The 144,179-nt window shown below is 39.9% G+C and overlaps 2 protein-coding genes across 6 annotated transcripts in view; one reads left to right on the top strand and one right to left on the bottom strand.

Moving 5' to 3' along the window:
• The first annotated feature begins 5,333 nt into the window (after positions 1 to 5,333).
• trabd2a (TraB domain containing 2A) lies at positions 5,334 to 78,063 on the top strand. Its single transcript, XM_036580726.1, has 7 exons — positions 5,334 to 6,177; positions 9,484 to 10,044; positions 32,652 to 32,798; positions 33,479 to 33,653; positions 67,750 to 67,840; positions 71,290 to 71,538; positions 77,512 to 78,063. Exons 1-7 carry the CDS (start codon positions 6,073 to 6,075, stop codon positions 77,705 to 77,707), a joined length of 1,524 nt encoding a protein of 507 aa, XP_036436619.1. The 5' UTR covers positions 5,334 to 6,072; the 3' UTR covers positions 77,708 to 78,063.
• Positions 78,064 to 124,558: 46,495 nt separating this feature from the next.
• Positions 124,559 to 144,179, bottom strand: part of hook3 (hook microtubule-tethering protein 3) — a 67,584-nt gene continuing 47,963 nt past the window's right edge. Inside the window, exons 13-23 of one of the 5 annotated variants that reach the window (XM_036580728.1) lie at positions 140,808 to 140,892; positions 140,270 to 140,339; positions 138,517 to 138,657; positions 136,596 to 136,683; positions 133,578 to 133,637; positions 130,576 to 130,610; positions 129,367 to 129,449; positions 128,935 to 129,035; positions 128,751 to 128,855; positions 127,103 to 127,174; positions 124,559 to 125,467 (exon numbers count right to left, since the gene is read on the bottom strand). In XM_036580728.1, coding sequence (XP_036436621.1) covers positions 125,327 to 125,467; positions 127,103 to 127,174; positions 128,751 to 128,855; positions 128,935 to 129,035; positions 129,367 to 129,449; positions 130,576 to 130,610; positions 133,578 to 133,637; positions 136,596 to 136,683; positions 138,517 to 138,657; positions 140,270 to 140,339; positions 140,808 to 140,892 — 981 coding nt within the window. In that variant the 3' untranslated portion in view covers positions 124,559 to 125,326. Of the gene's footprint in view, positions 125,468 to 127,102; positions 127,175 to 128,750; positions 128,856 to 128,934; positions 129,036 to 129,366; positions 129,450 to 130,575; positions 130,611 to 133,577; positions 133,638 to 136,595; positions 136,684 to 138,516; positions 138,658 to 140,269; positions 140,343 to 140,807; positions 140,893 to 144,179 lie in introns of all 5 variants that reach the window. The other 4 variants (XM_036580730.1, XM_036580727.1, XM_036580732.1 and 1 more) reach the window with 4 other exon arrangements.

A 144,179-nucleotide genomic window follows, 5' to 3' on the forward strand; every position in this document is an offset into this window, starting at 1 on the left:
TCTCTGAAAGCAAAGCTGCAATTTCTGTAGCATCCTCACATTTTCAGTCCTGAACAACACAAGTAAATTAACTCACAAGATCAAAAAAACTGACTGAAATTATGGCGTTAATTTGATATTTTTGCATTTCTTTTTTTTAATATACATGATAAAATCATCTTCTGTGTAGCTACACGCACAATAAAGTACCATCAGCATGTTATATTACACTTCTGCATTGACCTTAGACCTTACGAATTAAGAGTGGACTAATCAGGGATCACTTGGTCATTGAAGAACTCCAGACGGTTTGTTTGAGTCCAGTTGAGAATTGTGAGGAATGTGATCGGCACTGGGCCGGGACATTATTGTATACTGAGCCACTGACAGGACAGGCTCACTGGGCACCAGCTGGACATTACATTACATCTCTCCACTCATATTACTATGCGCTGCCACTTTGATTATACATTTATACGTATTTCGTATTGCACCGCCACTTCGTTTATGCATCTATAAATGTCATGTTGCACAACTGTTAATATAGGTTATCGTTAGAGTTCATACTCACTGGTTCATTCACTGGACCACTGCATACACCACTGCATTGTCAACTGCATAGTATTTATGCAATTTACTTCTTTTTTTTGTACTGCACATTAGATTTATTCTTATCGTTATTTTATTTTATTCTATTTTATTATTTAGCTCTACTTTCTATTTATATATCTGTAAATAGTGTAAGGTGGTACTTTGCATCTATCTATTTATCTATCTATCTATCTATCTATCTATCTATCTATCTATCTATCTGTCTATCTGTCTGTCTGTCTGTCTGTCTGTCTGTCTGTCTACCTGCCTTTCTATTGATCTGTTTGTCTGTCTATCTATCTATCTGTCGCTCTGTCTGTCTGTCTGTCTGTCTATCTATCTGCTACATTTTGAAAAACAAACATTTTTACATACTACATCAAACGTTTTACCTCAAAGTTGGAGAGTATAACCCGTTTTGAATCATGTGCAACCTACTCTATTTGCGCTTTGACTTCATCAGAGAGGTATACATAACACCATATATAATACCTTCCTAGTATTATTACTCAGTTATAATTCTGGTTTTATAATCTTTCTAGTAGTATTTTGTTCCTCTTCTGCCAACATAGGTTCACCAAATATTTTGAGATCACACAATGATTTGCTGTTAACATACTATAATACACAAAATTCATAATCCTTGTTCTTGGAGAGTGAGAGCGGCCAAATGTCCCCACAATGTCCAACTGTTCATATGTTCTATCACAATGGGGGACATTTGGTCCCCATAAAGAGCTAAATACAGACATATGCACAAGCACACATGAGCAGACTATATGCTGTCCCTTTAAAATACACTGCAATGTGTGAGTAAACATAATACACAAACTTCATCAACATTGCATAACTTAATTGCTGAGAGGTTTGAAGTGAAATGGTCCAATGTAGAGAAACTGATCTGACTCTCCGGCTCTGACTGGGTTTGTATAAGTAATGCTGATATTGAGTGTGTTTACATGCCCTCAATAATCCAATCATAATCAGATTTCTGCAGTTATCTGATTATTTAAATGGTCGTGTAAACAGCACACTCTGATTTCTTAGATCGGAGTCAGAAATCCGATAAAAGAGGCTGGATTTTAGTTCAGTAATCAGATTTCTCAGTGCATGTAAACTCTTACTCTGATTTCTTTCGGATTTCTCCGTCTGTGCATGAGCGAAAACATACGATGGTATCGGAAATAAGCGGGCAGCGTCGCCGCGAGACGCAGCAAAACACTTTTGGAGCGACGCTAAAACCAAAGACGAAACGAAAGATTTAAATATTCTTCATCTTCTAGATGATGGATGTTCATATTTTCAGGTAAAGTGGCTAGAACATGCCAACATAGGTTCACCGAACGTGTTGAGATCACACAATGATTTGTTGTTAACACACTATTTCAACACACTTTCTCAACAAATACAACCAGTTCAAGACAATGTAGACTCACCAGTGTGTTCAGATCACATAATACTGTGTTTCAGTGGCTGTTAACTGACCAAGGGTATATTATGTTAGGCCTTGCCCCTCCCGTCTCACAAATAACACCCCCCACCCCCCACCCCCCCACCCAACGACACTTCACTCCAAACATGTTGTTTGCTCAGACGTCTGCACCCGTCCTCCATCAGCGCGTATCTGCTGCGGCGTGTGAAAGCAGCAGCGCTGCAGCCGGAGTGCACACTCGGCCTGGGCCTCAACAGCCTCCTCACAGGCTGCATTGGGATGTAAATGATATGTGGGTTTGCAGCACATTACCAGAATAATGTAGCTACAGGATGTCCCGCACTCAGCCCGGTCTGTTAGGCTTACGACTTCACTAATTAGTGCATTCCATTAACAATCAAACGCTGCCAGCATGGTTTGTATTCCTATCTTTATGGGGTAAATCCATTCATTTCTGCACAACTCTGGTTAAATAATGCTTTGACTGGTAGCACTTCACTTGAAGGATGTCTACATAACACATTCATAACATCTTACATAAAATAGCATGTTAATTAATGTTTACATTAACATTTATAAAGCTTAAGTTTTACATGATGTTAATATGGACTATTACGTCATTTTACTGAGAGACATTTTTCAAAATAAAAATCCTCACTTTTTAATTTGAAGAAGTTTATTGTTTTCAGTAAGACAGCCAAAATAAAAATGACCTCACTTTATCCTCTCGGTCATTAAGTGCTTTAACACTTGTTTCAACTTCTGTTTAATTATTTGTTTTTTTCTTAAACATTTGTTTATTTTGCATGTTGCTTTATTAAACAGACAGTAAGTTACTCATAAATATGCTTAGGGACAATCATTCGACTGAATCTTAGTGTGGTGGTGTGCCAAAGTGTCAAAGCACTTAATGACCAAAAGGGTAAAGCAAGGTCATTTTTATGCTGGCTGTCTAGAAATGAGGCCTTTTACTATAAATAATATAGTTTTTCAAAATGAAAAAAATGAGAACTTTTATTTTGAAAAATGTCTCTCAGTGAAATGACTAAGAAGTCCATATTAAAATCATGTAAAACATGCATGCTTTATGAGTGTTGATTTAAACGTTTGTGAACGTGTTATGAAGCGTTTATGTAAGATGTTATGAATGTGTTATATAGACACCCTTCAAGTAAACTGTTACCCTTTGGCTACACCTCAAACCATACCATAACACATTTCACGTAAATTTATCACGTTATGGAGAAACGCCACATTTGTTAAATGTTCTGATGGTGAAATTTTGTTTCATTACATTTCTAATTTTGTCATTTTTAGACTTTTATTCACATTTAAATCTTGAGTTTCTGTTGTTGTTGTTTTGCTAACAATCAGCAGTCCCATGTGGCCAAAAAACAGAATTTAATGATAAACTGAATGACAAAAAACTCACTTTGTCTGAATAGTTTGATCAGTTCAGATTCGCCAAGTCAAGCTTAGAGAACATATGGACCAAAAAAGACATACAAGTTCAAATATGGACATTAATGGTTTGAACCTCAGGATCCAAATGCTAATCTCTGGGTTCTTACTATTCCTGGAGCAATCCTTACTGTAATAGGCCTTTACTATTCTTGGAATACATACTGGATATTAGATTACATGTTATTGACGATAAAGCAAAATTATTCATGAGAAGAAACCAAAATGACAAACTTATTCCATCAATCTAAGGATGAGGACCTAATTTGGTCCTCACAGAGCACTAAATACACACACACTCACAGGTTCCTGGACTGGACTGTATGACTGTGTGCCTAACCCAGCCCTAACTTGAACGTCAGCAACCAATAACTGCTAAAAATCCTTGTTCTTGGAGAGTGAGAGCAGCCAAATGTCCCCACAATGTCCAACTGTTCATATGTTCTATCACAATGGGGGACATTTGGTCCCCATAAAGAGCTATATACAGACATACGCACAAGCACACATGAGCAGACTATATGATGTCCCTTTAAAATACACTGCAATGTGTGAGTAAACATAATACACAAACTTCATCAACATTGCATAACTTAATTGGTGAGAGGTAAACAGTTATTCAGGCTGTTTTGATGTGAAATGGTCCGATCTAGAGGAACTTATCCGACTCTCTGACTCTGACTGTAGGGTTTTCATAAGTAATGTTGATACTGAGTGTGTTTACATGCCCTCAATAATCCAATCATAATCGCATTTTTGCAGTTATCTGATTATTCAAATGGTCAGGTAAACAGCATAATCCGATTAAGACATCCGATAAAGAGGCTGGATTTTAGCTCAGTAATCAGATTTCTCTGCGCATGTAAACTCTTACTCTGATTTCTTTCGCATTTCTCAGTCTGCACATGTGCAAAAACAGACGGCGGTACCGGAAATAAGTGAGCAGCGTCGCCGCGAGACGCAGCAAAACACTTTTGGCGCAACACTGAAACCAAATACATGCTTCACGAAATGAAGTATTTAAATATTCTTCATCTTCTAGATGATGTATGTTCATATTTTCAGGTGAAGTGGCACCATGTTCAAAAAAAAGCCGCGGCATTAAGTTTGAGTAGTACATTATGTTTACGTCACGTCTTCTTCTGTGAGTTTATTGGCTGGTTGCAAAGCAGAAATCCGATTACTGCTTGACTCATGCAAACCTGGAGTTCTCCTATTATCTGACTACCCCAGTGCATGTAAACGTGTTGATCAGATCACTGACAGAATCTTTTTTTTCTGCAGTTATGGGATTATTAGGTGCATGTAAACACACTCAATGATAAAACAGTGGTAAATCTGAAAGGGTACTTTTTGCTTGGGTACTATTTTGCCATGCATGTGATTCTCCGCTGTGAACGACTTAAAATTAAACCACTTTTACACCAAACCTTTACCTCAACACCAAATAATGTCTCAGGCTTATTCTTAACTACTTACGCGTGTGTAACTTCACAGTGATGACTGTGAGGTGGCTTTTGCAGGCCTTAAGCTCTCCAGACGTCTGGTTCCTATCACCACCACTGCGAGCTGCTCTGCTTCTGCAGGAATTCGTTCTGAACGACTTTGCTTACCTGTTAACGACTCAGTGATGCAGAATTGGGCAAATTTTGGTGGAATTCCCCTTTAAAACAGAAGAGAAGTCTGGTGCGGGGAGACCTATCAGAAGTGTGTTTTGGCCGGAGAGCACGCGGACTCCCTCGCTCCTCCTCCGCTTCAATCAGATTATTGCACGCGCAGTATGGGAGCGCGTGGAGGTAGGGGGTAGTTTTTAAGAAGGGGGGTGGAGTGGTAGTTGAGGCAGGAGGAGGAGGAGGAGGTGGAGGGGAGGGGGGGTAAAAGTGCTTTTCTGTCAGTGATGCTCACAGACTTCATTTTCACTCCCCCCCTTCAGCGCCTTTAAAGCTGCTTTCCGCGAGTCCGGCTCGGATTAAGGGACGGAAAAGTGGCTCGTTCGGGTGACGAAGGCGCTCGGTTTGTGCATTAGGGGCCGTTTACGGTAAAGACCCGCAGCGAGCGGAGAGACGAGCGCGACCGTTATTTTTAAATTTGAATTTTAACCGTTAGAGTTGCCGGTGCAGGGACCTGTTGCTGAGGTAAACTGAACGTAGCGCTGGACAGGCTTCATTTTCCGTCGACTTGCTGACAGGAAAGTTGTCCGAGGGTCTAAAACCCAGCTTGAGGGGGCTGTGCGAGTGTGTGTGTGTGAGCTGAGAGAGTGTGTGTGCGGTTTAAAGGACTTGTTCTCGTCGCTAACGGACAACTCGCTCGGCTAAGTGAAGTTAGCGAAGGTCTGCTTAGCCTTATAACGTTACTGTGCGTGCCATGTAGCTCAACAACAACAACAAAACATGTCCATACCACACTAATCTTAATCTAAGATAACTTCACGGATGTTTCCCTCAGTCCCGAAGCGGACAGGTAGCTGAACCTCGCGCAGTTTTGCCGGCCGTTGCCCCACAGAATGGCTCAAACACAGCGGGACATGTGTGGACTGGGGTCTGGAGAGAGACCATGAGCTGCTAGAAGCTGCCGGCCAGCTGAACGTGAAGGTTCGCAGACACGCCGCGATGCTGCTGGCTTGGGGCGCGTTAGTCCAAGCCTGCCTCGCCCTGCTGGTGGAGGCCAGCCAGCGGAGCCTGAGGGAGCCGGCCAGCTGCGACCTCAACAGGAAGGTAAGCCTCTGGAGAATCACCTTTCTTTCATAAAACGCCTTAAAGTAGCCGTAAAGTCGGGGAACGTTGTTGAAGCACCCCGAGGTTTCACTTAGGGCTGGGAAATATGACAGCATGCGTAGGTATCGTGATGAATGATACCGCGGTACGATACTTGTTGTGTTGTGACATGTCACAATCATGTATAGTTATAATTTCCTGAACTATCGCAATATTATGTTTATTGTCATATCGCCCACCTCCAGTTTCGCTTGAAGTCCATCTGTGAGTTGAAAAGTAGTCTGAAAGTGGACATAAGTCAAGCTGAATAGCCACTGTTGAACCACCTAGAGGTTTCACTGAAGTCCAGATGTGAACCGAGTACTGAATGCGTGAATACAAGCGGAGTAAACTCACCAGCATAACTGAATAGCTGTAAAGTGGAACTCCACCAATTTTTCCAAAATTCTATGTCATTAAATGGTTGAGATAAAAAAAAAAGTCATTCAAAGCAGTTTGATGAGAAGTTCTCCGTTCTAGAGAAACTTGCCAAGTCAGAATCATTCACAGTGATGGTGACTATCTTCAGCATTACATTTAAAAACTCACAACTACACACGTGTAGGTTCGCTGGTGCTTGTGGATAGTAATAAAATGGTTATATTTTTGTTATAGACATGGTGACCCCTGGTTCCTATCACCACCACTGTAAAGCAACGTTGTAAAGAGTCTGTAAGCTTCTTTACAGTGAACCGTTTCACATCAAACCTCTCTGAATGACTCTGTTTACATCTCGAGGGCTGAATTAATGAGTGGTATTCCCTTTAAAAATGAGCATGCATGAAGTAATGTTACCACAGAGAGTCTCAGGTCACATTTCATGTTGAAAATCATCTTTTAATTTCACAAAAAAAAGGTTGAGAAGTAACTATAAAAGTGTAGTAAAGTCACCAAAGTTATACCACCTGGTGTTTTCACTGACATACAGCTGTGATCTGAAATAATAAGTGGTTTTGTTGTGTTGGCCAGAGCTCTTTATTTGGCCACATGGAGCTGTACATTTAATATGAGCATTTAATGCGAAAACCTTAATATCACAGCCTCTATATCACTGATTAGAGATCTTCACTTCTAAGATCAAATATTACGAATCTCTCTCTTTTGATTTGAAGTGACGGCCTGCTATATTATTTATATTATCGCCTGCCAGCAGAACGAAAAGTGCTCTTTTACCAGTTTTCCTGTTCTGTTTTAATCAGAAGAAACAATCAAATGTAATTAAGTTAATTTAATTTAATGTGAAAGTAAAGTACTTTAGTGAAATGAGTTTATTAGGATGCTGATGCTCTTCCTGCTCCAATGTGTATTACTGCCCTAATGACATATTAATAGCCCATTGCACCAGTTATCAGCTTTTGAATAAACATTCGCTAAAGTGTTATTTCCTATAGGCCTCTTTTACTGCGCTCGTGTAAAAACTTATCCAGTAACAATATTGTTACTAATATGTCAAGTTTATAATGCTGATAAAGTTTCTAGTAAAATTTAAGCCATTAACTTTGAGGTTTTAGAGCAGTCCTCTTTAAAGCCACAAATATTGAACAGATATCATTAATAAACAGGCTTTCTTACATTTATTGTCAGTGCAGGTTGTAACATGTTGCATTGCTGCCTTGTAATATCAAAATGAAATTCACCTATTAGAGTCAGCCTTGTCTGTGACACTGTTTATTCTGTCATGTAAGCAATAACGTCAGATTTCAGCTTCACCCTTCAGTATGGCAAAAACTAAACTTGCATTTGAGCCATGGTGCAGACAGACATTGCTTTCCCTGTGTTTTCACTGCTGATAAATTTGGCTGTCGCTGTGGATTATTTTGGTAATCGAGTAATCTACTGTGAGGTGGGCAATATGACGATATTTCATCAATATCATGGTAAATAATGGGTGTGTCCCAAAACCTAGTGAGCTTTCTTAGTAGCCGCTGTCTACATAGGCAGCCTTCTAAGTAGGCAGCGTTCCAACCGTCATCCATCCTTATAAGAAAGACGATCTAGTTAAACAGCAATGACGTCGCCGATTGTTCCTGCCCACTGCACGAGACTGCTGTTTACTTACCTCAGCCTTAGTGTTTTACCACCATGGATGCATGGATTTTTATAGCGATTTTAATTGTAATTGCTCTGAATGAATCAGTAAAACAGACAGGAGTTTAAGAATGTAAGAATTTGAGCGCTACTTGCTGCTCTTGAACCATTAAATTTTACAAAGGTAAACTTTCCTCTGACCTAGGAAGCTCTAAACATTAACAATTTACAGAAAAGCACCATTTAACCCTCATTATTGTGCCAAATCGATCAAGACACACACAACCGGATCAACGATTAGACAAAACCTATCGCTAGTTAAGCTATTTGGTCATTTGCCAGCAAGTTTCTTAGCCAACTGGCTATTCAAAACAATAAGCATGAGGCTTCAAAATCTGCTAGCCTGCATGCTAATGGATTTGTGTTCCAAAAACTGTCAGACCCAAATTACAAACTATAGGCTATTTGTGCACCTTTGTGACAATAAAACAACTAAAAAACCACAGAAAATCAGAATAACTTACATTTAAAGATGACTTCTGCTTGGCGAACTGCTTCTGCCCGCTATCTTCTAACGAAAGTTGCGCCGCGTTGCATTGCGGGATTGCCTTAGCGGCTGAGGACGCATCCGGTGCTCTCTCACAATTCGGCCAAAATAAGGTATTTCAGTGGGCAGCATATTTGAGATATCTAAGAATTGGAACGGACTTCTTGTCGGGAGCGTGCAAATTATGACGTAAAATGCTGTCTATGTAGAGCTCACTAGGTTTTGAGGCACACCCAATGTCACAGTGTACTTTTCTGAGCATATAGTGGATATCGTCTGTACTTTAAGAACGATGACCAGCTACGTTTCATTACAAAGTGAGCATAATTAGGCCTGTTTAATTTGATTTACTGCAGAGCAGCTTGTGAAATATTGAATAAAAATCATTGTAGTTGTAGGTTTGTTGGTATCATTCTAATATTTTTAAATATATGGCACTACAGGTTTTATTTTTTATGTTATCTGTTAATCTGTTGATTATTTTGATGATTAATTTATTAATTAGAATATGTCCATCAGGGTTTGTTTCTTACTGCAAAAAAGGCCGTTAGGAATTTAAAACGTGCATTATCATTGTGCAGATTGCCATCTAATCACTTCCATGTTATCAAGATGGTAGATTTTAATAGATTGTTTTTAAGTTTAATTGAGTAATCATGAATGACCCTTCTTTCACTTCCTCTTTTCTCCAGCAAAGTGAGCTCAATTCCTTTCTGTGGACTATAAAGCGCGACCCGCCCTCGTACTTCTATGGCACGATTCACGTCCCTTACACCCGGGTATGGGACTACATTCCAGAAAACTCCAAAAAAGCCTTCCAGGAAAGCAATATTGTCTACTTTGAGCTGGACCTTACAGACCCTTACACCATTTCGGCTCTAACCAGCTGCCAGCTGCTTCCGCAGGGCGAAAACCTGCAGAACGTTTTGCCCAGGGACATCTATCGCCGCCTCAAAAGGCACCTTGAGTACGTCAAACTCATGATGCCGTCCTGGATGACACCTGACCAAAGAGGCAAGGGCCTGTACGCCGATTACTTGTTTAACGCCATAGCTGGGAATTGGGAACGGAAACGGCCAGTGTGGGTGATGCTAATGGTCAACTCGCTGACTGAGGCGGACATTAAAACTCGGGGCGTGCCCGTACTGGACCTGTACCTTGCCCAGGAGGCCGAGAGGATGAAAAAGAAAACAGGAGCTGTGGAGAAGGTGGAGGAACAGTGCCATCCACTTAATGGACTCAACTTTTCCCAGGTAAGTGCACACTGACTTGTTTTCAATTGGTCTTCAACTTCTGCTCGTCCTCTTCTAGTCTTCTTAGTCGTCTTGTTACTTAGACAAATTAGCTAATTCTAGGGTTTTCTTATTTTCTAATTAGCAAATTCTTCTTTCTTAAAGTCTAAAAGTGATGAAAGTAACATTTTGAAGAGAATAGCAACTTTTTTAAGCTGTCCACTCTGAAACAAGACATTTGAAGACACCCTTTCCCCAGTGTTTGATATGTGGGTTGGCCTGTGCAGTCCTATGGTAGAGAGAGGTAAAAAAGGCCTTTGTCCCATTAGTTCTAATCCTGCCCAGCTTAGACGCAGATATAGTAAGAAAAAGACGGGGCAAAGGTGCTCGAAAATAAATCCAGTGGTTTTAAGGCACCCTGATTACTGCAAATTTAACTTTATCCTCACAAATTGCTGGGTTAGTATGATGATCAAGTACTGCGGCAAAAAACATCATACGGTCGGGAGCTTTTGGGCTTTGCTAGCATGCTTTCTGGTGCATCTAGCAAATTCAGTTCTCCTAAAACTGCCGTAGGGGTAGGGTTTAATCATTTCCAGAAAGAGAAAATAGAAATTTGATTTAAAGAAAGCTGCATCTGCATCGTGGACTGAGAATTTGTAAAAGCCTGTGGAAGGAAAATGCTGCAGTGTTGAATTCAAAGCTTCAAAGTACAAGATGAGTGAACGGGATTGGTGTGGACTGGGGACACAGCAGGTGTGGGTTTCTATCAGCTGAACAAATAGTCGGCTTTTGGTGTGTCCTCCGTTATTAAGATAAATTTGAGAGTAATGGTTTTCGTCTGAATCGGACTCAAAACCCCCTTGTTGGAGCAGGGGGCGAAAGTGGGCCTATTAGACCCCCGCAATTATGAGTGTCCTTCAAAGCACACAGAGCCACTCTGAAATCATGTAGCTGGCGCTGGAATTTGTGCTAATACTGGGACGGAACTAAGGGGATTACTCATGGCAATTTTAGCTAACACTCAGGAGGCACACCAGCTAAATGCAGAGCCAGGCACCAGAGCCCTTACGCATCAGGCCTATCAGAGTGTGCATGCTGTTCGGGGACCAGCTCTCTACTGCTCATGAGACTAATGTGATTGGGATATGACAGTCCAAACTGATCTGGTATGAGCTCTCCTGCACAGCTTGATAAACTACACAATATGAACAAAGTACTAGCGTTGCAATTATTTTCACATTCATATTTTAAAAATGAAGGTTTTTTATTTGGCTGTCGAAAAGCATGTGATGATTATTGGCCCAAATAATACAGAGCCAATGTTGCAAAATAAATAATTAATAAATTACATATTTTGCAGCCCTTATAAATACAATCACAGAAGCTGAAGCTAAGGCTCCTTGACTTGATCCTACAAAACTAATCCAGAATTTGTATTCACTTACAATGCTGGTTCAGTAATCTAGCAGACAGTGTTTTAATGAATGCAATTAATCATTACGATTGTAAAGAGACCACATAATTTATTAATCACATGCTGATAATATGATAATGACAACATAATTTCAGTTAAAGTGGCTTGAAATCAAAAACTAGAGTCCAGTGTGACATTTTATGCTCCTGGCAAATCATCGTGTACATAAAATGAACATTTGCTGAAAGCTGAAAATCTCTAGCGTTCAGACCTCTCATCCTTTAATGGAAATATCTGCCCATTTTTGAGTCAGACATCTATCCTTTGAAGGCTCTTGAAGAGACTAAGCTTTCATCTCCTTCGGAAAATATTGTAGTTCCCAGACAGACCTTGTGGTGTGCAGAATCTCCAAGCCTATTAGGGAGAATGATTTACTTGTCAAATAAGGCTAGTCCAGTCCATCCAAAACATCCCTGGAGTGCTCCAGAATGGTGCTGATCTTGGATCAGGCTTCTTCTGGACGATAATGACCTCAACCACCATGTTTTTAAGGAGAAACTGACCCAGAGCCAACATTTCTTGCAATGGTCCCAAGTCTGAGAGGTGGAATAAGGTGGGTGAGGGAAGTGCTGGTCTCTGGCTGCCGTCAGTGAGGGTAATGGGCCATAGAGAGATGATGAATGCCCCTAGTCTCCATCCATCTCTAACTGGGACACAGAGGAATGTGCAGTAACCCCCAGGTTCATTAGCTAAGTTCTGCCTCACTGGCGGAGTGATGCGTAGCCATGCTGCCCTGTCATCATTTTAGCCAGCATCCACCATTTAAAACTTTCTGTTTAAACCCCAACACACACACACACACATCGCCTTCTTTCAGAGGTCAATGGTGTGTGACTAAGATGTGCAAATAGGGAAGAGGGAGATCTGTCAGGGTCTCCACATGGAAAGTGTTCAAAGGAGACACCTGTGGCAGCCTCTGATGCTATGAATTAGATCAACAGTGATAAAATGGAAGAGGCAAATGAAAGCAAGTTGCGTATGTATGAGAAATGGCACAAATCCAATACTCAGTATCGGTATCAGGCTATTACCAGCAGAAAATGCTAAGATATTAGAAGAAAAAAGACCAAAATCCAAACAAATTATGTTACAAATTCAGCCTAAACATATCATAAGGCAGCTTATCATAAGGCAAAGTAAAGTAGGTCTCATGGCAACAACAGTAGTCACATATAGCTGAACGTTAACAAGAGTAACTTCAGTGCTTGTTAACAAAGCTAGCAAGTATTTCTAATTACTAGAAGTAGTTTTACTTACATTTAGGCTGAAATTTTCAGTTTTTGTTTTTCAGTTAAAATTAATACAAATACCTCTAGTAAGGAATATGTTGTTGGCTATATATTTCTTCCTGTAGGGTAGTATAGTGTTATTTAGCAGTTTGAAAAATGGTAGTTGTAAAGCTTAGTAGTTTGTTAAGGCGAAAAAAAATATAATCATTATCAAAAGTATTGAAGGTTTCAGAATCAATATTGGTATCAGAAAGGAAAAACTGATATCATACCATCTCTGATATGCTTGTTTCAGCTTTTATTACTATTTTCCAAACAATCTCCTACTTAACATTGACGAGTAGGTTCTATTCGTAGACAGAGTCAGGTTGTATATACGTTCAGCCGTTATAACTAATCCCGAAACAGTCCTCCTTTGACGGTATTAGAAATGTAGCAAGCAGCCAAAGCCTTTAATAGGTTTTGGCGCCTGACTTGCACGTTTTGAATTCCATGACTGTTTTTTAATATTTACCAGTTTGCAGTATTAAGCATAACTTAACAACTCTGAGAAAATAATCTCAAGGCCAAATTGTGAGGCATTAGAAAAACACTCTCAATAATGATTAATTACATTTGCACAGATGGTGCTCCTTAAAGGAAAGATTACATTGCCTCTTCATCTGCCCTCTCCGTTTTGGTAAGATTCTGAGGGGTGCTGATATGAAACTATTTCAGGTGATCAGACCAAGCAGGCTTGTACACTCTTATTGTACACTCTGATTGTGATGTGCTTTCCTACTTCACAGTTATAGCTATTTTTATTTGTTTTGCTATGGCAAAAAAAGATGAATGTCAGAATGGATTTTTTCAGTTTTAGAACACTTTCAGCAATAATAACTTCGGTCACAAAAGTCGTCTTCAAGAACTGTACTTTTAATCTTCCTTATAACATATTTGATCCTTTGGCCCATATTTTCACTAGTCAGATTATAGTTACATCCATGAGTGAAAGTATGGAAATCTAAAGCTTAACCATTGAAGTTAAATGATAATAATAATGAAGTTCGGAATAATGAAAAAGCTCTCCATAGCAGTGTACTATGCCATTGTTCACACAAAACTAATAGCAGAAACACTTTCCTCTAAACACAGGCTGTTTGTACTGTATGTTTTGCATTTGATTATCATAACAGTGTTTCTTAGTGATGTGCTATGATATCAGAATCATATTGGGCGATGTTTATCAGTATCAGGCTGTTACCAGCAGAAAATGCTAAGTTATTAGAAGAAAAAAGACCAAATTCCAAACAAATTTTGTAACAAATTCAGCCTAAGCATATCATAAGGCAAAGTAAAGTAGGTCTCATGACAACAACAGGTAGTTGTTAGTATTAGTGATGTACTATGATATTAGAATCATATTGGACGATGTTTAGATTTAACCGATGTCAAACCAATATTATGATGTATTATTGTATTTGGAAAAAGCAGAATGTTGGATGCTGGGCTGCTGTAGTGAAATGCCTGCATTTATTAATGCATTTGTGACTATAAATAAATATAAAGATATATATAAATATATATAAATATAAAATATATAAAGAAATAAATATTAGGTTTATTTGTAATGCAAGCTCTGTAGTGAGTGTAAATGTCCTGCGGACTGAGAAACTTTCTCTCAGTTGGCATTGAGCTAACCTCATTAGCTGCAAGTGAAAATGTCTGGATTGAGAAACATAAAAATGTATTCTTCTTCTTTTTATTTTTATTATTAATATGTCATAATATTTTATAGATGTTTTTGTATCAGGATCAGCATCGACACATAATGTACATATTGTACATGGATATTGGCATCGGTCCACAATTCTCATATCGGTCCACCCCTGGCGCCTCTGGGCATCAAGTAACATCATTAGTTATTTAATGTTGTTTTAAGTGAAACGCCTGGAAGTTATTGGGTCTCACAATCTCCAAAACATGGGTGACCCATTTGCCTGAATATTGTTTATACATCTACCTACTTTGGCCAGAATGGAAAAAGTGTTGGAAGCACGCTGTAATCAGATTAAATCCAAATAAGTGATGTTTCCATGAATAACGGACACAAAACTGCCAGTGCACCATATTCCTCATTGAGGTCAAGTCTAATTCGTTGCAGTGACTGAACGGTCTCCTAGGAAAGTTCCTCTACTTTGAGGCAAATATTGAAATCAACTCTAATTGCCTTCTCTATGGATAATGCTGAACAAGGAGTCTTTCCAGATGCAGATGAGGGTTAGAAAGGGAACAGAACCAGCAGCAGTAAACCATACCCATGGCAAAATCTGAATTTGCACAGACCAAATTTGCACTCCGTTTAAACACAGAAAAAATATCTCACACACCCAAGACATGGAATAACAGGTGTTTTCAATTCAGCTCCTTTGAGCAAATACACAGAGATTGATGTAGGGGAGTTTATAGGGAGTAAGACTTTGATGAACAGACGATTGTTTAAAGTTGCAGCAAGCCAAGGGTGCTGGCAGTGAGGAGGAATTCTACCTGTCTGGGTTTATTGGCTTAGACAAAATGGGGAAACAACTTCATTTTTGCTCAGTTTTTTGTTCTTCCCGAGCTCTTTGACCAGATAGTGATGCGTTTCAATCCTTTCAGAAGATTCTCAGATTGCCATCAGTGGACGCTTCAGGGTTTCTGAAGATAGCACTTAGGGCTGGGCGATTAATCGAAAAGTAATCGAAACAGACATTCAGAACCTCTAACCTGTGTAATCTTGCCCATGTCGGTTATTTAGATTTTTTAAAATTCTGTTAATACTTTCCCCACTCTGTGTGTTCGGGGACTGTCCCCTTAAAAACTTACTATCGCACGTTGTCACGTGACTCCGCCACGTCCACTCTGAGACATGGAAGCTAAGGCTACGTTCACACAGCAGGTAAAAGTGGCCCAAATCTGATTTTCTCACCAAATCTGAGTTTTTGTTTGGCTGTTCACTTTGTCTTTTAAATGTGATCTGTATGCGACATCAGTCTGAACAGATCAGCTCCTAAACTGACCCACATGCGCAAAAGAACAGACCTGTCACGCTGCTTCACGCGGCTCATCCAGAGGTAAACAGTCACAACTGCAAATGAACTCCGGTCGCTCCCAGAGGATCAGAGTGTAAACATGTTTTCATTTCCCTCCCTCCATCCAGGATCTCTGTCATACTCTAGTGCTTGGTTACCACAGTCCTGTTGACCAAACAGACAGGTATCAGATACCTCAGATTCCTCAGGTGGATTCTGTCCATAACAGTGTCAGTGGAGCTGTTGAAATGAATCCACCGCTCAAGCACAGTCAGGGCAGAGAGGAGTCTTGAGAATTTTCATGATTCTAGGGTTGTAAAAGGGAAGTTTGAGATTAAGCGTCTTGTTAAGCTCGGAGAAACGTCAGATGAGGATGTAGTGCTGTAAAACCGTAGTGTTGCTTAAGTGTCTTGTTGAAAATTTTATACCTCCATCATATCATCACAGATAAATAAAAACACCATTATTTGTTTTAATTCGTTAGACATTCTGTAAATTCCAACTGCCCTTTCTTTAATTCTGTGATTGTTTGATGACAGATGGACCAAATTAAGAGATCCAAATGATGTGAAATGAATTCTCGTTAAATTGATGTTAAAGGTAAACAAATTTTCTCACCCTGCCATGTAATTTTCATTTTGGAGATAAAAAGTTTTGCTATGACACTGACAAGTTATGTAATTTATGCAGTGCTTTTTTTGTTACTTTAACACTGCAATTTCTTTTAATTTTAAAGTTTCTGTTTTTCTGTTTATAGAGCGTGCAACATTTTTGTGGTTCAAACTAGCGACCTCCAGGTTTCTGTCCCAAATTGCTTATTTACCCTGATGAATTCCCATCAGCACACTGAGTTTTTCTTTTTACATTTGTTGACAGAGCTAGATCAATAGAGATTTATGAGATGTCTCTATTTACTGATGTCTGAAAGAGATTAGAGGAGGTTTGATATTCTAGATCTTTCTACAGTCTCCTTACAGCCAGAGGCTCTTTAGACTGTGAAACAGTAGAGCGCGTCTGCCTGGGAGCCAAAAGCAAGCAGTTTGTTCCTCATTTTAACACCAGGTCATCAGAGCCAGGAGCTGCCTTATGGATCTAAGTCCTCAGGCTACCTTCATAGCCTGATCTAACTGACTTCTAAGTTAAGCAAAGGAAACACAGAGTGTAAGAGAGAAAGACTATCTAAATGACAGAAAGCCAAAAAAAAACAACAAATCCCTTAAATTACTGTAAGAAAGAAAGAAAGGAACAGAAAAAACTGGGCTACAAAAATACTTTTCTTTGAGAGAAATCCACTTTTACCGTGTGACTAAATATAGTCCTTGGAATATATTGAAGCCTGTTTTCCATTTTAGTTTACATAAACACAATTAATCAAGAGGTGTAGAATTAAATGTTCAAAGATAGGCCATCAATGCAGCATATGGCCACATAGTGTAAAAGAACTGGCTTGCCGATGGTAGTTAATGCTGACCAAGATCAGGCCTCTGATAAAGGCTAGATTAAAGTCGACTGGATCAAATGGAGCAGGACTAAACTGCATCATCCAGGCTAAATGCAGATGTAATTAAAAGATATTTCTAGCTCATTCCCTTTCAAATGCCTAATATGCATTACAAAAACAGTTTGCCATCTAGCAGTGCTGTTTATCCTGGCTCTGAATTATGATGTTTTCCTTCCAAGCATTAAATGGAATGTTTCCAGAGTAGTTATACAATAACATAATTTCTGAATTACTGGCAATGGCTTCATTTTCCATGGGTGTTTGTGTTTGTGCTAAACAAAACACTTCATACGTGCGAGTGTCTGCGGTTTTGCAAGAGAGTATTTTTGTTACATCTTGCTGGCCGTAACCCCTGTATAAGACAGCTCTGGGTGGGTATGTGAGTTAGGGGTGCGCGATATGATGATATTATTTTGATAAATCGTCAGGTGTCATCAGAGAGTCTGTAAAAAACAACAATCAGTGCATAGGAACTGCACAAACTGCATACTAACAAGTAGCTAATTGGATGTTAGACGATCTTATTCATTTATGTTTAAACAGATTCTTTAAACTTTGCTTTCAAACGTTACCTTAACGCTGCAGCCTCGTTCTCCTACGACCACGTTCTGCCATTTCTTTCGAAATCTCTTCAAACACAGGGGTTTGGATACTTCTCTTCTAATTTTTGTGTGGAAATATCAGATCAAATGTTTATGAGGTCTCAGCAGCGCGAAATTATGACAGATGTCAAGTTGGATTAACGTAAAAGCTGCATGAATTCCGATCTGGCTGTTCGGACTGAGTCGCATTGCTGCATATCAGATACATGTCGGATTTCGGTATCACATATGAAAGCGTCTCAAATCGGAATTGAAAATGTCAGATTTTATGTGTTTATCTGTTCACACTGACACACAGATACACATCTGTGGAAATAGATCAGATCTGGACCACTTTTACCTGCTCTGTAAACGTAGCCTTAGTGTATTTTTGTACACATAATTTATGTTTTTATGTTTTTGCAAAAAGTAGTTTTTCATAGATTTTTTGTGGTATCGTTGTTTTGCTGGTGCATTTGCATCATCACCCTCAGACTAAATTTCATGGTACATATTGTATATCATGAAACTCTACACCCTTACACTTTAAGCTATGTGTTGCTAATAATTCCATCTCTCTCCAATATAACTACTGTAGTCAGATTAAATCCGGAGGACTAACCTCTCAAATAATTGTGTTATTTTGTGATTCCAGTAGCAGTGTAAGCTTTACAGGCCCCATCATCTTTTCCCTTTGTCCTTCTTGTTCTTAAGTGAGACAACTGCTGTGCCAACCTATAGCAACACCCTTCAATTACCATGTGTGTGTGCTGCGTTCATCAGCAATTATGGCCTCCATTGTCCCTCCATCGGCAGATACACACTGACCTTTAACATGCTAATGTATTAGTGCCCTGCAAGTGTTAACTGAGTGTAGTGGATTTTAAAGTGGGTTTTTAGGTTTTGCTCTCAAAAACTTAGTTGCAAGGTTAGCTGTTAGTCAGACTGAAGCTTTCTGGAATACATGGAGCCAGTATACGCAAAATACAGTGGGAACTTGGTTGAATTTTGCAGTAAGAAGAGAACAAGTTACCAGAGATGGGCAAGACTAGCTTAACAAACTCTGGGCTGTTTTTTAGTTATATGTCAAAGCATTAATAAAGCAGTAAAAATCCAACTGTCAGATCTAAAAGCTTTCCAAATCTATGATTTTATTATGTTAGGCTTGCACACATCCATTGAAAAAGGAATGGAGTAAAATTCCTTTTTATTTTGTTTTATCTGGTTTAGGAACTTGTTGTTGGGTCCAAATGCAAGAGGAATGGTAAAATAGTAGTTCTGCTTGGAGCAAAAATTATTTGATCGTAATAAAAGTCCCGAATCAACAGAACAGAATGAGTAAAAAGTGTGTTCCTTAAAGCATTATCAGTTGAAAATACTCAAAGAACTACAAATAAAGAGGTCCATCAACATTTTACACAAGCACATGGAACTGAGTAAATGGACAGTCATACCCAGCTGTGCAAACGAATCAGGATAAGCACATGTATCTGTTTGACCTGTTGGAAGTTCCTGAATATCATGGCTCTCCAGTGAAAAACATGTATCTCCATTTTTTTGATATTTTTACTTTTCTGAATCGTTTGAGCTCAGCAGATGCCCTTTACATTGTGTGAAAATTTCATGATGAATGGACCAATAAAAATGCTCCAAAATTGCTTAGAATAAAATATCTTTCCATTAACTTACATTGAAAGTAAAGAATGTTTTTAACCCTCTCCTGTAAAGTTGCTATTTCGGAGATACCTGTCTTTCTTTGGACAGCGACGATACGTTCCCTGTTCTTTAAATGGTGATGCACATGCTTCTTCTGTCCAAGATGACATTTGTTCATCTCATGAATTAATCAAGTACTTTCCAAACAAACCCCAGGTGTACTGTGGCTGAAAATGCTTCTAACCCTCATCTGGACAATGCCACTCTGTCGCTGTATGTCTCTGTTAAGTGCACTTGTTTAGACTATGGAGAGAATCCTAGGCTGTCATTGTATACCTCCATACCACTGCACCTTAGCAGATGCTGTGAGGCTGCTGCTAATAGACTGACCGAGTGTTCCTTGGCTTTTGGCGTGCTGCTTGATTCTAAACAGCCAACTCACTCAACGTGATTAATAGGACGAGGAGAGAAATTCTCGCTGGGAAGAGACAGTCCTGAAAAGAGGGAAATAGAGAAAGACAGTGTGTGTGTGAGTGTCATGGCTAATGTGCAGCCAAAGGCAGATGGTGGATTCGCACCTCTAACTGTTGAGCCTATCATGCCAGTAGCACCGAAAAGACTTCCTGATGGACGTCAACTAACTGACGTTCCGTCTTTTGGAGAATCTGCACTTTGTTGAGGGAAGTATTTCTGTAAGTCCTTATGACTGTAGAATTTACTAGGAAAGTTGTAGTAAAATGACATGGAGGTGGGCAGTGTTCCCAAGACCATACTAACCCTCCTTGATCCCTCATGGTGAAACATCTCGTCTTACAGTTCTTTTAAAAAATAAGAGAAATTTTGCCTTATGTACTCTAAACGTTCAATCCCATACCACATTTGTGTTTGTAAGTAGTAAATAGATTTTTATTATGATTAGAATTTGATAAAAAGTTATTATTATGAGCACAAAGACAAAACATTTTTACATCTTGTTTTTATTGTTTCTAGTCATTAAAACAGGTGCAGACTTGAACCTGTTGGTACAGAATGTAACACAAATGTAAATGAAATTCATTACATAACTGTGTAATTAACTGCATAACTGCTTTTCAATTGGATAGTAGAACAACAGTAATAACTCTACTGGGATAAAATACATATCGCTGTTGTTGGAAGAAAACCTTGTATCTTCAAAATCACAACTTTATAGGAAAAGGACAAAACCTGCTTTATTTTTAATGTAAGTTAATGGAACCAGACTTTGTTCCAAGTCATTTTGGGCCATTTCTTTTGGTCCATTCTTCATTTACACGCAATGTAAAGGACAACAGGCATTTTAAAATTATGTCAAAAAATGAAAAACAACAAAAATGGAGATTTAGCATTGCTCTCTCTTAATTTGCATTAGTCGAAGAACATTTAATCTACTAGTAATAAGCTCTGAGACTCTTCAGTTACTGTACAGTAATGTTGGGGTTATTTCCACTCAGTAAATTCCTCCTGTGCACAGCCTGGACTCAGTGATGCACTCACACTGTCCACTGCACTCCGCCCGCCGCACAATGGCCTCCTCCACAGGCCCCAAAGCTCATGCATGCGTGCGCGGGCTGCTTGAAAGACAGCCCTGTCGGAGCCCCTTTCACGCTGCCACTCAGTCCCCGCTCGCCCCCTTTTGAAGTCTTCCTTTTTTACTCTCTCTCCTTCTCTCTCCCCCCTCTAACACATGTAAGGGGAATCAAACAAGTGTTGTTGGGTTTCTCCTGCAGTGGGTTTACTGAGCTGCTAGCTGCCTGACAGCTGTGTCTGTGTATGTTTGCTCTAAAAACAGAGGAAAACAGTGCTAACCGATAGGAATTGGAAAAATGGACACTTTTTAAAGGGCAAGACTGTTTCTTTTTGGTTACTGAGTTTAAGTTTAGGGTTAGATTCAGGTTTAGGTATAAAAATTCTTATTACATGTAAATACTTACACGTATACGACTGCTTAACATTTCGGCCTTGTATGAAAACAAACCTGTGTGTGTGCGTGTGATTTACCCGCCACTCCCGCAGAACTCAGTAGTCCATTGACCCAACACCCCCCACCGCCCCAAGAGCCCCTCTCCCCCCTGTATTGTTTACTTTTTGTCCTGGCTTAGAGAGGATTCCACATGCCTAGATGAAACGGCGGGCGTTTTTAGGGTCATTTACACCCAGAGAGTGTTTGTCTTTGGGGATGGGGTGCTTTTGTCTGCCTCCATGCGCTGACCTCATAAAAGCTGCACAAAACCCACTGACAAGAAGTGCACTGTTCTCCCCTCGCTTCCTCTCTCACCTCCTGCAAAAACATAACCATGTCGTCCTCTTTTTCTGTTTCTCTGCACGTTTTCGTGACTGTTGCATTTCATTTTAAGTGTACCTTTTTTAAAGTTTGTTTTAAATATATTTCCACAGTGGCCACATTTTTGAAGTTTGACTGAAAACCTCAACACAAGGCTGGACCTCCTCCCCATTTCCTTGTTTATATGGATTTTATACAGCAAACTTTTCAAGTATGACTAGAATCCAGTGGCTTGCTGAGCTCTGTGGATATCTGGATGTTTGTCTCTGTGTGTGTGTGTGTGTGTGTGTTTGTGTGTGTGTGTGTGTGTGTGTGTGTGTCAGAGACTGTATTTATGCGCTGTTGAGTGGCATTAGCGGTTTGCTAGGCAGGCAGCTCAGCGATGTCTACATTAGTTTTGCAGTTGGTTGAGAAACCACAGAGGGCTGATCGTTTTCCACCGCGTGCGGGTCTGTATCCTGGGGGGGACAAGAGGCTCTCCGCACATTTTTTCCACTATGCACACCACATTTTTTTTTCAGTACATATAAGTGTTTTCATTAATGAAGTATATTGCAAAGAGATAGTCACAGCAGTTTTGGCCAGAGGGTTTGGTCAGAGTTTGGAGTTTCTGTGAGGTTGAATTGTTTTGTGGATGTCTAGCTAGGCTGCAGCATACCAGCTAATAGGAATGTAAAAAAGCATCAGTGCATTGGTGCTAATTTATCTGTGTTCATTTTGGAGTGTGGTTAGTTAATTGGAATTGATTGTAACACAATTCCATAATGTATGCGCTCATTTTTTGGCCGGAATAAAATTTTAGTTCTTTTATTTCAAATGTAAAAATCCAGAAATGCTTGGCGTGTTGTTTAGATTCCACTACTGTTTAAATAGTTTCCTCTCTCACAGTTGTTTAATTAATGTATATTTGCAAAAAAATAATAATTAAAAATCAGAAACCTTAGCAAAATAGTCAAACCTAATTGTGAATGTTGTTAAGAATTGTAACAAAATTGAACTGTTATGAGATCAGAGATTTATAACCCTGGTAACTAATCTTATGCTGCCTGTGTACGAGTCTGGATGTTCAAAGATTTCAAGAAGTTTATTTTGTTATTGCAACAAATCGAAGGCAGTAAAACAGTCATTTTTTTGTAAACACCTATATCAGCTGCTGACTTTTAATCGTAATTTCGTAATTATGACTTTGTGGTGGCTTTTATGTTCGCTTGATTCGTAATTACATTTTATGGTTAAATATTTAAATTAATAAGTATATAATACAATCCATATTTAGTAACACTGGGCCTCATGCACCAACCGTTCTTAAGAAGAAAGTTCTTCTTAAAACCCTTTTTCACAATTCTGACGAAGATTCTGAAGTTCACCAGAGTTTTCTTATTTGGGATTTGTTCTTAGGTATGAACAGAATCTACACAATCAAGAGCACAAAGGTGTGAACAGCTCTGCGCTTTAAGAACACGTCATGAATCTGACGTAGACTTTTTCTGAGGACGTTTCTCAAAAAACACATTTAGGAAAAAATGTAGGAAGATATTGGTGAATGAGGCCCACTGTTTTGGTAGTCTTGACTAAATATCTATTAAATGCAACTGAGCTTTAGTTGAGCAGAATTAACTCTATTAAATCTAATCTCAACGCTGTTGACAGTCGACTGATTATTCGTCATCTATAGGGGACAAAATAAAGTGTGACCAAATGCTTCCGACATTTGGTTCTACATCAGCTGATTTTTTTTTTTCCAGTTTTGTACCTCCAGCTCCATTTATGACCAGTCAACCTCTACTGCTGTGCGTAGGCTGTTATTTGCCTGGCAGATGAAGACATCCACAGTGTTTGCTGTGTTCTGACCTGCTCTTACTGCAGGTAGGCAGAATAAAACAGTGGAGGTCTTGTCGGTGGCTGACACCTTTCTGCACCCCCCCCAGTCCAATGAGTCTGGAGTACTACTGGCTGATTGGCTGTGGCTGTTGGCGTGGGCTGGTTGATGTGCGGCCGCCAACCTTTTGTATTTGATACTGATTCTTCTTGACAAGCTAAATATTAGGCCACAGCCAAGTACGAAGATAGGCCAGGCCCTTAAAACGATGAGAGAAATGGAGAGATGTAAAAGAAATTGCATCTGCATGTGAAGAAAGCGGCAGGACCACGGTCTGAGCACTGCAGTGTGTAGCTTGTTGTTGCTTATTCCATTGCAGTGTTGAAAACGTCTCTCATAGATTCAGGTAAATGATTTCACTTCTTATAGTTAGGCTCAACCCTATTTTACCCTTGGCCCCTACCACTTGGCCCTACACCTCCATTTTGTGCATCCAGGGCACAATAGGTAATGCTGACCCCCTGCATCATTTATTAATTTCCAAAAAAAAAAAAAAAATCATATTCTAATTGTTGCAAGGTCGGAGATTTACACCCATATTTAGTACACTGCAGAGTGTCTCTGAAACCAAAAGCTTCTGGAGGGTGAAAGGATAAAATTCTGATTTAGTTCTAAAGACAAATAAGCAAATCTTTGTCTGATTTAGAGACTAACTGATTCATCTGGTTGCTTGACAGACTTATGATCTCTTTCGCCTGACAGTTCTCATGTTATAACAGGACTAGCTGACAGTTTCTCTCTTCTTGATGAGTGCTGTGACAAACTCAAACAAACTGCTGTCTCTCTACGTCTCCCAGACACAGCAACACAGCCACCCTCTCCCTGTCTGCCAGACGCACTGTTTACTCTAAGTGGCACAAACTGACAGACGAATCTGCCTGTGGTACACAAACACACCGATTGCTGTGGGCTCCGGTAACAGCTACTGACTCTAACAGACTGGGTGTGCTCACATAACTCGCTCTATTTGGGTCTTTCTGTATGTTTATATTGTCTCTGGCCTGGGACAGATGTTCTGTTCAGTTGCCATAGAGACAGACAAGCCCCTCTCCACCGCCCCCCCCCTCCCCAAACACGCTCAGACATCTGTGAGACTTAACCTGGCTCACTGATGAAGCCGACGTATTTATTTATCTGCGCGTGTATGTTTACACGCTCGCTCTCATAGGGTTTAAAAGGCTGCGCCATCAAATACAGAAATAAGTCGATGTGTAATATATAATAATGTGTATGTGTGATTTTTTGTATATTAATAAAACCAGTGAGCTGAAGTCCCTTGTGAGTGTTCTGGCTTGGAACAGGCATTCCCTACAAGTCACAAAGTGAAGTTGCTCGCTTCAGACTTGCTCATGTACTATAATATACGATATATACTAGGGCTGGGCGATTAATCGAAAAGTAATCAAATTTTTTATTCTGCTAATCCTTCCCCCCCTCTGTATGTTCATGTACTGTCCCCTTAAAAGCTTACTACCGCGTGTGTGGTCACGTGACTCCGCCACATCCAGTCTGCGACATGGAAGCTCACACAGCAGGTAAAAGTGGCCCAAATCTGATTTTCTCACCAAATCTGATTTCTTTGTTTGGCTGTTCACATTATCTTTTAAATGTGATCTGTATGTGACACTCTGAACAGATCAGCTCCGAAACTGACCCACATGCGCAAAAGAACAGAGCTTCACTCTGCTTCACGCGGCTCATCCAGAGGTTAACAATCATGGCTATAAACGAGCGCCAGTCGCTCCCGGAGGGTTCAGCTTCATCTTCGCCAGCATCACAGGAGCCGTCATGAAGCTTCACTGACTGACAGCTGGGCTCATCACCCAGAATGTGTTCAAGCTCGCTGTAAAAAGGGCGTGGTCACTTCTTTGGTTCGTGTCCTCGGATTCTTTAAACTTTGGTTTTAGACTTTTAACTGTTCTTTGATGCTGCAGCCTCTTTCTCCTACGGCCGCGTTCGGTCATTTCTTCCAAAATCTCTTCAAACACGGAGGTGTTTTGGATCAGTCTCTTCTAATTTTTGTACAGAAATATCACCCCAAATGTTTGAGTCTCAGCAGCACGAAATTATGACGAATGTCGAGTTGGATTGACGTAAAAGTCCGAAAAAAGAATTCCGATCTGGCTGTTGAGACGATTTACAAGATATACAGAGAATATTTACAGTACAAACCTTGTTGGTGAACTATGACAGCAAAAAAACAAACAAAAATAAATAATTGTTCATTAATCATAATCGAGGTAAGACATTCAATTAATCGTGATGTTGATTTAAGGTCATATCGCCCAGCACTAATATATACTATATACTATAAAAGATAGAAGTGAGTGTGATATAGTTTTAGGTTATTGTCTTAACCATGCTACCCTGAACAAATCCGAATCTGAACAAAAATACAGAACGCAGAGAAACCCTGCTGGTCTTATTTGTACAGCTCGTCCACAGTTTCTGCTTTCTTGCCTTCGCTTTCCAAAAAAGCTTCAGGCACCTGTTGTAGTGCATTGATGTGTATTAAGAATAACGCAGTAAACCAGGCTCTGGAGACCCAGTCTGGTGCCATCCACGTTTTACGGTGGAATGCACAGGTCAGCTTTCGGAGGCCCTGCGGAGAGTCTGGAGGATCAAAGCACGGAGTGGACCAAGATAACAAACTCACACATCCCTCCTGACACACGTGTGTGTGTGTGCGTATCTGCCAGGCTTTATCAGACGCACAGCGATGACAGGCTCTTCTCTTCAGCCGCGGAGGAGAAAACGCTGCAGAGAGACAGAGCGGCACACTCCGTGCACTTTAAGAGTGATCGAGTGCTTTCACTACTTTTGACTGCTCGCTTTATCTGCAGGTTTCTTAACATCCTCACATTGCTTTGAAGAAGATTGTGGCGACAGATACAAATCAGAACACCCTTTTCACTTTTTTTTAAACATGTATCCACAAAACTATGCGACAAATCATCTTCCTTTTGCTGTTAACCCCTTAATCTCTAGTCAGTTATTAATCCTAACCTTTTTAGCTCATTGGGACCAAACGCACTTCGTCATATTCTTTACTTCATAACTTTCATATTCGTAAGCTTCATTCTAAAGGTGGGTGTCATATGAGAGCTGTAACTGTCTTCTTTCCAGTCAGATAGATGGGTAATGTAATTTTAAAACTTTATAATAGAAGAAGCTGCACTCACAATTTTTTTCTACTGAAAGTCGACCCATTTTTCCACACAAAACACAAAAATTTACATTTATTTCATGCAGTTACTGAATAATTTGCCTCATGATTTGGGCCTGTAAATTTAGATGGAAAAACTGAAATATACCCACGAGCATAAGAGGTTAAAGAGGTGGGTAGAGTAGCCTGAAGTAAAAATGTTGGTACTTGAAATAATGACTGAAGTAGAAGTAAAAGTATTAGGTTCAAAACCAGTATTTTTCAGGATACATACAGGTTTCTAAATAGTTCCTGGCTTGGATTTATGATTCTAGTAAAAACTTTGTAACAGGTGTAGAATTTTTACATTATGTGAAGGTTCTTTAAAGCTGCACTTTATAAATATATATATTTTTAAATTGATAGAAGTAGCATTACTGAGTAAGGAGAAAAACACACTGAAACATATTGGCTGTGCACTGCTGTAAGTCATTCTATAAAGCCCTAAATTATCATCTAAAAGTCGGAAGTGTTGGGTCAGACTTCACAGATGTTGTCATATGTCTTTGCATATTAACATCACATGCACAGGCGTCAGAAAGCAGGTCCAGCTCGATGTTTTGGGTTGACATGCAAAGTCGACAATACAATCATGAAGATATGATGACCATAGTAGATAATTTACTCACATCTTCGGAAGACAAATCGTTCACCAGTTCTCTTTGAATACTCTTTCGCTCGCAATCATCAGATCCGTCTGCTCGAGGAAGAGATTTGAAGCACGACTGACGTTACAAACCTTTATTTCACACATCTTGCATCCAAAAACACATTTCCACCAGAGAGATTTCCAAGATCTCCAGATTCCCCAAATCTTAACAGTTTAAAGAGGTTCTTTTTACACCTTCATTATAAGGTTCCTTACGGAACTAAAACACATTTTTATTTTTAAAAGTGTAGGAACTGAGGTTTGAAAAACAAATCATAATCAGATTTCTGCAGTTATCCGATTATTCAATGGTCATGTAAACACCATACTCCGATCTAGAAACCCGATTAAGAAATCTGATAAAGAGGCTGGATTTTAGCTCAGTAATCAGATTTCTCAGTGCATGTAAACTCTTACTCTGATTTCTTTTGGATTTCTCAGTCTGCGCATGCACGAGAACAGATGGTGGATGTTGCGAGACGCAGCGAAACACTGTTGAAACCAAACACGAAATAAAGGATTTGAATATTTTTCTAGGTGATGTCAGTTCATATTTCCAGTGAGGCGATGTTTAAGAAAAGCTGCAGTATGAAGTTTGAGTTTTACATCTTTACGTCTTCTTCTGTGAGTCTGTTGGCTGGTTGCAAAGCAGAAAACCGATTATTGCCTGACTCATGTAGACCCTGAGATTCCCCATTACCTGATTACTCAAGTGCATGTAAACGTGTTGATCAGATTACTGACAAAATCTGATTTTCTGCAGTTATCGGATTATTGAGTGCATGTAAACACACTCAATGATCCTCTCTTTTTGAGATAGTTTGGTTTAAGGCAAGGCACGGCAGCAGAATTAAATTTTACTTAAAAGCACATGGGACAGAGTTCCTGGCTCTGCTCTTAAGACTTATTACTATGAATAACTATGAATTCAGTAACAACTGCAAAGCTGGTGTGTAAGTTATGTAGTTATAAAAGTGAGGAATGGGAGTGCGGATCTTTAGAGTTTGAGGATTGAACACGCCAGACCGGAGAAGAAACCCATCCATCTCCTGCAGGATTTCTGGCGTGGCTAGCCATCCTCTAAATCTCGCTTCGAGTTGGGCTTCACTGGGAAGATGTAGACAGAGTGGTCAGAAGGACGGTAACATGTAGGGTTTCACTCCTCTTAGCCTCTTGGGTGGGATCGTGTGTTTTGGCTTCTAGGCTAACCTTGGATCAGCATGTGAGCTGGTTGTCAAGCAACACTTTGGACAAAAAAAAACTTTTATAGCAAAAGAAAACAGCATTAATGTTCTTAAGAGGAACGACTTACTGCAGATCAGTGGTTGGTCAGCTACTCTGCCAGATTATGGTCAGACAGGTCCACCTAAGACCACCGACACAATTAACTGGATCATTGTTGAAGCTGCTGCCAACTTCAGTAGAAACTTTAGTCACTTTGCCAACACTCTTGGATAAAGATGTCAAAAAGGGTTATTTGGAGTGATGTGACAGAAAAAACACTTCATGATTCTTAAAAACCTCTCGGCGGACGATTCTTTGTAGAATTTTTTTTTTGTAAATGAGATGCGCAAGTATGAACAACCTGTTTAACACTGAAAGTACCTCCACATAATGTAAAGGTTCAATGCCAATTAAAAGTTTTTTTTTTCCTAGAACTGTTCATCCAAGCCAGGAACCATTTAGGAATTTTTATTTTTAAGACGGAAGACCTTAGCAAAGGTCAACACTATGAGAAAAAGTGTTTGCTCATTGAGGATTTACACAGGAGACTTCACCCTGACCCCAATAGTCACGCTCCAGCAAACTCCCACTGCTGTAAAACACCCCTTTCCCCCTAGTTAATCTTTAACCCGTACAAACACACAATGCGTATAATAAATAACCAGACCCATTAACGACAGCGAGAGGGTCTCTCTCTGTTTCTCTCCTTTCATCCTCTCTTCCTAACCACATGAGTCTGGTTTAAATTAGCTTACTCCCATACTCTAACGTTTCCCTCCTGACCTAGCCCACAATGCTTAGTCTCAGCTTTTCTGTGTCAACATCACAAGGCTTATCTAAAAGGAAGAACATACATGATGTCATTGCAATCTTGTGCTCTTAGCATGAACACCAATGTGCATTGAAGTGCAGTGCAGCGTGGGAAATACGTGTGGTTTGACAAACGTCATTCACAGACAGCCCGACTGGACAACAGGAGCCAATCAGACAGCTCGATGATGTCACCAGCTGGGCAGCATGTGCGTGTGTGAGGCTTTTCCCGGCCTAAAGAGCTGTTTGTGTTTCCTAACTGCTGGGAAAACACAAGACAGAGTGATGTAATGAGAAAAATAGAGGCTAATGTCCTTAAGTACGTCCATTAGCACGGGACTGTGAAGTTGTCCACCAGTGGCAGTGTTGACAGACAGGACGATCCATCCATCAGTAGCACCAACGCTAGTCTGTGAAGGAACTTTAATAGAGAGTTTTTCCCTGATTCTAACCTGAGGTCGGCTTGTTTCATCAGCGTGGAGAAGGATTTGGAGAAACGCTGGTCTTGGGTCACTGTAAAACCTTCCCTGAACAAACAACATACGGTCACTGTCTTCCATTAAGACGTCTGGCGCTCGAAACGTTTCTGCTCCAGCAAGTCTCTGTATCTAAAAAGGATTGTGGATCCATTAAAGTGACCTTGTCTTGAGGCAAAAGCATGAAGTCTTGGGTTTCTTGGATAACATCTATGTCTTTCATTCATGCCTTTGCAAAGAGATAGAGAGAGAAAGGGGGAGTTGGAAGTCTTCATTTGGCCTTGGGACTTTGCCAACTGCACTGAGTTGCCTGGCCACTGCAGGCATTGTGTGGAATATGTCAGCCTGCAGATAAAAAGAAAAAGGCACCAGACAATTAACTGAGGATGAATTAAACAGGTTAAACAGCCTTACTGACTGTGCCATCCATATTGCCTTTTAATTCCTGGAGACAAAATATCGCAACAGGTCCGTCAGCTTTAATAAATCAACTCAAATCCACCCATAGAGTCAACAAGTGTTTCAGTGAGTCGTCCCACAATGCCTGCTTTCCTTTGCTTTCTCAACGACGGTTCATCCGTGAGCATAGACACAGAGTCGCTCTTCTTGTTCTCCTTTTCTGTCATCATCCACTCACTCTTTTCTGATTTCCATTACAAAGAATTATTGACTTTCATAGAGACACCATTCTTTGATGGGAGCTAGCTATGGCGTGTGAGGAGTACGTATATAGTGTCCGTGTACGCGTACCCACTGACCTATAGCTTGGACACAACAGAGCGGGTTCACAGGACGAAGTTCAGCTTGACGCTTCTTCTTCTTCATCTTTTTCTTTTTCTTGCTCTCCTTCTCCTTCTTCTCGCTCTCTTAGCTCCCACCCCCTCTCTCTCTTTGACTCACTCTTTCTCTAAAAGTGTGCCCCTAAATCCCCCCACCTTAACCCCACAGTACCATGATTTAAGATGCTGAAAGGAAGGGGCTCAGGGCGGGAAAGGTGGGGGTTCTGAGAAAAAAAAAAAAACCTCGAAGATGGACTCTCGGCCCTGGAGCAGATGGGGAAAGTTTTTTTGTTGTGGCGTTTGCTGAGGCTGGCGGGGTGGCGATAGGCTAATTTGAGTGGCATAAAGCCGGCCCCCTTTCAAATGCAGAGCAGGACGCTTTGATGGGCCAGGGATGAAAGTATGAGTCGAGGAGAGGCCGACGGAGGAGGGTGGAGGAAGAGGGGGGTTAGTTCTTTGTCCCAGACAAGAAGGCATCTGCTGGGTTTTGCCCTCTTGTCCAGGACGAAACCCTGAAACAATGACAGCCAGGGCCGGAGAGTGTCATCACAGCACATGAAAAGGGTCGAGCCGCACGAGTGTGTGTGTGTGTGTGTGTGAGAGTGAGAGAATTACAGAGAGTGAGTGTGTGTGTTTCTGCAAGCAGAAGACTCTTGAATTCATGCATCACCCCTCTGTACAGCTAAATGTTCCGCAGAGAACAGTGCCGTTCATGAGGGTGGGTGGCGGCACGATTGATTTTTCCCCGTCGAGAAACGAATAAACTTGTTATTTTGGTGAGGGGAGAGCTATTGTGAGTGATCAGTCAGAAAGGATCTGAAGAGTGGGTCAGGGTGGGGTGGGTTCAGGGGGGTTGAAGAATTGGTGGGGTTTATGTGTGTATGTAATCAGGGTCTACAAGCACAGGCTGGGCCAGTGGGTAAACACTGGAGAATTTCATGGTGAGACAAGAGCGAGCTCCCGAAACAGGACCAACAAAAAGAGGAGAAGTAGAACTAATTGAAAGAAACGCAGCACATTGCCTTTGATCTCTGAGAAGACTCCCTGATGTTAGCACTTTGAAGAGAGCGGGAGAGCGAGGGAGAGCGAGTTTAGAGCTTTTGTTCCCAAGCTCAGCTTGGAAGCAAGAAAAGAAGGGCGAGAAAATGAATACTGTTTAGATCTTAGAGTTTTCAGGTCATTCCTTATCGCAAATATCAAAGCCCCAGAAGAAAGAACTAATGCTAATTGATGTTATTGTTTTCACATAATAATACTTTGTGTCATTGATTTAAGATGAAACATTTCTTTGCCTGCATTAATTTAACTCATTCAGTGTAACGTAGCAACAGGAAAATGAAATGCTGTTGTTACCTGCACATTTGGTATAGTGGAGAATATGATAAAGCTGCTCACTTTGCGGTGCTGCTATAGAAAAAGCATCATACCGTACCAACTGAAATAAACTTTGTCTCTCTGTTGATTCTGCATCAAAGTTCGTTATCACCCTCTGATAGTCATATTGTGGTAAGCTGTAATTGGATCTTCTTGTCTTTTCTTAGGCCAGTGTTCTGCCTTAAACACCTGTTGCTGCAATATTTTCCTACTGCAAGTCTCAGAACATATTTCATTTTTATTTTATCACATCATTTGACCACAATATCTCAGCAAAATGTTTAACTAGACAAAGTAACAGCTTGTAAAAAGTTTGAATGTTTACCTCAGCGCCTACTTTTTATTGGCAGAATGCAATCAAATAAACACAGGAATGAATTAGGCACAAAGAAGTTTAGAGCTATACTAAACTATGCACTTTTATTGTCTGTTGTAGGTGATATTTGCCCTGAATCAGACTCTGCTTCAGCAGGAGAGTCTCCGGGCAGGAAGTTTGCAGGTACCCTACACCACCGAGGACCTCATCAAGCACTACAACTGTGGGGACCTCAACTCCATTATTTTCAACCATGACACTTCACAGGTATACAAACATGTTAACACAGTAGGAATATGAAAATTCTCACCAGCTTGAAGAACCTAACATTTCTGATAATCAGTAATACTGGTTGATGTATTTTTATAAGGTTACAAATGAACTCCAGTAGTTTTTATTGAAGATTGCTTTACTGGATACTGCGCTTGAAATGATTGTTATTGTAAAAATAATTGTTTGTTGTTTGAAATTGTAAGAGATTATTGTGTTATGTAATCTTAGTCTTGCTCACTTCATCCCAAAACGCAAACAGCTGCTGTTCTCACATCACTTAACATTGGCTGCCATATCATGCAATGGTCAGTCAAGGTCTTATTACAAAGCATGATATTAGCAACGCTTAGCACCTGACGGCATGTTTGGTTTTTCAAAATAGTATCTCAACATCACATGAGGTTTTCTTATGAAAACATTATTTATACAATATTTCTTATTATAGTAGAATTTCCTCCAATAGCAATACATTTTTGGAATATTAATACAGGCCAATTTTTCCAGCCAAATATTGAATGTTTTTGTTGTATCATCTCCCACATAGTACCAGCAAAAAAACTTCCTTGATCCAGCCGCTGCCACATGTTCTCCCATAAACAGGGAGAGAGTACAGGACCAGTCCGAAACTCCAGTCTAGTATCATTTCCCTTAACATAATTTTGTGATAATTTCAGGTCCCCAACTTTAACAACGCCACATTGCCCCCCAGCGAGCAAATCACGGCTCAGGAGATCGACAGTTACTTCCGGCAGGAGCTCATCTATAAGCGCAATGAGAGAATGGGCAAGAGGGTCAAAGCTCTGATGGAGGAGCACCCTGACAAAAGCTTCTTCTTCGCTTTTGGAGCAGGTGGGTTCTACTTTTTGAGTTGTACCTTTTGTACTATTTGATCCAAGCTATCTGTGGGAATTTGGTGACTTATACTTCAAATCCATTACAAATTACATTACACAGCCTTCTCTGGTAAAACTTATCCAACTCGAGTGTTGCTTAGGAGGTGTCTTGCATTTTAGACACTGTGTTTTAAATTCTGTTTTAATGAAAAAGGAAACAGATCTAGGGGAATTGAATTCACCATGGAATTGGCTCTGCCCTGAGCTGTTGTGGTGCACAGATTTTTGAAATAAACTACAGCTGCACCTGTGATTTCATACATCAAAAGAAACAGAAACATCCACCTGCGGATTTTAAGTGTTGCAGGGTGTTCTTGAGAAAATAACTCTCAGCCCAAATGCAAACACTGCTGCTAAAAAAAACGCAGCGGTCACGTCACACAGATTAAGAGAGATTATGTGGTGACGAGGTTGGTTTCGTCTGTATTTGCTCCCTTTCATAGACACTTACAGTACAAACACACACAAAACACATGGTACATTTTGGGCACTAAAGCCCTATTTGGACAGGATTAGTTTTCCATGGGGAGGTGGGGTAATGCCAGTTTACCTCAAGACATCTGTAATGTTTAAGAAGATACGGAATAAGAAACCTCGGTCTAAATGACAAAGATGGGAGTGGCTACTCGATTTGTGTGCTGCCTTCACCCCAGAAAAGAGCAGAGAAGATGTTAAAACATTTAATTTAGCCTTTTTTTTTTTTGGTTTACCTAACCAACCTAACCATTTACCTTTCTGTTGTAAGTGAAAGCAACGCGTAATGAACATCGCCATTAGCTTGGGAATTCACAGCAGTCAGCTTCACCGCATAAAATCATATTTTCTGAAACTTTTACCTTCTGAGTTGTACACGTGAGACAGGACGGTAACGTTACACTTCGACTTAATTTTAGCCACAGAGAACAATGAAGCTGAAATTGGCTTCCCATTCACCAGCTTCTTGTTTGAATTTTCCTGTTCCACCTTAAATAGTGCAGCAGTTACGGGAAAATTATAGTAAGAAAATTATAGTAAGCTTTGTCAGAGAACACAAGTAAACGCTTCTTTGCGTGTCCCCATATCTAAGAAACTCGCTTTTCTGTAGGAAATGCAAGCATTTTCACTGCAATGTTGTTTTGCACAGGATTAAAATTACCTAAAGTTATTTTTACTGCTAGTTGTGCAGAAGGTAAAAGGCACCAGAATCTTACTGACGTTGGAGCACTTAGTCGGTAAAAAAAATTGGCATGGCGCATTCGGACAGGACTAAAATCACTGATAGACGCCGGTAATCATTACATTTCCCCACTTTCCCTAGTAAAAGTAACTCTGTCCTAATAGGGCTTGAGGAAGTTAGAAGATGGGTTCGGCCCTGAAAGTGAAAAAGAGTGAATCGTTTTCCGAAAATAGTCTTGGATATCAGTCCTCAAAACTGACTTCATTCCCTTATGCTTAATGTTGAAACCATAAAATACATCTCTTCGTGCTTTACTTCGTGGTCTTGCTAATGTTATCCATACTCCTACACTGAAAAAAGTATCATACTCAAATGTGTGCATTATTTTCTCATGAATAAAATATATTACACCAACACAGTTATTGCCAAAAGTAAGTATTTTAAAAGACACAGTTGTGTTGATGTAATATATTTTATTCATGTAAAATTATGTACACGTTCAAATCATGTAAATTCAGTGCAGCATACATAAGCTTATGACCAGTACGTTTTTCATTCGACTTCATCCCCAGTTCAATGTGAGGTCACCTGTACATCATCAGTAGAGCCGACATTAAATGAAATGATCCCCAAATCTGATTATGGCTACTTAGAACAAATGACTTAAATTCTTTTCATTGTGAGCTGTGCACTTGTGCAGTGAGGAAAGAGCTTAGCATGTTGATGTTCAGGCTGTCTGAACCACCATGGTGAGAAAGAGAACAGTAAGTGGGGCAGTTGCTCCCTGACCAGGTCTACCAGTGATCCAAGCAGAAAGCAGATCATTTATAGACTCCTGCAGTCTGTTTAAAACCAGACTGGAAACTTGTGGGATTATAAAGGCCACAGACCTTCTGAACTTTGGAGAGTTCATATGGTCAGTATAGGAGACTGGAGGAAGTCAGTGCTTTGTTCGAGCTTGATTGGTATTCCTGAAGAGGAACTATTTAATTGATTACTGACCAGATCCGTAAGTCTGTATTTTTACAGTCTGATAATTGTGCAGTTATTTAGTTTTTGTGGAGTGAATAGTCTTCTAGACACACTCTGTTGTTATTGTTACTTAATGTTATTTATTTTATTATTATATAACAGTTCGTTCCGGCCATGCAAGCTGATTGGTTGAGAAGCATTCTAACCGTTTTTCACAAACACTGTATCACTCGACGTTGCTAAGCAACGACTTTGACAGCTGTACGAGACGCTCAAGCCATTTGAACGTTTTTACTCCTTACTTTGCCACAAACAGAAAATGGACACTTTTGAGATCACATTTGACCGACAGCCGATTTGGTCAGACTCTGAAGATGAGATGACACTAAATTCCCAAACTGTCATCACCACTGAGCAGCTTTTCAGTCGGCAGCTGAGGCAGAAGAACAGCTAAACAACCCGGAATCAGCCAGAAATGAACCCAACACCATTCGCCAAACTAAATGGGCTGTAAGATGCTTTACAGACTGGCTGGAACAAAAAACATTAATATTGATCTGGCAAAAATTGACAAAACTGAGCTGAACTTGATATTGCAGCAGTTTTATGGCTCAGTCCGCACTTCAAAAGGTGAGGCTTACAGCAGACTGTGCAGCGATTGAGTGGAGTTCGTTACTCTGACGTAGCAGCAAGCTGCTTATTAAGGAACTATAGTTAGGCGGAAGGAACTAGGAACATTAAAACATATTAAACGCCGCGTTCACGGCCCAGTTTATTAATTTACTACTTTATTTATTTAACTGCTGGATAAAAACAATAGAACACTCGAGGCTGTGTGTTATCTCGAGTAACATCACAGCCGAGATGTCATTTTGCGATAATACACTCCCTCTCGTGTTCTGTTGCTTAATTAGATAATTGTTTTGTAATCCTGTCATTATTAGATGTTGTTAGAAATCCAGACAAACTGTGTCACGAAAACTTCCTCTCTTAAAACGAATTTGGCTTGAATAGGGCAAAAATCACTGCTTTCCCCACGGCTCTGTGCTGCAGCTGTAGTTGTGTATATTAAAGGTGGGTGTAAAAGCCTTTAAAGCGTGTTAGTAGGTTTCCCAGTTTTCCAAAGGCATGACTTCACTTTTACTGTTAATGATGGTGTGTAGAGCACATACACACACACACACCCATGCAGTAAAACCCAGGTTCAGTAGAGTGCCATCTTCAAATGCCCTGAGAGAAAGATGAAGTCAGTGGAGTCTGTTTCTGAGAGGGCATACTGTGTAGCGGTGCTCCAAATAGAATGAATTGGCTGAAGTTAAAATGCTTGCTGCCTGCCACAGTTGCTCTCTGCAAAAAGATTCACAGATGTAAGATTCTTAGATCATCCCATGCATTGGCCTCTCCCAAACACCTTTCACTCATGTTCACTAGTTACAATTATAATGAACAGACTTATTTTCACTGTTAAGTCTCACTTTCATTCACTTATTAATCTTGCAGTAAATAAACCTGCAAACTTGTCACATTTCTGAAAAAGTTCGCCATTGTAAATGCTGAATATGTCATTTGTGTGAATCGTGTAGATTTGATGAGTTTTTCATTTTTGGAGGAGAAGAGAATCCCTCCTCACTCCCAAACACAGCACAATGTCACTTCACAGTCATTATTCAGCCATTCCACAGATATAAGATTTCATTTTTAAAGGCCAACAGAATTAAGATAACATTACCGAAATGTGAAAAGAGAGCCATGTTTCATGGGTAGTAAAGTTGGCTTCAGTTTCCCATATTTGGATTTCTTTCCTCGTCAGCTTACGATTGATGTTTGAAAAATGGTTAACGTGTTATCTTTGTTAGTGACCAAGACAGTTCCATTTCGTTTTTGTCTGAAACTGATGTAGAACATGTTGATTTCTGTGAACTGTGGTGACCGCTGTGAGAGCTAAATGACCATATACATGGCAGCCATTGAGGTCCAAGTTTTTAGAATGGCCTTGATTTATAGTAGATGTGGGATTTCAAAAGAAGATGTCTCCCAAATGTCATTCACACTGACTACTTAACCTCATATGAGAAGCAAAAGGGTTTTAGCAAAAAAATCTAAATACTTAGAAAACAGTAGAGTATTCAGACATGACTGCATTTGCATAGTTGTTGAACTAAATAATTCCACAGCAGTTACCCCTGTAGTTTAGTCTCAGAGTGCACCAGAATTTTATATTAAAATCGATAAGATTTTCCTACAGGAGCGATACTGCCGGACAGGGATTGGTTTCTGAGTCATCTTTTTCACTCACAAATTTTAATGTCTGGTATTATTCACATGCCATACAACTTTATCTATTCTGATACTAATTCTGAAATTTTGAATATTAGCTGATACTGATCAGATTTTTAGACTACTAAGCTTTAAACTAGCAGTTTTTATTGAAGTACTTAGATGGGCATCTAAAAGTGGGGTATCATGCTCATACTAAATAAACTAAAATAAAGAAGTACACAGCTAAAAACTTCACATCCCAATGCGAGTGAGTGCTATTTCAGGTTAGATTTGTTACACAATTGGATCAGATTCAGTCTATTTTTTCCCTACAATATCTGATCCAGCATCAATACTGATATGCTGTTCATTCCTCAGTTAAACTCTACTTTCTTTTTGAATTGGCAGTGATTAGTTGGCAATTTGGCACGATAATAATGCTTATGTTAAATTCTTTTTCTGTTGTTTCTAATGGCCACATAGTGTTTTTAGATTTCTTATGTAGTATTTTTAAAGACTTTCTAGTTTATCTTTTTTTCTCTAAAGTATTTAGGAATATTTGAAAGGCCATGCTTGGTTCATTATTGTTTGTTTGACTTTTTCTCTTTTTTTAATACTGATTAATTATCAAATAAAGGGTTTAAGGGGTTAAAGAAGAGGCAAACTTTCCTCAAATAAATAGATTAAATAGATTACACCTCCCAGCTCTAGTGTCATTATTAATTTGTGAATAACATGAATATAATATTTTATATTATTTATATAATTCTTTATTTGTATTTTGTTCAAAAGAGAATATCAGTACGTGAACCCAGTATCGTGAACTGAATGGCGGACTGAGTTTGGCGGTGTCACACACAGGTAATAAATAGTGAGTTCTCCCAGTGCAGGAGCGGCTCAGTAGGATTCATGTCAGGAACTGGATCACAGAGCCAGAATGTTCATGATCCAGTCCCAGGACACCAGAGATTTGGACCAAATACCTTAGAGTTGAATTTATCCACAGCTGCAGTACCTGGTATAAACTGCTAAAGGTGAAAGAAAGAACACACAAGAAGAAAAATCCACCCTATATCTCTGGGCTTTCCCCCCCTTTCAGAGTGTGGTCACCCAGGCAGCCTGAGCATCTCCCAACAAAGCATCTGTTTACCTCTCCAGAAACAAAACGCTGATAAGATAAGGAAACCCCCTCCACAGGACAGGCCGTGTTTACGTATGCCAGGTGAAAGACAATGTGGAATGCTTGGGTGACGATGTTAGCAATTCCAGTGTAACTAAACACCCATCACTGAGGTTAGATCTCTCTGATTAGAAAGCCTTGGAAGGAATCTGACCGAGGGTCTAGAATGTCACCTTCTGTCTAAAGCTGTGTACATAAGCAAATGCTGACAAACCTTTGGCTCGTCTAAATGAATCTTGTCTGTGGAAGATATTAACACCTCTTCAGTGAAGCGATTAGGGCTCTTTGTCGCATTACTTGGGCTGTTGACACCCAGTGGTGATAGATTAGGAGAATGGCATCCACAAACGTGATTGGACTTTTCGCAGGTCACCCGAGTCGTATGCTACGGTTCAAGAGTTTGGAATCACCGTTTCCAATAATATCAAATATTTCGATGCCAGTAAAAAGATGCTGCTAGGCTAGAAGTGATTTTTAGAAAGCTGTATAAATTAAGAAATTTTAGATGATTCTGTGATAATTGAGGAAGCTCAATGGACGGGTAGGGCAAAGTGTTGGGGCTACATGGTCCTCCAAACTGAGTGTTTCCAGAGACACACTTCAAGTGTATTTCTCTGTAAATTGGCTTGTTTATTTTTTTATGTAGAGAGGAGTTCATTATGGGTCTGTAGTAAACATATAGAAATCAAGTACATTGGTTCCATATCGTGTTTACATGTACATTGAAATGTTCACTGTACTTTACTTTTCCTAGTGTCCTCATGGCATATATGCCTTGGAATGTCTCTTCTTACATTTTCTCAAATTATTTCTTACTCAAAGCTCTTAGAAGTGAAGACATACAGTGCAGAATCATAAGCTTTTAATCCATAGCACATTTTTATTTGGAAGAGTAGATTATTATTATTTGAATTGGATGAAAAGTTATTGTTGTGAGTTCAGTCTTGTTTTGCAAAAAAAAAAAAACATTTGAATTTTGTTTATCTTCATTGAAACAAAGCTGGAAAAAAGTCAGAAGTGCAGATACTGTTGGTTGTAAATCAAACGTAGATTGATACATTAGGTAAATTGAATGCATAACAAAATGGCAGTATAGCGAAATAACTAAAGACTTAATGGCGAATTGGTTGACTTCATTGCAAAACACTTGCCCATTAATCCATAAGCCAGTTAACAGTGTATTAAACAAATGTAGAGGAATAATCATTGCTGAAAGAAGTGTAAGATGAAGTGAAGGATGGCCTAAAAAGAGTTATGGCGTGTGAAGAGAGGATTATCTGACCTATAGATGACTTCTCTTGCAATCAGAGGTGACCAATGAGGTCAGTTATCCTTTTAGTCAGATATACTCTGATTAGTGTGATAATGTGATTTAGTAAAACTCTGATAAGCATGCACGGCCAGCTAATGGCTAACAAGTGCTTAATTTAGTCCTGTCACGCCAGAATGTACGCAGAGGGAACTTTAGTGCTCTTATTTGAGAGAGGGACGAGAGAAGAGGAGAGGAATGGAGTGAGTAGCTGAAGGAGAGACAGAAAAAAATAGGAGGGGTGATTTTGTTCAGTGGTGGGAGAAAATGATGGTGCAATTAAGTTGAACAAAAATGGAATAAGGAAATATTAAGCTCCTTTGATGATGATTAGCAGCCTGCACAACATTTGAAATGTTTTTCTGTAGCACTTACAGCTCAATAGGTGACTCTGAAGCCGTCCGTGTGCTTCAGCTTTCTTCCTTATTGGTTCCTTCTAAGTAGGGATGGAAAAGTATGAAGAATTCCTCTCAATATATCAGATACTGAAAGTACTGATAATGTTTAACACCTGAGGAAACCTGTGCATTAGTTTTGTTGGTGTATTTTCATTTTGTTCCTTTTAAAACTTTTTAGGCAGCCATGGGATGCTATGAAAGTATGATATTTTTACTTTTTTTGCGATTTTCTTGGGTTTTAATGTTTATGGAATTTTATTATTTTATTTCATTTTAAATGTAATGTTATTTAATATTAGTGTGTCTATAATGCACAAAGATGTATATCACTGTTGTCGCAAGAAAACCTCGTACCTCCAAAATGGTAACTTTACAGGAGAAGGAAAAAACATACTTTACTTTTAATGTAAGTCAATGGAACCAGACATTTTTACAAGTCATTTTGAGTCATTTCTTTTAGTCCATTTATCATTCATCAATATAAAGGACAACAGACATTTTTTAATTATGGCAAAAACTGAAAACCTTGTTACTTTTTACTGTATTTATGTTTACTTGCATTTATTCTAATGTTTTATGGTGGCAAAAACTGAAAAACAGGTTTGTTGGGGTGAGGAATAATGTGAATAATGGTAAAAAGTGGTAAAAAAAAGTCCATTGTTGCATTTTTGCAATATCCACAAAGAAATTTGTGTATGTACATATTGATTTGTTATAATTCTTTTAACACTAGATGTACACAAAATGAAGAAAAAAATGTCACAGCTCAAATATTTACCAAATTTGCACCAAAATACAACAACGTTAGACATGTACTTTGACTTTGGCATGCTGTGAAATTCAGAATATAGTTTTTTTTCTCCACAAGTGATGGTACAAATGTGGAGTGTGGACTTCTGGGATGTGTAGTGTTAGTGATACTTAGTCAGAACTATGCATAAGTAGAGTGCTGTAAAGAATTAAGTGTTAGACCTAACATCAGTCTAGCCTAGTTAGCCATAAAAGACACTCTATCATACCTTCTCAGTCACATCCTTACCAGTGTGTCCTTGGCAACACACTCACAGTAAGACATACGGTGCAACATGACGAGCACAAATACGAGTCAAATTTTCATATTTCACAGTTCTGTTAAAACATAAAACTGGAATTTTTTGAAATGTGATGGAACAACATATATACTGATTTCAGTATTCGAATACTGGCACTTTGAATGGTTAACCGAGTACTCAAGCACCCGTGTGGAGCCGTATTACCAGCCATCGCTGCAAGCGTCTTAATATAGTGGCTTATGGGTATGCCTGCACAAGTGGGCATCTGTAAGTGCATATGTGTGTGAGATGTGGCAGTAGCAGCAGAGCTTCACAGTCTGCTGAGCTTGGTGGCAACAGGAAGTGTGTGAGTGAAAGCAGAGACAGGGCTAATAGGGCAGTCCCTGCCTGGTGCTCTGTAGGCCTAACAAGGGCTACATTTCATGGCCTTCTCCAGTGGGGATTTCTTTACAAGGCTTTGGGTAGAGAAAGGTGAGGGAAAGTGATCTCCCCCCACTTGCCCTGAAGCCTAGCATCCGGATTCATTCCCTCTTTCATTCTCTCTGCTAGTGCTAGGCAATATACATTACGTTGCAGCTTTATCAGAAACTGCTACCATATAGGTAGATGCACTTTGTATGTTTTCAATTACTGACTGTAAATAGTTTATTAGCCCCCCCCCCGACCCCGTCTAACCATGATGAGAGATCTAACATACTTGTATAGGTCTCACACACCATGTTGATTAGAACTGTGACAATATTGATAGATAACAAAAACCTAATTGCAAAGTATGTGCTGGAAAGAAACGACGCAAAATACGTAGAAAATAATTAAACATTTTGTTTTCTCTCTGGAAATGCGCATTGTGTCAGATTAACCCTTACAGAGCTGTGTAAGGTCCACTTTGGTGTGATTTTAATGAAATCAAATATTCCAATCAAAACAAGCTGTAGCGCAAAAGTTTTAGGCTCCTGATGAAGATTTAATGCTGATTTAATACATTGTTTGGCTAATCAATACTTCATTAAATGCTGGTGATGGAATTTAACCAATTCATGCAGTGACTGGGAGAGAAATCTTAAACTGAGCTTTGCATTTCACACTATCTAACAAGATATCTACTGCTTACTTACTTAAAAAAAAGTCAAGTCAGGCTTTGTAGTCATTTCAGCTACACAGTGAAACGAAACAACATTCCTCCAGGACCAACACAGGAACGCATGTGCGAGACAATACAATAAACACAGTGCAGACAATACAGTACAATAAATAAATATGAAAGACTTACAATAAATACAAAACAGAGCACAGGCAGCACACGGTACTGAGAGCATGTGGAGCTGGGCAAAGGAGGATGTAACATACTATGACATATTAGCAGCTTAGCAGATAGCCTAGCATATATGAGCATAGCAGTCACCGAGGTGGCAACCAGAGCAGCAATATACATTATGCAGTATTTAAAAGCTGTTCTTGTTACTTTTTGCTGTATTTATGTTTACTTGCATTTATTCTAATGTTTTATGGTGTTTTTACAAGCAAAAGCGCATTAATCACCAAGATAAGTGGTTTTAAACAATGTGCATTAGTGCCTGAGAATTTTGCACAGTACTTTGTGTCATAAGTTGAAAAATGGTGTAGTGTGGACTGTTTTTGCAATAGTTTTAAACAGTTTCTGCACAGTACTTTACGTCATCAGTGCTCAGCAAGCATAAAAAGACTGAAGGCAAGATAGGGTGTATGGAGTCACTGCAACATTAAAAAAAATAAATAATTGCAATGGAATATACAATTATGGCCCCTAACTGAAAGTACCGGAGATGCACCCCTGAGGTTGTGTCATGAGGTGTACCGTTCCACTGACAATATAATAACTTTCTAATAGAGCTTTTTTCACCTGTGAGTTTGGTACATTTGGTCAAGTGTGAAAGCTGTTTTGGAGCCCAGGAGCGTCCTAGAAACCATTTTGTTACATGACTGCTTCGAATTACTGCATCACTTCCCTTTTCAAGCTTTGTGATGATGGGGGGATGACTGTTCTGGACAAAAAGTACTTGAGTGTTTGTAAAGAATAAAAAGAAGCAAACGAATGAAGTTAGTGCCTACCGTTTTGCAAACCCGCATGCAGAAAAGTGGAATAGCGCATCCAATCCACAGTTGTGTGTGAAAGCAAACCAGCGAACCGTCCTCCAAACAGACCCAGAATCTGCCCTGGGTGTGGGCTCAGGTATTGGGGACAAGTGTGAAAACGCCCCCAAGAGTGTACGGTAGGGCTTCTTGTTCTGTCTCTGTTTATGCTGAGCACACAGCCTGCAAATATTTTGATACAGTATTCATAACCAGTGTGAACTGTGGTCGAAAGTCTGTCCTGCATATTGTGAGGTTGCCAGTCATTCTAAAAGGCACATCTTTGACAAAGAGAGTAAAGATGAACAGCATAACCGAAGACTATTTACAACAGTATAAATAATCTGAATTGTGGTTTTGTGAAATATGGAATTTGTTTGGTATTTGGAGCCATTGGTGCATTGGAATTTCTCTCGTGATGCATTCTGAAGAGAGTCAGCGCCAAAAACCAGTGTGGTCATTTTCTCTTTCGGTCTCTATTCGTTCTCTCTCACTGACACACACGCACATACACACACTCAAATCTCACCATACGCTAGAAGCAGTCTGGAATGTCACCCGAATGTGCATAGAGTACTACCACAGTTATCCAGCTTGTGGTCAAGGCGCACATGGTTATGGCTATTTTTTTTAATCTGGCAGATGGCGGGTAATTGAGTAGAAAGATGTTCGTGTGAAATGCAACGCTGTTGTCGGGGCAATTTCCAAAGTGGTAGCTTTACAGGAGAAGGAAAAAACATAGTTTACTTTTAATGGAAGTCAATGTAACCAGACATTTTTCCAAGTAATTTTGGGTCGTTTCTTTTGGTCCATTATTATGAAATTTACTCACAATGTAAAGGCCAACAGGCATTTTCAAAGCATGTCAAAAACTGAAAAATGCCTTTGCAACACTGATATTTCAATCTAAAGTCCAAAGTAAACAGTTTTGTTTCAAACAATACAGTCTGGTCTTAAAATGTTGATTACTTCTTTCATCTTCTCTCACATAAATTACTGTAACTCACTTTTCTATGGCCGTCCAGCTGAACTAATCAATCGTCTTCAGCACATCTAAAACTCAGCAGCCAGGGTTCTTACCTCCACCAAGCGCACAGCTCACATTACTCCTGTTCTTCGACAGTTGCATTAGCTTCCTATTAGCTCTAGGATTAAGTACAAAGTCCTTCTTCTTACCTTCAAGGCTTTACATGGTCTGGCTCTGACATATCTTTATGCTGTCATTTCATTATATTGTCCCTCTCGTGCTCTCCGATCTTCAAATGCTGGACTCCTCAAAGTTCCCTCAGCTAGACTTTCTACTATGGGTGGCAGATCTTTCAGTGCTGCTGCCCCCAAACTCTGGAATTCTCTACCTTCCACTCTACATAACGGCTCTTCTAAAAATATCTCTGCTAAAAACCTTCCTTTTTTCTTCTCTTTAGTCTTCTAGATAATTTTTTTGTTTGTTTTTTTGTGACACAATGTAAAGCGTCCTTGGGTTTGTGAAAGGCACTATATAAGTTGAATTTATAATAATTATTATTATTATTATTATTATTATTATTATTATTTCATCATGCCACGTTATTGATTCATCAGCGCATTTTAACATGTTGAAACGTATCATGATTGCAATATGTAGCATTCAAACAAGTATGAAGGCAGTTCTTAGCTGGACTAAATAATCTCTAGTGGGAACTCACTTGTTGCAGTACTAAGTGGTACCACGTTGCTGGGGAAGCAAACCAGTTTATGACTTTTTGTTTCATTTTTTTTTGTTTCATTGTTCAACCAGATGTGTAATTGTAGAAATAGTTTATTATTGTTGGCCTTTGTATTTTATGGTTCCTTAACTTGCAGAGCTGTTTTGTTTCACTTCATACTTAGATGTATTACTGATAGGCTTCCTTTAAAGGGCACGTCGGTGGATTGCATACCATTGAAAAATGGTGTAGTGTGGCCTGTTTTTGCAATAGTTTTAAACAATTTCTGGACTGACAATGCTTTCATTCATAACTTTTTTACACACTAAAAGTATTTTAGCCATTTTAATTTACATGTACTTTGATGCCTGAGAAATGGTGCTCTGTGAGGAACATGTGGAAGCATTTAAAGCCGTGGCCCAGATCACAGTAACTCAATACAGGTACCTGCACGGATACTTTCATTTGAGCTGTGCCGTGCCTCTATTTCATTTAATTTTTTTTCACTAACACGATCTGTTTACATATTACTGAGTCCTGCTATTTGGGGCCATTCTCAGCACACTCACTTCTGAGCATAGCACTGCAGCTGTTCAGCCCATCACAAACTCCTTAGTCAAAACCACAAATTCAAATATTTGCGGCCGTGTAATTGCGAGTGCAGTTGTAAGCCTCAGTGTTTACGTTTGGATGTTTTATTCTCTTCACACACAATTAAATTCCCTTTGGTATCTCGGCTCAAAAGACGCGCTAAGCTCGAGGTTTGGTTAGCTTTGGCAGGGGTGCTGACTAAAATGTGTTCTTTTAGTATAAAAGAGCTTGACATGTCAGTGTGTGAGTTACAGCAGTGAAACGAGACCCTGCCGATTCTTTCTAGAATTTGATGGTGGTCTTATTTGAAACTTGAGCAGTCCTATGGCTGTGTACATGGCCTGTGAAAAGCTTCTTAAAATGTGTTTTTTTAGTACAAATGAGCATGATTTCTTTGTTGGCTTTGCAAAAATGTAACCTTTAAGACTAAATAGGTTTATTTAGAAGGTACCAACATTACGTGTAAATATTTGTGATGTTATTCGTGACAGTGGTACCTTGGAAAAACTGTCAAAGGCGACTAATTTATCCTCTTGGTCAGCATTCAGACCTCTCCTGTGTTAAAAGGGTTTAAGGACTATAGTAAGGAAGACATTATGATGAACATAAAGCTGAGTGTTACAAAATAAACCCAAAGTATTTGCAAATAGCTGTTTTACAAAAACCCTAATGAAAAAGTAACAGTAAAAAAACAAAAAGCTATAAAGAAAGCAAGCTGCTCCTAAGCTTTTGATTGGCAGTGTACATGCTGAGCAGTAGTCAATTATGTTTTAATAATTTATTAAGATGCCAGGGCAAGAAAAGGAGTACACAAATGATTCTTTTCCCACCCTTCGACCTCATAAAAAGATGTTTTATAACTGCTTTGCCCATGCTTGTCACATAAATCTGCTACAGATGTAAAATTAACCATCTAACACACACACACAAAAATGGCTTCAGGCTTAGAGTAGCCCTAAAACTCATCAGACCCGGCAGTCACCCAAAATGGCCGTTAAAGTGGAGGGGTCCAGGCCAAAGCTGATCTGGTGCTGGACCGCACCACTCTTTACGAGGGTAGGTGTTTTGTGTAGCCATGATTTATCACTGTGCGAATGACTGTGAAACTGTTTACGAGCATGGCGTACGGACAGCCGTAGCCTGGAAACACTCCCACTGCTGACGACGCCAAGGTGGCAACATGGCGCCGATGGGGTGCCACAAGAGTGCCAACAAGGTCACAGCGTTGCTGTCTAGTCCCAGATCAATCTCATCAACTGGTTATGTAGGCCTGGGCAATACGGTTACAATATGTATCGGGATGTACGATACAGCATGTAAGTTTGTGAACAAGTTGTAAGAGACAAGTCCCATGTTGAAAAAAAAATAAATATTAATGAGTCACTACTAGGGCTGCAGTGGGTACAGTGATTTTTTTAAATACAGTTTTTTTGCCAAAATACACTTTGGAAGAAGGAACACGAGAGAAAAAAAAGCAAGTTGATAAAAATAAGTGAATAAAATAAGACGGCATAATGGGCTGACATTCAATGACCTACTATGCAGTTTGTGCAGAGTTGTTGTTGCATTTATAATTTGTCTTTGTAACTGATTTAAAAGTTGTTTTGTAAATGATATATACAATGATGTAGTCAGAAAATTTTATTGTAATGCAAATTATCATGATAATGATAAAATGTTATCATATTACCAGCCCCTATCATCATATATTCACCTAAGGTCATATTTTACTGACCTCAGATTACTGGTTTTGGCTCAGGCCAGTATCGTCACTGTTCAAAAAAATTGTTTTGATTTTTATTAATTTTTTATTCATACCATTGGAGCGTAGCAGTTGCTCTTTACATCTGGTCAGAAGTTCATTATGGGCAAATAGAAATAGTACAAAATTACTTAGAAAAAAGTTTTATTACATAGATTTACAGTAAAAGTGAAAATTTTTGCCTTCTCCTGTAAAGTCATTATTTTAAAGATACTTAAGCAATAGAACACTCGAGGAGTGTGTTATCGCGAATAACATCACGGCTGTGATTTGGTTGAAGATCATCACGGCCATGATGTTATTCATGATAACACACTCCTCGAGTGTTCTATTGCTTTTATACAACAGTTGAATAAATAAAGTAGTAAATTAATAAACTGGGCCGTGAACGCGGCGTTTAATATGTTTTAATGTTCGCAGTTCCTTCACCAAATTATAGTTCCTTAACAAGCAGCTTGTTGCTACGTCAGAGTAACGAACTCCGCCCACTCGCTGCACAGCCGGCAGTTAGTTCTCCAGCTCCTTACACTAAATTCCCAAACTGTCATCACCACTGAGCAGCTTTTCAGTCGGCAGCTGTGACAGAAGAACAGCTAAACAACCTGGAATCAGCCAGAAATGAACCCAACACCATTCGCCAAACGTGTAGTCTGATCTTCAGAGTCTGACCAAATCAGACTGAGCCATAAAACTGCCGCAATATCAGGTTTAGCTCAGTTTTGTCATTTTTTGCCAGATCAGTATTAATGTTGTTTTGTTCCAGCCAGTCTGTAAAGCATCTTACAGCCCGTTTAGTTTGGCGAATGGTATTGGGTTCATTTCTGGCTGATTCCAGGTTGTTTAGCTGTTGTTCTGTCACAGCTGCCGACTGAAAAGCTGCTCAGTGGTGATGACAGTTTGGGAATTTAGTGTCGTCTCATCTTCAGAGTCTGAGCAAATCGGCTGTCGGTCAAATGTGATCTTAAAAGTATCCATTTTCTGTTTGTGGCAAAGTAAGAAGTAAAAACGTTCAAATGGCTTGAGCGTCTCCTACAGATATCAAAGTCGTTGCTTAGCAGCAGCGTCTCAGCAGAGTGATACAGTGTTCATGAAAAAAAAATGTGATGTTATGGCGAAATAATAGCGCAATTAGAACACTTCTCAACCAATCAGCTTGCGTCGCCGGAACTAACAGTTGTATTATTTTGGACAGCCGTGATATGTAGCTATAGGAGGCACATTGGCTATGGTAACATCTGATAAGTTGTTATAAGTGTGTATTATTGACAAATTACAATGTACTAAATAAGTGCAGGAGTTAAATACCTACAGTATGTATTCCAGTAGCAAGAAATTAAACAGCAGCTGTGCATATTAGCCAGTAATTTAACATGCATTACTACGACTGATCCACAGGTAAGGGATTCAGTGGATCTTACCTACCTCCTTTGCACCATAGTCCCTTTGGTAACAGTGAAACTATGCAGCGCTAGCATGCCCCAACATTCCCTTTGATAGATGGAATGAGCTGAACCCAGCTCAGCTATGCACTTTGACCCCTGCGCCACCCATAGCTGTGGCTGCACGCACCTGGAATAGGGTTTTATATTTTTGCCTCTGGCCAACTTCCATTGCGCTCCCAAATAGTTGAGCCCCAATGAAAGGGGGAAAGAATTGCATATCTAGTTATTAGCGTCCCGTTGATGATTCGGAGGAAGAAGAATGATTATGCAGACCCTTTTAAGTTTTGAGCCACTGGAGGCAGAATAGCTGCAAGGGAAAGGCCATGTGATAACACAACCCCAGTGATTTATGCCCAGTGAGTGTGCTCCACTCCAGAAGCTGTTTATGGCCTGTTTACATGGCAGAGACCTTTTCAACCCTTTTCTTTTCCCCTTTTGTCCTTCGTTTTGGTACAAAGGAGAGACTTATTGAAGGTAGTGTTGAATTAGTAATGTGTTGGACCAACAAGGTTCTGATGATGGGATCACGGAGTGTTCTGTGTTTACACTGGACATCCATACATCACTACCAGCCAAAGCACCACATAAAACAGTAGGGATGAGTATTTTTACATGACATATTCAAGTATCCAGTTAAGTAAACGGCTACCAAGGTGAGTTTGGATGTCTGTATATTTAAATAACCGTACCCATTGCTAGCACATACATATGATCAGGCGGTATAGTGCAACAGACAGTGAAATAAATATTTTTAGATTACTGGATGATGAAATACAGCCTGTCTTTCTGATTTTTTTTACAGTTAACCCTGTTCCTGAGGGAAAAAAAGCAGCTATTTTTTCTACTCTTGTCCTTTTTAACTCTGTGGAACCACTCATGGTTCCAAAACGCACTTCATCATATTCTTTACTTTATAACTTTCATATTTTATAAGCTTCATTCAAAAGGTGGGGGTCATATGAGAGCTGTAACTGTCTTCTTTCCAGTCAAATAGATGGGTAATGTAGTTTTAAAACTTTATAATACAAGAAGCTGAACTCACAATTTTTTCTTTTCTACTGAAAGTCGACCCATTTTTCCACAAATCTGAGCTGTAAACTGGATCTCAGAGGGCGTCTCTTCAGTGATAGACTCTGAAAATTATTTTAATTAAAGATTTTTGGCTTTCAGCAGTAAATTGTAAGCATAAAGCAGTATGTTTATGATCATAAAACACATTTTCTGTTAATCTGAGGATATACGTCACACTTCAGTCGCCTTTTATTGGTACTTTAATGAACAAATTAATAGTAACCTTTTCTATGGTGATGTGAATTGCGTTCTGAATGTGTGCACACTTATTCAGAAACTACCGCAGTGCATCCATCAATAAAGGCAGCTTCTTTCATGTAGTAATAGAAAACATGGTAGCACACAGTAAGCTCTGATTACACATGCTGATCCATTTTACTATAATCAACGTGGATATGCACGCTCACCAACCACTCTGGGGCAGACTTTAATGAATTAGTAGACTCTGAATGTACTGTCGACAGTGTTACATAAGATAGGGTTAATAATGGGACATTGTGAGAGCTGAGAGCATGTTGACATGGCTTTGTACAAAAACAACAGTTCAGCAGGGCAATCTGGACCCAGCACAGCGCACTAACTAATGAGAAAAGTATGCTCTCTGTTTTTCAAATGTGGGAGCAGATAGCTGGTTTCTGTGGCCATAAGAATCTCTGGCATTGTTTTGCTATATAATTTGAAATGTTTGCCGGCTGCCCGGGTAGTTTCTCCATTGCTTACCTCTGGTGCAGTGAATCATAGGACTTGTACTGATTGGGCTGTAAAGGTGATTATTCCACTGATTTACTCTGCAGTGAATCAAGCCCACAGTCAAGGATTAACAGGAACTAAAAAATGAAACTGTGCAAAATTCAGAGACCACCTTTTTTATTTATGTAATTTCCAGTCAAAACGACCATGAAGTACAAGTTATTCATTTTTCAGTGTCAGGAAAAAAGCAGAAAACATGTATTTAAAGGGAAATTACATAGAAGCCTCAACACATAAATTTATTCATTTTTTCTTTACTTAGTGCCCTCTCTTTGCCTTTATTACAACTTACGTTCTTTTTGGGAGACTTAGGCCCAGTCCCATTTCTTCTTTTTACCCCTACCCCTTGTTTTTGAATGTCACCGTAACCCCTTGGAACTGAGTTACAAGGGGTAGTGGTTGAAATCTTGCCCTACGAAATGGGACAACCCTAAAAAAAAAAAAAAAAAAACAAAACAAAAAAAAAAACATTACTTCATTAACAGGCTATTAGCGGTGCTCTGTAGGTGACCCGGCCCATCTTCAGTGATAGCAGAGAAAGGAAAAGCAACCTCACTGGGCTTTAGTTACATTTAGGGCATCAAAGAGGGATTTATTATCACCCACCCCTAATTTTTTGGTGATACGAAGCTGAAGTCAGCTATTCACCAGGTTCTTGTTCGAATTTTCCTGTTCCGCCTTAAATGGGGCAGCAGTTACATTCTGGAGCTTCAAGAATTGTGACACCCTACTCCTAGACATGAATGCACAAAACAGAGGGCTAAGGGCTCAGTGGTAGGGGCCTAACTTTGTTTTTTAAAGAAATCTGCAGGGATGTTTTTCTGCTCTATAGATCGCAGATGTACACTCCATGTCTCAGATGTCCAGTTTTGGTGTGCTGTTTATCTGATGGGGACAGTTTTCGTGTCTACCAAGTCCAGCATGTTAGGAGTCCCACTTTCACTGTATCATGTAATCATTTTATGAACTCCAATATTTTTTTCTCCTTCCTCTTAACCTCCTCAGAAATATCTCTTTTAGCATTGTTAGATGCACATGAGAAGGAAATTTGCAAAACAGCCACATTGTGTTTGTGTAGTTGCTTGTTTGAATGTTAGCGCCTCTTTGAAGAGGGAACGTAATGTCACTGATTCCTTTGGGAACAGATTTTGCTGAGAGGCCACAGCTATAACCCCTCGATTTTTTGGATTAGAAGGACGGAACAGTTAAACTAGCAGTAGGATGCGCAAAAGTGTGGAGTGGACACATTAAACACTGATAAATTTAATATTATACTTAGTGTTGGAGGCTTTCATGTAACTTTCTGTTAAAAATCTTTGCTGCTATTTTTTCAGACTCTGAAAAATTAATAACTTACTTCGTACTTAACTACGTACTTTGTAGGTTGTTTTAACTGTAACTTAAATAAGAGAAATGATAATCTTTGAGTCATGTGCAAAAAGTCCTGTCAAATTACGTTTTGTTGATTTCTCTACAGTGAACACACTTAAATACAGCATTTTCTGCTAAATTTAGTGCACAATTTCTAGTTATTTGCTAAATTTAATATGTTGGAAAAAAATTAAATACAAAATGTGCCATACTTTTTACAAAGGCATCACTTTATTTTTTTTTATTTTTTCCAATATGTTAAATTCCGCAAGTAAACAGTTACATTACAGTGTGCAGGCATGTCTTCTCTGTTGAGGATATGTTAAAAAGGTATTTGATCATTATAGTTAGGATTTTATCTGCTAGGCCTAACTGGACCAAGTGAAAAACATAAACACCTATGCACTTTCTTACTCTCTCCAACACACACACACACACACACACACACACAGTATTGGAAACCAAAGGTAGCTTCCTGAGCGCATATGGAATTTCTGTCCAACAGCATTAGTGCTGTTACCACTGTTGCCACCATCAGTCTGACTCAGCAGATCTGACACTGAGATTAAAGCCGATTAAAACAGTGTCCTGGCTCAGGAGTGGACACGCGAGACAACACACACATGTATCCATCGGTCCTCGTTTATTTTTCCTGGATGCTTTACATTGAGCCGGTTACTTTTTTCAGCTCTATTTCTCGCTTTCTTAAACACCAAAGCCATCTACCAAACTCTACATTTCACTCTGCTTGGGTTGGCAATGTGAGAGACGGTGCACGCGCATATGTGTGTGTGCACCAGAGATATATAATCCTTCAAAGACTCAAAAAGCTGTCTCTGCAACTGCAAACTTGCAGGGCTTTGGTTTATTTAAGTAAGGGCTTCACACCCTTGTGTCGGCTCTTTGGCTGCAGTACACATATGCGCATCAGCATGAAGCGGATACATTAACCTTTGAAGTCTAGAGTTTTTACTGTTATTTTACTCTGCTGTTTAAGTGTAGTTACATAATTAATTAAGTAGTAAGTGACATACAATGCTGTGCAAAAGTCAGGGACCACCTTTCATTAATTTAATTGGTGATTAACCCTTGTGTGGTGTTGATGTGTTTGTTCCTCAGTGGTTCACCTTTAGCAGCTGTAGCCAGTCAGCAGCCTGTCCTTGTTGCCCACACACACACACACACACACACACACACACACACAAACACACACTAACAGCAGGCCATGTAGGAGGAGAACAGAGTGAAGAACACAGGACCTCCACACTTTTACCCCCCGCAGGTTCACCTAACACCACGTGTAATATAAATGTGTGGGGGGTGAACAGAGTGAAGACACTGAAAATGGGATATTTTATATGTTCTTCACAGAAAATGAGAAAAGAACAAGAATCTGAGGTTGAAATAATAATAAATCACATCATTTTTTCTTTTGGTAAACATTAAAAATGGGTCCCACAGACCTGAACACCACACAAGGGTTAGATAAAAGATAACATCAGCATTATTGAATGCATTTAGGATTATTTGGATCATGACGGACAGAAAATGCTGCCGAGTACTAAGACTGAACATTCAAGGTGTGGAAAAACATGCTACAGATTTCTTCTGAAAAACTGAAAGCAAGTCTCCCAAAAAGAACGGAAGCTATAAAGGCAAACGCACCAAACACTGAAAAATGTAAAATTGTTTAAAGTTATTGAGGATTTTATGGAATATCAATCAAGAATTGGGCCTGTAGATGAATAATTGTGGCTCTTTGTTTTGCATTAGCTATAATGATCTATCCCCATTCCCTTAAAGTCTTCATGATGTGGTACAGTGGTGAAGCTCATGCTGTGTCATTTCTGGTGAGGGAAATAACATTCATGACATTTGATATCTTATATCTTAGTGTAAACACAATACACCAATTACTATTTCACTTTCGCGCTGGCTGCTGTTTGAAAGCTGTTAGGGTTTCTCTAAGTGGGCTCTGTGTTGAAATACTGCCCAGGTAAAGTCTGAGTTGTCCTTGCTGAGCGTTGATTTTTCAGTCCAGCTCCTTTTCCACCATGCGCTTTCATATCACATTCTGGCATCGCTTGCAAATTCCCCCTTTTGTTTGACCTGCCCTTTTCCGCTTCCCCCTTGTCACTGAAACGAAATCAAAGCTTTTCATCATCTTCTGTTTTTAACGGCCTGTAAAATTCAGGCTTCAGATGGATCAGACTAAGACTGAAAAAGTGGTCCGCTGCTACCTGTCACCGTTTCTGATAAATATTGTTTAAGCACCATTCATTCAGTCTTTGCAGCGAGGCTTTTGCATGAATGAGTGATTTTCTGTAGTGCTCACAGGTTTTTGCTGTGGGTTTCTGGAACTCTCTCTGCCTTTCATTGGGATTCAAGCATGGCACAGGTTCTTCAGCCCAGCCTCTTTATTGGCCAGAGAAGGAATGCACCTCTGGTTAGCGTTGGCATTGTGTCGAGATGGTATCTGCGCCTGCTTCTCTGCCTTGCATCTCTGAAGAAAAACAGATATAACATATTCAGGCAATGACAATGCAGTGGAAGGCTGAATAGCTTTCCAAAAATTTGGACCCACAGTTCTTTCATTTTGTTTTTTTTTGTTTGTTTTTTTTTTTTATAGAACGTCCAACAGAAAGACAAAACACTACATTGTAATAGTGCTGCAACTCCTAGTTATGTCTGTACTCATTGTGCTTTTAGTTTACCTCATACCACTCTGTGCCTGCTATCATGTAAATACAACAAATCTGTCTCATATGCTATGTAAATATGCATATAGATATACTTTATTTCTACTCTTATACTTAACTTATGTCTTTTTGTTTCTATTTTTTATTTTCTGCATAGTATATGTAAGTTTATGTGAAATTATATCCATCCATCCATCCATCTATCATCAGCAAACCAATTTAGTTTCTTTCAGTGCACAACTCTTCATATTTTGGATTTTTTGTTTGGTGTTTTTCTTGCCATGGAACACCATTAATACTCTATGTAAGTTATTGTGATTCTTCCTTTTCCATGCACTGGCAAACAGCTTAGTGGAATTTTTGACTCTGCCATTTTTTTACCACTCTCTCACGTTAGCCACCACGATGCCTCAGACCTGTCAGTAGTTTGTTAGGATAGCAAAAGCGCTTCATTTTTCAGCTAACCACCATCCACCACAGGTTAGCAAAGACGAATTTCCCTTCTGTCAAAGTTCAGGAGATGGTTACCGAGCAAGAGTCCAACAAAAATACATCTGTACTGTCAAAACATGTGGCTACTTTGTTCTACACAGCATTTACCTTGCCTCATACTTATCATAGGTGCCTGATTCCTTTTGCCCCTCTACTCTGTGGAAAGTATCTTTAAGCAGTATTGCTAGGCAGTAATGAGATTTCAGATGCTCGTTGCCTTATGAAATTTCCCGTTACTGAAGGAGTCATGACTTCAGATTTGGAAAGCGACACAAAGGGTATTAATGAGTGCATAGTAGAATACTAAAATAACATTGAGGAGATTTTATTTGGCCGTTTCATTGGCTTCAGCTCTTTACTGGACTTTGTACAGAGCTTACCTCCACAATCCTAATAAGCCAAGACAGAAAAAAATCATATTTATGCCAAGCCTAGAGGCTCCAACAACAACAAGCCCTTTCAAGACATTAATAACACCACAAAAGACCCTGGGTGTGGCTTAGGAAGCCCCTTGTATCTCACACATTTCCCTAGTATTGATTTTTTACACCTTTTGGCACTCGTCAGGTGGGAACCGAATTAGATGAGATAGCTTCTTTCATAATATGTAATTAATTCCAGAGTCAGTTATAAGTTAATTCATTCTTTTTGAATAGGTTGATTATGAACATTTGTTCAGACAGTGACCTCAGTCCATCTCTGCCTGAGAAGTCAGTGTTATTTCACATTCATACAAACCCATGAAAACATAAATTACTCGTGCTTTAATATTTTTTCTAGCTCTGCTGGACCTCGAAAACAGTGCAGCACTTGTCTTTTGAGGTATCCTTTGTAGTCTCAAGTTTCCTCCATGTTTAAGTAGACTGTGCAATGTGCAATTCAGCTCTTAAATCCAAACTCTGTCCTTATTTCACCAGATTCTACAAAGTTCTTTCACAGTTGGTTGGTCTGCTATTGCTGGCTATTGCCTTTTTTGGGAAGCAGTATGGAGCCCTTAGCACATAAGCACTTCAGTTAGAAAGCTATAAATTTAGACTCAGTAGACCCACTTGTCTGAGGTCTAACAATTAGTGTCTGTCCTGCAGACACCAAGACTGTCATTTTGACCTAGTGGCTAGTTACCTCTGGCTGTAATATCCCATTACCCAAGCTATCATTGACGGGCGGGCCTCCAACCTGTCGTTAGCCTGATCCCAGGCTAGTTAAGGGTTAAGCTAGGAGCCAGCTAGTCCAAGCTGTTAAATCAAAGACTGGCCTCTCAGTCTGGCCTCTCAAGGCTAGCAACACTGCACACTGCAAGAGCAATCCTAGCATTCATTCAGGATTCATATAATATTTACTCAGGCATAAATTCTTTATCTCTCCACAGCAGCCTTTACTTTGTCTGAAAACGGAAAATAAGCAGGAGGAGGTGTAATTTACATTATTAATCTCAGGAGAATGTGATGATGTATAACAACGGCAGCATGATTTCCAAACTGTGGATCTATTTCTAAGCATGTCACATCTAATCCCTCACTTTCTGAAGGCTTACGTTTAACATCGCGCACTTTCAAAAAGCCTTAGCTGTCCATCAGCAAAGGAAAATAACGACTGTGGTTTAGTAAGTCCGTAATCTGCCCATAAGCACAAGGCTGAATGTAGGATGCTGGACTCATGGTACACGCATTAACTGGAAATTTCCCTCTTTGTGGGTGGTAAGGCAATGAATAAAACAGGCCTCAGTGCTATTTCTCTGCCACGTACCAAAATACCCATTACAATAAGTGGCATCTGCTTAATACCAGTTAAACACCTACCATTTCTTAACTGTCAGCATGAACCCAACACACGCAGTGATTTTTCAATTACACATTCTGGCCCTTTTCCATTCCCGTCATGTTGGGGCCTATTATTACCTTCTGACAGACACATGGATTTCTATGTTGATTTCTAAGCTACTCATTAGTGCTGTCCATCCGTGGAGTGTGAGAAAACTGTCAGACTTAACAAAATTCCTTTAAACCTTGCAGTCGTGAGTTCAGTGAGCTACAAATGAGAAGTGGTTAATATTGAATTACAGTAGGCCTTTGTTATTGTGGGTAATAATTCAGACTCCTAAGGGTTAACCCATATTGTATGGGGAAAACAGAGAAACTGATAGCTGCTTGTTCTTAGATTGTTAACATGATTATATTTTATTGTTATTGTAATAAATTAAGTCTCAACATACCTGTTTAATTTGATGTACTGAAGCACAGCAAACATTGAACAGAATCACATAGTTCTAGATAGAATTTTTAAATATGGTTACTGGGACATTTTATCTGTGTTAACATATCAAAACTCAGAAAAACAAAATATTGTGATGCTTCTTGAGTATCATTGTGATATTATATGTTTGCCATATCGCCCACCTCAGATGCACTCATATGATTGATCCTTTCTTTCTATTTTAAAAACCTTCACATTCGAGTCAGCTTCATAAGAGGCTCAAGAATATGTGGTTGTATATTCTACACAAGTGGGAGCAGTAGGAAGAGGCTGTAAAACTGACAAAAGTGAATCATCGGTGTGTGTTTCTTGCCTGTATGAGTGTGTATGTGTCTTCATCTCCCTGCTTGGCTCGTGTTAGGTTTTCCTGCAGTGTGGGAAGGTCTTCTGTTCTGGCTTTTGTCCTGTAGTTGCCAGAAACACACACAGAGTCATTTTTTCATATCACACTGAGCTACAAAAAAAGGCAGTTGTGGGAAATGCTCTAGAGTTAAGATGGGATACATGTATCAATCACATTGACCAACACTGTAAAAATGATTTGGAGTTTTAAGAAACTTAGAAACTTAAGAAAGTAACTTAAAAAGCCTTAAAGTGTTTATTTTATTGAACTTCAATTAATAATTTGACAGAATCTGAGAGTCAAGATTATTGTTTTGTTTTTGATATTCATGGACTCAGCCAGGTTACTTACTCTTCTAAGGTAAAACAACAAATCTTCTTTTTCCAGCATAGTCTGCTCCACCCCATCTAACTCACACAAACTCTCTCTCACATGCACATAAATGTATACTGATGCTGAGCAGGAGAGACTGGCGTTTCTTAGTCTGTTTACACAGTTGTCAAGCTCTCCTGCTCTCTAAAGGGGTGCTCATTGACCTTTTGGTTGTCAGGTCTCTGATTAGACTGCACTGGCCCCTCAGAGCCAGAGGCCCACTGCAAAAAGTGAATCCAACTCAAGAGCTAGTCCTCCTTGCCGATTGGCTTTTATGTTCAAGCAGCTCACAGTGTTGATTGCTAGTCGTGTGTAGTACGTAAGGCCCGTTCTGTGGCCACTCTTTCAATGACTGAGATTGGGACTTGAGTTGGAAACTGCTAGACCTTCTTCCAGAAGGAATAGCAGAATCAGTATAATAAAAACAGATTATAATTACATTTATGGCATTTGGCAGATACTCTTATTGAGATTGACTTACAATTTGATTTCATTTTACACAGGTAGGCGAAGGTAGGGTTAGGAGTCTTCCCCAAGGATTCCTATTGGTATAGTATAGGGCGTTTGCCCAGGCAGGAGATTGAAACCCAGTCTACAGAGTACGAGGCAGAGGTGTTACCCACTGCACTATACCAACCACAAATACGGACTATAAAAGCATTTGGCCTTTCCTTTCTTTTCTCATACTCTTTACTCTTTATACACCTCCTCATGTACCCTTCCCTCCAACTTCTCTTTCGCCATAGATCTCTCTTTCTCCCTCTCTGACTGCAGTGCATTCTTGCAGGAGCAGGCGATTATAGGCTGTCAAGAGTCCAGGTCTGTTGGGGGGATGTATACATAAACAGCTATACTGGCCTGCATGCCCAAAAAAGCAGGCCACCTCCGCAGTACCCCGGTTTATTTATTTAGCATGGCTCTCTAAGCCCCTGCTCACAAGCTCTAATATAAATATTACAGCGCATGGAAAAGAAACTCAATTTTAAGACGTGCCACTCGCTCTAATAATTGGAGCGAGGGGCTGGAGGACACTGGCTGCTTTCTGGCCTTCTACTATGTGTGTATACATGCATGTGAGTGTGTGAGACGGAGAGGGAAAGATGAGGGTGTTACGAAGCTCAGGGCACCTGACGGGCTGAATAGCACTCAGTAAGTGAACAGCTAGCGGCCCCTTAAGAAAACAGCTTCGTCCACACAGTGCAGCTCCACTAAAAGCCAGGGCAGAGGAAGTTTTGAATAAAAGCTTTTAAGCGGCCAGCAGGGCCTTATCTCCAGCATCTTAGCTCACGCAGCGGGGCAGGCCCTGGGGTTCTGCGTATTTCAGGCACATGAGAGACCCGCTGCACATTAGAATGGTGTATTTTCTCTAGACCCCACTTTGGCGAACGGTCAACACCCCACTTAGGGCAGTCCGTCACAGATCAATACTACCTTTCAGGCCGTTCAGGCCTAGTAGTCCAAGCCTTAGGACAAAATGGCATTGTGTGGTGCTCCTATATAGATTTATATGGACAGATGCACTGAGGTGTTGACACACTGGTGGATTTTTCTTGCTCTCTTACGTTTTGGGAAAGGGTAAGACCCCCAAGGTCTTATTTTTCAAAAATAAGTTTTCCAAAAGAGATACTGAACCAATAGTTTCAGATCAGAAGTCATTAGTGCTGATATATTAGACATGACTGCCTCTGCTTTTGTTCACAGAATTAAACTCACTATATGAATAAATAAGTAGGGCCCAACCGATATAGTTTGGTTTTTAGGGAGGTAATTATTCTCAAAATTTTTATTTCAATTCAGTGCGATATGGTGGTGTCTCGATGTTAACGTTTTCACTTTTAAGTCAGTCAAGTCAAAATATAAGCTTATTTATATTATTTAATCGTCAGTGAAGCTACGTTCACATTGCAAGCCTGTTGCTGTTCACTGTTCGGCGCTGCTGCCATGGTAGCGCTGTTTAAGGTATGGTAACGTATTTTACGGATACGTATCCAATCTAGGACCGTATATGAAAGTGGCTCAGGTCAGATTTGAAAAGAGCAGATTTAACTGAACTTATTGGAGCTCAATAGTATGCACTTAATAAATACATGATTTTTTTTTTTACAAAACTTTCAGCTTTTAAAATCAGTATCGATATTGAAAAAAATTCAAATCAGTTGGATTCTATCTAGAACATATGAAAATTTATGAACCTACTGGTCTGGCAAGCCCTAGTACTACACACACAGACATTCAGCAGTAATAGACTGGAGCCACAGGCTGGAGTCACCCTCTAGGTCACTCCCTGGCTCCAGACAGTCAAGACGGCTCATGTCTCCTCAGGCTAACACTGGAGATTAACACACTGTTCACAAGCCTGTCTGCTGCAGCACTATCACCACAATCACGTGTGATTCAGACAGGCAGTGAAACCTCAGACAGTTGGCTCTATTTAACTGTTGATAAAGTCTAAATGTCAGAATGTGCAGTTTTTCCTTTACTCATCTGCAGTTTTCACCCAGGACAGTCTTTGCTGACTGTTTCATGATTATTGCTTCAGATATGTGTAATAGGCAAAAAACTGGGTTATCAACTGGGTTATTTAGTGACTCCTAAATTAGCCTATTTTATCAAGGACCCTGACTGATATGTCGGTAACTTTACCTTTATGTACTGATCGAACCGTGAAAACTTTGTTAGCTCTCTAAAAATCTCACACATTCCTCACTTAGATGAATATATTTCTTGAGTCTGTGACAGTGTTGGTTTTTGAGGGTGTTGCTGGGCAGCCTGGAGCCGAGGCTTTTGCTGTATTTACTGACAGGCTAGTGTCTGACACTAAGCTGGAGTGGGTGCTCCCCAAAAAACACAGGAGAGGAGCAAACTTAGTTGGACACTGTACAAAGCCAGTTACTGTTAATGAATCGAATTGATCTACCATCAATATAGTTACAACCCTAGTGTAGCAAACCTGATTAGGCTAATCAGAGTGAGCGGAAGCATCTGATTATTAGAGCTACGTGTATAATTAGTGTTGGAACTGTGCTCTAAAGGGAATCTAGTGGTGCATTTTAAGATATGCAAGCATTCTGAACTACCATCATTTACTACTGTGCATTAGATTGTCTGGAAAATAAAGGCAGAAGCTAAACCTAGGTTAGCATTTGATGCGTACGCCGATTAGGCATAACATTATGACCACCTCCTTGTTTCTACGCTCATTGTCCATTTTATCAGCTCCACTTACTATATAGGTGCACTTTGTAGTTCTACAGTTACAGACTGTAGTCCATCTGTTTCTCTGCATACTTTGTTAGCCCCCTTAACCCTGTTCTTCAGTGGTCAGGACCCCCATGGACCCTCACAGAGCAGGTACTATTTGGGTGGTGGATCATTCTCAGCACTGCAGTAACACTGATGTGGTGGTGGTGTGTTAGTGTGTGTTGTGCTGGTCTGAGTGGATCAGACACAGCAGTGCTGCTGGAGTTTTTAAACACTGTGTCCACTCACTGTCCACTCTATTAGACACTCCTACCTTGTCAGTCCACCTAGTAGATGTAAAGTCAGAGACGATAGCTCATCTGCTGCTGCACAGTTTGTGTTGGTCATCCTCTAGTCCTTCATCAGTGGTCACAGGACGCTGCCCACAGGACGCTGTTGGCTGGATATTTTTGGTTGGTGGACTATTCTCAGTCCAGCAGTGACACTGAGGTGTTTAAAAACTCCAGCAGCACTGCTGTGTCTGATCTGCTCGCACCAGCACAACACACACTAACACACCACCACCATGTCAGTGTTACTGCAGTGCTGAGAATGATTCACTGAATCAACTTGAACGTCAAATCAGTAATAACCTGACAAACTTCTGTCCAAATCTGACCACCACCAAGTCTCCAGGTTCAGTCTCCAGTTCAGATCAGCTCATTGGTAAACAAAGTTAGGCTATTAATAGCCTAATTATCGGCTGTGAAAAAAATAAACTAAATAATTTAAACTAAAGTACCCACTTTAAATGAAGGCCAAAATTCATTTACAGTACGAAACAGGCTGTGAGAAACTCAAAGGTGATATTGGTGCCCACCTTAAATGCAGCAAATATTTGAAAAATTGGTCACACTTTATTTTGATGGTCCCCTATAGATGCTCTACAGATACTTAAATCATTAACAAACTTTCCGGTAACGTTCAGTTGATTATCAACAACATTGTGGTTAGGGTTAGGGTTAGGAGTAGATGTAAGTTTATCCTTGAGGTTAGGGTTAGGGTTAGGAGCAGGGATAGATTCAATAAACTCTTTCACACTGAACTTGTAGTTCAGTTGCATTTAATAGATACTTTGTTGAATGTTATTTATAAACAGACTGAGCATTTACAAAGCATCTACAGTGGATCCTCCAAATAACACTCAACTTAAAGTTCAGTTGCATTTAACAGATGTTTAGTTGAATTTTACTTAAAGATATACTGAGCATTTACTAAGCATCTACAGTGGACCATCCAAATAAAGTGTTACCGAAAAATTATATCTAAGAATTGACAAAATGAACCTGACCAAACCCAACACAAATAGTCAGATCTCATTGTGTTTGGACACATATGTCAAGCTCTGGTGTATGTTCAAAGCAGAACTTGGCTTTTCTTTAAATGGCTGTCCCAACTGAAGCGTTTTCTGTAAAGAAGTCTCGGAATAGCTTATGAAATCACTCCTTGCTTCTCAGTTATGAGACTGAATACAGTTAAAAGCATATAGAAACTGCAGGAGCCCTTCATAGTAGTGCGAATAGTTGCTGAACACGTGCTCCCGCTGATTGGGAAAATATCTCTTCTGTCACCCCCTGCAGGCAGCATTTTGATTGGCAATGTTTTACCTTCTTTCACTCCAAAAGCCTCAGTGCATCGGTCTGTGTGTCCAGATTAATAGTGGAAAAAGCGAACATTTGCTTTGCTGAACTCACATTATTCACTAATGGAAAATCGGCTTGCTTTTCAGGGATGTACGTATGGGTATAATGTTTTGTGCCAAGTATGTGCCAGGCAAGAGGAACTTCCAATCTGAACACAAAAAAGTGTGACGAGCATTAAGTTTGTAACTTACACAGCTTTGATTTGAATAGTGTTGTCTTTGGACTCCCTCAGTAGGTTCAGGTTGAGAGTTGCCCTTTTATAGTGTTGCACGGTGAAACTAGCTCCAGCTGCTACCCGAATCCTAATGTTAACTACTATAAAAGAATCGGCCAAACTGTTGTTCTTATAAAAGCAGCTTTCACTAACAACCTTTGAATACTGTTTTTCTGATCTGTCACTTGGAAAGCTTTAGGAGTGCGGGTGTGAGGTCTAGCGCTCGGTGATCGGTAACAGAGAGGGGCTTAAAGGATAAGTCTCAAAGCACAAAGCTGAAACACTTGGAGCTTCCCTTCTGTCTGACCCACCTAAAGCCACTCATTAATTAGCATCAGCTGTGCTCTGCATGTGTGTAGGCTTAATACTTTATAGTCTCATTATCGTGGGTAAAGTGGTATTCATTATTCACTTAGATCAAAATGCAGTGGGCCACAGATTTTAAACCTGCAGCGTGTGTATCTCTCTTAAACCTTGCGTGCTGCTGATGTATTTATGTAAGGTTAAAGCAAAAGCCTTACCTTATGTTTTTGCCTTTTCTATAATTAGCTTCTGTACAGCTGAATTTAGGCCCAATCCCATTTCTTCTTTTTACCCTACCCCTTATTTTCGAGTGTCACCCTAACCCCTTGGAACTGAGTTACAAGGGGTAGTGGTTGAAATCTTGCCCTACGAAATGGGACCCTCAAATAAAAGAGCATTACTTCATTAACAGCTACCAGCGCTGCTCTGTAGGCGACCCTGCCAGCCTGCAGTGACAGCAGAGGAGGGTAAAGTTCAGCTCCTCACTGCTGGGCTTTAGTTACATTTAGGGCATCATATGCCTTCAAAGAGGGGCATTTATTTATTATCACCCACCCCTAATTCTTCAGTGATATGAAGCTAAAGTCAGATATTCTCCAGCTTCTTGTTTTCCCGTTCCGCCTTAAATGGTGCAGCAGTCACATTCTGGCACTTCAGGTGTCAGAACTGCTGGACTATTTAAGGTGGAACGGGAAAGTTGGCTAGCTAGCTACCGAGACATTAGAATGCTATTGGCGATTTTATATGCTCGTTATGACGAAAACGACCATAATACACTGAAACGACATTAAACTAAGATAATACAATGGTTATCATAATTTTTTAACAGAAAATTCTCACATTTGTGGGTTTCTTTGGTTGCTCGCGCAGCCATCTTGCCGGTTTTTCTTTTTTTTCTCATAACACTCTGTTTGGAGTCTCTGAAAAACCTTAGTTTTGAGGGCCATGTAGCCCCAACACCTCGCCCTACCCCTCTATCTCAACATAAATTGGGGCATCCTACCCCTAGATGAGAACAGAGGGCTAAGGGCTGAGTGGTAGGGGCGAGGGGTGAAATGGAATTGGGCCTTAATCTTTCCCCTCTTTGCTTTGGCGTTTGGCAGCCATTTTCTCACACAAATTTAAAGGAGGGCTACAACAATTAGTTTGAATTAAGAATATTTTAAAAATTCTTGATGCATCAACAATAAAAAACTTCATACCATTATATTCACATGGTCAGAAGCATGGCAGTGATATAGCTTCTATTGTTCCATTGAACAGGAAATTGCTTGCTGCACAGACAGAACCTTAAATGGTGGTGGGTGGAAATGGAGAGAATATTAAGAAGGCATATTAGATATTGTCAAATTGTCAAAAGTTAATTAATTTCAGAAATAACCTTTAGTTTAAAGATAAGCAAGGTCAGCCATCTGAATACACTTAAAGAGTCAAGATTTTGCTGGTCTGCAGTTGCACTAAAACATCTCTAAACAGAAAGCTCCAAGTGGTCTAAGAGCTGTGGGCCAGGTTGTGGCCTGTGTTGCGTGGGTCAGTCGAAAGGGCAGCCCAGCGGGGTTTTATGTAGCCCTAGTAGTTGTGTATATATGTGTGTACGACAAGGAGAAAGAGATAGCGAGTGGGAGAAAGTTTTCTCGAGGAAAGGTGGTTGGCCTTACGGCCTGTGTCAAGCCCCCTGGCTACCCCACAAGGTGAAGTGAGGCATTGTAGGTTCAGGTTGCCATGTGGAGGAGTCTCCGCTCTCTCCCTCTTTCACACAAAGGAAAGGGGGCTGCATTGTCCCAAGCAGATCAGCCATGCTTCACAGTGCAGTGGAAACAAAAGCTCAGTCTTTCATCTGGCCCTCTCAGCTGACCCACGCAAAGCAGGCCGCAGCCTGGCCCACAGAACCCTCACCAAGAAGAGTCTTCATGCAGGAGCCAAATCTGTAGAGGCATCGGGAGCTGCTGTAGAGCAGCAAAATCTAGAATCTTCAAGGATATATAGCTCACTTAGCTGCAACAGATCTATAATGGATAAACCTGTTCTTTTCAAGTACTTCATCAGTTCTAAAGTATATTATTATCGCTTATCTTCTTCTCTTGATGGCTCAAAGTTTCATCTATGCAACAGGCAGTTTCTTTTTTATAAAGCAATGAAACTGTACCCCCCCCCTACACTTCCCAAAGCCTGTCAGCAAGCGTGTATCATATGAACGGTATAGAGTGCTTTATTTCAAAGAAAACACATTAGTTGGGTTTCCTTTCAAATGTTTTGAGCAGAAATTGAAGCAAATTTCCAAAAATTAAAAGGAAAAGAAAATGCAAATGAATCAGTCTTGCCATCTACTGTGGTTATGCACAAATTTCTGAAGATGAAGTGACATCAGCACTTAAACCTGGTCTTTTGCATAGCGGGTCTATAATTAAAATAAAAATATCACTCTAAACTGTTACAAGTGTCCTTACTGACTGTCCCGTATGGATTCAGCAAGTACATTTAAATTTTACCATTCATTGCTGTGGTTTTCCACATGCCGTTTGTTATGATATGACACAACTTCACCAGAACTGGAGCTTTGTGCCACATATACATACAATGGAAACCTTTCCTACAAGGCACAACAAGCACAAGTGTACCAGAGCGCACCCAAGAGTCTCGCTCACCATGCGTGCATTTGAACCTTTATTAGCCCTCTGTCAGCTGTTCATTGTAGTCCTAAAAATTCAGAGATGCCTTTATAGCCCATTTAATGAGAGCTGAAGTCATTGTCCCATTTTCTGATAGGGCAAATAGGTCTAGCATTAAAATGTTTTGCAGCTTTTAGGCTTGTTTTTGAATCTTTGGCTTTTCCATCCTGGTTTTTTATGTGCATTTTCAAATTCGCAAAAAAAAGAGTTGGATGGAAAACCAGCTATTTACTGTAGAAATTGTCACATTTTCTCACAATCAACATTTTCCAACAATGCAATGAAGCAGAAGAGATGAGCCATGCACTGAAACACATACAGATACACACTCTTTCTCTGCAGTATGGCCAGCTTAGGCCAAACAGACACAAGGCTTGCTCCAGCCTACTGTTGGTAGGGAATCTCCCGTTCTTGGATAGACTGAGAGTTTGAAGACCGTTTACATCGTGCCATTGTTGTCTGTCTAGAGGGAGTTCTGACAGAGGTACTTGTGTCAAATGCTCACTTCCTGTAAAAGTGACAAGCACAAACGTGTGTTTATTCAGGTCAGTTGTTAAGGCTGAGATTGTGAAGTATTGCCCCATTGTGTTTCACTGCTCATGCACTGTATCACATTACGCACAGGGGTTTTGCCAGGGCACTTCATGCCGTATGTTTGTGTGTGTTGGACTACTTGACTATGGAAAGAGACTGACCAGGCCAGTATTTACATTGCAGGTCACTTCCTGGGCAACAACACAGTGATTGATGTTCTGAGGAGCCAAGGCTATGAGGTGGAGCACACACCAGCAGGCCAGCCTATTAACAGGTAATAATGAGGTAACACACAACTCATACACACCCTCACACACACTTTTACAGGTGCGTCCTTTTCCTAGAAAACTTTTCTTAGAAAACTTTGACATCACTGTAACTGGACCACCACAACCACAATGCAGGCATATATGAAGACACTGTATGCTTTTCAATTGCCTGTGGGATTTTTAAAGTAAATTCCACTCCAGAGACACCGTGAATGACCTCTTACATTGCCCCAGGGGGTAAAAACGTTCTTGAAGGTTGCCCTTTTGCACAGTTCATTGTTTTGTGTTTTGTTTTTGTTCCAAGTCCCAATCTTTACTGCACTGCTGTGGGAGTATGCTGTTTCTCAAACACACTTTCAGACCCTAGCTGCGAACATGCTGTGGTCTTATGTTTCTCAACAACAGGAACACCATCAACACTATCTAGTTCAGGACTGGCCCTCACAAGTTACTGTGGTTTTGATTGACTCAGTGGCCTGAACATAGTATTCAGAGAGAACTGGGATTTCCAAATCTGCCATACTGGATGCTTTGGGCACTAATGCAGAGCATCTTTCTCCGGATTCCAACAGTGATGTACTACTTGCCAAAGGATCGAGACTTTGGTGGAGGAAAAGGCAGCGGCCACAAATTTGTAATTTATTATGAGCTGCCCGCAAAGCTTGTCCCTGTGAAATTTCCAACCATATTTTATCCCTCACAAATGTGTTCTATTACATGTGCCACTACATTGCTAGCTGTGCCCAAAGGCTTGCACATTTGTTTGTTTTTCTTCTCCTGTTTCTCTGTTTTCACCGACTGGATATCAAATGGAAATCATTTTCGAGCAAGCGTGTACTTTTGTTGATGCAATTTCATCCTGCAGGCCAAAAACAGATGTCGAGTTACGCTCTGGCTCGCCTGAAAAACGTCTCGTCAGTGAATAATTGAAAAATTTGCCCCATAATAAGCCTCTTTTTGTTTTTCCGCGCTTGTCCACGTCCGTGTCCATCATCAAAGACAAGCTCAAGTCTGGATCTACCACTTCCTCGCAGAACCAACTTGAATCAACCAGTCAGCAAGTGAACCGCCAAATGTTTAAAGGCAGCAGCAGACTGTAATCCACTAATCACCTAATTGCGCCATTTGGACCAGCGATGGTGGCGATTCGGCTGCAAAAATAAACTGCATGTCAGGGTGGCACTATTTATAGAGTGAGATCAGAGTCATGCCTCTGACTCTAAAGCTTCTATCAGGAAACTCTATAGCCGTCAGCCCATGTTTTCATGTTTTAAAATATGAATTGCAATATTAATAGTTACATAATAGCCGCATAAACCATTGTCGAGCTTACAGTAGTACTCCAAACGTTTCCTTTGTCTTCTAGGGGTTCAGGGGTAGTAGCTCGTCTGTTTGACTGGATGAAAATGCCTCCTTGTGGGCAAAGGGTCCAGCCCAGCGAGTCTGTGCTTGCCTAAATAGACCAGTCCACATAATCAACTGCAGAGGGTCCCCTGGGTCTCCATGCTGGGCCAGAATGAAGCCATTGTGCATAGGACTCGCAATAACTTTTCCACAATGCTTTCACAACCTGAAACTTGCTGTCGGATTTTAAAGCATGGAAATAAAAGCCAGGTTGTGAAGGGCTGAGGTTGTTGAACATCAATCCCAAATTTTAATTTAATTAAATTAAATTTAAATCTCTGCACTGTTACATACAAAATAAATACCAGAAATGAACTTTTCATGTTGTATTGAACAGATGGTTGAACGGATGGTTAAACAAATAGAGATACTGTAGAGCTTGTGCTTGAACACACAAAAAGACAGGATAAGTCACTCCGAAAAGCACCAGTGATTCTGGAGTAGCTCCTGTTTTACCATTTTTGTACTTAAATATGTAAAAAGCAGATAAATCAGCAACACGTTGTCACTGTCATAACCTCGTATCTTTTTTTATAACTTTTTTTTTCTTTTCTACACCATTTGAAAAAGTTAGCTGCCCTTTATATTGTGTGAATGCAATTAGAAGTAGTCTGAAAATACTTCAAATACTACATTAACGTGCATTAAAGTTGAAGCATTTTTTCCTTCTTCTACAAAATCCTCAGTCCGGAAAAAAACGTTTTTGTTACATCAGTAACAAACTGCTTCCTAAAGCTGCTGTGCTCCACTAAGCCACCCTCAGAATGACATGTTTAGTGCTCCTTGCTTTGCCCTAATTCACACAATAAAGCCACTGTCGCATACTGGAAATAAAGTTTACAGCAAGGAAAAAATAAATGTTAATGCGAAGCCCTAAAAGACTATAAAAAGTTGGGGAAACTCTGGGGTGCAGTGCTTAAATCTCAGTGTATCTTTTAAAGTATGAACCTTCCTTAAATTTTAAGGTCATAAACCCCTGGAATTTATGTGTTTCAGGAGAATTTACACACTCTGCCTCCCTCCCTCCTTCTGGGTGGCTGTCTCTGTCTCGTAATCAGATAACACAATCAGTTCATCTCTCCGTTCTGCTTTCTCCTCTGTTTTATCCCCCCACACTCATCAGCACACACGCAATGTGCCACACAGCCAGAGGTGAGATGGTGAGGATGTAGATTACACACCCAAGAAAAACAATCTTCTCACTTTATCAAGCTATCATCCAAAATATGCAGGCAGTGGTCAGAGGAAGAATGCTATTTTGCCTCACCTTTCTTTCTTTCTTTCTTTTTTCTTCTCCCTCTCTTACGCACACACACACATTTATGAAATGGATGGGGTGCCAGATTGGAGGAGACACTAGAAGCCTGAGGTCCGGAAAGTTCCATTATAAAAATGCACCAGCAAGTTGGAGGAGGTTTGGCTTCCCAACTTATTTGCACCATTGCCGCTATAATAGATTCCTGTAATGTTTCAGACACCATTTAAAGCCACATGAATGTGCGTCAGTGAAGACATCTCTCAGAGCCAGACTGAGCTTTCATCAGAAACAGATGCTTCCTTTTTTATCATCTGAAAGATTCCGCTTCATCAAACTCATCGCCACTTCCATCCCAAAAATACACAAACCTCAGAGAATTAAGGCCTTCTTAATGTTCATAATGGAGAAAGTAGCATCCCACCATTTCTGTGACAGAGAATGTTTAGAATGCTTTCTCTTGAACTATGAGTATGTCTGGACGGAAACTAAAATTCGAGGACTAGAGGTGGTGATAACACAGCCTGGATTGCTAGTTCAACAAAGTGTCCAAAAAAGTTCTGCTTTCACAAAACCCATCCAGTGCATGCAAACCAGTTCAGCCATCTCCAATTAAGCCAGGCCATACTGCGCACATTTTCCAGATACCAACTGCGCATACTCCTAGATTAAAAAGGATTTCCAAAGGAAAATTCCCAGTGACTACGTAATCAGGTCCAAGACTAGGCTTAATTTGTGTCTGTAAAACCAAACCATTCCTGTCTGTTTCTAATCCTTCTTCTTCGCCCTCTACAGCGGCCGGAGATCCCGCCCTCCTAAAGAGGACGACATCTCAGACGTGGAGTCCCAAACCGATCTCTTCCTGCACGAAGATCGAGACTGGCAACCCCTAGAGGAGGAGGATCCTCTGCCCCACCTACTGCTTCCAGACAGCCTAGAGCTACTGGAGAAGGTGGAGAGGAAGCTGAAGAAGAAGCGGCGAAACAAGCAGAAGAAGCAGCGCCACCGGCAGTTCAATGACCTCTGGGTTCGCATGGAGGAAAGGTTGGTTACGTTACGTTACATTTACATATACAGCAGACACTCTCATCCAGAGTGACCTGCAGTTGTAGGTGAATGTAACTTTAGCAGTTTAGCCCAAGGACACTTACTGGTATAGCAGTGGCATCCCTGCCTGCCTCCCTCCTTCTGGATGGTTATCTCTGTTTCATAATTAGGGTTTGACGGAGATTAAGGCCCAATCCCATTTCACCCCTCGCCCCTACCACTTAGCCCTTAGCCCTCTCTTTTGTGTGTTCACGTCTAGGGTTAGGGTGTCCCAATTCTTGTTGAGATAGAACACGGCCCTCCAAACAGAGGTTTTTCAGAGACGCACTCCAAACAGAGTGTTATGAGAAAAAAGAAAAACCGACAAGATGGCTGAACAAGAGACCAAAGAAACCCATACATGTGAGAATTTTCTCCTTTAAAAATTATGATAACCACTGTATTATTTTAGTTTAATGTCGTTTCAGTGTATTATGGTCGTTTTCTTCATAACAAGCATAAAAAATCGCCAATAGCATGCTAATATCTCAGTAGCTAGCTAGCTAACTTTCCTGTTCCACCTTAAATAGTCCAGCAGTTCTGATGCCTGAAGTGCCAGAATGTAACTGCTGCACCATTTAAGGTAGAACGGCAAAATGAAAATAAGAAGCTGGAGAATATCTGACTTCAGCTTTGTATCACCAAAGAATTAGGGGTCTATGATAATAAATAATTGCCCCTTCTTTGAAGGCATATGATTCCCTAAATGTAACTAAAGCCCAGCAGTGAGGAGCTGAACTTTACCCTCCTCTGCTGTCACTGCAGACTGGCAGGGTCGCCACAGAGCAGCGCTAGTAGCTGTTAATGAAGTGGTTTTTTTTTCTTGAGGGTCCCATTTCGTAGGGCAAGATTTCAACCACCACCCCTTGTAACTCAGTTCCAAAGGGTTAGGGTGACACTCGAAAACAAGGGGTAGGGGTAAAAAGAAGAAATGAGATTGAGGCTAAATGTGTGCAAAACATCATGGGACATGTTGGAAGCCAAGGCATAGCTTCAAAGACTTCAAAGGAAACTTCAACCACAAGTATCACCTGATAGATAACAGCTATTATTTTTGCATATTCAGAGTTTTCCAGTGAATCATTATTTTTGGTAAGGATTTCTGGAAATCCTCCAGGTGAAATTTGAGTTTTCTCTCCCTTTCGCCATCTAGACCTTATTAGCCAGTTGACACAATCATAGTCCACTATCGAGTTCCAGAGCCCAGGTGTGAGGTGGTTTCCTCCTGACCGTTTCATGTTACGGTTTGAGCAAGAGGATGAGGTGGGTCGTGTTAGCTAAGTGTAGTGTAGAGGACTGGGGAGCTGGTTGGGCGGTGGTTTGCCTGAGGCCCCAGCAGGTTGGTGAAGCATCGGCGAACAGGAAAGGATTGTCTCTAAGGCAGAGATGATACTTTGTTTGAGAGCTGTAGAGGATACACAAGCTCTTCAATCACATCACACACATATACACGCAGGATAGTAATTCCATCACCCCCCTGCAGCACTGATTCTGTCTCAACTGAGCTGGTGCCTGGCTTTGAATACATTATGGATCTAAGATACTGAGGGATACTTTACTCTGTGTACAACGTTAGAAAGAGGTATACAGCCCTGGACTTTGACTCTAGTTTCCAGTCGTGGATTTTGTAATCACTGGTAGGTGAGACTGTATGTCTTAGAACAGGGCTTCTCAACTCCAGTCCTAAGGAATCACTGCTCTGCAAAGTCTCTAGTTTTCCTTGCTGGCAGTAGAAATGACAAAATGTATGATCACCAATCTTTAACCGTACTGTGCTGTACTGAACTGCCCAGAGAACAGGGGCTATTGTTGAAACGCCTTTAAACCACAAAGATATTTCTGCAAACACATTTACATTTACAGCATTTAGCAGACACTCTTATCCAGATTACTTACAAAAAGTGCTTTGTTTGTCTAGAGAAAGTATCTTTGCTAGTTACCAATAGGTTAGAGAGAAAGCCAGTCCTGAGCTCAGATAATGCTAGAAACAAAAGCCCATGTTGATACCCAGAAAAAAGAAACAGAGTTAAACACAGAGCAGTGCAATACATTTTAATAAGTGCAGTACAATACATCACAATACATACTTAACTCAGTGCTCACTTAAATGCTGTATAAAGAGATGACATGGATTGTTTCAGAGAGAAAAGAGATCGAGAAACAATACTCAGTAAAACAGATTAATTAAACTGTAATAAGCCTTATTCATCATGGCTAGCTGAATTGAACAACTGCCATGTCAGTGTAAATTAAGAACTGTCATGATATGGGTTTAAAAATTATATGCATTTCATTTAGTGTTTTTTTGCATTTGCCTCTTTAATTCTGTGCAAAATATGCCTTTAAAAGATTGTTTATAAAAATGTACTTGAGCACTCAGCAGAAAATGAAACCCCAGACTGTCAAAAAAAACAATATTTTCTGAATATGAACTGAATTTATTTTTACCTACATTAGAGGAATTCATCTGGGACCCAAGCGTTATTATAGAGGGACAAGATGTCTGTCTCGATCTCTTTTCTCTCTGAAACACAGGAGTAAGTAAAATGAATTTGCCTGTAATTCTAAACAAGCAGGTACAAGCCATATTAATCCATGTTCTGAGCCAGAAGGAACCATAAAGAAGAAGCAAACTGGCTGGACCTTTAAATTCCATCCATGTCCAGAAACTGTTGACACAGTCAGAGGAAGTGGATGTCATTTCACTTTTGGGAAAAAAAAAAGAAAAAAAAAAACACTGAAACAATTTATTCGTCTTTTTCCTCCATTTCTTGAAACGCAGAGCTTTCTAACCTTGACTTGTGCCAAATTCTGCCCGCTTCTACCCTTTTTTTCTCCCTTTCTCTGCATGGAAAATAACCCTGTTTATTGTGCCTGCACGTTTCATAAACTCACACATTTCAGACGGCCCACAAGCCTGACAGCACTACGACGGATTATTATAAACATTCAAGCTGGAAATTGTTGACCAAGGTCAGCCCTGAATGTTTACGCATGTTGGCCGATCATCATTATTCTATCATTTTTTTTTTCCAAGCATATTTGTAGCTTGAATTCTTTTGAAAACATACAGCCCCCCTTGTTCTAAACTCCTTGGTCTGCAGGGGGAGACTGAATAGCTGCTTTTCTGCCATTGCTTTGATACATGGCCTAATGCTAACTGTCAAACGGCATTAAGAGACTTTCCTCTTGACTTCCCAGGCATGATTTCGTAGTGGAGGTCAAGTTTAAGTAAATCTTCATTCAGACTTCTGAACTAAGGGTTTAAAAGGAAAAAGATACAGACGAAAAAACATTGTAAAGACAAGTAGGGAAAAGTGAAAAGAAAGCTTTGAAAGTAACGTCTGAAACAAGCAACCAAGGCCAATTAATGCAAAGTAAATATTATTAACTACAAGCGTACGAATCAGGAAAAAATGCCTGAATATTCAAGCTTGTTTTGGGCTGTTTTGTCCCACCTCATAAATACAAAGTGCTGATAGCCATAAATGGCCACCACTTTATTCTGTTCAGAATCCTATCTTATCCTCATCTCCATCATTTAATTAAGTTTCAGACATCAAACACAAAGAGTGCAGGTCCCGACTGTTTGTTTTGCTAACAGAGGCGATAGGACAAGCTTGAGAAATTGGAATTTTCGTGTGAGTGGCATTTGCTGGAACCAGTCAAGATGCAGAGAATGAACCTGCAGGCTTTTGTTTTGACTGGCTGAGGCCCATGCTTGACCATGTGGAGGGAGGGAAAGATAAAAAGAGAGGGGAATGTCGGGGCAAATTGGCAGGGTGCAACAGTTTAACCCTTAGAAGTCACAGTTGTTGCTAACAATACATAGCATACATAGTGTAGTTTTAGAGTTAGTTATTCCTCACTGACTATATTTAAACAAGCAGAGAAAAAAGTGCAAATTCTAACCACATTTGTCTTTGTAACCAGAAGAGATTTTATTACAATTTGAATTCAGCATTTTATGGCAAGAAAAACTCTTTTTAATGGTTAGTCATATTTTTTAAGCACAGACCTAAAAGCACAATCCTGTGACGGCGTTTTAGGGCCACTGTTAATAAAAATAAAAACACTAGACTTCGAGAAAAACTTTGTAATATTTCAAGAAAAAAAGTTGTAATATTTGGAGCATAAAAGTGGGCTAACTGTAGGGGGGCTGCCATAACGCGTTGGGGTCTCGGTTGCTATTCTGGCACGCCAGAGTTCCACGCACTCCTGTCTCTGTCAGTCAATCATTTTGAATATCATTTTCACTGTCTGTGACACTTTAATGTCGTAATTCTACGACTTTTCTTTCTCTAAATATTACAACTTTTTTTCTCTAAATAGTATGACTGGATGGGGTTGAGGTCAGGGCTCTGTGAGGGCCAGTCAAGTTCTTCCACACCAAACTCACCCAATGATGCCTTTATGGAGCTGCTTTGTGCACTGGGGGTCAGTCATGCTGGAACAGAAAAGGTTCTTCCCCAAACTGTTCACACAGAGTTGTAAGCATAAAATTGTCTAAAATGTCTTGGTGCTGAAGCATTAAGATTTCCCTTCACTGGAACTAAGGGTTCTAGACCAACCCCTGAAAAACAACCCCATATCATCATCCCTCCTCCACCTCCTGCCAACTTTACAGCTGGCACAGTGCAGTCAGGCAGGTAACGTTCTCCTGGCATTCGCCAAACCCAGACTCATCCATCAGACTGACAGATAGAGAAGCTGATTCGTCACTCCACAGAATATGTTTCCTCTGCTCCAGAGTCCAGTGGTGGCGCTTTACTCCACTCCATCCAACGCTTGGCATTGTGCATTTTGATCTTAGGCTTGTGTGCAGCTGCTCAGCCGTGGAAACCCAGCCATGAAGCTCCTGGCGCTCAGTTTCTGTGCTGATGTTAATACCAGAGGAGGTTTGAACTCCAGTTATTGATCAGCAGAGCGCTGGTGGCTTTTATGCTTTATGCTCCTCAGCACTCAGCGACCCGTTCTGTAACTTATGTGGTCTGACACTTCGTATCTGAGTTGCTGTGGTTCCTAAACACTTCCACTTTTCAATAATACCACTCACAGTTGATTGTGAAACATCTAGGAGGGAGGAAATTTTGTGCACTGACTTTCTGCAGCGTGGCTCCTATTACAGCACCACACTCTGTTTCATTGAGCTCTTTAGAATGACTCATTCATCCAGAAATGTTTGTAAAGGCAGACTGCATGACTAGATGCTTGATTTTATACATCTGTGGCAATGAGACATATAAGTGTGGTTTCAAATTTATCAGCTTGTAGCCGTTTGCAAGATGATATTTGGTTCCTTCGTATGAAAAGCAAATACTGGTACCATAATTTTCTTCCATGGCTAGTAAAGATAGGCGATGAGATGACTTTTTATGGGTCTCTTATTTTTTTACTTCAGAGGTATTAAATTCTAAAATTGCCTAGAAACAGTGGTGACTTACATAAAATATCTTAATTTATCTTAAGTTTTCCTTTTACCTTAAAATTGCGTCTTTAGGGAAAGGCTTATGTGGAAATCAAAAACCTGTGTAACCATAACGGTGAACTGAATTTCAGACCCTGTGTTTAAGTTTCAGCCCTTTTTTTCCCACAGTTGCACAATTTTTATTTGCATGTTTGAATGTGTCCCTTAAAGATAAAAAATGGTAAAATTGTCGAAAATGTATTGGTAAAATAAATTATATTAAAAACATTGAATGTTAAAACCCAGAAGCTGCTTAAAAAACATAATGTACTAAACCTCCCCATGGAAATCTGACACAGTTCGATGTTTATATGTAACCCACATCCACAGTTTTCTTTGCCATTGTTAGATTATTTGTAAAGGCAGGATGTGTGTGGGTCTCTCAGTCTTCGCCATAGACAAAACACTGGAAAGTCCTTCATCGCTGAGTCTTAACACTCTCTGTTCCTTTCTCTCGACCACAGCACAACAGTGGAATCACCTCCCCCAGTTGTCCGAATCATCAACGGCTACATCACTGTCCAGGCCCATCCTCAAGACCACGGAAGATCTAATCACGACAGGACATTCTCAGGCTCCACCCCCTTGAGGGGAGGAGCCTATGTCGGCATGCTAATACTGTGGGTTCAAATGATCCGGCAGTGGCTCCTTGACCTATAAACCAGCAGCATGACCTCATTGACCTCAGGACCTCCTGAACTCCTAAAGAACTCAAAAGGTGCAGAGGTCGTTCAGAGCGCTGACAGCCAAAGGCTAATCTCCTGCCTAAGGGTGAAGAGCCATGAAAAAGACTCCTTAAACGTATTCTTGATTTCCTGAAGGACTGCTTTTACACTGCATTACAGTGCAGCTTTTGTACATATTAAATGTATCATAGATGTAATTTAGAAACATGAATAAAATGTATGTTTTTTTGTTCATTTTTTATATATACAGTAAATAAGATTCACTATATTTTTGTGACTAAATCAAGTACTAACAAATAGTTTTTTTTTTTTTTCTTTTTTTAATTTCACTTATGGGGATAAACAGTGGTTTGTTTTGCTTAATTAGCTACATGCTCTGATGTCTTTGAATTTCTGATTACATAGAGGTTATTCATTTAATTTATTAAATATTATAGCTTTAGCTTGTTCTGAATGTGTTTATCCTGACAGCTCTTTAAGGTGTGTGATTGTTTTGACCGGGGCTTTCCTTGCTTTCAAAAGACTCCCTTATCACTGTCATCCAGTAGCACGCATTCCAGTAATGTATGTGGCACCAAGTTATCATATTTGTTTATACTGTTGAAGACAATAAACTATTTATCTAGTTGAAGGCTCCTGTGTGAAAATAGAGATAAGGGTTATAAAGTGAACTAATTTACTGAGGGTGTCAAATGGCCCAGTGCCTGTTGAGAGAAGTAATGAGCTCTTGGCGGTGGTGGTGGTGGTGGAGGGGGTGTTTTGACATCATCAAATTCTCCATAAAATTCCCAGGTTTCTTCAGAACACTGGTGATACATTATCACTGTCATGTGAAAACGACATAACCGTAAGTTTTTTCTTTCTTTTGTTTCTTGGAAATGCCATCAGCCCTTTGCTATTTTGTAGCTATTTCATGATGAGTGGACCAATAGAAGTTGTCCAAAATTACTTAGAATAAAATATCGGTCCTACTTTATATTAAGTGTCTCTAATAACTGTGTAGTTACATGTGAATAACATATGCAACAACAATGTAACTACTAATGATTTAGTCACTGTTACAGATGGATTACAGAAGTGCAGCCTATGTAATTACACAAGTGTATCAACTTCAGTTTTGCCTCATGTAATTACACAAGTGTATCTTAATAGTTGCGACAGCCTATTCTCTCTCATGTAATTACACAAGGGTAATAACACAAATGTAATTTGAACAGCAGTTGTTTTCTGGTCTTTTCCAGCAGTGAAAGGAAGTCTGTAATAACTTACATTAAAACATTACTGACACTGTATCTGCCAGCTTTCCTAACATTTAGCCAGTGTTTATGTTGCTAATGCTGTGACACTGTAACCAGTTTCAGCTTTAAACCATTCTGTAATGTGACAGAACAGCAGACGACCCCTTATCTTAAAATGTTACTTTTATAACATTTATATTACCACTGCATTATTACACAGTACCTACATAATAACTACACAGGAACTGTCCACTTATTTTAAAGTGTAACTTTAACACTGAACTACTGGAAAGTCCCTGTGTAGAAGAGACACTTCTGTAATCACATGAGGCAAAACTGAAGCTGATACACATATGTAATTACATAGGCTGTACTTCTGTAATCCATCTGTAACATTGACTAAATCATCAGTAGTTACAGTGTTGTTGTATATGTTATTTATGTGTAACTACACAGTTATTAGAGACACTCAATATAAAGTGGGACCAAAATCTCACTAAATTACTGTACATTAAAGTTACACACACATATAATCTAAGCCGTTTATTCTTCTGGGTCGCAGGTGGTGCTGGAGCCTATCAGCGGAAGGCAGGAAGCACAGTGGACAGGTCACCAGTTTATCACAGGGCAACAGTAAGAGGTACATTAACCTTTTTTCCCTTGTCCTGTAAATGAACCCCTTTGGAGATACAAGGTTATGTTTGACTGCGATGATACAAAACATTAGCCACTTGTTCCATTTGTGATTAGATGATTATGTGTTTTACCGAACATCTGGAACTTAAGCCTATTTATAGTTCTGCTGTTATAGGTGTCAGATCGTGGCACGATTTACTACAACACGGCTGGCAAACTTTTCACAGCTTTCTGCAACCAGCCCCTAAACACGGAACGCTCCGGGCTTCGGACTTCTTTCCACGTCGGAATAGGAGCCCGCTCTCCTCCCTGATTTTCAACACGTTTAATGGATTGATTGTAGGCACCAGATGGCTTGCATTTCGTTCCCCGGCAGAACCCAAGTCATTCTCCATGGTTCGCTTGTGGGAGACGAAGAGCCAGATGTTGTTCAAAAACACTCCTCCGTGTTCGTTCTCCCGACAGCCAATGATGCAAAGGACCCAATATCTGGCAACCATGCTCCATAATGTTTTATGGGTACATTTCAATAATCTGCTGCTTAGGCCAAAAGGAAGGTATTCATCTTGGTTAAGCGCTCCGCTTGCGGTCCAGGCCAGTGTAGGGTGCCGAGGACTCGACCACCAACAATCTCGAGATGTTTTGTCTCCGCGGATTCTGTTTGCTGCCTCGCCACCGATGGGCTGGCGCCTAGGTAGGATTGGGAAGAATTTTTTGTGATTTAGACTCCTGGAACTTGTCTAGTCTGCCTGTTTTATTAGGTATGACTTTGGGTGGACGCTAAGACTTATGACCACAAACTGGAGGTCCATGCTCAGTGGTTTGCACTGTAATGTGTGAACATTTCATTGCCCTTGTAAACATGGCTCGCATCCCTTCTGAGCTAATAGACCAAACTGGGCTGAGGTTGTTCTTTTTACAAGAGATTTCTCCAGTAGGTGTCCAGTCAGAATGAGCCAGGAACAAAATCGGCTGATACTCGCTCCTAACACGTGGTCAGCAATCAACCAGTATGTTTCAATTTTATTTCTGATCTGTGATGAGATTTTATGATGTAAAAAATAGGGATGTCCAGATCAAGTTTTTCTGCCCCCCGATCCCGATCCGAGTCATTTAATGCTGTCCATCTTCCGATATTGAGTCTCAATCCAATACTTGTATTTTCCTAGATAAAACTGTTGCACAGTTCAAGTACATTACAGTTATTAAAATCAATCCAATGTACAGAGTGTCCCAAAAAAATTCGACATCATTTTGTAGTCTAATAACAGCCAATTCTCCCTCAAATGATCTCAAATTTTAACAAAATGTGTAAAAACTAACCAAGTTTAATTTTTAATGTCAGGTTGAAGAACTGCTCGAACACAGTCAAACAAGAGTGTCCAGCAGCATTTTCCAGAAAATAAAAAAAAAACGCACCAACTGGACTGGAAACTGTAACGCAAGACATGTCAAAGCCTGTTTGGCAGGAGCTGGACTACCGACTTGACCTGTGTCGTGTCACAGGCGGTGCACATATTGAACATTTGTGAAGCTGTGAAATCAGTTATAAAATCTAAATTTTGATAAATAAATCTTGTATTGTTCAACATGAAGCCTATTGAATTTCGTTTGCCAGGACGTGATTACTTCTTCATCTCAAATGAGGTCACTTTTTTTGGGACACCCTGTATATGCTTCACAACTGAATAGCTCTGAAGTGCATTAAGAAAAAAATAGCCTGCATCCAAGCTATGTTTTTTAAACTATAAGATGTCTTCATAAATAGCTTGGATAAATTCCACTAAGTGCAGCAGTAAAACTAGATCACTCAAAATGAGTAATAATAATAATTATAATTCCACTTTAAAGAGTTTTAATAGCTTAACATTCACATTCACAACAAATAAATGAAATTCCACCGATAGTAAAAATAGTATACTTAAAAATCACAAATCTCAATTCCACTTAAGTGGTGTAGCAGCTTAACTTGAACATGTAATAAGCAACATACGTTTCTACTTATTAGAGTAACAGCATTACAGTAAAAACTGAATATCAAAATAATAAAGTTGCATTGTACTTTGTTGTTCTCTGGGAAGGCCAGTTCTTAAAGTGCTTTTATTGGAGCTGCTACAGTTTTTCCTTTCTCTCATTCAGTTCCCACACTCTCAAAATGAAGTGAAGGTTTTTAGGAAAATCAGCATCTCTGCCGTGTTCGGGGACAGACGGTTCCTCTTCTCATCAGTGACGTTTGAGACTGCACTAAAGAGTCTCTCGCTGTCCACACGTGTACAGGCGGCACAGAGAAACTTGTTTGCAACAGCATCCAGTGAGAGAACTCGCAGATACAACACCACACGCTTTACATCAAAAGTCGAGTCAATCCATTGTGCCGTGAGGCTGAGTAATGACATCGGGGAAAAATCAGAGCTCCAAATGTCTGTGGTAAAGCTAATAGCACTCAAATCTGATAAAAAACCTCGTACACTCAAAAAAATATTTAAGACCAAAGTTAAAATTTACGTATTTTAATTATGTCAATTTTCCATTCAGTTTAAATACATAAATCCAATGTAAAACATGGTAATATAATTTATGTTCCTACATCATGTTCGATAAACCTGAATGAATTAATGTTTAAATTAGAATCCTACTTGTAGGATTTATGCAATTCTTTTAACTAGAGTTAATAGTACCTTCTGTGTTCACAGCACAACTACTTATCCTGTGGAAATGTATTAAATGACAGTACATGTTAAATTCACAAACATTTATTGTCGTCCAAACTGTATTAAACAGTATTTGCTGAGGCTCATTACACAACACAGGTAAACTTTAAAGCCTAATGAGGAAGAAATAAACATAACTTTATATATTTCAACTGTGATCAAATTCCCTGGATTAGAATTTCTATTCACTCGCAACTGAACTACTAATTAAAGCAGATGTTTATGTGCACAACGTTCCTATTGAGGTGCAGCTCTCATGCTGACCATCATGCAAGTTAGCAGCTAACGCTATCAGTCACTTCATGCCATGCTAACATGTTGAGACCACCTACAGTTACAAAAACCATGAACTGTTGATTTGAATATTAGTGGAATACATCTTTATATACTGCTTCACAGTAAATCACTCCTATTGTTTATTTAATCTACCTTTTGTACCCGTTAACATGCCAGCAGACCTAGCAATGATGCTAGCTAGCTGGTTCTCTGGTGTTTTTCTAGAGTCTCTCTCAAAATAAGCAAAATGAAACATTAATATTTGGTCAAAAACATTAAAAACACAAATTAATGCACATCACTGTTTCATTGCAGTTGCATTGAATAACAAAGGATGGCAGGAAATCGTAAAAATAAAAAGAGCCGTTTCATGTCCACCAAGCAGTTTCCTGGTTGATGATGCGTTTCCTGTGACTATTGCACATGCGCACAGCCTCCTAATAAGATTTAGTGGAAAAATCTAACAGGTCTTTTACAATTCAGTTAAATCAGTTTTGGATTTATCCAAATTGAGTTGCTTCTAATGAATATAAATAAGTATATTTTTATGTTTTTAAAATAGGTTTTATGTAAAATATTTGCTTATTGTTTATGATGGCCATAAATCATTTTTTTGGGTGTACGTGGACACAAACCTTGTTGTAAAGCTCCGGTATGGCCGCGTCTGAAATGTAGTGTCGAGAGGGCGTAGCGTGGCTCCAAAAGCTCCAAAAGACGGCGAAATCCTGTGTTTTCTACCACAACGATAGGCTGGTCATCCAAAGCGATGAATTCCATCACTCTCTCAGTTAAAAATGCCTTGATCTGCCCGATACCGATCTTTGAGATCGGATCAGGACATCCCTAGTAAAAAATGACCCAAGTGCGTGTGCACTGCATTTAAACACTCTTGATCTACTTTGCCAGAAACGTCAGCCTTTTGGAAGTATTTCAAGCATGTGAGGAGTAGGAACAGTCTAACGCAGAGTACAATATAACGGATTTTTTTAGGTTGTTATACAGGAGCATATTGAATATGAATATTGAATATGCTTTGGCTCACCTTCTCATATACCTGTAGCATCGTCATCTGCGAATTTTGACAGGAGTCGGACTGATACTTTTCAAGACTTTGACTTCTCAAGACATCAAGAACTGCAGATGGAAGAATTCTGTTTGCAAAAGAATTCACACCTATTTTGTTTTAATCACCCTCTAGTCTCTTGTAATTAAAATAGCATCATTCTGAAGAATGTAAACAAGGCTTAAAGTACAGCCTTCACAATTAATATCCACAAAACAGTTCATTTTGTACACAGACTCGTCAAAAATGTGCTACAGATGTTGCGTAAAGAAGATTTCAGGTTAATCATGCTGATATTTCCTTTTTTATTTTATGGGGAAAAATAAATTCGCCATGTTTGACAGCCTCTTTTCACTAATCACATCTACACCGGTCAGGCATAGCATCATGACCACCTCCTTGTTTCTACGCTCATTGTCCATTTTATCAGCTCCACTTACTATATAGGTGCACTTTGTAGTTCTACAGTTACAGACTGTAGTCCATCTGTTTCTCTGATACTTTGTTAGCCCCCTTTTACCCTGTTCTTCAGTGGTCAGGACCCCCATGGACCCTCACAGAGCAGGTACACCGCGACTAGAGCAGTAACACTGACATGGTGGTGGTGTGTTAGTGTGTGTTGTGCCGATCTGAGTGGATCAGACACAGCAGTGCTGCTGGAGTTTTTAATAATAATATAAGATCTTTATTACAAACTAAGCTCAGATTAACAGGGTTATTTACAGTTGGTACAGACAGCTGGCAGTGCGTGAGTGTGGTTATCTCCTCGCTCTCGGCTCCTATGCTTCCATATTTATGAGTGTGACACGGGTAGGGCGTCATCAGGGGGCGGAGTGTAATGCGATCATAGATCAAAACTTTGTGGTACAGAATGACCTTCTTCACCATCTGCAGCCATCAGTTACACTATTCAACAAGTAACAGAACATACTTCAGCATTAAGGTTTACGTTAAGGTGTCCAATCTTTCAGATCAAGCAGCCGTGTGAACTTTGTTTTACAATGGACTTTGCACCTGATGGGTGGGTGTAAATTTTAAATGATTACTTAAAGCAACATTGGAACGACTACTTGGTACAACCATTTAAATTTTAGTAGCTCATAAACTCAAACACAGGGGCAGTTTGGGTTCAAACTGGGCTGCACTTGAACAAACATTCAGCTGGTGCAGCTGGGCTACAGGCTCAAACACTGAGGTTGTGTAGCAACTCATACTGATGTAGAGATAACTGCTAGGATCTCAGGGAACCAGTTTGGCTGTTGCCTTGAAGACTAAATATAGATACCCACTACATGTAGACATTCTTTTTAGTAACTTCATATTAAATAGATAGACTGTATAAACATTATATAAACAATTTTATACAACAGTTAGTTCCGGCCACACAAGCTGATTGGTTGAGAAGCGTTCTAACTGTGCTGTTATTTCACCATAACATCACAGGTTTTTTCACAAACACTGTATCACTCCGCTGAGACGCCGTTGCTAAGCAACGACTTTGACAGCTGTAGGAGACGCTCGAGCCATTTGAACGTTTTTACTTCTTACTTTGCCACAAACAGAAAATGGACACTTTTAAGATCACATTTGACCGACAGCCGATTTGGTCAGACTCTGAAGATGAGACGACACTAAATTCCCAAACTGTCATCACCACTGAGCAGCTTTTCAGTCGGCAGCTGTGACAGAAGAACAGCTGAACAACCTGGAATCAGCCAGAAATGAACCCAACACCATTCGCCAAACTAAATGGGCTGTAAGATGCTTTACAGACTGGCTGGAACAAAACAACATTAATACTGATCTGGCAAAAACTGACAAAACTGAGCTGAACTTGATATTGTGGCAGTTTCATGGCTCAGTCCGCACTTCAAAAGGCGAGGCTTACAGCAGACTGAGCAGCGAGTGAGCGGAGTTCGTTACTCTGACGTAGCAACAAGCTGCTTGTTAAGGAACTATAATTTGGTGAAGGAACTGCGAACATTAAAACATATTAAACGCCGCGTTCACGGCCCAGTTTATTAATTTCATACTTTATTTATTTAACTAGAACACTCGAGGGAGTGTGTATTCGTGAAATAACATCACGGCTGTGATGATCTATGGCCAAATCACAGCTGTGATGTTATTTTGCGATAACACGCTCCCTCTCGTGTTCTATTACTTAAACATGCAATATTAGAACCATTTAGTGGCATTTTCGAAATGCCAAAATTCAATGGTCTGCTTTGACACTGTTGATTTACAATCCAACATTATCGCTTCTGAAAGAAGGAATCTGTGATTTATCGCATGTTTACAACTCATTATAACATATGGCCCATACCTGATTAGCCCATGCTGATACATTTATTATGTGTTTATTATCACCAGACGCAAAGTCCTTAATATCGCCAGTCGGAGTGACTGAGTTCATTTGCCGCTGTTTATTTGCATTGCTATGCCCCAGATTGCTTAAGAAAGCCTTCGTGATTGCTTCGGGGCAGATTTACCGAAGCTCACATACATCACTTGTCCGCCGCTGTAACAGCACACATACGTCTTTATTAGCGACACAATACTTTTGTGTAAATATGAAATTTCTTCCACAGCCCTTGTTTGGACTCGGCTTTGGTGAAGAAATGTCAATTTCGATGTGTTGATATGCAGTTACTGCTGAGCACTTCATGAACGCTCACATCTTGGCTGGAGTGTCGAGGGCTGTGGGCCAAATGGTGATGGTTGTTGAGTGATGAATAGTGTAGTGGGAAGAAAGAAGAGCTTTGAATCTCTCTTTTTTTTTCCACCCTTGCCGGGAAGGACAGCGCACATGGCCGTTTCGGCTCAAGCACGGTGAATCATGGAGGCCCAGGAGTTCAAAAGAAGCAGATGACGCCAACACCGCTTGCTCATAAAGTTTAAAAATGGTGTTAAAGCAATCCATCAGGCATATCTCTGGATGAGAGGCCCACATTCAGCACGCTAAACGGTTTACTTTGTACAAAACCGGACTACGAGGAGCGTAATATGCAAAGAATTGGTGGCAAACATCTTACAACAAATGACTCAACCTGTGGTCAAACTGTGGTCAGCGGAGTATCAAAGCATTTCCATGTACTCATCGTTGTGGTGCAAGTGTTTCACTACACAAACATGAGGTTTAATTATACACAAGTGATGTAGAGAATTTACTTGAATGAAATACATTTCCACACAAACAAAATATATCACATCAGCACAGCTTTGTCTTTCAGTTTGCTTACTTTTGGCAACGGCCGTGTTGAATGAATACATTTCATTGATGTGGAAATGATGCAGCCAACACGGTTGTTGTAAGTAAACTCAATGCATCACTTCAGTCTGCACATTCCAAATGAATCCCTTCTGCCCTATAAATATCCCTCAGAGCTGAACCGTGACTATTAGAGCCAGGCCTTCAGTCTGAGTCACAATCATAGGAACTGAGGGGAAAAATCAGCTCTACAATAAAACTAATTTCTGCTAACGCTCCTATGGGATTTCAAATAGTATGAGTGCGTTTAGATGCACTTAATAATCTGATCATAATTGGATTTCTGCAGTTATCCGATTATTCAAATGGTCATGTAAACACAATACTCCGATCTAGAAATCTGATTAAGAAATCCGATAAAGAGGCTGGATTTTAGCTCAGTAATCAGATTTCTCCGTGCGTGTGAACTCTTGCTCTGATTTCTTTCGATTTCTCAGTCTGAGCATGTACGAGAACAGACGACGGTGCCGGAAACAAGCAAGTACTGTTGCCGCGAGACGCGGCAAAACACTTTTGGAGCGGCGCTGAAACCAAATACATTCTTGATGAAATTAATTATTTAAATATTTCTCATCTTCTAGATTAAGTATGTTCATATTTTCAGATAATTGCCGCAATGTTTAAAAAAAAAGGCTGAAGCATCATCTACATTTACATTACATCATCTTCTGTGAGTTTATTTGCTGGTTGCAAAGCAGAAATCCAATTACTGTCTGATTCATGTAGACCTGGAGTTTCACCATTATCTGATTACTCTAGTGCATGTAGTTGTGTTGATCACATTACTGACAAAATGATTTTCTGCAGTTATCGGATTATTAAGTGCATGTAAACGCACTCACTGATAGCATTAAACTAACATCGTAGCACATGATTTTTTTTTGCTGTTCTAGATTAAATGTTGTCATATAAAGCTTGTAAAATACATTCCATATATTGACATATTGATTTAAGGCTTGCAACGTACATTAGCATTTATTTTACCTTGTATGTTGCTGTTTTCACATTGACTCTTTCAGTAAAGAGATTTGTCATAGAGCTGCTGCTGCTGTTTTCCATTTCTAACAGCTAACTAAAGCCTGGCTTCTCAAGCTTTCAAGGCTTCACGTTATCCAAGGCCTCACAACAGAACAATGAGTATTACACAGTATTGTAGAGTTTAATACAACAAGCATAATAATGATGTTGAATAAAAATGAACTAAAAATTATTGATAATCTGGTTTTCATACTTAGACAGCACCGTCGCCTCACAGCTAGAAGTCTGGGTTTGATTCCCTGGCCGGGCAGCCAGAGTCCTTTCTGTGTGGAGTTCTCCAGCACCCACTGTGACCCAGAAGGATAAGCAGCTGAGATATTGTGTGTGTGTGTGTGTGTGTGTGTGTGTGTGTGTGTGTGTGTGTGTGTGTACTGTAGTAATTACAGGATCAATTAACATATCGCTGTTGTCGAAAGAAAACTTCGTATCTCCAAAATGGTAACTTTACAGGAGAAGGAAAAAACCTACTTGTGTAAGTCAATGGAACCAGATTTTTTTCCAGGTCATTTTGGGTCGTTTCCTTTGGTCCATTCTTCATGACTTTTACACACAATGTAAAGGACAACAGGCATTTTCGAATTAAAGTCAAAAACTGAAAAATGTCAAAAATGGAGCTACAAGGTTTTCTTTCGACAGCAGCGATATAACGGCAGTACAGAAGTGTTACAGATGACCAAGACAGGAGTACAGGGGTACTATGTGATGGTGAAAGCTATATACTATTAGAGAATACACTGTATTCTCACTGTATTCATGTGACGTAAATGCTTATATAGCTTAGGGGCAGATTTTTATTTAAAAAAAAAAAATTGGATGCCATTGGATGCCTGCTGTTTGTCACACGTGTCAGTGGGGAAGCAGCATTTTATGTATATACAACAGTGGTTTTAAGGTCTGATTGTGAACCTTAAATAAGTTTTTCCAGGTGAAAAGTTCGTATTTGTACCTTTTCATAACCGAATGTTTTAAAACAGAACAGAATAATAAAAGCCTGGAGACGAGACGGGGTGTGTGGAGTCAGTACAGCTTAGAACATATCATTTTAGTGGATTATGGTTCAGTTATGTTCCCTGACTAAAGGTACTGAGATGGACCCTTGAGGGTTCCACCCCAGTGAATAGAAGTGTACTGCCCCAGTGACGGTTTAGTACCTTTATTTCTGAGTGTAGTGTGTATGTTCACTAGCGTGTATGTGGTGTTTCACTGCACAGATGGGTCAAAATGCAGAGGTGACGTTTCCCCATTGTGGGATTAATAAGGGTATCTTAATCTTAATTAGCCACCAGAAAAGGTAGTCAAAACAAATATTAATTATTATTGTGTTTAGGCTAAGTGTTTAAAATTCATCGCCATGCTGAGTTTCTCCCAAAACGTGGCAGCTTAAATGAACTTGAGTGCCTCGCCACTGAGGCAAGCTGGAGCATAATGACGCTGAAAGAGTCTATTTTCTGCTTCTGCTGAAAGTTTTCAGTGCGAGCCCCATATTTCACAGTGGGAGAGTTAAACAACAAGGCTGGCTTTCCGAGGTACAGATGTCATAGTGTAATTAATTGGCTATAAAATTACCGGCTCTTGATCGTTTTTTTCATTTACCTTCCTCCTAACCTTGCCATTCTAATCAATCAAAAACACATGCGCTGCAGCACCAGCGACACTAAGAGCCACTGCTAGCATCTATTTCAGGGGCCGTATTCCGTATTTGTTTTTAACTACATTCCTCGGGGCGAAAGTGGCTGCTCGGCGGCGCTGCGGCGCAGCACATGCTTGAAGGGTTTATTTTGATAGGCTATGGGAAAATACAAAAGATGAATATATATGTATCGGCATTTCCACACAGGCCTGGTCTTCGCTGCAGATGGGTAATCAGGAGCAGAATGAATGGCCCTGCTGAATGGAGCTCATGTTAAGGGTCTGCACTGAATCAAAAATCCTGCGCACCCCCCCCAGCCTCACATTCTGTTTTCATTTAAGCGGGGGATTCCATCTGGAGCCGTGTAATTAGCCGCTTATGGACAGTGTGTGCCTCAAAGCTATGCTAACTGATATTTGTAGGTTTCGGTTCGAAGTCACATATTATTAACTGCCTGCTAGTCACATGGCAAAGAGCACAGCTTGCTGTAATGCAGACGAAGTGGAAGTGACCTCTGCTGCCATCTCAGCTACGGTGGAACAGAAGTGGACGTACGGTTCACGACTGGGAGCCTTCAATGATTAACACAACACACGAGCACCTCAGTGACTGTGTTTACTTTCCCGGTAATCTGAATGAATTCGTTCTGATTGCAGATTCTAAATATTCAGTCATGATTGGAAACTGAAGGTCTAGAAGATGGCTAACAGATTGTGCATCGACAGACACCAGCGAGGTGGAACTACGAGGAAGGGGTTTCTATTAATGTGGCCGGTCAGTGCAAACAATGTGCAGAAGTCCAGGCAACGATGAACTCGTAGCAGAAACTCACCAGTGATGAATGGGGTGGCAAGCTGCTGACACACTAGACTGCACCAGATAGGTTACAGTCTCTAACTGTGGTCCCGCTTTATATTAAGTGTCTGTAATTACTGTGTAGTTACATGTGAACAACATATGCAACAACAGTGTAACTACTAATGATTTAGTCGCTGTTATAGATGGATTACAGAAGTACACCATATGTAATTACACAAGTGTATCTTAATAGTTGTAACAGCCTATTCTCTCTCATGTAATTACACAAGGGTAATAACATAAATGTAATTACATTGTAATCATACTGGAACAGCAGTTGTTTTCTGGTCTTTTCCAGCAGTGAAAGGAAGTCTGTAATAACTTACATTAAGACATTACTGACACTGTATCTGCCAGCTTTCCTAACATTTAACCAGCATTTGTGTTGCTAATGCTGTGACACTGTAACCAGTTTTAGCTTTAAACCTTTCTGTAATGTGACAGAACAGCAGACGACCCCTTATATTAACATGGAACTCTTATGACATTAATTAATGCGTTGTATTTCCCCCCAAAGCAACGTCTACATTACCACTGCATTATTACACAGTAACTACATAATAACGACACAGGAACTGTCCACTTATTTTAAAGTGTAACTTTAACACTACAGGAAAGTTCCTGTGTAGAAGAGACACTTGTGTAATTACATGAGGCAAAACTGAAGTTGATACACGTGTAATTACATAGGCTGTACTTCTGTAATCCATCTGTAACAGTGAGTAAATTATCAGTAGTTACATTGTTGTTGTCATATGTAACTACACAGTTATTAGAGACACTTAATATAACACGGGACTATATTAATTAATGTGTTGCATTGACCCCAAAGCAATGTCTATATTATCACTCCATTATTACACAGTACCTAGTAGTTGTTATAAAGGTACAGTGTAATTACAGAATGGCATTAATCAATGTGATGTGATTAGGTTACCTTGTTATAACATAGTTACTACACAGTAATTATGTAAAACATAAATGTAACGTTATGTACAACATACTTCCTTTAGCTGCTGAAAAAGACTTCTGATCTGTAGTGTATTGAAAAAGATACACATGTGTAATTACATAGGCTGTACTTTTGTAATCCATCTGTAACAGTGACTAAATCATCAGTAGTTAGTGTTTTTGCAAATGTTATTCATGTGTAACTACACAGTTATTAGAGACACTTAATATAAAGTGGGAACATCCAGTCAAAAAGGCCTGTAAGTATGAGTTTTTCACATGTATTTACAGTAAAGTTCACAGGAGCCTAAACAACTAAATGTAATATAAACCTTCTTCATTATTTAGTGTGTCCACTTTTTACCTTTGTTACAGCTTTCATTCTTTTCAGTTTTCAGGAGACGCACTTTCAGTTTCTCAAAGAAATGTGCAGGGATATTTTTCCACACCTCCAAAGTTCAGTCTTAGAAGTTGGTTGCATTTTCTGCTTCTCATAATCCAATATAGTCTGAAACCCGTTCGGTGATGTTGAGGTCTGGACTCTGGAGTTGGTCTGAAAACACCAGCGGCTTCTTTGTTTGATTTGCAAATCTCTTCTTGGTACGCATCCTTTCAGACCCATAGCATTGAGTTGTCTTCTCACAGTGGAAACATCTGTGGACGAATGCTTAGAGAGTGATGTTTTCCAGAAGTTGTGGTGTCGACCAGGTCTTGCAGGTGGTTGTTAGGAATCCCATTTTCTCTGTATCATTTTTTTAACTGTAACTTTCCCATTTTTTCCATTTTCCATGGATTCTCTCCTTCCATATTCAGCTGGAATGTCATATCTGATCTCCTCAGAAAAAATTAATACCGTATACTTCTTGACTCAAAAAGTAATAAGTGAAGGTTGGTCTTTATTCACTGGTTTTAACAGTATCTGTAAGTTAAGCGGAGCTTAAGAAGTGGCCGATGAGTGGAGGTTCAAGCTATGTTTCTCATAAACAGGCCACTCAAAGCATAATTTAGTCTTATGTAAAAAAAGCCAATAATGCAAATTAATGATTTGGAACAATAACTGACTCATATATCAACCACATACAAAATGAATGAGACATAAAACTCAATGTCCTCGGTGTCCAGATCAGTTAGTGGATGCATGGCTTTCACCTGTAGCCACAGCTGGACTTCAAAGGCGCTATGTAGTGCCGGCTGTTAAAAGAGCACTAGCTTTAGTCCAGAAAAGGACAGAGACAGAGAGAGCGGGCGGTGTATGTGTCGGGGGAGCGTAGAGGGGAATGAGTGCAAACACCTGCACCAGTTCGGCGCTTTAATGTCAAAAAACGTCCACAGGCGAGCCGTTGATTTGTGGAGAGCACAACCTCATTTGTTTTCGGCTTGTTGTGATTAATTTCCATGAAATTCCAGCCTGGGTTTGGGGTTAGTTATGTGTTTCTGATTCTTTCAGGTTTAAAATTGGGTCACTCTACAGAAACGTCCACTTTTCTATCTATCCATAGGAGTCACTGGTGTTACTGATCGTCATTGGTGTTACACATAATAAAGGAAACACCAGAGACATTTTTAATGAACAATGCATTTTACAAAACGGCTGCTACAGAGCATCAAACCACATGTTGTCAGTCATGGAATATCCACTAAAATATGGAATTTAATCCATTTGTGTTCTATTTTTTTCTTATGTATCCATAGGAGTCACTGGTGTTACTGATCGTCATTGGTGTTACACATAAGAAGGCTCCTGTGTGTTTGAACAGTGAGAGACCTATGAATGTGAAACCAAATGCCATCTTAATGATACATATTTGAAATCACTGAAAATCTGATAAAAACAGCATAAATAATTTGTAGCATTTGGCTGAAATAGCACACAAAAATGCATTGTTCTGGCTTCTGTGTTTGATCTGATCTCCGCAAAGAAGGAGGGCTTTCCTGCTTGTGGTTTAAACAGCAAGCCGATCTGCTCATTTTATTGAATTTTGGGACTTTCCATCTCTCCATAGGAGTCACTGGTGTTATTGACCCTCATTGGTGTTACACATAAGAAAGGAAACACCAGAGACATTTTTAATGAACAGTGCATTTTACAAAATGGCTGCTACAGAGCATCAAACCACATGTTGTCAATCATGGAATATCCACTAAAATATGGAATTTAATCCATTTGTGTTCTAGTTTTTTTTCACAGTTACCTCAGAATAAAGTGGGTCACACCAGTGACTTCAGCTAAAAGCTTCATATAAAAATCATGAGCTGAATGAGAAAATCTCTGATAACTGAAAGACACAGTGGACTCACCATGTGCTTTTCTTCATAGATCCTCAGAAAACAGGTAAAAGAAGGTCAAGTGATGTCATCAGTGTGACTTTTATTTCAAAAAAAGAGATTTTTTGTTAGGCAGTAACACCAGTGACACGACTCCTGGGGAACTTTCATTATATATTTTTTAATATTTATTTGTTTTCTTTATGTCATTTCAATCATATATTCCATAGTCATGTATAGATTATTGCAGTTAAAATAGCAGAAAAACATGTGTTTTACCTCAAAATATGGCCTCAGCCTTCACACATGACTGTGAGGAAGAGCTCTTCTGTGGTGCTTGGAATTCAATATGATTGATTTATAAACCAATATTGCTAAATTGAGGCTGAAGAAGGTGTAACTGTTAAAATAACATTGTTTTATTTTAAAATGTAAACAAATTGTAACACTAACATGTTTTTCAAGTGTAATGTATCTGTAAATGCTATGGACACAAAAATGGACATTTACTGTTACTATAGCCCCAGAACTGAGGAAAAACTGCGTAAATGTGTAAAATATTTATTCAAAATGTATAAATATAGGCAGGAAAAAATGAAGCTGCTTATTTTCATGCGAAATGGTTATTTTTGTAAAGGAACAAAGACACGCTGACATTTAAAATTACGTTTTTCTTTTCCTCACATGGTCTGTGTAAATGTGCTCCTTTAGAAGTTCACAGTCTCTTCTAGCGCAGAGTTTAGCCGTACGCTAATTGAATTACGTTACGTTAACTCTACGTGAATGAGGCCACGACGGCCTTTTCCTTTCATCCGAATCAAATCCAGTTCAGAGCTGATGTTATCGGTGCCGATTCACTTTTGAACACACTTCAAAACCCAAACTACTCTTCTGAGGCCAAGAAAACCTGTTTTCTTTTCTTCCGTGCGGCGATGAATTATTCACTGAACTCTTAATTCACATGTAGATCACATCTGCTCTGTGTATTAAATACGTGCATATAAAGGGAATTGCTATGGCCCCTGAACACTTCTCATCCAACGTAAAATGGGTCACTGAATCCGCCAGGTGGACGTAAACGAACTTTACAAATTGACACATGCAAATAGCATTTAACCTCACACCAATTCATCTTTGTTACGTTGAAAGCAGATTGGACGGTTCGCTGGCAACGGTTTGAGAGCATCTTTATCAAAAGGGTTCTCCCGGCCGATCTGTCTGGGCGTAGTCCAAAGTAAATTGGTAAAACATATGTTCCCTTGTTTATAGTTCTAGAAGGGTCATCATTTGACGCTCGCTTCAACGTTTAGGGCAGTTTTCCCAGAGCCAGTAAGCCAGGTCCCGGTCCACACTGCACCATCCCATCCATTTTAGTCCCAAAGTGGGTTTAATCTCTGATTATGAAGCCTCACAGTTATTCCCGATTCAAAGTGTTTATGAAAAGCTATGATCGATTAAATAGATTCACTCTTTAAATAAAAAAGGAGCCATAAAGGGTTCTTTGAGTGGTGCTAAAGGAGAACCATTTTTGGTTACTTTAAGATCCATGGAACAGGATTTGTAAGTGTGAAGACCCTTTTAAAGGTTTAAAGGACCTTTACACTTATATAGACGTTCTCCAGTTTAAGGGTTCTTTCTAGAACTTTTATGTGGAGGGTCTCCCAACTTTACATAGGCTCTCTGGACTCAAACATCTTATATACAAGAATGAGTCTTTACAGAACAATCCATTGAAGGGTTCTTTAGGGAACCAAAAGTGGTTCTTATATGGCTTTTCTGGCACCGGGACGGACGGACGGAAGGACAAACAGACAGACAGACAGACAGGTAGATAGATAGATAGATAGATAGATAGATAGATAGATAGATAGATAGATAGATAGATAGATAGATAAAATATTTTTTTAAAGAACAATCCATTGAAGGGTTCTTCAGGGAACCAAAAATGGTTCTTATGTGTCTTTTTTCTGGCACTTTTGTGTTTGCAGCTAGACAGACAAACACACAAACAGATCAAAGGACAGACAGACAGACAGAAGGACAGACAGACAGACAGATAGATAGAAATATGGATAGATAGATAGATAGACAGACAGACTTAACCTCAACCCAAATCCAAACCCCAACCCTAACCCTGGTCCAAATCCTAACCCTAACCTCACCACTGTTTAGAATCAACTGAGTTTCACCAGATAGTTTGTTGACAGTTTGAACATCTGTATATAATCTATAGTGGATTATAAAAATAAAGTAAGACCAAAATTTCTTGTATGTTGTTGTTTTAAAATAAAATATTATTTCAACATAATAAGTCAGAAGTTCACTCAACAACCTTCTCCACTTTAGCTGAGACTGAGTCTCTTGTTTAGTGTCTGAACACTGAGTACATCTCTAACAAATGTAGGTTTGCCTTGATTACTTTATTAAAGAAGTAAATCAGACACAGCAGTGCTGTTGGAGTTTTTACACACTGTGTCCACTCACTGTCCACTCTATTAGACACTCCTACCTTGTCAGTCCACCTTGTAGATGTAAAGTCAGAGACGATAGCTCATCTGCTGCTGCACAGTTTGTGTTGGTCATCCTCTAGTCCTTCATCAGTGGTCCCAGGATGCTGCCCACAGGACGTTGTTGGCTGGATATTTGTGGTTGGTGGACTATTCTCAGTCCAGCAGTGACACTGAGGTGTTTAAAAACTCCAGCAGCACAGCTGTGTCTGATCCACTCAGACCAGCGCAACACACACTAACACACCACCACCACATCAGTGTTACTGCAGTACTGAGAATGATCCACCACCCAAATAGTACCTGCTCTGTGAGGGTCCATGGGGGTCCTGACCACTGAAGAACAGGGTAAAAGGGGGCTAACAAAGTATGCAGAGAAACAGATGGACTACAGTCTGTAACTGTAGAACTACAAAGTGCACCTATATAGTAAGTGGAGCTGATAAAGTGGACAATGAGCGTAGAAACAAGGAGGTGGTCATAATGTTATGCCTGATTGGTGTATGTTTGTATAAAACTATGTCCATGAAAAACTCACAAAACCTTCATCTGTCTCAGTACCTGCTTCCTGTGCAACCAGCATTTTTCAGTTTAGGCCTCCAGCTATTTTAGAATCCTTCACGAACACAGTTCTCCACGTGCTGCTCTCATTCTCTTTGTACAAAAACCTTCTAGTTCATATCAGCACTCAAGCTTCCACCCAAAGCCTCGGCGCTCCTTTGAGAGGGAAATGTCAGCGTCCCTGAAGCTCTGGGAGTGGATCATGGAGGCCTTTCCGCCGCTAGCTAGCCATGCCGGACGCTCCCACTTAACCCCCTGCTCCGAGAGCGCCGCTTGAAGTGGCGGCCAAAAGACCGCAGGAGTGCCGGGCCGCGTCGCCGGGCCTTGGGCACGCTAACGGGGCCGAGGCGGATAGACTTTCTCTTCAAAGTCGGCGCAGGAGAGGAGAGCCACAGCATGGGGGTGAGAAGAGGAGGCGGCCGTCGCGGTTACGGCCCTATTCCGTTACCATGAATATTAATACATCAAAGCAAAAACAGCCCTGCTGATTCTCATGGCTGAGGAACAAGAAGCCAGAAAATGTTTCTTTAATGACTCTTCAAAGGCTGTTTGTCTGTACGGAGTGACAGCGCTGGACCCTCAGAAGCCACAGTTATCGCTAGCAATAACAAATGTGTGTCGAAATCTGATCTGAATTATTTCTCACTCGTAATTCTTTGAGACAAGTGAAGAAAATGAAGTGTGGAAAGTGAAGATTCTGAACTTTCAGTCAAGAGGAGACATTTTATTATGGTTTGAATTTTGCGAAACGATGCAAAGAAAGAAAAATCCTTTACATTACTGCCACGTTTTTGTCACACTTAGGCATAAAAATGGGAAATGCAAACTCAAATCTGACGACACAGAATGTAAACTGTAAAATTAATTACTTGGAATGTATTTATAAGATGCCTTCCACCCAATGACTGCTGGGATGGGCTCCAGCTCCCCCCGCAACCACTGCATACTTAATTACATATTTAAATAATGAATTCGATTAAAGTCTACATTGCATAGTTGTGCATTACAGGTGAACAGGGTGACTTTATCACGGTGAGTCTTTGCTAGTTGAATTTGTCACAATCTTAAAATTATTTTTTGTATTTCAAATGTAGCTACAAATCACATTTAGATATGCAAATGGGATCTTTTTGACCCAAATATACACATTCTGCATATTTAAGTGGGTCCCATCTCATTTGCATACCTAAATATTTTTTAAATGTAAAAAATAATAATAAATCTATCATTTGAACAATGTTAGAATTAAACTGTTTCATTTTGAAGACACACTTCAGAGAAAGGATTTTACAGAACCTATTGTTGATTGTTGGAACCTCATTTTTAATCCACTAAGCATTATTCACTGTTATTGTAAAATGTTTTAAAAGTAATCTATTAGAAATTCTGTAGTGACCTTCAAGATTGGATAGTTCACCACAGAGAGAGGAAAAGAAAGGCAGACCTTTATGTACATCGTCACTCTCCAAAGAAAAACATGTATCTCCATTTTCTGAGATTTTTACTTTTCTACATCATGTGAATTCTGTTTTTTACATTGTGTGAAAATTTCATGATAAATGGACCAATGAAAATGCACCAAAATTGCTTAGAAAAAAAGCTCTTTCCATTGACTTACATTAGAACGTTTTTGCTTTCTCCTGTAAAGATACTAATTTGGAGACACGTTTTTCTTTGGACGGCGATGATATGTAAATTTGACCAACTATGCATAGAATTGTTGATATCATTACATAGCAAAATTATTATACTGGTGACCTGGATTGGTGCACAGGCATAACTAAACACACTGGGCCTCGTTCACCAACTGTTATTAAAATGAAATTTCGTCAACACTTTCTATGAATGTTATGTCTGTAAGAACCTATGAACACATGCATAATATGTCATAATGCATTCATAAGGAATCATAAACATGGTTGTAAATATTTATAAAAATGCATTACGTTATAGCCATGCTTATTATGCATTATGAATTGTTAACATAATACATTATAAGTACTGATCATAACAAGTTATAAGTGCTCATAAGTCGTATTTGCCCGCTCTAAGTAAAGTGAAGCGTACTGTACTAAAGCCTCCTCCAGTGTTCAGAGTGAGGCTTCAAGTTGAAGTATTTACTGAAGGATTTACTGAAACACTAAAACATTCACAGTAAAGCACATTACAGGCTTCAAATGTCAGAGTTTAAACTAGAGCTGCATCAGTGTTTTACCCAATGTGGGAAAGGTAATGTACACCACCGTTAGCCTGACACTAACTTAACACTGTATATCCAATAGAATGCAAGCAGAAGAAAAGCACATTGTAGCAGTAATTCTAGGCTGGTCAGCCTGTTTGGAGCATCTGAATATTCAGGACTGAAGCCCTGAAAATGCAGCCCAACAGCACCAGCGCTGAGAAATACAATACTGGAAATCTCAGGGTGTAAATACACTTTATATTTGTCTTTTCTTTACGGTCTCCAAGCTGGGACTGACTTCTTTGGCACTGACAGTATAACATGTTATTAACACTACTTATAATGCATTATATTAACAATTTATAATGTATAATAAACATGGCTATAAAGTGTAATTCAGTGTAATTTATCTTTTATCAATATGTATAACCATGTTTATAATGCCTTATGAATGCAACACATTATTAATGTGTTTATAGATGCTTACAAATGTGATATTCATAGAAAGTGTTACAGAAATTTCTTCTTAAAACTCACTTGCGCAGTTTTGACGAAGATTCTGACGTTCACCAGTGTTCTCTTATCTGGGATTTGTTCTTAGGTAAGAACAGAATCTACACACTCAAGAGCACAAAGGTGAGAACAGTTCTGCGCTTTAAGAACACGTCATGAATCTGACGGAGACTTTTTCTGAGGACGTTTCTCAAGAACATGTTTAAGAACAAGCTTAGGAAGATACTGGAGAATGAGGTCCACTGTCATTGGTTAAGCTTAGTCAATAAGATTATCTAGAAAGTGTCCGTCATGCACATCCTAATAACACCTGCGACAGTCACTCTCAGTCAGGCCCAAAGGCCTTGAAGATTCTTAAATAATCTCCCATAATCTCCTTTCACCCAGTTCTACAATGATGGAAACACCCAGTTCACACTTCTCCACCACAGGCTGTGTCAGCATGTCTGGTAGGATAGTTTAGAGATGGTCTTAAACAAGTACAACCAGCCTCGAAGTGACACGATGAGAACAAACACACACAAACACACTAACACACCAACACACCACACACAGAGACACAAATACCAGAAATGCATTACCAGGTTATGATGGTAATACATAATACAGAGGTGCGGACTCGACTCATATGACTTGGACTCGAGTCCGACTTGAGTCGCCAGTTTGATGACTTCAGACTCAAGAAAATCGAGAAAGACTTGGGACTCGACTTTGACTTCAACCACAGTGACTCGGACTCCGACTCAGACTTCAGTCTCATGACTCGGAAAGACTCGAGACTCAGATTGGAAGAAATGTGGAGAGTCTGACTGCAGGCGGGATCGACACAGTCGACTATTTTCCATATGAATGGATTCGTTTCCTGCCATAAATTGAATAAACAGTAACATCGTCAGACGTCTGTTACTGTGTTTATTTTATTTCAGCTTCTTACATTCACCATCATTTTGCTGCCTTTTCTGTAAACTGTGTTCAGCTCGGTCATTTTGGTTTCTGTTGTTGTCTAAATTCAGTTCAAATTAGTGGTTGTTTTTAGTTGGCTGAGCTTGTTTTTTTTATCCTGTGCACCCAATGTTTCCAAAAATCATCAAAAATTTTCTTATTTATTTATTTTTTTTAAGATCAGTAGTACTTTTGAAATTCTTTTCATGTGTAGCTGCTCTACTCTGTGTGTATACAGTTAGCCTGTCATGGTTATCTGTGTACCATGGATTTTGTATTTTAGTTTAAAGGGTAAAAAAAAATATATATATATATATACAGTCATACGCTGCCAACATGCTGTCATTAAAAGGCCACAGTACTGTTACCTTTATGCCTTAAATTAGTGAAGAAGGCAGACTGACTTGTTTAGGATTCAAAGATTAGGACTATTGACATGGGACTCGACTTGAGACTCTCTTCGAGAGACTGGACTATCTTGACTCGGGACTTGAGTGTGAAGACTTGAGACTTACTTGATACTTGCAACTTAGTAACTTGTTCCCACCTGTAATAACATAGATATAAAACATACATAAAACGTAGTTTTTAATAATGGAGATTTCTATTCTTGCAATATTTTAAAGATAATAATGCAGAAAAAAGACATATTATTAATTCAATTTATCCAAAAATCTGGGAAAATGAGGCCAAAATTGTCATTTGCTACCTGAAATGACAACTTTGGATTTCTAAGCGTTCGTTTTTAAGGATGCAGTTTGTTACACACATAAAATGTAGTTTTGAATACTGGAGATTTCTATTTTTTCAATATTTTAAAGATAACAATGCAGGAAGAAGACATATTATTAATGCAATTTATGGCCAAAATTTAAATTTTCTACCTGAAATGACAACTTTGTATTTCTAAGCGTTTGTTTTTAAGAGTGCAGTTTGCTTTGTCAAAGAGTTTGAGGCCTCCTCGAGGAAGCTGACCGTAAAATCCTTCAAAGAAAGTTCTTCAGTGAGGAGTGGCAGCTCTTGGTTGTAAAAGCTCAGAACAGCATTACTGAAACATTACTCATTCAGATAAATGAGGGTCCTTTGGTAAAAGTCGTGTGGACATTTTACACGCGAGGACAGTCTACGGACTCTCATACCTCCGCAATGGCCCTCACAACCACATGAAACAGGGGCTTCCAGTAAGCAGCCTGAATCAGTAAGGCCAGATGGGCAGTCATGTGGAGGACGATGTCTCTCCCTGGCCAGTCTGGCAGTAGTAGGACTCCAGTGAGGCTTGGTTTCATGGGATTTGGCAGTGATTGCTGGTGTCAAGCCAGGTGGAATTTCCTGGATCAATAACCAGACTGGCTAGGGAGGTGTCAAGCGTGGTCTGGAAAGGACTCCGTGTTCTTTTTTCTTCTTCTTTTCCAGAAGAAATGACCAGTGCTACTGGACTATAAACTCCGGATACAGGAACGTTATCTGAGAACATATTCCAAGGCTCTCTGATGTGGGTCAGTCCGGCACATGTCTATGGAAATGTACAATAAACTAAAGTGTCCTGCTGGATGAGGTGAAATAATAAATACAAGATGGTAAAAAGTGCTGTCGGAAGGATTCTGAGCCATTATTATGGCAGGTTTGCTTTTTCATTCTTCGTATAGACAGAGTTGGCTGCAGGCCATGTGCATATGGGAGAGTCTGCATCAGCAGAATAATAAGAGCTGAAATTCAGCTCAAATTAGTGTCCGATTACGGTTTTCCCTGAAGTTGCACAACAGCAAAAGAGTGTATTAAAGAGATGGACTGAGGAAATCGGACTGAACTGGGTGCAGTGTGGGGCGATACAGCAAAAATATAACATCACAATAACGGAAGACATTTTCATAATCATGATATTGTTTTTGTAAAATCAGAAAAAAGGTAAAGAAATCCTAAAAGTATTTCTCATTCGACGTTTAGAAATAAATAAAAGCTACACTATTTAAGATTTGGAGGTTTGGAGACCTCTCTGGTGGAAATGTGTCATTGCAGGCTGCGATTACGAATGCATTGAAAGACATTTCAAAGAGAACTCAGTGAAACGTTCTACTAAATTATCTACTATGTCAACATTTCCTCATCAGTGAGACGTTGATTTTGCACTTGAGAACTAAATATCAAGCAGGACCTTTTTTCCAGCCTTTGCATGTGACGTGGTCCAAAAACCTCTTGCAAAATCAGACCTCACATCTCTGAGTTTTCAGGCTTTGCTGGGTGAGGTTTCTCAATTCACGCATTACCGCCACACCAAAAGGCTCCATAAGCAACATGGTCCGCTGCTCAAATGTAGAAAATGTCCAAATAGTTAATGTAATCAGAATTTTATTTGCCTAACCACCTACCTAGCCTGCTCAAATTAATGTAAAGTGCCATTAGCATTAGCATTAGCTTGGGAATTTACAGCCAACAACTTTTTTTGGCTTTATTTGGATGGTCCACTGTAGATGCTTTGTAAATGCTCAGTTTGTCTACAAGTAACATTCAATTAAAATCCATTAAATGCAACTGAATTTCAAGCTCAGTTTGAATGATTTTATTAAATCTGTCCCTAAATCTAAACCTAATCCTAACCTTAACCTCAAGACAAAACCTACTCCATAATGTAGGTGATAATCAACTGAGCATCTGTAGAGCATCTATTCGCGTGTTTCGCGTGACGTCACACTGTAGATGCTGCCATTTTGAGGACCGAATCAGGGAGTGACTGTACTGTGCAATGATGCTTTGTGAATGATTCACCTGCAAGACAGGAGCCGAGAGACGAGAGACACACAGACCTTTAATTCAGTGTTTAACTCCAGGCTTGGAGCTCCTGCACTGTACAGTTTAGTGTTCCTCTCTGCTGTTCACACCTCGTTTAGCTCAAGAAGGGATTAATTAGCTAATAATATCAGGTATTTTAACCAGGAAACCACAGTTATGCAGTGCAGGGGTTTCAGGACTGGAGCTGAACTCTGAACTAACTGCACCAGCAAACTTACAGAATCACGTCTGTCGAAACACGACGTCATTTTCAGACCCACGACATTCAGTCTGATATTTAACGCTTATGTTTCTCCATTCAAACCTCATTTAAATCAGAAACAGAGAGTAAAGTTATCCCGGCGGTCTGCAGCTCCGTTAGGGGGCGACTGTTCATCTCTCGGCTGTTAACATCAGCTAAAGTTATCTAAAGGCCAGCATTGATCTCATCTGTGTTAATTAGCTGATGTCGTTTCCCTCCTATGATGACAGAGTGTTTCTCCTCTATATGAACACCATGGGATCCTTTACCCACCCTGACGTGAAGAGCCGGTGGGCTTCTGTGATTTTAAATGCTGTGAGAGACCCTCCAGAATAGGGAGAGGGGCTGAGTATGAGATCAATATAAATGTAATATAAATATAAATCTCAGACTATTTGATCAACTTTGTCGAGGAAACGTTTTTCTCTTCCAAAGTAAGGAGAGTCATTTTAGCCGTCTTTCACCTCTAGTTATGTTCATGTGGAGCAGCGAAGCCAGAAAATCGGTGCCAAATATGGCGACCACAACAGAAAAATCATGTGACTGAAATCCTAAGGATAGAGGACCATCCAAATGAAGTGTGACCTTTTTTTTTGTTTGTTTACATGTTGTAATGTTCAAAGTCATACACTTGAGGTAAATGAATACATATCGATTTGATTTGGGCATCAAAGAATACGAGTAAATCTTCCTGAAGTGCCTCCACACTAAAGGAAAACCTTGTTTTTCAGACGATATGATGGAATATTTACTGAGAGCAATTCACAGGGGATTAATAGACCCTGAGGTTATTGTACAGTTTATTTTATAGTAGATAAAAGCCACTGTAATCTTTACTGTGTCTATATGTTGCCGTTGAAAAAAACATTCCATACCTCAAAGCACGCAACCACTCAAACGTTGGCATGGTTACAGCATCACTGGCGAAAATCGATAATTATGCTTAGCAGTGTTGATTGTTTATTTAAGGTGGAAAAGGCAGAAAGATGCTGTGCATTGTTTTCATTGTTTGTTGTGTAATTCTGGACTTTAACATTGGGTTTATTCCACTTCTCTGTCGCTGCTGGTGGTAGAATTTTCAAACAACCAGCTAAAATAAATAAATAAATAAACATCATTATAGGCAGACATCCACTCAGCTATGTGTTGCTATGCAGTTTATACACTGGTTGTTGTTTACAGGCTCTCTTTGTTATGATATATCCATTAGTTCGGTGCTCTAGAAGTCCTGGCGATATCAATAATACGCTCAGAACAGCAAATCAGGACATAATTCAACACGATATCAGTAGCTCATCACTGTGTCGCCCACCCCTGCTGGATGCAGAGATTAGCCAAGTCGAGAAGAATGAAATCTGGCACGTTTTCACTTCATCTTGCGTTCTTTCTCTCTCCTTTCCTCCCTTTAAGGACTCTCCCACACCTTGGCTGCCATAGATCTAACCAAAGGCTGTCTGAGGGAAGCATCAGTCTTTTTTACACATATATTTCTAAGCTCCCACTGACACGATGATTCACTTGACGCCAAGACAGAATTGGGCCACGAGGCCCATTATTTTCCCAGTGAATCCACTCGAAAGGAGGAGTTCTGTAGGACCAGAGGCCAAAGATGCATCCCTGCATACACTCCCATACTTCAGGACGAGCAGCGACGTGGTCCGCAGCCAAGCTAAAGTTCTGAAATTGTAATCAGGTTGTGGCCTTGCAACCGGTTCCACAGGCACATTTGCCGGGGGAATGGACGTAGTAAATAAAGTTGGTGCAAAGATGCTGATGGGGGGAAGGCATGTAAGGACAAACAGCAGAAAGTGGGGGGGGGGTGCAGTTTATGACCTCAGGGGTTTGATCACAAATGCCCCCCAACTTTCTGTAACACTGCCAAGCGTCAGTGAGGGTTTCCGTGATACTTTTAGCTAAAAAGGTTCAATATAGTCAATATAGTGTATAATTATACAACAGTTAGTTCCAGCCATGCAAGCTGATTGGTTGAGAAGCATTCTAACCATTTTTTCACGAAAACTGTATCAATCTGCTGAGACGCCGTTGCTAAGCAACGACTTTGACAGCTGTAGGAGACGCTCAAGCCATTTGAATGGTTTTACTTCTTACTTTGCCACAAACAGAAAATGGACGCTTTTAAGATCACATTTGACCAACAGCCGATTTGGTCAGACTCTGAAGATGAGGCTACACTAAATTCCCAAACTGTCATCACCACTGAGCAGCTTTTCAGTCGGCAGCTGTGACAGAAGAACAGCTAAACAACCTGGAATCAGCCAGAAATGAACCCAACACCATTCGCCAAACTAAACGGGCTGTAAGATGCTTTACAGACTGGCTGGAACAAAACAACATTAATACTGATCTGGCAAAAACTGACAAAACTGAGCTAAACCTGATATTGCGGCAGTTTTATGGCTCAGTCCGATTTGGTCAGACTCTGATGATCAGACTACACGTTTGGCGAATGGTATTCACACCAATAACAGAACCCTTTTCAAAACGGCTCTTTATAACATATACAACACATTGTCCATCAATCTGAAGAACCATTTCTCCATGCAAAGAACCATTTAAGCATGAAAATAATCGTTACAGGACTCATGGTTCTGAAAAAAATGTTCTCTTTACTAAAGAACCCTTGAAGAACCATCATAATAACACCAAGTGTGTAGAAAAAGTTTAACATTTTCTATTTAGAACCATAGAACCATATGCATGCCTGAATGGCTCTTGCTTTGGTTCTTCAGATTGATGAAGAATGTGTTGTATATGGTTCTATAAAGAACCGTTTTAAAAAGGGTTCTGTTATTGGTGCAATGTCAAGGTTATAACACAGCAGAACCCTTTTTGATGCTATATAGAACCATATACAACACAGTGTCCACCAATCTGAAGAACTATTTCTCCATGCAAAGAACCATTAAAACATGAAATGAATAAAACCGTTCTCTTTACTAAAGAACCTTGAAGAACCATGATTCTAATACCAAGTGTGTGGAAAAAGGTTGACATTTCAATATTCCTACATTATAAACTAGAATCTAGATATACTGACTGCATTTGAGGTGTTTTCACTGCCATTGTTCTGCACTGATTCTGGAGTTTCTGGATGAATTTCCTCTAGAATTTCCCCTCATCTTTCTCCCTTTTGCGCTCTTCCTACTTCTTCTTCCTCTCGTGATAGATTTGTGTTTGGTGAGGCTGAGGTGTCCTAATTAATCAAGATTACTCCTATAACAGCGGTAACTCTACCCCGGCCTGCTATGTGAGAGAGGCACAGCTGTTTAAACACTCGTTTACTGGACTGAGTCACCTTCCTCAGAAATCTTCACATAATTGTAAATTATTACCAGATCAAAATAAACGGCACTGTTTTGTACATTTGATTTTCTTTGTCGTGTCCACAGAGTTCGCTCCAGGCATGCGGCCTATAGTTTAGGATGCAGAGCTTTAGAGCTGCGAATAAGAACTACAGTACGGTGTAAAAGGCAGAGACCACCCTTTATTCATTTCATTTCCATATTTCCAAGGAGATTTAATATAAAAGAGTTTTCAAAACTGGAGTTTAAAAAATATATGAAAAAGATTAAAATGGACTCCCAACCTCCAACACCACAGATGCTTCTGTCCAGTACAGTACAGAAGTCAGAGACCACCTTTCATTCATTTATTTATTTAATTTCCTGTCCAAAGTGTTAGTTCTTCAACAGATATTTGTGAGATCAGATGTAAGATAAACCACTTGTGTAAGGAAGTTTCTAAAAACTTCACAAAGTGATTCAAAGCTGCAGAGAAAATGGGGCTCCTAACAACCACCTGGAAGACCTGGTCGACACCAAAACTGCCCCCATCAGATAAACAGCACTTAAAGCTCTCATCTCTGAGAGAGAGGAGAAAATCAAGCTGCTTCAGATCTGAAAACATCCACAGGTGTTTCTGTCCATCCTTCCACTGTGAGAAGACGACTCAGCGCTGTGGGTCTGAAAGGATGTGTAGCTGTCAAGAAGAACCTCACTGAGAAAAGGAGACGGACACATCAAACAAAGAAGCTGAACGATGGACTGACCACCCCAGAGTCCAGACCTCAACACCACTGAACGTGTTTGGGATTAATTGCTTTGTGAGAAGCAAACAGTGCAAGCAACTTCTAAGACTGAACTTTGGAGGTGTGGAAAAAACATCCCAGCAGAAAAAATTGAAAGCAAGTCTCCTGAAAGAGTCAGGTGGGAAGAATGGAAGCTGTAATAAGTGCTGTACTGTAACACTACTGTACTTTGCTGGGGTAACTGACTACATTCCACATTTGGTGGACTGGATGTGTGACTTTATGTAATAAACATATCGCTACTGTAAACGTATCTCCATTTTTGTTGTTTTTCAGTTTTTGACATCATGTGAAAATGCCTGTTGCCCTTTACATTGTGTGTAAATTTCATGATGAATGGACCAAAAGAAACAGCCCACAATTACTTGGAAAGACGTCTGGTTCCATTGACTTACATTAAAAGTAAAGTAGGTTTTTTCCTTCTCCTGTAAAGTTACCATTATGGAGATTTTCTTACTTGTGCTGTCCAAGTCATATTGTCCATATCATCTACCATTACACTGCGTGTTGCTGCTTGGGGTTGCATTAATGTTTCTTTTCATTATTATTTTTTTTTATTATTAATATAGTATTTTTCCCCCCAATTTTCTCCCCAATTTAGTCATTTCCAATTCCACCCTCTAGTTAGGACTTCACCACCATCAGCAGTGCTAGGAGGGTGAAAGCTAGCACAGCCTTCCTCCAAGACCTGTGAAGCACAACAACTGCCTCTCACACGACGTCATTGGACAGCTGAACGCGCTTAGAGGAAAGCGTATACTGCAATACTGTTACATCAGCTAACAGACGCTTGCACTGGCTAGCATGCATTGAGTGATGGGGGAGGCAGGGGGGCCAACCTACCCACCCAGAGAGAGCGAGGCCAAGTGTGCTCTCTCAGCCTCCCGGCCACGGACGGCTGTGGCATCACCAGGGTTCGAACTCGTGATCTCTTGAAGATAGGCCCAACACTTAGACGGTTGTGCCGCCCTAAAGGTTGTTTTTTTTTTGTTTTGTTTTTTGTTGTTTGGATTTTCACCACCATTTAGTCATTGCCAATTCCGATTAGCCAGGTCTCCTCCTATCACACCATGCTACCAAGCTGGAAGGTGGAGGATGCCTATGCATGCTCCATGTCAGATGAAGCCCACATCTTTTCCAGCTCAACACGCTTGGAGGAGAACACTAACTGCCAATTCTGTTATGTCAGCTAACAGCCGCCCACATTGGATAACATCATGATGGGGGGTACGGGGGGGCCATCCTCCCCAGTCTAAGAGAGAGAGGCCAATTACGCTCTCTTGACTGCTATACTTTGCTATAATTAATCCCACAACGGGGAAATGTCACCTCTGCATTTGACCCATCCGTGCAGTGAAACACCACATACACGCTAGTGAACACACACACTAGGGGGCAGTGAGCACACCTGCACCTGCAGCGCCAGGGAGCAGTTGGGGGTTAGGTGCCTCGCTCAAGGGCTCTTTAATCACGTACTGTCGATCGAACCAGCGACCTTCAGGCCTTTTTCCCTATCCTCCAGCCCATGACTGCCCCCAAATATACTGAATCAGATTTTGTCAGTAGTCCAATCAACATGTTTACTTGCTCTTGAGTAATCAGATAATGGGGAAACTCAGGGTTAATGGTTTTACCGAGTTTACTGAGTTTTGGCTCCACTTTACCTGAAAGTATGAAAATACATCATCTAGAAGATGAAGAATATTTAAATCCTTTCGTGTCTGGTTTCAGTGTTGCTCCAAAAGTGTTTCGCTGCGTCTCGCGGCGACGCTGCTCACTTATTTCCGGTACTGCCATCTGTTTTCACACATGCTCAGACTGAGAAATATGAAAGAAATCAGAGTAAGAGTTCACATGCATCTGATTACTGAGCTAAAATCCAGCCTCTTTATTGGATTTCTTAATCAGATTTCTAGACCGGAGTATGGTGTTTACATGACCATTTGAATAATCTGAAACTGAAGAAATCCGATTTTGATTGGATTATTGAGTGCATGTAAATGTATTCACTGTTTCATCGGATCATAAAAAAGAACTTGTTTGTCATGCAGATGGTTAATGATGGTGTCACTGAGGGGGTCAAAGTGAGACAAACTGGCAGAAGGTATAAGGTTTGATTAGTTAATTAATCAATTAATAGTCGATAAATTAATCAAGTAATGGTCAGTTTGATGACTTTATGAAGACCTCACCTCCCTGCACCACAGACTGAGTGTGTGAATTCTGCCATGGATTCTGCATCACTTGTGTTTTCAATTAAAGCTTCGCCAAAAACGACGAGGCCAGCTAGGCTAAGTTCGGTCTCGGGCCGGCTCGGGCCGTTCAGCTCAGGAAGCTTCGTCAATGGCCACTTTGTGCTGTCAACAAGCTCCAGTTCATTTGAAATTAAAATCTGAGGCGCTTCATAAATGAGCGCATTGTGTGGTCAGATGTTCTTTTCCCCGCGCGTGGTCGACTGATCGGCAGGTTGCGGCAGAGTAACTATTAGGCGTGCGCTCTGAGTGACGGCGGCTAATTTGTTTGGAGTGTTTTTGAAATGACATCAGTGTTGGGGCTGAGTTGGTGAAAGCAGCCTAAAGTCAGATTACATGTCTTTCAGTGCCGCTCGGCACACGGCCTGGCTCACACTCGGGGTAGAGGCCACTGTTAAATCATTTTAATGTGCATTCTCACTGATTTGCCAACTCATCTAACCACATACACAGTAAGCCAGTCATGGCACCTCATGGTCATTAGTGGCTTTCACTGCAGCAGGTGCTGGGATTACATCTTGATCATTAACGATATAATTTCACAACCACAAAACAAGTGCAATCCACTGTAAATGCTGTGACCTCAACAGTTCAGTTGGCAACTTTAGGCTTGATGTCAAACCACATTCAACAACGTTTGCATTTGTTGAAGGTAGAATTCAGAGCAGGGCAAGAAAATGGCCTTAAAAGATTCTGCAAAGAGAGTATAAAAGACAAAATAGGAAGGAAGGAAGGAAGTAACAAAGGCAGGAAGTAAGTAAGTAAGTAAATAAATAAATAAGGAAGGTAGGAAAGAAGGAAGGAAGGAAAAAATAAGGAAGGAAGAAAGGAAGGAAGGAATATATAAGGAAGGAAGGAAGGAAAGAAGGGAGGAAAGAAGGAATGAAGAAAAAATAAGTAAAAGGAAGGAAGGAAGTATATAAGCAAGGCAGTAAGTAAGGAAAGAAGTAAGGAAGTAAGAAAGGCAGGAAGTAAGTAAGTAAATAAGGAAGGTAGGAAAAAATAAGTAAGGAAGGAAGGAAGGAAGTAAAGAAGGAAGGAAGGAAGGAAGGAGGAAAAAAATAAGTAAGTAAGGAAGAAAGGAAGGAAAGAAGGAATGAAGAAAAAATAACTAAGAAAGGAAGGAAGGAAATATGGAAGGAAAGAGGTAAGAAAGTAAGAAAGGAAGGAAAGAAGGAAAGAAAGAAGGAATGAAGAAAAATAAGTAAGAAAGTAAGGAAGGAAGAAAGTAAATAAATAAGTAAATAAGTAAGTTATTAAGGAAGGAAGGAAGCGAGTAAGTTGGTAAATAAGGAAGGAAGGAAAAAGTAAGGAAGGAAGGAATTAAGGAAGGAAGAATGTAAATAAGGAAGTAAGTAAACAAATAAGGAAGTAAGGAAGGAAGGAAGGAAGGAAGTAGGGTAGTAAGGAAGAAGGTAAGTAATTAATTAAGTAAGTAAGTAAGGAAGGAAGGAAGTAAACAAGGAAGGAAGGAAGAAAGGAGGGTGGGACTGTAGGAGGAGTACATTCAGGTATTGGATGGAGCTCCATCACTCCAGAGAACACAGTTCCACTACTCCACAGCCCAGTGCTGGGGGGCTTCATACCCCTCTATCTGACGCTTGGCATTGGGCCTGGTGACCTTAGGCTCAAGTGTGACAGCTCAATAACACCCCTTTCTAATGGTCAATGCTTTTGGAGATTAATCAAGCTATACGTGTGCGATTGAACAGCCGTGTCAGCAACGAGGGCACTTTTAAGCAGCCATAGTGTAATCAGAAGGGAAAATGACATACAGTGTATATTACAGCAGGTTATATAGTAGCTTGTTTTTCCAAATTACACTGTACTAGAAATAAAACTGTAGCAATACTACAGCAGACTAGGCCTTATTATAGTAACCACAATGCTTACTACAGTAAACACTGTAATATACTGCCATATTTTTCCAGGATCTGAGTTTGATGGATGTTTATTCTGCGCTTTCTTCGCCTCAGACCTGCTTCTTTCTCGGTGAGCAGACAGAGGGAATCTCTGAACTGCACCTGATGATGAAACACAATGAAAGCCAGAGAAAAGCCTCAGAACCTGGTGTCTGAGGAAAAATGAGCAAGAACATCAGCTCCAGCAGAGCGTCTGTGCTCATTTATTGAGCACCCTGCTGTACATGAACAAGACCGAGCAAAAGAAACCGAATAGCTTGTCACAATAATAATGTTGTTATGTACAATAATAACTTTCAATAGAGCGAAGTAGATTTAAATATTATAATCTAGGCACAAAAAGGTATTTTTGATTGTTTTATTCAATATTTCGGCCGTCCAGACAGAAACAGGGGTCTCCATATTTCTCGTTTTTATTTTTTTTAGTCATTCGAATGCAGCAGCTGTCCTTTATGTGTCCTTTGTGTGAAAATTTCATAAAAATGGACCAAAAGAAATGCTCAAAAAGAATCTTCTTCAAAGTTATTTTGGAAATAACTTATTTTAGACAGCAGTTATGTGTCCTGTATTTTGTTTTAAATGATACAGCGAGAGGGACTGGGAAGGGTTGTAACATGGCCTCAGTTATAACACCCTCAGTTTCACCCATTATAAATAAGCTAGTGATCTTACTGCTGTGAACACCCTCCCCCTCCTGAGCTGACACAACCTTGAAGGCTTGGTGTGAAAGTGATGGTAATGTAATAAAAGGAAGGAAGGAATTAAATAAGTAAGTAAGTAAGGAAGGAAGTATGTAAGTAGGTAAGTAAGTAAGGAGAAGGAAGGAAGTGAGGAAGGAAAGAAAGAAGGAAGAAAGTAAGTGAGCAAGTTAGGAAGTGGGTGATTTATGAAAATTCATTGAAATAGATGTTTTTGCAAATGAATTCTTCAAACTCATTTTAGTAGATTTCATCACCACCACCATCATCATTTTCATTATTTTTATTGTTGTTATAATAATAATAATAAAAAAATTATTATTATTATTGTTAATATTAATATTATTAACAAATGTTTGAGTGCCCTTGCTCAAATGACATTTTGTTGATTTTCTGAAAATAGTGAAAATAAGTGAACACTTTTTAACACACAATTACTGTTTATTTGCTCTAATTAACATAAAATGTGGCCTGTGCAAAAGTTATGGCACAGTTCATATTTTATATTTTAATATATTAAACCAGAAACCAGCAATTGTGCAATAAAATTAGCAGAAAATGCCATATTTAAGTGTCTTCTCTGTAGAGGATGTGTTAAACTTATTTAACACTTAGAAAACAAACAATACAAGTAATTTGACCGGGGTGTTCAAACTTTTGCACATGACTGTTATTCTGAAAATTTGAAAGTTATAACTTCTTAAAGTTTTGTTGAGACAAAGTCTTCCCCTCCTCGGCCTCTCCTACTGTAATTATTTATTGCAGTCTGTAGATACAAAGCACCTCATGGATGTCCATAACTCACTCACTCATGTTTAGCAGGCTGAAAATCTTCCACAAGGGGGCGCCATTAGCGGTCACCTTCTGGTGCGTCACACCCATGACACTGTCCTTGTTTGCTGGGTTATCTGTCTCAAACCACTTCGGACATACGAAGCATTCTTTATTTATTAACAGGGACAAAACACAATCGGCATTATTTCATAAATTCAAAAAAACTTCAATATTAATAAAATATTAATTCAAACACTTCAATATTCTGGATTGTTAACTTTATTACAACTTCATTCTAGATGCTCTACAGTTTTCTTAGTCATCTTATATTCATCTACCTCTCTGTCATTCAGGACACATGCAATTTCATTTCTTACCTCATTATTTGAAACATGTGTTGTACCTTCATACTTTTATTTGAAACCACATTGACTTAATATTGATGAAAACCATACCAATTATTCCATAACTTTCAACACAAGCTGTTGAAGAGACCAACCAGTGACGTATTCAAGTGTAATGAATTGAGACACATTATTCAATCCCACCCTGTCAGATGAGCTGACCCTGCGCTAACGAAGCCCAGCTGTAATTAGCGTCCACAGCTGCGAAATGATGTCCGGGTCACATAAGCAGTAAAGCCTCATATCCCGCATATTAAGCTCCTTCTGAAACCAAGGTTCAAGCTGTGGTCAGGTGCCCTTCCCCCAGCTCATCTTCACCTGGCAGGGAGATGATGAGGTCACGGTTCATTCAGGCGTGGATACCGATTGCAGATGACCGACAATCCAACACACATGACAGTAATCAGAGCGGTCCGTGAGGATGGGTCTTCATCTGCACGTCATTTAGCCTTGAGCTGCAGGTCACTACTGGGGATTGTCCTATGGATGCTAACAGTGCTGTGCTACATTTAGCTAATGGAGTGTGGACAATTAGATGTGATGTCATTTTTTACAAGCTGTGAGTCATTAATTATTACATACTTCCCTTAATAATCAGCTCAGTCTATAGTCATCTGATCAGCACTGGCTGACAGGATGTACAGTACATATACTATAGACATACATACCGTAGATGGCACGTTGAGTTCAGCCAGGCACGTCAACGGCGCCACCATTTTGGGCCGGTCAACATCGCTGCTGGACTGCATTCAGTACCATTACAGAGCGGCAGTTTAAGAAAGATACTGTCCACAATTACACTATTTCAGGAATATTACTCTCAGAAAGTGGGATAGGATTATATAACGGAGGGAATGCAGTGATCCACACTCATGTCTGTGTGATGTGTATTGTTTGTGTGGTGTTTGTGTAGATATGGCCGTGTGGTTGGTGAGGAACAGAGAACCTGTTGATGTGATTGTTTTTCCTCTGGTTTTATATTAAGCTTATTTCATTTAATAGTCTATTCAGGGGGTCTTAACTTGATGTAGTAGTTATTTATTTACAGTGATGGTTAAAGCTTTGTAGCTCGGTAAGTTACAGCATTCCTTAATCTGTGTAGATATTCATAATAGATTAGCGTTAGCACCTTCTTACACCAAGCTGAGGTCAGATTCTTATTCTCCAGCTTCTTGTTCAAATTTTCCCGTTCCACCTTAAATGGTGCAGCTTCAGGCACCAGAAAGTGACTGCTACACCATTTAAGGTGGAACGGGAAAACTCGAACAAGAAGCTGGCGAATAGGAAGCCGACTGCAGTCCTTCTCACTGTGTTTTGGGGGTTTATTTTATGTTTATGTGTATTAAGATTAGAAGTGATTCCCTCAGTGATGGATCTGCTGATGTGTGTGAGTTTGTGTTTTTTACTCGCGCTAAACTCGGTTTTTAACGTCAGGTGCAGACTGAATACTTTCCTGCTGGTCCGGACGGCTAATTATCACGATCAGTTATTAAAGTAGTAAAAGCTACCGAGAGCAGATCTGTGCAGCCCAGATTAATCTGTGTCTGAGGATTATAACTAAACAGATTTGGTGAAAATCGGTTGAGTAGTAAGGAAGTTGTGGCCGATTTAATCCTGAGACTCATCGTCTCTCAGTACAAGAAAATCTGTTCACAAGCGGATCTTGACCTCTCCAACATGGCGGACGGTCAGACGTATCGCCTCAGATAGAGAACAACAGACAACACGGCATCTAGGTATGTTTATCTATGACATATACTAAGTTGCCAGTTTATTAAGTTCTAGGAATTAACCAGGTAAGCGTTGGGTACAAACTCTACTAGGTAATTATTCTAAATTCCAAAACATTAGAACTAATTTACACTCACATGCCAAACAAGTACTAGATTTGAACTAAGCAGGTAAACTAGGTATAAACTCCACAATGCTTTGTAATTATCTGGGGTAAAATGATGCTAAGGTACCAAGACAGTGTAACTAAATTACTAAATTAAATTAAACTAAATTACACTGGAATGACCAACAGGTTCTAGCTATTAAACTGATAAAGTGCCAAGTAGGAACTTTAACTGAAATCTTTTACTCCCCAAAGATTTATAATATGTTTGGGGGTAAAAATTAAGTAAAAAATTACAGTAAATGTACAGTAAATTACTGGCTATTGAGCTGCAATCATTTTACAGCTGTAAAAATACTGGAGATGACCAGCTTATTACTGTAGGTGTTCAGTTACGTCACAGTAATCTTGTGGTGCAGGTGACTACAGAGTCGCACTAAACAGCCGCTATTTTACAGTTATTTACTGTAAAAATGTTTTTTACTGTAATTTTACAGTGAAATATATTAGTGTCGTTACAAGCCCTTTAGTGATCCTATGGTCAGAAACTGACCAATGATGAACGAGGCAAAAGGTGGACGAAGAGCTGAGCAGGACAGCGGGGGCGGGGCTCGTCTTTAACTGTAAATTATACATACAATCACACATACAGTGTAAAATCAGACACTATCACAGCATTCAAATTTTATACAAGCTTTATTTACAACTTGATTAACAACTGTACATTTTTGCAGCGTAGGAAGCACATTTTCATCAACACAGTTCTAATGGAGACGCCACGGAATTCATCTAAAAATCAATCTTTTCTTTGCTTTTTCTTTTTCATATACTAAAGACCAGAAACTTCCTCCACTGTCGTTCACATAGTGTATGTACATACTGTTTACAAGCAATATAAAACTTGGCAAATGGAAAGATTATTTGCTACTTCGATTAAATGTAATGAGTCTTCCTATCCATAAAAAATTATACAGCAACCATAAAAGTTGAGAAATTTGGACTTAATGTCTTCCTGTTTGCTTTTTCTTTCTTTTTTTTCCTTCGGGGGTTTGACCGAGGTGTTCTCCACATCAGTTTTGAGCACATCACCTCATAATGGACGGTTGTAAAAGATATTTATTTTATTTTAAACAGTCCACACACTGAAACTACTGGTGCATTCATCAATGCAATCAACTCACAAAGCCCCAATCTAACAAATTATAAATTATTCAGGGAAAAAAAAAAAATCTAATCTGCACTAATTAAGTCACACAGTCATTACATCTCATTACAAAATGGTTTTCTATTGCATAATATGGACATACGCTGACCTGTAACAGCTGATAAAGTAGAAGCAGCAGGTAAACTTTAAAACAGAATTCCACCAGTCTTTTAAAATATCTGCATAATTAAATCATCAGCATGTAAATAAAAAGTCATGCAGAGTGGTCTGATGTGAAGTGGAGGAAACTCTTTACAGTGGTGCTGATAGGAACCAGAGTTCTTAGGAGTTTCAAAGCTCCTTCACTGAAAGTTATTACAAGACATGGTTATGAATACGCTGCCTGATACTTGAGACATTGTTTTAGGATAGTTTAGAGAAGTTTTTGGCCCATTTTAAAAACCCATTCATGAGGGACGTACATGCAGTGTGTTGTAAAGCAAAACAGTCCTTAAAAGAAGTTATTTTTTTTTAAGATTTACTACCATTTTACCAATTATCAACATTTATATCCAATATGAAAACTCATGAGCATTCAAAAAGGTGATGATTTCAAAAATCAATCCCCTATAAGCTCTGGTGGCACCTTTCCTAGGAGATATTTGAATGATTTCCACATATAAATGATAGCGTATTCTGGTGCACCCCAAGACTAAAATAAAAGAGTAACTGCCGGACTTCAATTTTACAATTATGCAAATATAATTAATGTCTACAGCTTTACTTTTTCTGTAGGCATCCTGATTTTTTTTGCTTTCCATACCAATGTCAAAAGGTCAGTGTTCAAAATTTAGAGATGCCACTTTTGTTATGCATTGCAGCCATTCTAAAAACATAAATCGCATATAGTGCTTGGACCCCTATGATTGCCACTTGCATCATATTCCACTGCAATTCCAGATGAAAACTAAATGAAATTTGGTTGTCTCGGTTACTAACGATGATGATTTACACACAACCTTTTCATCCATCGTTTAAAAGCTGTAGAATATGGGAAAATGGAAACAACTTGACTGTTTTCAAAACATGGCTTTCATATGTTTCGGTATGATAACTTTAGTTCTGATTGAATAAAAATATCTGAGTTGGTTGAGAATTAGTTATGAACTGCATGCATTAAAATGACCAAAAATCTACAGGAGTCATGCGGGTGGCATATTCATCATTCAAAAATACAAATTTTGCTGAAAGGCAAAAACTAAGATGTTTACTGCCCATGAATAAAATGGCTATATTTGCAGACATTTCGACCCCTGGTTCCACTGGTTGACCACCACTGTGAAGAAGTACATCGATAACAATGAACCATTTCACATCAACCCACTCTGAATGACTCTGTTTACATCTCCACCATTCTAATCAACAGTAGAAACTCTTCACTGTATTAGTCTTTACAGTTGTGTCATAGTCCTCCACTTCCTACTGATCTGAGGTAAAAGCACTTGCAAGAAACAGGCCACTCCCCCTATCGATCTTCTGCTATACTTCTGTTAGCAATATGCTAATCATATTTTCTGTCAACAACTGTCTTGATTGACCACAAAGCAGCTTCTCATTTCTCGAGTTCCCTCTTGCCAACTTGTGATTGACCTTTTATGTGTTTTTGTTCTAATACTGCATCTCCATCAGGTACAAAAAGAACTGTGCTTTACTTAGCATGATGCTAAAATGAGCCAACATCGCTTCAGCGCTCGCTCTGGCCAGGCTGGTGGCTTTACCAAACCACTAACTAGAGAAAACAGCAGGTGCCCAAAGGCCGAGTGTATAAGTTAAAGGAAAATAAAAATGTAATGATAAATACAATGTGTGGTTATGAAGGCATTGCTAAGGGGCCAAACATTAGCGCATACCTTCCAGTCAGTAACATGCTGGCTGCAAAAAATGGTATCTTGCTGAGCGAAAACAAGTTAAATCTAGTCAATGTGTAAGATTTCTCATTCTGAGAATGTAGTAGGAACATTATAAGATAATTTAAGTTTTTCTATACTTTTTTTGTTTTACTTTTTAATCAATTTTAAGTTTTTAATCAATTTTTTCCATCTTGTTGCAGATATTTTGCTTGCTTTAAGATGTAATGCAGATCTTTTTGCCTAATTTAAGAAATAATGCTGGCAAAATGAAGCCAAAAATGTCTAAAAAATAATCTTACAATATATCAAAATGAGAAATATTACATATATTGACTGGACCCAAGATAATTTCACATGCCAAGGTATAATTTTTGCAGTGTGAAAGCGATAAATTTGTTCATAAGGGTCATAAAATAAGGGCACAGAAAAGAGAAAAATAACACTTCATACAGGTTAAGAGGCATTAAAGCTAAAACAGAAACAAATAAATATGGAAAAGAAGGAGAGTTAAAGTCGTGGTCAAGATTGTATTCTAACCTGCGCTTTTTCGCAGGTGAAATTGATTCACACCACATCGTGTTCGACACATAACACTTCTTGTTTTTTAACACTTTAACTGGCGCTATGCCAGATCAGTAACACTTGGATTGTAACCGTAGCTGATTCTGTGTTTCGCTGTTGTCGGAAGAAAAACCTCGTATCTCCAAAATGGTAACTTTACAGGAGAAGGAAAAAACCTACTTTACTTTTAATGCAAGTCAATGGAACCAGACGTCTTTCCAGGACATTTTGGGCCGTTTCTCTTGGTCCATTCCTCATGAAATTTACACATAATGTAAAGAACTACAGGCTTTTTCAAATTATGCCAAAAACTCAAAAATGACACTGGATACAAGGTTTTCTTCCGACAGCAGCGATTTGCTTTTATGAAGCCGTCCACATACGGCCGAAACACTGTACTACGTAACAGTCTTCTCCCTTACGTACGTCACTTGGGACCTCTGACCTCAGCCGCCTCTCGGACTGCAGCGGAAGCGTAAAAGCAAGCACGCTGTTCTGTGATTGGCTCCTTAAGAAAAAGGGGGTGGGGCTTCCCGTACGGTGCAGCACACGAGTTCAGGACGATGAGGCGGGGAGGTGTTAGTGCGTGTTGACGTGTTATTTTGTCAGCAGGGCTCAAAATCAAATCAAATCAGTCATGCAAGCGGCCCCCTCATGCAGCCACGCCCCCTTTGACTGGCTGGTCATGCCATAACATCACTGTGGAGGGAAGAGAGAGGATATGGACAGCCGTCAAACAAAAGGGTCGATCAAGACCAAAGCAATGGATGTTAATGTTTCTCTGTTAGTGCGCGCACAAACTCGGACACATGCATGTGTGTTTGTGTGCACTTTATATATCGTCACTGTAACAAAACCTCTCTATGAAATATACAGGAGAAGTGTTGATAAAGGGGCACTCGGGCAAAAAATAGGAACATAATCACTGCGGCTAGGAAGATGAATATCTCTGTATTTAATACGTCTGTATTTGTTAGCCTCTTCATTTCATACAGCAATTCTCAATGGCTGTACAACGCATTTGTGTAATGCCTGCTGGGTATTGTAGTGAGAACACTGAGGGACGAAAACACTGCTAAGGGGTTGCAATGCTGCACTATGGAGCCCTGCCGGTGACATCCTGCATTAAAAAAAATAATTATAATGTGTCGCCACGACTTATTAAGGCGTGGGAACAAGATAATTAAGCCATAGCCATGACTTAGTAAGGCATGGGAACGAGATCCTAATGCACGGCCATGACTTTGCATGATCTCTTTCCCATGCCTTACTAAGTCGTGACGACGCATCAGGATTTAGTTCCCACGAATTAATAAAGTGTGGCCATGCATCATTTTTATTTATATGGGATGTCATTAGCAGAGCTCCGTACTGCACTGCAAAATACTATATAATATGACAGATAACATTAAATGCTAGTTTTAGGCCGGAATGCCCCTTTTACCCTTTAATATATCGCTGTTGTTGGAAGAAAACCTCGTATCTCCAAAATGGTAACTTTACAGGAGAAGGAAAAAACCTACTCTACTTTTAATGTAAGTCAATGGAACCAGACTTTTTTATGAGTCATTCTGGGTCGTTTCTTTTAGTCCATTCATCATGAAATTCACAAACAATGTAAAGAGCAACAGGCATTTTCAAACTGTGGCAAAAACTGAAAAACGACAAAAAAATGGAGATACGTTTTTTTTCCGACAGCAACGATATAACCAGATTTTGTTCCAATTTTGGATAATTTCTACTGGTCCATTTATCACGAAATGCTGACACAATTTAGAAGAAACATTTTTCTTTTTTTAAATGGCGTAAAAATAACAATAATACAGGGAAAAGAAGTTATGAGGTTGATATCACAGTGACGATACGTGGAGTTAGGGGTCATCTTGATTCTGATGGGAGAAAATAAGGGATGTAATCATGTCAAATCAATAGAAATAATGATGCCCTTCAACAAATGGCCACCGTGCAGGTGTTACGACAGGTTATGCATGCAAATACGCTACAGCTCGCCACATTCTTATCTGCACTAATATGTGCATGTTTCTAAATACCTTGGAGCAGGGCTGCACAATACATCATTAACCAGTATCACGAAATTGGCCTCCTCAATACTGATAACTGCAGAAATATGCAAATGAGCTCTCTAACCAATCAGTTTTTTTTACTTTGACCTGTGAGCACCTTGACCAATCATAGTTCACAATAGAGATAAGTAGTGATATAACCGCGATACTAATAACCTGTCCATATCGCGCAGCCCTAGGTAACGTCTCTCTGCTTCGCTATAATAAATCATCAGGCTATCAGACTATAACCAGACCAGGTGGTCATAAAACACATCTTGAGCATGATTTACCACGCACCAATCACTGACCACTAGAGGTGTAGAAATACATCATCGTGAATCGATCTGAAGGTGGCAACTCAATTTCATTCATTTTTGGAATATTATAATTGTTTTTAATGACATTCAGCACAGTATGTGTAGAAAAAGTACTGTTTTATTGTCTAAATTCCACTTCTTTGCAAATTCAACAGAATATTTTATAAAGTAATGCTCTACCCAAGTAGCCACACTGAATCTAGGGCACGATCGATATATCAGATAGTAGATAATACATTTAAAGCATTAGACACTCTTATCTTGGGAGATACACTTTGATCATTTTACACAGGTAGGTGAAGGTAGTGTTAGGAGTCTTGCCCAAGGACTCTTATTGGTATAGTGTAGAGTGCTTGCCTGGGCAGGGGACTGAACCCCAGTCTGCAGCGTAGAAGCGAGAGGTGTTACCCACTACACTATACCAACCACCATAATATCAATCGATAATATCAGCCGATACTGACGACACCTGGTTTAATTGGAAATGTTCTATAAGCCTAAAGTGGCCAAAATGGCTGATTTGTAATTTTGCTTCCAAGCTGACAGTACTTAGAATCTCCCGACTAACCACATACAAAGCTCAAATAAACAAACCTCACTCACTGCTGCCCTCAAAAAGGTATCACAGCCCCAAATCAGATCTGCTTTCCTTTATTTACGTTTGCCTCTCAACTGATAAAAACACCCAATATATTGTCATTGTCCATTATCTCCATTTTTTCAATTTCTACTTTCACCATCATCTGAGCATGACAGCTGTCATTTACATTGGATTTCACGAAGCTTGGACCAGCAGAAATGCCCAAAAAATGCTTGGAATAAAATCTTTAGACATGACCTTAGATTGAAAGTTAAGAATGTTCTGCCCTCTTATGTAAAGTCACTATTTTGGAGATACTTGTTTTCCTTTGGACAGTGACGATATGTTCTGTTGATGTAAAAAGCACTGCGACAGTGGAAAATAACTGTGGTCAGCTTGTGATAGGCCTAGTCGTGGCGTTCAGCCTTGCGATCTCCTGGCAACAGGGGAAAACCTTCAGCATGAGAATAATGTTTTAATACAAAAAGCCTAAAATAATAAAAAAATTAGAAATATAAGAGGTAACAGAAACCAAAACCACAATTATGAGTACCTCCACCCCCCAGTGCAACTCAAGACTGTAAGTTTGTGTTGCATATTTGAGTTTATTTGACATTTGAGAACTGACGATATCAGTCAGCAGAGCGGTGTTTAACTAAAACTACTGGAGTGTAATGTCAAAGTCTAAAATATCAGCTGATATTATGCATTACCAGAATTTAAGCCCCTTAAAACTGATACTGTATTGCCAACAATGTTTTCCAGATGAGTTGGGCCCTAACTACATCACGGTGAAATTTGAGACTATGATGCATCGGATCGTTTCCTCAAGAGCTGGAATCAAATCGAATCATGAGGACAGATTTACACCTCTACTGGCCACAATACTGAAAAATGTGCAACAATGCAAACCTGCACTGCCCCTCTGCATTAAGTAGACCAGGTCAGTGGATCTGAGGCCTTCAAGCGTAGCTTCAGCCGAGGCTGATAAGGGCATGTTAAGGCATGGCAAACAAGACTTTATAACAGGGTTTATGAAGGCTGAAGATGGATGAGGAGGCTCCATAAAGTCCTTGAATACCAGCAACAGAACTACTCTGCCACTGGTAGACTGACCAGACGACAACGTAACGTTCCACAGGACCGATTACACATCAGTAACATCACCACTACAGCTGTCGGTTCATCTCCAAAAGAATAACGCAGCATGTGTTATTTCATTTACCACATTCTACAGAAGTTCAATGCATAGATATGAGTTCCTTAAAGGTCTGAAGAACAACATAAAGGAAAATATTAATACGCAGATACAGATAAACTGACAGAGCCATAAATGCTCATTAAACGCACATTAAAATGCTTATTACATTTTTGAACAGACTAGAATCGCAGGCTTTTTCAAATAACATCTCAGAGTGAAGGATGCTGATCTGGGAGCAGGTTTTGCTTGTGAAATTCTAATGCACATTATTTTATGCATAAAAAAAGAGCTGTTCCCAGGGCGACACCGCTAACCTGAGACGTTTACTACATCTGAGCCTGCCGACGGGGTTTTAAGGAGAGACGCACGACTGTAAGCATCCTTATTCATACCATAATATTGATTGGCAACAGGAAATAAAACATCTTCTGTCTGGAATGAAAGTATTCTGAACCAGTCTGAACACTGACAGTGACATGTTAAAAGCATTTTAAGGGAATAGTTTGGTGAAAAGTCTGATTTAGTAACCTTACTCCAAATAAAGATCAGCAAAAGCATGTTTGGCGTGTGAGGTTTGCTTCTTTAGTTTTGCACTGGAGCTACGAGGCTAAAGTAGCTAATCCTTGTAGGCTTATAGGCCTCGTTTTTTAGATGATAACATTGGAGGATCAAATTTTAAAATGTTTTATTATTTACATACAGCTGACGGAAATCTGTAGGCTTTTGTGTTGAGTGAGTGATGGACGCTACTTCTTCAGATGAGCCAATGAGCTGACACTAGGCAGAAGGATGCAATGAGGACTTGTCTTCCACACAAGATCTTTGCTATTGTTTTTAAGCAAACCTCACACCAAACATACTGGGTGATTCAAAAAGATTCATCCGAATTCAAAGCGCCATATTTTTACAACCGTGAGGCGCCTAGGAACCAATCATAATCCAATTGAAAGAGGGGGCCAGAGAGTTTATGACTGTCAGTGGAAGATGGCTCCCTTCAGTCTGAGAGGAGATGAGACCCCTGAGCAGAAAGCGTTCTGCGTTCTCCACTTCAATAAGAGTGAATCCGTCATAACTGTGCAGTGTGATTTTCATGGGCAGTGAAGCTCCAACAGCTCAGAGCGTTCATCGTTGGTTCCACAACACTGGATGATCTCCGAAATCGCACTGAAAGAGCCGTGAGTGCAGCGACACCCGACATGCTCAATCCAGTATGGGATGAATTTGACTATGGTGTTGATGTTGTCTGTACAGCTGGAGGAGGTTCATACTGAGACCTTGAACAATTACATAATAAATTTTATGCTCATTTAAACCATTTACAGTTCACTGCATTGTTCTGACCTGTCCAGGGGTGTTTCCTGCCTTCCGCCCAATGACCGCTGGGATAGGCTCCAGCTCTCCCGCGACCCAGAAGGATAAGCGGCTTAGAAACTGTGTGTGCATGTGTGTGCATTGTTCTATATAGATTTACAAGTGAATTAAATCATTTTGAATTCGGATGAATCCGTTTGAATCACGCTGTATTTTGGCTAGATTCTGGTAAAGAGGGAAAAATGTGTAACGATTGATTTCTGGCCAAACTGTTACTATATAAGCAGAATTCAAAGAGGCTCCAAGCTTGTCTAACAGAGGAAGAGTTCAGGATCAGCTCAGCAGCACCTCAGACAGCTTCCTGAAACGGACTCGATCATGCGTCATCGAAACGAGTGCTCGTGATGAATACTGCATCAGGAAGGGCTCATCAGAAAGCACAAAAGATCAGCCTAAAAGAGAGAAAGTTTTTGCTTCTCTCCATGAAAATAGTGTTGAAGTATAATGTAAAGTATAATGTAAAGTATAATGTAAAGTATAAATCACTCCATCAGCATCTCTTCTTAAAACCCCGCAGGTTGTGCGGAACAGAGAGGAAAGGAAAAGTTTAACACAGAAGCAGGAAATGAAAACAACAAAGTCTTGAAAAAGACTGTAAACAGGATGGGCCGGGATACCCTGTGACGACGTGGGCAACTTTAAAGCGTTCAGGCGGGAGAGGAAGGCGAGGAGAGGGAGGAAGAGAGCTGGGAGGTAGGGCTAAAGGGAAGAAACACGTCCTGATTGGCTACAGTGTTGCCATGGTGAGGGTAGCCGTGGCGAGGGGGGGGCGGCTGCTCTACCTGGCTGTGGCCGGCTGGACGTGGCCAGGGTAAGAGCGGCGCGTGCTGGTGGCCTGTCGCTGTCGGGCCAGAAAAGACTGACCGGAACCTGTACTCGCCAAACGGTCCTCCGCCGCCTTCTTCTGTAGAGCCATTCCCTGAGAGAGAGAGAGAGAGAGAGAGAGACAGAGAGAGAGAGACAGAGAGAGAGATAGATATTACATTACTACAGTACAGACTACCATACCTAAAAGGGCTCATATAACGGAAGAGATGAGACAGAAAAAGAGAGAGAGAGAGAGAGAGAGAGAGAGAGAGAGAGAGAGAGAGAGAGAAAACAAGAAATAGACAGAATGAGAGAGACAGAAAGCCAGAGGGAGATAGTAGAAAGAGATAAAGAATGAATAGCACAAAGCTAGGAAAAACAAAAGAGAGAAAAATAGAGAGAAAGAGAGAGAACAACCAGAGTGAGAGAGATGGAAGAAAGAAAGAAAAAGAATGAATGACACAATGAAATAGAAAGAAAAGCAAGAAAGTATGAAAAAAGCAAGAAAGTACAAAAATGAGAGATGGAGAGAAGAGAGTAAAAGAAGAAGAGAAAAAGAGTGAGAGAAAGAACAAGAAAAGAAATAAAGAAAGAAAGAATGAAAGAAATAAAGAAAGAAAAAGGGAAGGAAGTGAGAGGATCAGGGTGAAAGTATGGAAGACCAGATTTGCCAAAATGAAAAATAAATAAAATTAAAAATAAATGACTCAGTAAAAGAATATATGAATTAGAATTGCAAAGAATAATGATGACAAATCTGAAAATAAATAAATATACATAGAAATGAACATAATAATAGATAAGACATAAATTAATATGTCTGCATTTAGTGTTCTGTAGTGTTCAGAGCTTTGGAGGAGGCAGTTCATCAGCTTTTTCTGCAAAATTCAGATCATCCAGACATTCGGGCGCCTTTTCTCACATACGGCTTGTGGAAGCCAGCTAAAGTCATTTATCGGCAGGTCTGTCTGTCGGTGACGTTGCCATTTTTGGAGTAGAACAGTTTAAATGTGAAAAACACGCCCCCTCATTATCATATGAATGCAGAAATACAGAAATAAATTAATTAATGAAAAAAAATAATTAATGAACTGTTAAAAATATAGATAGTGAAAAATATAAAAATGAACATAGGCATTAATACAAAAAAATAAAAATAAATAAATAATTATGCATATATATATTATGCATATATATATATATAACACACAAACACACATGCAGAAAAAGGTGTTTAATTACAATCAAAATAAGCAATATATACTTATTTTTATCTATTGATTAACTTACTAAGTCATTTATTCTATTTTTTTATTTTTCATTTTGACAGATCTGGTCCTTAATAGAAAGAGAGACAAACCAACTGTCTCTCAGATTAAAAGTGCTGATCTAGGATCAGTTTTCATATTCTTATAAAAGATCATCACATCACTGCAGGACGCTGATCTCAGATAAACACAACCCCCGTGCTCTGACAGGACATTCACATGAGAATATTATGTGGCTACTGATAGATCACGGACAGCACAACAGCGCCCTCTAGAGACCTGTAAATACAGTATATACCAGAAGAGAAAAAGTGCAGGATGTTTGGAAATATCACACATTAACATTCAGAAATAACTCATTATATTTTTAATACACCAAGAACTGTTATAGTTAAATCTGCAGCCAACATGATCACATCGTCTCTGGACTGTGGGAGGGGAGAGTGGATGACCAGCGTAGATGATCTAACGTCACTCACCATGTTGTACCAGGCGGACACGATCAGTTTCTCCTCGTGGTCTCTCTGAGATTTCGCCTTGTCGTATTCTTTCTGTAAACAAAGACACACACATCACCTTTACCTTCTCTAGGAGTGTGTGAGTGTGTGAGAAGTCCTTAAACTGAGCTGCACTCACAATTATTCTGATAACTCGTTTACAAATGGTTTATTACAGGATTAATTATCTAATTGGATCTCAGCTCTGTCTGTGACTGCTCAGCTCTCTCTCTCTCGCCAGTGCGGGTCCTCGGTAGGACTGTCCTATGAAGACTCGTCCTTAGTAGCCTATTGGTCACACAAATGGAGCAGTCCTGACGAGGCTGCGTGATGATGTCACCAGAGCGGCGCCAAACTCGTGAGGGAACCGTTCAGAGAAACTGGAGCCTGTTGCATTCATTTTACACCATTTTCGTGGTGGTCTGGAAGGATACATCTGACTCCAAGGCCCAATCCCATTTCACCCCTCACCCCTACCACTCAGCCCTCAGCGCTCTGTTTTGCGTGTTCACGTCGAGGGGTAGGGTGTCCCATTTCTTGTTGAGATAGAGGGGAAGGGCGAAGTGTTGGGGCTACATGACCCTCCAAACAGAGGTTTTTCAGAGACTCCAAACAGAGAGTTATGAGAAAAACAGAAAAAATGGCTGAACATGAGACCAAAGAAACCCACAAATGTGAGAATTTTCTCCGTTAAAAAATTATGATAACCACTGTATTGTCTTAGTTTAATGTCGTTTCAATGTATTAGAGTTGTTTTCTTCCTAACAAGCATAAAAAATCACTAATAGCATGATAATGTCTCAGTAACTAGCTGGCTAACTTTCCCGTTCTACCTTAAATAGTCCAGCAGTTCTGACGCCTGAAGCACCAGAATGTAACTGCTGCACCATTTGGTGGAGTAGTTACATTCAGCTTCATACCCAGCCAGTCTGTAAAGCATCTTACAGCCCATTTAGTTTGGTGAATGGTGTTGGGTTCATTTCTGGCTGATTCCAGGTTGTTCAGCTGTTCTTCTGTCACAGCTGCCGACTGAAAAGCTGCTCAGTGGTGATGACAGTTTGGGAATTTAGTGTCGTCTCATCTTCAGAGTCTGACCAAATCAGCTGTCGGTCAAATGTGTTCTTAAAAGTGTCCATTTTCTGTTTGTGGCAAAGTAAGAAGTAAAAACGTTCAAATGGCTTGAGCGTCTCCTACAGCTGTCGAAGACGTTGCTTAGCAACGGCGTCTCAGGGGAGTGATACAGCATATGGTGAAATAACAGCACAGTTAGAACCGTTCTCAGCTTGCGTGGCCGGAACTAACTGTTGTATAATCATAAATATCAAACATATATTGATATTTATATAATTTGCGCCTGGAAAAATCGCTTCAGACTGAAAAATTGGGCTTAAAATCATGTAGTGTAGGCCCAGCCTTAGACCCGCTTATAATGGTCTTGACTACAACACTAACTGCAGCTCTCTCTCTCTCTTAGCGCTCATGCCAGCTGCCTCACACTGACAACATCATAAAGCATTATAGATGTTTTTGTTTCTGAACAAATGATTTGCTTATACAATATTTTTACTATAGACTAATTAAGAGGCCTAACTGAGAACAATTGCGTCTTTGTATGTGTAGCAATGCTGACCTCCAGCGAGTGCAGCATCCTCTCTCTCTCCTGTAGCTGGTTCTTAAGGGCCTGAACTTCAGGAGCGGAGCCTTGGTTCTGTTTGGGGTCCAGGGTCCGAATGACCTAAAGACAACGCACAATACTTATGAGTGGCCAGTTTCGACCGGTGCTTTATCTGAACACATTCAGAGACATTTCTTACGCTCTTTGCTTTCTCCAGATATTTCTTATATCTCTCCTCCATCTGCTTCATGTCTTCATCCTTCTTCTTCAAAGCCTCCTCCAGTTCTTCAATCTTTTGACCTGAAAGAAGAACAGGAGTCAAACTAGTGTCTCCAGTCAAGCACAAAAAACAAACACAATAGCAGTTTAACCCATTATTACTATCATAATTAAGAATTGTGGCCCATTCAAAGTTTTTGCCCTCTTTAACTCATCAGAATCTGCCCCAGGATAGCTGGTGAGCGGGCATGTCCACATTGGTCAAGGTAGAATGGATCACTATACAGAACAGGAGCCTTCTGTGTGCTACCATGTTTCCTTTATAAAGGTGTTTATAAAAGAAGTTCCATGATGCACTGTGGTGGAAATCATGTTATTACAGAAAACCATTTAATAAGGGTCAACAACTCACCACTTGAGCTATATTTGGTCTCCAGGTCTTCAATGATGTTGTTCTTTTTCTGCAGTTCATTGGACGCATCCCTCAATTTCTCCCTGATGGAACAAGCAGATATAAATTAAGGTTTTTAAAACTTTATTATGTCAGTGATCAGCGGTGGACGAAGAACACAAACCATGTGCTTGAGTTAAAGTAGAGACACCCAAGGTAAAATATTACTGCAGTAAAAGTAGAAGCTCCTCCCTTTAGACCTCCACTTGAGTAAAAGTACAAAAGTATTTACCTTCAAATGTACTTAAGTATCAAAAGTAAAAGTACTAATAGATTAATTATGGCTCTGATGTCCTATTATCATTTTTGTAACAAGACTCGCTTCATTAATTCATTTTAGGTGAAAATACTCCAGTGTCTCTCTTGGTAAACCAGTCTTTTAATAGAGTCATTAATTAGTGACGCTGATGTCTATTAAAATGATCATAAGCACAAAACACTGAAGGCAAACAGTTTCCATCAGGTAGAACTGAGTGGCTCTGAAATCACTTTACAAACAAGCAAAGTTTCAGTTTAAGATTTATTTGAACTTAGTTACAAGTTTAAGTTTAATAAAAACTTTAAACTCAGATTCACAAATGAGTTTCCTTTACTAAACTGCATCTGTAGGTCTCTGTTCATAAACATAAACTAGCCAAAACTAATTTACTATAAAATGAAATGTTTGTATAAATTCTGAAAAAAGACTCGTCAGTCACAACTGCATATGAGTACATATTTCTATATTGTGGTCTATTTACACAAAGTTAGGTTAGTTCATCATTTATGTTGAATAGACACTCCCAAAATTTTACACTGCTGCACTGATGTTGAACCGTGTGCTGCACTGGGTCGGTATGACCAACAGGTCAAAACAAGCTCAGAACAAAGTGACCGCTGTGCCCTGATTGGTGTTGTTGCTTTGCACTTCTTTCGTTTTGATGTTACGTTTTTATACACACATAAACCAAAAGGAACGACAGATTTTTCATAATGTAGTGGAGTCAAAAGTGAGATATTTGACTTTGAAATGTAGTGGAGTGAAAGTAAAAAGTCACCCAAAATGGAAAAACTTCAGTACAGATACACAAAAACTACTTAAGTACAGAAACGAATTACATTTACTTAGTTACTGTCCACCACTGTCAGTGATTAATATAAGAAAAAGAAATACAAGAAGAAAACACTCACAAATGTTCCTCGCATTTGCGCTTCAGCAGAACTGACTGTAAAAAAAAAGGAAAGAGTAGAAATTTAGAAACACACAGGTGATCTTCACAGCGCCCTCTGCTGTAACAGTCAGGAACTGAACCTCATTCACATGTCTGTGATAAGAACAGCATAAAGTAGTGCAAAGAGCTTTTAAATAGATACTTATATTATGCACCATAGCTGTTTTCACTTCTAGACAACAAGTAATTTGTTAATATTTGTCTCCTTCGTGCCTTAAAATCTAATCAAACTAAGTCAATTAAAGTAAAAAGGGGTTAAGTGGCCTCAGATCATTACATACTGCTGTCCTAATCGATTGCAGTTCACCTGCTGGCCAGCAGAGGGCACCACGTTCACATCCATGAAACCACTGTACAAATTTCAATGCATGGCAGATGCTGATTTGATTTCACTGACATCAAGTGGTGCAAGACAGTTCAATCCAGCACATCGATTCAGACACAGATTCAAAAAACAATATCAATACAGCTCAGAGGGAGGAAAGCAGATCATGTTCCAAGCTCTAATTTTGTTTTGGATAAACAAACAGAAGCACGGCTGATGACGTTTCGATTTCTCTGGATTGGTCATGCAGAAGAAGAAAGCGGCCACTCTCTCATCTCCTTTCGGTTAATGATGCAGCGCTCGTTGGCATCAGCTGGCTAACGAGCAGACCCAGAAAGATCAATTCGCGAAATAGATTCCATCACAGAACTCCAACTCTCACAAGTCTGTACATACGATCTCAAAGCCCCAGGAACTGAAACTGCCAAAGCACCACAACCTCTTACAGGTCTACTAGTAAAGAAGTGTTAACATACTGTATGAACTTTAATAAAAAAGAAAGAAAACATACACAATTTTTCTAACATCACAAAAGAAGTCAATCAGTCAAGACCATTGTAGCTAACAAGACATGGAAGCTTACACTTCATTCTATTCTATGGAAACGTCCCTAGCGTTTACAGATATATTACACTTGAAAAACATGTTAGGGTTACAATTTATTTATAATTTGAAACAAAACAATAAGTTATTTTAACAATTACACCTTCTTGAGCCTCAAATTAGCAATATTGGTTTATAAATCAATCATATAGGATTCCAAGCACCACAGAAGAGCTCGTCCTCAGTCGTGTGTGAAGGCTGAGGCCATATTTTGGGGTAAAAAATGTTTTTCTCCAATTTTAACTGCAATAATCTATACATGACTATGAACTATATGATGTAAATGACATAATAAATAAATATTATAAAATATATAATGAAAGTTCCCCAGGAGTCGTGTCACTGGTGTTACTGCGTAACAAAAAAATCTCTTATTTTGAAATAAAAGTCACACTGATGACATCACTTGACTTCCTTTTACCTGTTTTCTGAGGATCTATGAAGAAAAGCTCATGGTGAGTCCACTGTGTCTTTCAGTTATCAGAGATTTTCTCATTTAGCTCATGATTTCATATGAAGCTTTTAGCTGAAGTCACTGGTGTGACCCACTTTATTCTGAGGTAACTGTGAAAAAATAGAACACAAATGGATTAAATTCCATATTTTAGTGGATATTCCATGATTGACAACATGTGGTTTGATGCTCTGTAGCAGCCATTTTGTAAAATGCATTGTTCATTAAAAATGTCTCTGGTGTTCCCTTTATTATGTGTAACACCAATGAGGACCAGTAACACCAGTGACTCCTATGGAGGGATATGAAAGTAGGAGAAGCCCTCCTTCTTTGTGGAGATTTGATCAAGCGCGGAAGCCAGAACAACGAAAAAGTGTGTTTTTGTGTGCTGTTTGAGCCAAACGCTACAAACTATTTATGCTATTTTTATCAGATTTTCAGTGATTTCAAATATGTATCATTAAGATGACATTTGGTTTCAGATTCGTAGGTCTCTCACTGTTCAAACACACAGGAATCTGGGCTTGTATGACTGGAATTAACTTGGCACTGCCAAGAAGCCAGTCAAGTGGACAGACTTTCCTTTTTCCAAACTTTGCTTATACTTTACCACCAATTAGCAGGGTATAAACTAATTACCTAAAGCCGCAGCCGGACCGAACGTGCCTTGTGAAAAAGCCAGTTTACTTGAATGTGGAATGTGCGGCAACGCAAAAAATTGGCTTTTACCTTGCAAATTTGTGACTGAGCCAGCAAAAAGCAAGAGGAAAATAAGAGCAGGCTGTGGTCTCGTCTTTCTGAAGACCAAAAAAAATAAATAAAAAACAAAACAAAACAAAAAAAACACACAAACACAAAATGAAAGTACTGCTTTTCTGTCAACACATCATTTGTTGCTTACGGTTGTGGAAACAAACAAGAGCTAACTAACGTTTGCTGTTCTTCTTCTCCAGCACGTACGCATGGCAGCTGTGTGCCTGGTGCAAACACGAACATATCGCTGTTGTTGGAAGAAAACCTCTTATCTCCAAAACGGTAACTTCACAGGAGAAGGAGAAAACCTGCTTTACTTTGAATGCAAGTCAATGGAACCAGACGTGTTTCCAAGTCATTTTGGGTCGTTTCTTTTGGTCCATTCTTCATGAAATTTACACACAATGTAAAGAGCAACAGGCATTTTCAAATAATGACAAAAACTGAAAAACGACAGAGATATGAGGTTTTCTTCCGTCAGCAGCGATATAAACACAGGAGCACGAGGCACATATTCAGACATTCTTTATTTTTGCTGAGTAAGAAAAATGTTATACTGAGATTGTATTGTACTGAATTTTGTGTACCGTTAATAGTGCAAAACTAAAGAAGCAATCATGTTTTGGCTGATTGACTACATACGGGTTAAGGGGGAGGCCATGGATGCTGCAGTGACAGTGATTCCTGAAAGGGCTTGAAAGAGGCACCAAAGCATGCAGGTCACTGTTTTTAGCATTAGCATGCTAGCTGCCTGCCATAAGAGATAATGACTGGGACGCAAACGTAGAGAGCAGCAGAGCGGCTGATTCCCACATGCTGTACTTACAATAGCCTGAGGAAGGGGTGATTGTGAGAGACAGAAAAGAGGGCTTGAGTTGAGAGTGGCCTGTCCACAACGACAGCGAGAGAGAGAGAAAGAGAGACAGAGAGAGAGAGAGAGACAGACAGACAGACAGAGAGAGAGAGTGTAGAATGGATGAAGTCAAGCGAGAAACACGCTAAAGCACACAGAGACAGTCATGGAGAGACATGTTGGCATGTGGACACACATGTACAGTGTTCCTGGTGATGTCATCACACATGGCCTTTAACCTCCGCGCCGAACGGACAGGGGAGCCAGTGGCATGCCTGGGTCATGCTACAACATGAGTGACATCATTAGCTGAAGAGGATGGCACTAAAAAAGCCTGTTAGTATTTGCAGCAATACAAGACATATATATGTACGCAGAAGTTTGAACATCCCTGTTCACGGCTGGGCGATATGGCCACAAATGTCATCACGATAAAGAATTTCATATCAGTTGATAAATGTCAAATCATGATTTCCTGCAAGTTTGAAGGCTGACTTTTGTTCCTGAGTGGTTAATTACTGTTTTAAACTATCCTTCATGGTCAGAACATGACAAACACAAACAGTGGAACATTTCACAGATCTGTCATTGGACAGAGGGAGGAAGTTTCTGGCTGGCTGCTTTTGCTCAGCTGGAAAAGAATGACTGCAATTTTGGAAATATTCATAATTTAAAAAAGAAAACAGATTATTTTAGCTGTCTGGTGACGAGCGCTCGGCTATCTGGTTACAAGTGCTAAACTCTTTAGTTTCTCAACAGCGTCAGCTTAATACGAACAGCAAACATTAGCTGGCTCGGTAGGTCAGTGACGGACCACACCGCCTTACTGCCGTCACTCCCACCACATCCATGTCAGAGCATATCACAGTATTCAGACACCAGCCAGCAGACTGGACTTCTCTATTCTATCATAGTAGTTTGAGGGGTGAAACAAACTTTCACGTTTAAACTGAAATCAGAGCTTTTTTGTCTTGTTTGATCTACAGTAACATCAATTCACCGTGTTGTGCGAGTGACAGAGCGCTGCTTCAAGTGAGCCGGCTGCTAAAAACAGCTAGCCTGGAAAGATAGTGTTCTCTCACTGTCCAAAGCCTCACATACAGCATCCTCAGTGCTCTTTCACTTTTGTTGCTTGGGAATGTATTAATACTAAAATATGACTGAGCTCTGTAACAGTGCTGTAGTTGTGAGCAGCAGATGTGACTTAACACCGCTAAAGCTTGTTAGGATGTTAGGAAAGAGGTGAGTTCACTGTAGGACAGTACAGTTACGCCGCTGATCTAGACACTCACACTTGGTCACAGCAGAACAGATCGCCGATCCACTCAAACAAGGAATATATAACCACGTTTCAGACATCGCTAAAGTATATTTGGCGACTCGTTTCACTCCTGTGAATAAGCAGTACTGGTGCATTAAGATGCGTAGGAGTGGTGTGTTCTCTGTAGAAGGCGTATCAACTTATTTTCACTCAACTTTTTTTGACAAACAAAAAATGTGTAATTTGAGCAGGGGCGTCTAAACTTTTGCATACATATATGCTGTATATACAGGCATATGCACATACAGAAACACATGCACACACAAAAGAAGGACAATTGTGAGTTAGTGACAAAAGCAAGTGGGGTTAATATGGTTAATACAGTTTTTTGACCTAAACAAAAATGAACTGCTGTCTAAATAATTTCCTAGTGACAGTTCGGATAAAGAAAAGCCACAAAACAAACAGAACCAAATGCTAACTGGGATCTCTAATGATCACTGATCATGTCCACTTCACATTTTCTTGCGCCACATCCTATTCATTTCAACGCAGAGCTCCGCAGGACGGATTTCGGCTTTACGCAAATGTGTCTGGCCGTCGCATTTTGTTTAGCCAATCGGACAAGAGTACACCGGTCTTCATCACGGACGGAGAACGTAAAAGATGGTCGATTGGATATAGTTTACATGCTTTGAGTGGGAAAGCAAAATTTAACATCATACGGAGCTCTAAGGTTACTCGTTGAGGTGGCTTGCTTGCCGATGAGATCGAGCGCACTAACTAGCTGACTTATGAGGCATATTCTAAAAATTAGGAGAGCATGAAAAGCATAAGAATACGACTACATTTTATTCTATCTTAAGCTTATAACATTAAACAAAAAATAAGAAAGACCAAACTGGATATTTACAGCCCCAGATATGGTTCCTATTCTTTTCCTTCATTTTCTTTACAGAAAAGACATAGAACCCTCACCAGTGGTGAGCATGGAGGTTCAGCAAAATGCAGAGTAGACATGCACCACAAGGGTAAGTAGGTAGTCACTGAGTTATGAGACCACGTCAGGGTTACTGCATTCTGGAGATCTTGTAATCCTGCATTCACACCGGCAGCAACGCGACGCGACGAAGTAGCCGGAGGTCATTCATTTTCAATGACAGCTGGCAATTTCCAGCGACAGGAGGTGGGGTGAACACTGGTGACGTGAAGTCGGCGACACAACAAAACTGAGCCGAGTTTAACTCGAACGCAAACTTTACGGAGCGAAGCGATGTGGCGATTACAGTAGGAATTGAGCACTGAGCAGCGTAGTACACGCTTTATCTCCACCACTGTGAAACAGTACGATCCGTTTTTGGTTCCTAGATAATTGTTCCTACCACAGGAGTAATAATGGCAGCAGTGCTTTCACCGCTAATAGACGATAATCGCCAAATACTCCAAATACTGCTCTCCTCACAAACTGACTGCACAGAGATGGGATTAAATAAAAATAAGCACACAAGCGATTCCTCACCAGGATTTTAATTTTTAGCGGAAACGCATCTGATTTGTGCTTGGCGTCAGTGTAACCACAGCAGCTGGAGTTCAGAAATGCCCACAGGTGATGAGCGATCAGCGATTTGGGCGACAAGAGGCGAAAAGTCGCTGCTGGTGTGAACGCAGGGTAGGAGTCCCACCACTGCAGTAAGGCCGAGAGTGAAGTGTGGTCCGAGAGCGTTACTCACATCATCAGCTTTAGAGTCCTGCTCCTGAAGACTCTTCTGTAGCTCCTCCACCTGACTCTGACCTGCCAACAGCCTCTGGTTCACCAGCCTGAGAGTAAGAAAGCAAGAAATAATCATGTGTTAGCTGGAAAACGGCAAGTTTGATAAATTCACCCAATGACGTAGCGATGTAAGCGTGTCCTGAACTGGGAATACAGCTGAGAATTTTGCGTCTGAGTTTTATGAACTTAATTTACTTTATAAACTTAATTAGTTTTTTGTAAATACATGCTCATGTCAAATTTGACGCCAGCAACGTACCAGACAGTTCCAAACTTATCCAGTGTTGAAAGTGGAATTTTCTGCCATTCTTCAGTTACAACTCTATTTCTTTGTGTCGAACATGCAACAAATAACTTATTATTTTAACTGAATAACTAACATATTTTGGCCGACTATTACAGCCTATAAATCGCTTGTAAAAAAGGCTAAAGCTTACTATGTTAGGTTCGCCTACTGTTACTGTACTGTAGGCCAGGACAGGGCTAGACAACTCCAGTCCTGGAGGGCCAGTGTCCTGCATATTTTGGTGAGTTACTTACTGAAACACAACTGATTACACCTATCTTTTAAATGAGTGTGTTTACATGCACCCTATAATCCAGTCATAATCGGATTTCTGCTGTTATCTGATTATTCGAATGGTCATGTAAACATCATAGCCCAATCTAGAAATCAAATAAAGAGAGCTGGATTTTAGCTCAGTAATCAGATTTCTCAGTGCATGTGAACTCTTACTCTGATTTCTTTCGGATTTCATAGTCTGAGCATGTGCGAAAACAGACGGCGGTACCGGAAATAAGCGAGCAGCGTCGCCGCGAGACGCAGCAAAACACTTTTGGAGCGGCGCTGAAACCAAACACGAAATGAAGGATTTAAATATTCTTTATTTTCTACATGATGGATGTTCATATTTTTACGTGAAGTGGTGAAATTTTTTTTTAAAGCCACGGTATGAAGTTTGAGTTTACATTACGTTTACGTCACGTCTTCTTCTGTGAGTTTATTGGCTGGTTGCAAAGTAGAAATCTGATTATTGTCTGACTCATGTAGACCTGAAGTTCCCCCATTATCTGATTACTCAAATGCATATAAACATATTCATCGGATTATTGACAAAATCGGATTTTCTGCAGTTATCAGATTATTAAGTGCACGTAAATGCACTCATTGTCAGGCTTAGTGGGTGTGTTTAAGTAGTGAAACCTCCAAACTGTGCTGGACGCTGGTCCTCCAGGATCGGAGTTGAGCCCCCTGGGGTGGGATATATTAAATTTTCCTTAGTTTTTAACAACTCTGCTAGAATCACTACGTCAGTCAGTTAAGCCAATCATGTTTTTGGTGAGGGGAAGCATCACTGCTTTATCCTGTTCTATAATGATCTAAACATAATTTTGTTGTTTTTTTTCTCTGTAGGCTTCAGAGCTCTGAATTCTGGACTCACTCCAACCATGATCCGAATGTTCCCAGCTAACGGAGCGCTCTTTCTGGGATACGAGGCCAGCTGGAAACTCATGATGTCACAGTTTGACAGTTAACGTTAAATCCAGTATCAAATCCTTCATTAAATCCTAAGTTGAATCTCTCTTGTTGACTCCAGCTGCTGTTTAATAACTAGACCCCCAAAGTACCTTCTTCAGTTTCACCTGTGCTGTAGAAATCACTCAGGTTTACTTTCGATTTTATTTATTATCTGTTTTAAACGTTTACGGTGAGAATCCAAAAGATCAAAATCTGCCATTTTTCCCCCAAGCTGAGGGTGTGAAGGATCACAAATCTTAACTTCCTATTCACCTTTGTGCATTTAACCAATATAACATCCAACAGGGGGCAGCATGTACACTATATACATATGTGTGAGTAACAACTGCACGTGTGTTACCTGTTCTCTGTCTCCAGCTCGTTCTTCCTGGCGTTTGCATCCTCCAGGAGGCTCTTCAGCAGAGCGATCTGCTCATTATCAGAGCCCTCCTGATTCAGCTTCAGCATTTTATTCTCATGCTGCAGACGGATCAGCCTCTCCCTGCACACAACACCAACAAAAACATGGTACATCTGAAGGCATGAACAACGATCAGTACTGGCAGACAACACATGAACTACATAGTAAGAACAACTGACACCGATCAGGCATAACATTCTGACCACCTCCTTGTTTCTGCGCTCATTGTCCATTTTATCAGCTCCACTTACTGTATAGGTGCACTTTGTAGTTCTACAGTTACAGACTGTAGTCCATCTGTTTCTCTGATACTTTGTTACCCTGTTCTTCAGTGGTCAGGACCCCCATGGACCCTCGCAGAGCAGGTACTATTTGGGTGGTGGGTCATTCTCAGCACTGCAGTGACACTGACGTTGTGGTGGTGTGTTAGTGTGTGTTGTGTTGGTCTGAGTGGATCAGACACAGCAGTGCTGCTGGAGTTTTTAAACACCTCAGTGTCGCTGCTGGACTGAGAATAGTCCACCAACCAAAAATATCCAGCCAACAGCGTCCTGTGACCACTGATGAAGGACTAGAGGATGACCAACACAAACTGTGCAGCAGCAGATGAGCTATCGTCTCTGACCTTACATCTACAAGGTGGACTGACAAGGTAGGAGTGTCTAATAGAGTGGACAGTGAGTGGACACAGTGTTTAAAAACTCCAGCAGCACTGCTGTGTCTGATCCACTCGTACCAGCACAACACACACTAACACACCACCACCACGTCAGAGAATGACCCACCACCCAAATAGTACCTGCTCTGTGAGGGTCCATGGGGGTCCTGACCACTGAAGAACAGGGTAAAAGGGGGCTAACAAAGTATCAGAGAAACAGATGGACTACAGTCTGTAACTGTAGAACTACAAAGTGCACCTATAGAGTAAGTGGAGCTGATAAAATGGACAATGAGCATAGAAACGAGGAGGTGGTCATAATGTTATGCCTGATTGGTGTATTTTTTCCAAAAATGGCTGATTCCCAGCTGTTCTTTTCCACTGATAACAATCACAGACACAGAAACAAAGCGGATCTGCTGTTGACAGTGTGCGCTAGTTATCTCTGTGTGCACAGCCATGCTGGCCTGCAGGCTTGTTATGAGAAAATAAATACAGAAAGGAACAAAGAAAGAGAAACAGAGGCAGCTCATGTGCGCCGCAGGCCGTGTTTGAGTTCTGCTGTTGCTGAAGCTTTTGCTGACTGAAGGCAGGAAATGAAGACTTCAGACTTGAATTTCAACTCCACCAGCATCTGCACACCACGTACATTTTGTTTATTTTGTTTATTTTTAGGATCCCCATTAGCTGCTATCACGATAGCTGCTATTCTTCCTGGGGTCCAGTAGACATACATTACCATACACTATAAAATAGGGCAATAACAATCAATAAAACAAGTCCTACAAAACACAAGAACAAAATAAAAGAAAGGTGACAAAGTACACAGAGAAACAGATGGACTACAGTCTGTAACAGTAGAACTACTACTATGTGGTCAGTGGAGCTGATAAAATGGACACTGAGTATTAAATATCTCTCTCCCTCTCTCTTTATATATGTATATATATGCACATGTGTGTGTGTGTGTGTGTGTGTGTGTGTGTGTGTGTGTGTGTGTGTGTGTGTGCAGGAAGAGGTGCGACAGAGACATACCGTATTTCTGGAGTGACTATTTCAGCAGCTAGCGAATCAGATCCTTCGTTACTGCCCAGTGGAACCAGTCCTACTGACATAGGAACACACATATCAAAGAATGCAAAGCACATACTATTCGGTATGTAGTCAGGCCGAACATTTTAGGGATATATAACCAATTTTTATTTTTCTGACCAATATCCTGACTGCAATTTAAATGCAACTGTTCTTGTTAAATTGTTTTGTGTTTTTTTTTTTTGCCAAGAAGACCTTGACCCTGAAAATTGCCAGGTCTATTAAGTTTTAGGTGGCAAAATTTACCGTAACATAATTAACAAAGTTAATTAACAACACAAATTATCTAGGATATATTTAAAATCACAGCTCGAGTATGTGGTTATGAGAGCGAGGAACCGACGTGTGGACCCACCCACCGTTCATTTAAGGAGTTGTTTAAGGGGTTAACATATACTGTAATATGCTTAAAGACTGCGTGAAAACGGCAGATTTAATAGGGAGGACACGTCTGACCGTTCTAACGGGTCTGATGGTTTACCTGAGGTGAGCTGACCCTCTTGTGCCTGAACACAGCGCAGTTCCTCTATTGTCTCCTTTAGCGAGTCCCTCTCAGTCCTCAAACGCTACACAGAAAGAGAGAGAGAGAGGGAGTGAGCGCGAGACAGAGAGACAGACAGAGATACATTATTCCATCACATCCTATCACACCTTAAAGGACCCACATCATGGAAAACAACATTTTCACTGCTTTTTATGGGCTAAATTGATTGTAAGTATAATTTAACACTCCCACTATATGGAAACAAAGCTGCAAAAACAGGGCATATTGAAATGATGTCATAACCATGAACACATCTACACAGCCTATTCTCTCTTCTGTGCAGGGCAGGATGTGTGAGCCGCATGTAGCTCTTTTACTGCCCTGTTGTGGCTCCACAGCTGAATCAGATTTGTAGGTAAAAATAAAATAATCCTCCTTTACAGTAAAATAAAGCTCTGCTGATCGTTCAACACAGTTTAACAATAAATGGTCTTAAACTCTGGAGTTAATGTAGAACTGCTGATTCACCCTTTAACCCTGAAGATCAGCGCAGACTGCTGGTCACCATAGCAACACAGACAACAGTCTCGCCTAGCTAGTAGCTAACGAAACGGCAAAGAGAGAGATTTAAGACGAACATAATAATTTAGAGACAAATGGACTTTTCTGTGTTTATAATCACTCCAGCTGGTTTCCTGATACGTTTAATCTGCAACGAGAAACTGAAACACTAAAAAGTCGCGAAGCTGAAGTCGCTTCTTGTTCAAATTTTCCTGTTCCACCTTAAATGGTGCCACAGGTACATTCTGGCGCCTCAGGCACCATTTAAGGTGGAATGGGAGAATTTGAATGAGAAGCTGGCGAATGAGAAGCGACTTTAACCTCGTAAAAAATCGTTGAATGTTTCCTGCTGGAGATGCGAGAAAAGCGGCTATAGCTGAGCTAAAGCTTAAAGCAGAGCAAGTCTGCGTATTCGTTTATATTTAAGCTATACTTTGTAGCCTATACTGGCACATCAGCACGTACTGACACATATTTACAGCCACGATGGTAAAACGGACATAAAATGTTGTGGCTCCCAGGATGGTTTCATTTTTGTTGTAAGGACTAAACGGCTCCTCTCAACATTTGGGTTGCGACTCCTGATGAAGGGAAAATGATTCAACGTTGTGCTGTTTCTGTCTGTTGGCAAGCAAACACTGCATTCAGATTTTAGTTTTGACACGTATTCTGCATTTCATGAAGAGAAGGCAAAGCCAAAGTGAAGCTTGGATTTTCTTTTCTCTGTTAGCTTTTCCAATTTAAATATGGCCATGAAAAACCAGAATAACGATTAAAATGAAATGACAAACAGCTGTTTTAATTTTATTTTTATCTTTGTCACAAATGACTCGTGCTTTTGTGGAAAATGAAATTGCAATCGTAGGTATTTCATTTAATTTTAATCTTGGCAGGATATTTGCGCAGATGTTTGGAAAAAGAAAAGGCAAAAAGAGGTTTGCATTTACATTTTATTGTCTTAATGTTAATATCTTTTTTGGCTGGATTTGCCTCCCATACTATTTAACTTTATGTTGTTAAGAGACAATGAATGGAAAGAGAATGACTGAAAGAGAAAGAGCAAAAAGGAAGATCAAAGAGTGAAGAAAGGGAGGAAGAGAGAGAAACAGAAGCAGATGGAGGGACAGGAAAACATGTGGCTCTGTGATAAAGGCACAGGAAGAGACCAAGCAAAAGAGACAGAGACAAACGCAACAGAATCATCTTTGTTCTCCGCTCGCATTTTATCACTTCAGCCATCTGTACAGCTGCTTCCCGACCCTAAACCCACTGCATACAGGTAAACAGGTTTATTATCTTTCAGAGTTTGAAACAAATGAGGAAAAAAGTCGACAATGTCCAGCATTACTGCACTGCTGTGAGGCAGCATCCTTCTGTCCAATCAAGCATCTGTCACCTGGTTGCTTTCAGATAGCCCATAATATTCTCTCTCTCTGTGGTTATGCAGCCTGTAATCAGACTGAACTAAACCAACACTGAACTTATCATTTGGTGGTCAATGATAACATCAAACTGCCTGCATCTGTGTCATCACTACTGCGACGCATTATGTCACCAAATGCTTTACTGAACACATCACAGACATCACCAGCATTTCTACAACACTGAACCGCTCATATCCTAAAAACACTTTCATTCAGATTTAGAACAGTAATACAGAGCCTGCAACGGCAGCTAGTGTACAGTAACAGCATAGTAATAAGCAGCTGATTGGAGTTATAACCAGTTATATCAATTTTTCTATTTATTAAACCATTAAAGTCTGATGTCTGAGATTTTAAAGGGCCAATTTTAGAGAACTTCAAATTTTCCTTTACTTTTTTTTTTTAAATGGTGAGTGTGTTTACATGCACTTCATAATCTGATAACTGCAGAAAATCAGATTTTGTGGGTAATCCGATCAACATGTTTACAAACTCCGGGTCTATGAGTCAGCCACTAATCAGATTTCTCCTTTACAACCAGCCAACTGACTCACAGAAGAAGACGTGACGTAAACGCAATGTAAACTCAAACTTTATGCCGCGGCTTTTTATCAAAAACTAAAATTATGAACATGCATCATCTAGAAGATGAAGAATATTTAAATCTTTTATTTTGTATTTGGTTTCAGCGGCAAAAGTGTTCTGCTGCGTCTCGCTGCAACGCTGCTTGCTTATTTCCGGTACCGCCGTCTGTTGTCTCGCATGTGCAGACTGAGATATATGAAAGAAATCAGAGTAAGAGTTCACATGCACTGAGAAATCTGATTACTAAGCTGAAATCCAGCTCTCTTTATCAGATTTCTTAATCAGATTTCTAGATCGGAGTATGGTGTTTACATGACCATTTGAATAATCAGACCACTGCAGAAATCTGATTATGATCGGATTATTGAGTGCATGTAAACGCGCCCAGTGTTAAAGTCCAGTCCATACAGTCCATATACTGAAGATGCGGAAGCGCCTCTTCTGAATTCACTTTTTGTGATGTCACAAAAAACAATGCATTCACATCCGTGTGCCTATTCAGCTTTTTGCAGTTCAGGCCCAACAATTCACACTGAAATTATAGCTTTTCAGTTCTGACTGTTTGAATGTGCCACAACACAGGGAAGCCAATCAGAAAACAGGCCATTTGCATAAATCAGTCTTAAAGGTACGGTAACAAAAAACAGCCTGTTTATTTCTAAGGCAAAACGTTTTTCTAAGGTAAAACTTTGGAGAAGGGTTATGTACGAATGCATCATGAATATTTTGATACATGAACCTACAGAAACTTCACCATCATCATCAGGGTGTGCAAATAATAATGGAAAAAAAGGAAAAA

This window comes from Colossoma macropomum, unplaced genomic scaffold (genome assembly GCF_904425465.1).
Source record: "Colossoma macropomum unplaced genomic scaffold, Colossoma_macropomum, whole genome shotgun sequence".
NCBI classification, from domain to species: Eukaryota; Metazoa; Chordata; class Actinopteri; order Characiformes; family Serrasalmidae; genus Colossoma; species Colossoma macropomum.

Coding starts and splice junctions, on each gene's coding strand:
- trabd2a (XM_036580726.1), top strand. CDS start 6,073: ATGCTGCTGGCTTGGGGCGCGTTAGTCCAAGCCTGCCTCGCCCTGCTG. Junction 10,045..32,651: donor ATGGACTCAACTTTTCCCAG/GTAAGTGCACAC, acceptor TGTCTGTTGTAG/GTGATATTTGCCCTGAATCA. Junction 67,841..71,289: donor GCAGGCCAGCCTATTAACAG/GTAATAATGAGG, acceptor CGCCCTCTACAG/CGGCCGGAGATCCCGCCCTC.